General features: G+C 41.0%; 2 protein-coding genes across 9 annotated transcripts; one reads left to right on the forward strand and one right to left on the reverse strand.

Annotated features, from left to right (window-relative positions):
* Positions 1-44,456: 44,456 nt before the first annotated feature.
* On the reverse strand, positions 44,457-97,834 carry ASB7 (ankyrin repeat and SOCS box containing 7). Of its 2 annotated transcripts, none has more exons than XM_047086692.1 (6): positions 97,245-97,834; positions 96,988-97,081; positions 89,651-89,772; positions 87,012-87,273; positions 64,417-65,022; positions 44,457-48,966 (listed from the first exon to the last, which is right to left on the reverse strand). In XM_047086692.1, exons 4-6 carry the CDS (start codon positions 87,220-87,222, stop codon positions 48,827-48,829), a joined length of 957 nt encoding a protein of 318 aa, XP_046942648.1. In that variant the 5' UTR covers positions 87,223-87,273; positions 89,651-89,772; positions 96,988-97,081; positions 97,245-97,834; the 3' UTR covers positions 44,457-48,826. The 2 variants fall into 2 exon arrangements, with proteins under 2 accessions (XP_046942648.1, XP_046942649.1); XM_047086693.1 differs by lacking the exon at positions 44,457-48,966 and adding an exon at positions 61,918-62,048.
* A 272-nt stretch (positions 97,835-98,106) lies between these two features.
* On the forward strand, positions 98,107-120,892 carry LINS1 (lines homolog 1). 7 transcript variants are annotated; one of them, XM_047086667.1, is made up of 9 exons: positions 98,107-98,955; positions 108,439-108,547; positions 109,729-109,893; positions 111,993-112,493; positions 112,604-112,693; positions 113,544-113,685; positions 114,562-115,152; positions 117,003-117,174; positions 119,261-120,892. In XM_047086667.1, exons 4-9 carry the CDS (start codon positions 112,071-112,073, stop codon positions 120,141-120,143), a joined length of 2,301 nt encoding a protein of 766 aa, XP_046942623.1. In that variant the 5' UTR covers positions 98,107-98,955; positions 108,439-108,547; positions 109,729-109,893; positions 111,993-112,070; the 3' UTR covers positions 120,144-120,892. The 7 variants fall into 7 exon arrangements, with proteins under 7 accessions (XP_046942623.1, XP_046942621.1, XP_046942626.1 ...); XM_047086665.1 differs by having other exon boundaries at positions 108,439-109,893; XM_047086670.1 differs by having other exon boundaries at positions 108,439-109,893; positions 113,580-113,685.
* Positions 120,893-130,607: the final 9,715 nt, after the last annotated feature.

Here is a 130,607-nt window from a genome sequence, read left to right on the forward strand (position 1 = left end):
CAACATAGCTATTATTCTGGACTTCCATTCATATTAGCTTTTCACAACAGTCCTTTGCTTCTCAAGTGTGTTTCCTGTGTTTCATTTATTTCAGTTTTTTCATTGTCTTTCTCTTTCCTGCTTTACTCCCTACTGTAAGCCAGATAGAAGATAGATTTTGAGGAAGAAGTAATTTCCACATGCCAGAGAAGTTTTTCAGTGAAGAAAGAAACATGAACCATTAAAAAAAGGCAGAAGAGAAATAGTAAGGTGAAAAAGAGAAAAAAAATGTGTCACCTGAGAGAAGGAGATTATATGTAGAAGGTTCCCAGAGATTACACATGGAGAAGCTGAGTTTGGAGAGGGAAGTCTTCCCACAACAATCAGCAGGAGGAATTGAAAGATAGATTCTGTTTCTAGGAATTTGGCAGACTAGATTATTTGGGCCAACTCTCCTGCTGAGAAAAATTAAAAATGCTGGATAGAAAAGAAGCATTTTTTTAAGCATCCAAAGCCTGGTTAAATATTAGATTTATTATATTTGCTTTTCAACAGTCAAAAGAGGTCAACCAGTAGTAATTTCACATGTTTCAACCCTAATAGTAAAGACTTAACAGGACAAAACATAATGGAAAGAGGAAACTCCAGAGAGGTAAGAGAAATACTGGAGTTACTTTTGCTCTGAGGGCATTTATTGATTGAGCCAAACTTGAACTCTGATTTGAGTTCAGATGGCGAGAGGGCAAACATCAAAAGTGAGCAGTATAATAGGAGACTTTCCCCACATTAAGCTAAGAACCTGAAAAGCTATACTCTCACAATAAAGATGAATCGGGGAGCTAAATGAGAGTTGCTGAGTCACTAAGCAGAGTGTGGGAGGGACTACCCCACTCCAGAATTTGCAATCTTAAGTAGGGCGTTATGGAGATTTGCATCCCAAGTTCACATTTTTAGGGTAGTCTAGAAGTAATCTCAGTTGCCACTTTAGTTTAAAGTGGTCATTAGCTGGTAGTCACCCCAGACAACTAGCAGAAACAAATGTAAATCCTGAAGAAAAGCACTTCATCCCACAAATACTTTTTCAAGAACAATGAGCAACGTACAATAAAAAATAACCAAGTATATAAGGAAAGAGACAGCAGGAGGGAGAGCCAATAGAAACAATGGGTAGCAGAAACAGCCCTCAAAAAGAGTCAGCTATTAGATTGTAAGACACAGAGCACAAAATAATAACACTTGGGATGTTTAAAGATATTGAAAGCTTAGACATATCTGCAGAGCATAGGAAACTATAAAAAGTAATAAAGAAGACTTGAAATAGAACCAAATAGAACTTCTAGGAATAATTTAAAAGGAATAATCAAAATTCAAAACTCATACTTCTTTTACTTCCATTTTTTATTGCAGTAAAATAGACAGGACATAATATTTACCATTTTAACAAATTTGAAGTATATAATTCAGTGGTATTAAGTACATTCATATTGTTGTGTAGCCATCACCACCATCCATCTCCAGAACTTTTCCATCTTCCTGAACTAAAATTCTGTATTCTTTAAGCACTGTCTCCTCATTCCCCCCCTCCCTCAGTTCCTGGCAGCCATCATTCTGCTTTGTGTCTGCATAAATTTGATGACTCTATGTACCTTGTATGGGTGAAATCAAATGGTATTTTCCATTTTGTGTATGGTTTATTTCACTTAGCATAATGCTTTTAAGTTTCATCCATGTTTTAGTGTATATCACCATTTATTTCCTTTTTAAGAAAAGGAATATACACATAGCATAAAATTCACCATCTTACCCATTTTTTAAGTGTACAGTTCAGTGGTATTAAATTCTTGTGCAACCATTCTTGTGCAACCATCACCACCGATCGCAAAGTCTCTTTCCATCATATAAAACTGAACCTCTGTACCTACTAAACAATTCCCCATTCTCCTGTCCCCCCTCAACTCCAGTAACCACCATTCTGCCTTCTGTCTCCATCAATTTAACTACTGAAGTACCTCATATAAGTGGAATCATACAGTATCTGTCTTTTTGTGACTGACTTATTTCACTAAGTATATTAGCCTCAAGATTCATCCATGTTGTCACACATTGCAAAATATCCTTCTTTGCTAAGGCTGGATAATATTTTAGTGTATGCATACACCACATTTTGCTTATTCATCTGATTACGGACACTTGGGTTGCTTCAACATTTTAGCTATTGTGAGTAATGCTGCTATGAACATGGATGTACAATTTGGTCTTTGAGGCCCTGCTTTCAACTCTTTTAGGTATATACCCAGAAGATGAATTGCTGAATCATATGCTAATTCCATTTTTAATTTTTTGAGGAATGATTATACTATTTGCACAGCAACTGTACCATTTTACAGTCTTACTAACATTTTCACATCACCAGCACTTGTTTTCTGTTCTTTTAATAGTAGCCATCCTAATGGATGTAAGGTGATATCTCATTTTAGTTTTGATTTACATGTCCTTAATGATTGGTGATACTGAGTACTTTTCATGTGACTTTTGGCCATTGGTGTATTTTTAAAAAGTTTTTATTTAAATTCCCATTAGTTAGAGGCGCCTGGGTGGCTCAGTCAGTTAGGCATCTGACTTTGGCTCAGGTCATGATTTCACAGTTCATAAGTTTGAGCCCCGCATCAGGCTCTCTGCTGTCAGCACAGAGCCCACTTCAGATCCTCTATCCCTCTCTCTCTCTCTCTGTCTCTGCCCCTCCCCTGCTTTCTCTCTCTCTTTCTCAAAAATAAACATTAAAAAAAATCAAATTCCCATTAGTTAACATACAGTGCAATATTAATTTCAGGTGTATGACATAGTGATTCAACACTTCCATACAACAGCTGGTGCTCATCACAAATGCACTCCTTAATCCCAATCCCCTATTTTTAGAATTTATTATTTTTCATTTAAATTCCAGTTAGTTAACATAAAGTGTAATTTTAGTGATGAATGGATAAAGAAGATGTCACACACACACACACACACACACACACACACACACACACAATGGAGTATTACTCTGCCATAAAAAAGAATGAAATCTTGCCATTTGCAATGACATGGATAGAGTTAGAGAGTATTATATTAAGCCAAATAAGTCAGTCAGACAGACAAATACCATATGATTTCATTCATATGTGGAATTTAAGAAACAAAATAAATGAGCAAAAAGAAAAAAAATAGAGACAGGCAAACCAAGAAAGAGACTCTTAATTACAGAGAACAAACTAATTGTTACCAGAGGGTAGAAGGGTAGAAGCATGGGGGAAATAGGTGATGGGGATTAAGGAGTGGACTTGTTGTGATGAGAATCCTGTGTTGATCACTATATTATACACATTAGTCTATCTTTGATGAATTGTCTATTTAAGCATCCAGCTTCATGGGTTTTTTTGTGTTTTTGTTTTTGTTTTTGTTTTTGTTTGCACGTGCATATAGTTTTCCCACCATCATTTGTTAAAAACATTGCCATTTTCCCATTAATTAATCTTGGCAATCCTAGCAGTAGTCATTTGACAATATGTGAAAGGGTTTATTTCTGGGCTCTTTATTTTATTCTATTGGTCTATGTCTGCTTGATGTTGATACCACACTGTTTTGATTACTAGAGAGTTTAGTAATTTTTGAAATTAGAACGTGTGAGTCCTATGGTTTTGTTCTTCTTTTCAAAGGTTGTTTTGGCTTTTCAGGGTCCCTTGAGAATCTACATGAGTTTTAAGATAAGTGTGTCTATTTTTGCAAAATATCATTGGGATTTTGCTAGGGATAACATTGAATCTGTAGATTTTAGTACTGACATTTTAACAATATTAATTCTTCTCATTCATGATGTGTTTCCATTTATTTATGCATCCTTGATTTCTTTTGGCAATGTTTTGTAATTTTTACTGTATGAGTTTTTCAACTCCTTGGTAAATACCTGAATATTTTATTCTTTATGATACCATTGTAAATGGAACTGTTTTTATAATTTCCTTCTCAGATTATACATCATTCATGTATGCAAATGTAAGTAAGTTTTTGTGTATTGATTTTGTATCTTGCTACTTTGTTAAATTCATTTATTATTTCTCACAGTTTTTGTGTGTATGTGTTTGGAATCTTTAGGCTTTTCTATATATAAGATCATATCACCTACCATCAGAAATAATCTTACTTTTCCTTTTCCAATTTGGATGCCCTTTATTTCTTTTTTCTTGCATAATTACTCTTCCAGTATTATTGAACTGAAGTAGTGACAGCAAGCACCCTTGCTTTGTTCCTGATCTTAGAACAAAAGTTTTCAGTCTTTCACCATTGAGTATGATGTTTGCTGTGGGGTTTTCACATACAGCTTTTATAACATGGAAGTGGTTTCCTTCTACTCCTAGTTTTCTGAGTGTTTTTATAATGAAAGCATGTTGAATTCTATCCAATGCTTTTTTTATACAATTGAAATAATTACGTGTTTTTTTCCCCTTCATTCTGTTGATGTGACATATTATACTCATTAATTTTTGTATGTCTAACTGTCCTTGAATTCCAGGAATATATTTCACTTGGTCATGGTGTATAATTCTTGTAATATGTGGATGAATTCTGTTTACTATTATTTTGTTGTGGATTTTTGAATCATTTTTATTTTATTTTTTTTTCTTTTTTTTTTTTTTTAAATTTTTTTTTCAACGTTTATTTATTTTTGGGACAGAGAGAGACAGAGCACGAACGGGGGAGGGGCAGAGAGAGAGGGAGACACAGAATCGGAAACAGGCTCCAGGCTCTGAGCCATCAGCCCAGAGCCCGACGCGGGGCTCGAACTCCCAGACCGCGAGATCGTGACCTGGCTGAAGTCGGACGCTTAACCGACTGCGCCACCCAGGCGCCCCTGAATCATTTTTAAAAAGGGATGATCATCTCTAGTTTTCTTGGAGTATCTTTTTCTGGCAATGGTATCAAGTAATGCTGGCCTCATAGAATCAGTTTGGAAGTATTCCTTTATCTTAAATTATTTTGGAAAAGTTTGAGAAGGATTGGTATTAGTTTTTCTTTGAATGTTTGGTAGAATTCACCAGTGAAGTCATCAGGTCCATGGCTTTTCTTTGTTGGGAGATTTTTTATTATTGATTGAATATCCTGACTAGTTATAGATCTATTCCAATTTTCTAGTTCTTCCTGATTTAGTCTTGGTTTGTTTTGTATTTCTAGGAATTTGCCCATTACATTTAGTTTATCCAGTTTGTTGGCATATAGTTATTCATAGTACTTTCCTGTAATCATTTTTTATTTCTATAGAAACAGTAGTAATGTCTCCACTTTCATTTCTGATTTTAGTAATTTGAGTCACTTTTTTAATTAGTCCATCTAGCTAAAGGTTTGTCAATTTTGTTGATCTCTTTTTAAGAACCAACTTTTGAGGGGCGCCTGGGTGGCTCGGTCGGTTGAGCATCTGACTTCGGCTCAGGTCTTGATCTCGTGGTCCATGAGTTCGAGCCCTGCATCGGGCTCTGTGATGACAGCTCAGAGCCTGGAGCCTGCTTCTGATTCTGTGTCTCTCTGTCTCTGTTTCTCCCGTGCTTTCACTATCTCTCTCTCTCTCTCTCAAAAAATAATACACATTAAAAAAAAAAAGAATCAACTTTTGGTTTCATTGATTTTTCTCTATTGTTCTATTCTCCATTTCATTTATCTCTTCTCTAATTTTCATTATTTCCTTCCTTCTTCTAGCTTTATGCTTAGCTTGTTCTTCTTTTTCTAGCTCCTTAAATTGTAAACTTAAGTTGTTGATTTGAGATCTTTCTTGTTTTTTAACGTGTTATAGCTATAAATTTACACTGCTCTGCCATGTTTATATTGTCTGATCCGTTTTGGTATGTTGTATTTTCATTTTTGTTTTTCTCTAAGTATTTTTTTCATTTTCCTTGTGATTTCTTCTTCAATCCACTGGTTGTTTAACAGTGCACTGTTAAATTTGGGGGGCGCCTGGGTGGCTCAGTGGGTTAAGTGTCCAACTCTTGATTTCAGATCAGGTCATGATCTTCCAGTTCATAACTTTGAGCCCCATGTCAGGCTCTGCACTGACAGCATGGAGCCTGCTTGGAATTCTCTCTCCCTCTCTCTATGCCTCTCTCCTACTCATGTGTGCTCTCTCTAAATAAATAAACATTTGAAAAAACAGTGTGCTATTAAATTTCCAAAATTTTGTGAGTTTTTCAGTTTGCTTTTTGTTAATTTCACATTCTTCAAGAACATCTTTAAGATAGTTGCTTCATCTCATTGTGATGAAAGAAGATATACATTGTATATTTAAAATTACATCTTTTTAAAAATTTTATTGAGACTTAATTTGTGACCTAACATATGGTCTATCCTGGAAAATGTCCCCTGTGCACTTGAAAAGAATGTATGTATACACTGCTGTTATTGGGTGGAGTGTTCTGCATATGTCTGTCAGATATAGTTAGGTTAATGTGTTAAGTTCTCTGTTTCCTTACTTCTGCCGAGGTTTTCTATCCATTACTGTGAGTGTAATATTGAAGTCTCCAACTATTATTATAGAAATGTTCATTTCTCCCTTCAATTCTATCCATTTTTGCTTCACATATTTTGAGCGTCTGTTATTAGGTGCATAAATGTTTACAATTGTTATATCTATTTCTATATTGAGTTTTACTAACATATAGTGTCCCTTTCTGTGTCTTATAAACTTTTTTGACTTAAATTCTATTTTTTTCTATTAATGTAGTCACCCTGCTCTTTTTTAGTTACTATTTGTAGGGAATATCTTTTTCTATCGTTTCACTTACAACCTGCTTGTAAATTTGGTTCTCAAGTGAGTCTCTTATAAATAGAATATAGTTGGATCATATGTTTTTATCCATGTTGCAATTTTTGCCTTTTGATTGGAGAATTTAATCCATCTACATTTAAAGTAATTTCAGATAAAGAGGAATTTACTTCTGTCATTGTACTATTTGTTTCCTGTATGACTTATAGATTTTTGTCTCTAATTGCCTGTATTTACTATCTTCTTTTTGTTTAGTTAGGTTTTGTTGTTGTTGTTGTTTGTTTGGAGGTTTTCTTGGTAGTGAAGTGTGTAAATTATTTTTTCATTTCCTTTTGTGTATATTCTATAGCTATTTTTTTTGTGATTACCATGGAGATTACATTTAACATTTAAAGTTATAATACTCCAGTTTGAATTTATATCAGCTTAACTTCAATAACATAAAAAAGAAAAGAAATCTCTGTTCTTTACAGCTCTGTCCCCACATCTTTTGGTTGTTGATGTCACAAAATTACATCTTTATACATGTGTGTCCCAAATCATAAACTAATAATTTCAAATGCATTAGTCTTTTAAGTTATGTAGGAGATAAGATTTGAAATCATAAACAAAAGTTACAATAGCACCCCTTTTTACACACATAATTTTTTTTCTTTAAACATAATAGTCTCTTCAATCATGTAGAAAACAAAAAGTGCAGTTGCAAGCTATTGTTACAATAATATTTGGTTTTAGAATTTCCAGTGTATTTTCCTTTATTGAGATTTTTATTTCCCCATTCTGCTCAAGTTGCTATCTAGTGCCCTTTCATTTCACCTAGCAAAGAAGTCTTTGAGCATTTCTTGTAGCACAGATGTAGGGGGCACAAATTCTTTTGGCTTTTGTCTATCTGGGAATGTCTTAATTTCTCCCTCACTCTTAAAGGATACGTTTGCTGGATATAGTATTCTTGGTTGACATATTTTTTTTCTTTTAGCACTTTGAATATATTGGCCCACTGTGTTCTGTCCGCCAGCATTTCTTTTTCTTTTTTCTTTTCTTAAGAACTATTTTATTTTATTTCTTTATTTAATTTAATGTTTTTTTTAATTTACATACAAATTAGTTAGTATATAGTGCAACAATGATTTCAGGAGTAGATTCCTTAATGCCCCTTATCCATTTAGCCCATCCCCCCTCCCACAACCCCTCCAGTAACCCTCTGTTTGTTCTCCATATTTAAGAGTCTCTTATGTTTTATCCCCCTACCTGTTTTATTATTTTTGTTTCCCTTCCCTTATGTTCATCTGTTTTGTCTCTTAAAGTCCTCATATGAGTGAAGTCATACAATATTTGTATTTCTCTGACTGACTAATTTCACTTAGCATAATACCCTTCAGTTCCATCCATGTAGTTGCAAATGGCAAGATTTCATTCTTTTTGATTGCTGAGTAATACTCCATTGTGTGTGTGTGTGTGTGTGTGTGTGTGTGTGTGTGTATACCACAACTTCTTTATCCATTCATCAGTTGATGGAGATTTGGGCTCTTTCCATACTTTGGCTATTGTTGATATTGCTGCTATGAACATTGGGGTGCATATGTCCCTTCTAAACAGCACATCTGTATCCCTTGGATAAATACCTAGTAGTGCAACTGCTTGTCCTCCAGAATTTCTGATGAGAAATATGCTGATGGTCTTATTGAGGATCCCTCAAATGTGACAATTTCTCTCTTGCTGTTTTTAAGGTTCTCTGTCTTTAACTTTTGAATTTTTGATTATAATGTGTCTCATTGTGGTTCTCTTTGAGTTCATTTTACTTGGAGTTTGTTAAGCTTCTTTTATGTTTATATCCATGACTTTGATCAAATTTGGAAAGTTTTCAGTCATTATTTTAAAAAATATTCTCTCTCTTCTTCTTCTGGGACTCCTACAATGCATATATTAGTGGACTTTATGATGTTCCACAGGTTCCATAAGCTCTGTTCAGTTTTCTTCAACCTTTTTTCTTCTAGTTCCTCAGATTCCACAATTTCCATTGTCCTGTGATCAAGTTTACAGATTCTTTCTCTTGCCTACTCAAATTTGCCTGTGAATCTCTAGTGAACTCTTCATTTCAGTTATTGTATCTTTCAGCTCCATAATTTCTTTTATTTTGTTTTTCTATTTCTTGATCATTTCTATCTCTGTATTGATATTCCCATTTTGTTCACACATAATTTTCTTGATTTTCTCCACATCTTTCTTTAGCTCTCTGAGCGTCATTAAGATGTATTTATTTTAAACTCTTTGTCTAGGGGTGCCTGGATGTCTCAGTTGGCAGAGGATGCAATTCTTGATCTTGGGGTTGTATGTTTGAGCCCCATAGAGGGTATAGAGATTACTTAAAATCTTTTAAAAAATATTTAGAAAAAGTATTTCAAAAAATAAAGTCATTGTCTAATATATCTGCCATTAAGACTTTTTCAGGGACAGATTCTGTTGATTTATGTTTTTCTTTGAAATGACTATCCTTTCTTATTTCTTTGTATGTTTTGTAATTTTTTGTTGAACACTAGACATTTGAATCTAATAATGTGGTAACTTTCGAAAGCAGATTCTCCTCCTTCCACAGGGTTTGCTGTTTTTTATTACTGATTTTTGTTTTTATTTTATTGCTATAGGCTGTCTCTGTGAGGAGGATCAGATTGAGTTATAAACTTAAGATCTTCTCAGGTCTTTTCTGAGCCTCTCCATGGGCATGTGTGATCATTTTCTAATTTTCCTCATACATGCAGTTGTTTTTGAATGCCCTACTCTCTGACGTCTGGCTCCCAAAAGAGGAAAAAGCAAAAAATGAACAGAGTGACAAAGGACAGTAGCTCTTTAAGTCCCTGGATGCCACTTTAGCCAAATGGAGAGAAGTTTCCAATAATGGAGGGAGGTATATGGTTGCATGCCTCTTTGACTACATACCTGTGAGCAGAAGTAGCAATCAGTGATCACATATGGAGTGCATGTCCTTGTATTTGGAGGACAGGAGGATAGTCTTTTTTGCCCACTGTGGCTCCTGTAAGATGTGTGCAAGCGGGTTCTAGGAACACATGCATAGCTGCCTGCCACATGGCTGGGGATGGAAGATGGGTAGCTGCTACTGTGCTAAGAGCTTGCCCAAAATTAACAAATTTTACCATCCAAGTCTTTTCCTGGTTGTTATAAGACTTCAATAGACCCCAGATCTCCAAATAGCTATATCGAACATTACCAGTACAATGGTTGTTCAGGTTGAGAGACAGATTTTTGGTGCTTCTTTCTCTGCCACCTTCCCAGGATCCTCCTCTAAACTCAGATCTTTTTTTTTGTTTGTTTGTATATTTTATTTTTTGAGAGAGAGACTGAATGCAAGCAGGGTGGGGCAGAGAGAGAGGGAGAATCCAAAGCAGGCTCCAAACTCTGAGCTGACAGCACGAAGCCTGATGTAGAGCTTGAACCCACAAACCACAAAATCATTACCTAAGCCCAAGTCAGACACTTAACCAACTGAGCCACCCAGGTGCCCTAAACTCAGATCTTTTAATAAGAGGTTAGAAAAAAGCTAAAGAAAGAATTTGGGAACTGGAAGTTAAGTTCATAGAAATTATTCAGAATGAAGCACTGAGACACATAAAAAATGGAAAATATGAAAGAAAGGTGAAGAGACATGAAACGTGGAGTTAGAAGATAAATACGTATTTAATCAGAAGAAAGCACAGAAAGAATCAGGCAAACTCAATATTTGTAGAGATAATGGCCAAACACTTTCAGAACTGATGAAAGTTTGGAATGTGTTTCTGGGTGGTGTTCCTCAATAAACACATAACAAAATTTGCTCTGCTGTTATATTGTTGTGGGTGTTAGAAGGACTCAGGAAATTTTTTAATTTTATTAAACCAGGATCACATCACCCCACCCCCTGAGCTAAAATCCAGTTTCAGTGTGATAATGCACTGCAAAATCAGCCTTCACTCCTAATGGGAATGATGATTTCCAGCCCAGCTGAAATGGAGCAGAGGAAATTCTTTAGAACACTGATCTCAGGTTAGGATTCCTTTGAAATCTCCCAAAAGAGCCATGACATTTCATTTTTAAAAATCAGTATCATTGGTGAAAAAGCATAACTTCCTCAGAGGATGAAAAAGAAAATCCCACAAGGTTCTACATCAACAACCTAGGCCAAGGCGCCAGAAAAATTTCACATGCTGTCTTGTCATGAGTTACAATCATTGTTCTGGGAATTTTCTCAGGGCTTGGCATTTTTCCTTATAAACAAAACTACATATCACTCTTGAAACTGTCTGATAACTGGAATGCAAGCAATTGCAGCATCTTCTTCAAGCCAAAGAATGATACCCGGTGGCTCCCATAAACCAGGAGTTTATGCTTCATTCTTCATTTCCTAGTGGAGCTGCCTCCATTCAGGACACATATGGAGAGAGGCATCCCCAGATATCTTCAATCTGGCCCCAGGAATCTCACACATGGACCTCAGAGGTCCTTTCTCCTTTACCCCACAGAGTCTTATCTCCACCTGGAGATCAAGGATAAGGTTTCTGAGGACCTATTAGTGTGGACACGAGTTCTTTAAGATCTCTGGATCAAGTACCCATGGTTGGTACATGTCCCTTGTTTGTAAATTAATTCTGGGATAAAGTTTACAAGAAAAAGTTTGATGACCTCTTGGATAAAGACATGTAGGCTCAGAGATAGTTTAAATAAATCAGGCCAAAACAGAAAAGAAATTATCATTAGCAAGCCTTCCAGTCGTCTTTTTTTTTTTTTCTAGTTTCCCTCTGTTAATAGCAGGGTAGTGCGTCTCTGTATTATGTAGTTTTGATCTCTACATGCTCTGAGCCCAGAGTTTTCTGATTCCTCCAGGGGATGGATAAGGGAGCATCCTACACTTCTGTCTTGTTATCACCTCTTCTGGTTGTGGTGCTGGATCCTCTCTCATAGGTACACAAGAGTGACCGCAGTGGGATAGGCAGTGGGTGACTTACAGTTATTCTTAGCTACCTTGACAGTCTTCTCTCATTTAAGTCTGGGATCTCCCCTTCCCCAGCTTCTTCTCTACTCCAGCTCCCTTTACTTCCCCCAAATACTCTTTTCTTCAGTGATTTCCCATTGTCTTAGGGATCAAGACCAAATTCGTTCCTTTGGTTTTCAAGGACTTCCTCAGTCTGACCGCAAATCCCACCCTGATTTCCAACTTGTTGGCTCTAGTGGGTCTCCACAAGGGGTGCCCTACAGGGTGTTTGGAAGTGCATGGAAGCATTTTGGTTGCTACAAGGATAGGGTGGTGACTGGCATTTATTAGGCAGGGTCCATGCATGCAAATTGCCCTTTAATGGGACTCCCAACAGTCCCACACAGTAAACATCCCAACCTGATGCCAGCAGTGCCCCTGTTGAGAAATGCTGCTTGATTCTGGCCAAACTTGTTCACTCTTCATCCATCAAACCAGTTATGTGTGTTTGTCCATACTGTTCCATCCCACCTGGAATTTCCCTCCTTTCCTCTCAGCTTATCTGAGTTCTACTATTTGTAAGGTCTGACTTGCTTGGATACCCTCCTGAAGCCATCACACCTTCTGAACCCTTGAAGCAACTGTCATCTACCACTGGGAGGTTAACAGAGTCATGTGAAGGATATGGATTCTGGAGTCACACAGACCTGAGTTTGGTCTCATTCTGCCACTTTACTTGTATGGTCTTGGGAGAATCACTGCCCCTGGCCAAGTCTAGTTTCCTCATGTCCAAAGTAGAGGTGATAACTGCATCTACCTTAAAAGGTTTTATGAGGATGAGATGCTACACGGTAGGGTAAAGTGTCCAGCATCACCTGGCAAGTAGTAGTAACTCCACTAATACTATACCAATTTTATTTTTTTTTCAATACAATATATGTATTCAATAAACACGTGTGGAGTTAACATTTACCCCTAAGACTGTGGAGTTAAAGCACTAGGTCCCATCATTCTAGACAGGGACTGTGTAGGCAGAGACTCATTTTTAATCAGCCATGTAAAATGACTTAGAACATGAGCCACTGAGAAATGACAAAGGAAGAGGGGCCCCTAGAAGGCAGCACCCCCTGAGTTTTGACTTTACGCTAATGCTGAGTACAGTGCCGAAACACAGGCTTAAGTCCACTCTCTTAAGTATGTGCACAGCCCAGAGGAGGCCTAAGAGGAGAAACAGGGGCCCATATATCTCTTTGAGAGAAGTGCCTACTCAAGTCATGGACACCACAGAATGGGAACAAGATGTTGTCTCTCTGACACAGTATGCCACAGTCAAGCCACCTCCCCAGCTTCTCTTGGCCACTTCCTTTTTGCTCTATGCACTATGAAAACCCTCAATTACCTTGGAGTTTTTCCAGTTTGGCTTTGCTCGTGGCCTGAGAAACGTCATTGTCTCCTAGTCAAGGAATGGCAGATATGGGGTCAGAGAACAGCTTCACTGCTTTTATCCAATGACATAGGGCATCACAGATATTCAGGGAAGTGTACAAGGGTAGACACCAAGTGGGCCCAGGTTCTCTGGCCTGATCAGAAGCCCAAGTCCCCACAAGATGTGCACTGGCTCTTAGCAAGCACTCAGGGGCTAGCTGATGAAGGCTGAGAATATGACTCACTCAGTAATAAGAAGTGAAAGTTGGTAGAATTTCTGCTAAGAGATGACTAAGAGAGATATTGTAAGTCAGAGACCCTTCTCCAATTCCTTCTTATTATTTCCTTCTTTTAAAGTTAGCAATATTCCAAAAGTCTACAAAGACCCATCAAGAGTATTCTAGCCCAGCTCCCTTCACCCCAGAGAAACAGTTCAGGCATGAGGCACTGCATTTGTTGCAATTTGAAAACAAGGAAGTGGTCCCAAGCAGACCTAGGTCAATGGACTGATGGAGCATACTGTACCTTCCTGTGTGGAGGAAGAAGGGAGGAGGACTGGAACTGAGGCATGGCTCTGCCACCAAGTGGCCAGAAGGTTCTGGGCACCTCATACAGCTTCTCTGGGTGTCTGTCTCCATATTTATTCCATCAGAACATTGTCCCATAAAGATTACTTCTATGATGATGATTTAGTTAAATACCCGATTGACTTTTTTACCCAAAGAATTGGTAAGTAGTTGGAATGATTATGTTGTTCATTTGACTGTTGGCTCTTCCCACAGAAGACTTCTCACCCACCATCCATAAAGGTGATTGGAGGATATCACCCAGATCCACCTGGGGGGGGGGGGTTCTCCATATGACCAGGTTATATGTTCCTGGCTTCAAGTCCTGGCTCAAGCTCGGATCCTGACACCTGTCATCTATCATTTACTCCCCAGGACTGTCTTTTCTTTGTGTGTCCACTGATTCTGCCCCCAGGCCTGGGATAAGGCAAGCTACATAAGGGCTCTGGGCTGGGGGGGAGGGATCAGATGGCACTTGTGACCCAAAGGCCAGACTCAAGAAGATGCAGTGACTTCCACTGCCCACAATCCACCAGCAGTGGATGGTGTTCAGCCAGAACACTCTGGTGAGAAATGACAAGCACCAACTCGGGTTCTTACTCTTACAGAGAAGGTGCAGTGAGCACCCAGAGCAGAGCTGGAACAGATAATGATTGTACAACACGTGCTTGCAGACACCCCTTTCAAGGCAGGGTCCCATCACAAGTTATGAACAGAAAGCCACTATCATTCACACTCTTGGGGAAGCTGTCCAAAAGAGCCAGGCTGAGGAGTCTTCTTTGGCCAAGGACAAACACAGCTTCCCTTTCTAGGAGCTGGAGAAGATTCAGTCTCAACGTGAAGAAGCGTGAGTCCTTCTCAAACCCACCTCCAGCAATGCAAGCACGTGGCAGGGGCCAGCTAGATGCCTCCTGCTGGCCTTCATACTTCTGGCCTCTTCAACTCAGAGGTTTTACTAGAGGACAAAAACCTTAATGAACTAGAGCACAATCAACATTTTGAATTCCTCAGATCATTTTTGTAAGATTTTCCTGTAACATAAAGAGAAATCACACAGTAGAGAAAGAGCATGTCTCTGGTGACTCTTCCTCTTCTTATAGGGATTCTAATCCCATCTTGACCTCACTCAGAGGACCTCATCTAAATCCAGTTACCTCCCAAAGTTCCACCTCCTAATACCATCACACTGGGGGATCAGGGCTTCAATATCTGAATTTGGGGGGAGGTTACAAATGTTCAGATCATAGAAAACATTCAAGTTCTATGTCATCGGTATCACCAGGGCATGTAGAACATGTTTTCCTGCTGCTCCAAACCTGCTCTGGCCACAGGCTCCCTCCCTATGCAGTAGCCAGGGAAGCAAACCATGTGTAACCCCCTTGTCCTATGGTTTCCTGGGCAGAGTCAGAAGGGTAAAGAGGCAGTGAGGGAGGTCAGCCTTAATTTGGAGATTTGGTGGTTTTAGACATAGATCCTGAGCTTCCATCCCAACGTTTGGTGTATGGCTGAGAGTGTAGGCCTGTACTCTGGCCTTCCGGAAGGTCTATACTCTTTCTGGACCAAAGAGTAGAGCAGGGGCTGTTCCTGGGCCAATGCTTCTTTCTCTGCAGGAACACATAACTCGGCAGCATCTGAGGCCTATGGCAAGGCTGAGCTAGTGCCCTGACTGGTAGCCCTGCAACACCAGCTAAGAGGGGTTCAGAACTGAACCTCAGCCCAGGCTGATGGGACGGTTGCCTCTCCCTTACATCTGGCTCAGGGCTTTGTTTGATTTCTCAGGACACATTTACAGTCGGAGGGTCCTCGTTCCTCACCCATCCAGGGACTCTAGCTATTTCCCTGATCACCTCCCCCCTACACCCTCTCCCCCACTGCTGCTGTGACACCGACCCCTGGGAACCTGGATGGCAGAATGGATCATTCCCGCCAACACGGCTGGCATGGGGGAGGAGCTGGAAGTTTTTGCCGGTAATAGGCTACCTTCTTCCCTTGCATCAGCATGAAGAGGCTGCACAGCCCACTTTTCCTGTAATTTGCTCATCTGCTCTTGTAATCCTGGGCCGAGTGATGTAATTAATGCCTCTCTGTCCCCCACTTCCTGTAATGATTTCTTTTACAGGCCCCGTTGAAGCCGGAGGCCCACCAGACGTTTCCATTTTGTTCCTTCCACTTCTCCCCTTTACCATCACCCTTGCAATCCATCCTGAGACCTTCTGAATGAAGCCAGAACAGCACATTCTTGTTTTTGGCTCACACTTTTCTCCAGTTGAAAGCTCACTGTGTTTCCCTACAAACCGAGAGGCTTCGTGTTGAATATCTCTGAGAAACTCTTACTCAGTTGATTACAACATTGCTGAACTTTTGGCAGAACGTATGTTTATCCATTTAATTATCATTATTAAGTTTCTCTCCCACTCAAATTTTTGGCTTTACATATTATATCATTTTTGGCTGAGTGTCCATGACTCGGGGGAGGGGGTCTATGGAAGGGTAAAAAAAGATACAATTACTCCTATTGACTATCATGCTGTGTACTTAAACCTTCATTTTCTCCCAAGGATAAATAATTAAGAGCTATCTATGGCACTAAGCAAATATTCCTTTCTTTAAACCAATTTCCTTTTCTTTCCTTAGTTTCCCTTCCATTGTTTCTGCCCTCACCAAGTCTTACTCATGCCTCAGTCACTTCCTACTTGGGTTAGAGATGGTTTTGTCTCACCACTGGTCTCAAATGATGTCTTTTGAATATTTCAGAAGCCAGCCAGACAGCAGAACGATTGATTCTAGGCTCTGGAAGAGAAAATTTTAGTCATCTGCTTTACTCACTTGTTAAGCACATTGAAGGATTAAAATCAAAAGCACTCATTCAGATTTCCAAAGCTTCGTTGTCCCAGTAATTACCATAATTCATACTTCACCTGTTACGTATGCCTCCCTTTCCTTGGCATGTTTGTGGGTGACCATTTCCAAACCACTGGCCAGGGGAAACAATAGAGCAGTTACAGATGAGCCCTCTGTGGGAGCCCCAGGCCTGCCTTCTTTCCCACCCAGATCCACGGCTCCCTTACTCTTGAACACACCTGTCTCCAGGGTATGGTGCTATTGGAGGGACTCTGACAACTTTCAGGCTAAGGCATCCACATTTGGCTCTGCTCTAACTCCCATTTCCTAACAACTAACCATTTCTTTTGCTCACCGACATACCCCACCAAGGTTCCCTGCTCTAAGCCTGTCTCCCAGGACCAGCACAGAAGGCTGGAGCCAGAGCTAGTCCACAGTTCTCAGGGAGCCATGCTCTCACTGAGTCCGGGCCCACACAGGGATACGTCTCTCCTTGACTGGGATCCTGAGAGTATTTCCCTTCTCTTTCTCCTCCAGTAAGTGGCCCTCAGAAGGCAGCCTTCTCTTACCATTACCCACTTCTGTCTGGACCTTGTCCCTACTGAGGCAGAGATGGCCACCTGCACACCAAAACTGTGTGCTCCCCCACCCGGGTATGGGATGCTCCAGCCCCACCTGCACTACATTTCCCACCTCCCTGGTATCCAGGAGAAGCCATGTGACTAGTTCTGGCCAATGGAATGTAAGTAGACGTGCAGAGAGCCCCTTTAGGTTGGTGTCCTCACTAAGCAGATGTGACCTCCCCATACTCTGCTCTCCATTTGCCCGCTAGAGAAATAGAAAGCCAAGGGACTGGCAGACAGCAGAGATCCAAAATGGAAGGGCTCTAGCCTGACATAACATATGGAAGAAAGTCACCCATTGACCAAGAATGTCTGCTTTGGACCATCGCATGAGAGAACACGAAGGTCTATTAAGCTCAACCACTGAGAAGTGGGGGATCATTGTTATAACCACTGGTATTACTTCCCCTTCGCCTCTGGGGCTGCCATCCATTTTCCCAAGGGGCTAATTTCCCCACAACAGCAGAGACCACACCCTGAGGGTGGGTGGTGGAGCCAGTTTGGGGCCTCTACACCTTTGGGTGAGGTGACTTCCACTGTGCCTTCAGGGTTATCCCCAGCGCCTCTCTCCCCAGAAGGATGTCCAGCAGCTATTGCCCTGGGTGCTGTGAGGAGGTTGGGGCTCATTTGCCACTAGGGGTGAGGCAAGGCTATCTTGGGGTCAATTTCCCCAGTGCACATCTGCACCCTGACTCCATGGTTGTCTGTCCTGTCTCTATCTCTTCCACCTGCTAAGTGGCATAATGATATCTGTCCCACAGGGAAAGTGTGAGGCTTTCAGAAGATAAACTACTCAAAGTTCCTGATAGCAGAGTGAGGGCACAGAACATGTTAACTCCCTTCCACATTCACCCCACTCTTTCCCAAGAAGGATATCCAGATACGAAATCTTAACTGTATGCCTGCAAATTGCCTAGTGAAACAAAGAGGGGAAACCCCCCCTAAGAATACAAGATGGCCAAGCCAGACAGGGCAGGTCACTTCTGGCTGCGCCTTTCCTGCTTGGGGGTGAGCTCAGCGAGCCTTGCCGCATTCCAGGGAAGTGAGCTGTCCAGGCCAGTTGTCCAAGCGCCCCGCGCCTTGTCAGGAAGGCCATCCTGGGCCCATCACGACTGCTCAGCAAACTCCTGCACCATGCCAGGAGCCTCAGAAGGGGCTGTGGGTGCTGGACAAGAGTCTGAGGGGCCCCTTCGCAACACCCACCTCGTGACAAGAAGGAAGCTGTCCCTCGGGACAACCCTTTAGAACAACCTCTCCATGAAGAAGGAAGCCCCCTGCACCATTGGCAGGAATGCAAACTGGTGCAGCCACTCTGGAAAGTGGTACGGAGATTGCCCCAAAAATTTAAAAATGTAACTGTTACAAGTTACAATTCACACTGTCGTCGAAAACCGACCTCTGTACTCCCCAAGCCGAAATATGTAGCTGGAAGACAGAGTTTCGTGATAAAGAAGGAAGAGAATTTATTACTTTGCCAGGCAATTGGACGCTGTAGTGGCTAATGCCTCCAAGACGGCAAGTCCTCGGGGGGTAAAAGGCTGGGGGGTTTAATAGGACAATACAGGATCTGGGCGGTTTCGAGAGGAATCTGCTACTTGCTGCCAGCCGCGTTCTTACCACGTTCTTATGTCTTCGAGGTGGTCTCATGACTAGCCAGCGCTGCCATCAGAGTCTCATTACTAAGTATCAATATTGATACCTCGTTCCTGGAATAGAGGATTGTGCAGAAAAGCAAGGGAGGGGGTGGGGGAGGCTTCAAGAATGAGGAGGAAATTTGTTCAGTTTGAAGTCAAGAATTGGTGAAGCATTAGTGTGTCTGTCTTAATTTCCATTCACTTTTACATTTCTGTAGGGGTCTCAACACTACTGGGCATTTATCCGAAACACACAAAAACACTAATTTGAAGGGATACATGCACCCCTATGTTTATAGCAGCTTTATTTACAATAGCCAAATTATGGAAGTAGCCCAAGTATCCATGGACTGATGAACAGGTAAAGAAGATGTGGGAAATATATAATATATAATATATTATAGTATATAATATATTATATATATATATGTATGTATGTATTACTCAGCCATCAGAAAGAACGAAATCTTGCCATTTGCAATGACTTGGATGGAGCTAAAGAGTATTATGCTAAGAGAATTAAGTCAGAGAAAGATAAATACCATATGATTTCATAGTTGGAATTTAAGAAACAAAATGAGCAAAGAAAAAAAAAAAAACAGAGAGAGAGAAAGACAAACCAGGAAACAGACTCTCAACTATAGAGAACAAACTAATGGTTACCAGAGAGGAGATGGGGGAAGGGGGTTGGAGGAAATAGGTGATGGGGATTAAGGAGGGCACTTGTGATGAGCACTGGGTGATGTATGGAAGTGTTGAGTCACTATATTGTACACCTGAAACTAATATAACACTGTAAGTTAACTATACTGGAATTAAAATAAAAGACTTAATGAAAAAAAAAAAAAAAACAGCCCCTTCAGGGCCCGCAGCTACCTCCTATCTCTGGTGCAGAATCAGCACTGGTCTTCTGTTTATGTGGATGCAGTCCACAGCTTGGCTCGGACGACCCCACAGCTACTTTCCCACTAGCCGTCTGACAAGGAGGGAACACATTGGCTCTTTTCCTGGATGGTCTCCAGCTCTCCCGTCCTCTAGGCTCCACCCTTCCCTTTCCCCCGCCTTGCCTGCCACATCTCTTTGAGCACCTGGGCAGTCCAACCCGGATGCCCTAGGAAGGACACCTCATGCCCTGAACTCAGGAAGAGTGTCCACCAGAGCCCAGACAGAGATGCCTGCTTGTCATCTGTCATCTGTTGGAGCCTGCGACCTTTTGTGGAAGTCCTTCCGCCTGAACGCTGCTTCCTATAAGTCTGCCCGCTCCTCCGGAAGGGTCAATGTCAGTGAGACACAGCCAAGGAACTAAAGTCCACTGGATGTTCCTGGTGATGCTGAAGAGTGATTCAGGACCTCTCATTGAAAATGGGGTCAAATACTGTATCATTATGTTGACCTCTTTTCTTCCACTGAGCACTGATAGCCTCAGAATGTCAGCCAAGGGAAGCTCAGTTTGGGGGCCACGTTTTGCTCACAATTGGAGTCACCGTTTCCTTATATTTAGGGGCATCAGGATGCCATCAACTCTCCCTTCCTGGTGGGAAGGTGGGGGGCTACGAGTGAGGGAGATGTAAAGAGCTCCATTCTTACTCTAATGCTTCACTGAGGCAGCTCTTCCCCGAAAGACTGGCCGGGGCCTGAGAACCTCCTGAGACCAGCTTCTAGAAGCAAAAGGGAGAAGCTAACTTCTGTGGGCCCCAATGCCTTCGAAGTGGCCCACACCCCACCCAGGTCCTCCAAATTAAAAGGGGCAGGTGGTATTTTGAGCAGGGGAAAGGGACAGGAGAGAACATGTGAACTGCAGTCCTTTATGACAGGGGTGGATGGAACAGTCAGGGATGGAACCAGGAGACCTGCTCCCCCACGACCCCTTATTAGGTTTGGGGGCCATTAGAAAAGTGTCAACCACAGCAGGGTCCACAGGAATCTGACCCTTCCCCCCACCCAGCTGGCCCCCAAATGACTTACACATTTAGAAAATACTCTGTCAGAATCCACAATAAAAATTCTCTAAATAAGAGTTGGGGTTTGAAGCTAGTGCAATACTTGGTCTGGAAATGTCAGCTGCTTCTCGAATGATAGACCCAACCCTTCCTTAAAATATCCTGCTCTGCCTGACAATAAAATGCTATCAAGGGTTTAAGGCACTCTTTTCAAAAAGATATTTTTTTCTTTTAACATTACTCAATTTTGAGAGACAGAGCATGAGTGAAGGAGGGGCAGAAACAGAAGGAGACAGAATCTGAAGCAGGCTCCAGGCTCTGAGCTGTCAGCACAGAGCCCAGTGTGGGTCTCAAACTCTCGGACCCACGAGGTCCTAACCCGAGCTATAGTCAGACGCTTAACTGAGCCACTCAGGCGCCCTGGGTTTAAAGCACTCTTGATTTACCGGTGGTGCAAAACTGTCAGACTTCAGAGTTTTTTGACAAAGCCAAAATTTTCAGGTGGTACCTGGGTAAGTCAGTTACACCAACTGCTTCATTACCAAACAGCAGTGAAAGAGAAAGGGCTGAACTTGAGGGAGCAGACCCACTGCTGGGGATTCCCCAAGGGTCCTAGTCGCTCCTGGCTCCAGGAGGTACACATCCACCCTGCAGGCATGACACTTGGGTGGAAAATGCCTCCAGTTGGGGGAGGAGGGTGGGAAGGAATTTACACCCCAGCAGCTCTCCAGTGTCCCTTTGTGCAAGGTCTGGCCTTATGCTTCAAGTTTCTTTGCAAGTGATACAGACAGGACATTCAGAGAGGACATGCCATGTGGTTTGTGAAAGAGGTTGGGACAGGATTCCACGAGCATCCATGCCATATGAGGCAGGACCGTCAGGAGGAACGTGGGTGCAGTCTTTGGTGCCCGTAACCCCATCCTCACCCCTACTTCCTGGACAGTCTTTTCATCTCTGCGCCGCCGTAATCGGATGAAGTGTGTGAGGGCTTTCAGGGAATGGACTGTGCCGTGGCCAGCTGCCTTCACAACATTTTAATCATCACATACTCACCCAGTGTTGCAACACAATGGTCCTTATTCATCCATTCTCTTAAAAACTTCTAAAAAAGAAAGAGCAAACTCCAAATGAAGTTGTTTCTGACTCCACAACAGCAAAAGAGACTTAATTACAGTTTCAACCGATCCCAGGAATGTGACCTTTTAATAGTCAATCTGTTAAAGTTTCCTGATCAGCACTAGTGAAGTCAAATGCATGATAAAAAAAAAATAAAATAAAATCTTGGTGTTCGCTTCTCCCCAAAAGAAGATGATCTGGCCTGGAAGAATCCTTTCTTTTCTTTGGCTAATAATTCCTTGCCTTCCATTTTGTACCACTCTTAGGAGCATCTCTCTGTTTGCTAGGATTCATGAATCCCTTAATAGAGCCAATTAGATCTTCACATTTATCTGGTTGAATTTCGTTTTTTTACAGAACTTTGTGTTGAGCACCAGGTGCTGAATGAACAAGACACATGGGGCCCATGATCATGAAGTTCACAGTCTGATGGCGGTAGAGTCCCGTAAGCAGAAATAAAGAGACCCTACCACGTCTGGGCATCAGAGCAGGCTTCAGGCTGGACGGGAGGTCTCTGCTGAGGCCCGCAGAATGTCTGGCATGGGATGGGGGCAGAGAGTCTGAAGTGTGGTGGGCGCCCAGGAAATACCATGCCACAGTCACACCAACAGGGGGCTGAGCACAGGCCAACAGAGTTTGCCCTTCACCTCAGGGGCAACATCAGGACACAGACTTGGCATGCAAGTACCAGGTGGGTCAGCTATGGGGGTCATGGACTCTGAGATAGCATCAATTTTAAACCACAACCCATTTCAGAAATGTTAAAATGTGGGGGTGCCTGGGTGGCTCAGTCGGTTAAGCGTCCAACTTTGGCTCAGGTCATGATTTCATGGTCTGTGGGTTCAAGCCCCATCTTGGACTCTGTGCTGTCAGGTCAGAGCCTGGAGCCTGCTTCGGATTCTGTGTCTCCCTCTCCCTCTGCCTTTCCCCCCCTCACTCTGTTTCTCTCTCACTCTCAAAAGTAAATAAACATAAAAAAAGAAATGTCAAAATATGGAAAAAAATGTACATATTAGAATATGGGAAATGGAAGTTCAGTCCATTGCATGAAGTGAAAATCATAATCAGTTCAAAGCAACCTAAGCATCTGAGGGACGGGCAGCCCCAAGCAGGGGGCACTGGCAGGGGTTGGGGAGAGAAGGCCCATATACAGCACCACTTGGGGGAGGCGATCTTGGCCCCTTCATTCCCTTCCCTCAACACTTTTATTCAGACCAAACCAGATAAAAGTAAGCCTCAAGAGCTGACTGAAATTAAAAAAATAATAATAATAAAAATTAAAAGTCCAGAAAAAGGCTCTCTGAACTAGATGTGGAAACAAAGGGAAGCTTATGTATATGAGGCCCCCCACACTCCCAAAACAGAGCTACCTTTCCAACCCCCAGCTCAACAGCACCCCTGAACCCCCAAACCATCCCTTGTTCTGTCTCTCCCCACCCCCAACATGGTAGCAGGTGTCCTGCCCTCCCCTAGACACTCAGTATTCACACACCATATTTCCCTGTTGGCATTTTACCCAGATTTTAATATTTCTGAAATCACGATGCCTCTTACAATGGATGTGTACATTGAAGGTGATGGTGTTTTTTTCCCCCTGAAAAGTCATTAAACTGATGGCACATCTCATAATTGTTTACTATCTAGAGACTTGGACTCTAAAATATTCAGTAATCCACGGGCCCAGCAGATCATGCCGTAGCAACTGTGTGGTTTATTAAAAAAAAAAAAAAAAAAAAAAAAGGCACTTGGGCTCTTTTGTTTTTAAATGCTGCTGTCTCCAACCGTCTCTCCTTTTTGCTGATGTACACAAAGAAACACTAATAAATTCCAACCTCGATTGGGTAATTCCTCTTAAAAAGAAAAAAAATGAGGAATATCTAGATGGTTACAGGAATTGGAGTCACAGATATTTTAGGGAGTGCCTTTGCACCCACACTTAATGGTACAGTTTTTGCAGGGTGAGGAATGACCACAGCAAAGCAAGGTTGGGCATTAGGCTGGTTGCAATTTACTTTGCTTGCTGGCTGTCATTTGACAGTGCCTGTTGACACACAGCATCTTAGTCGTCTTCACAGTAGCCCTGTGACCACTGTCCAGATGTGGAAACTGAGTCTTGGGGATCTAGGGGGCTACCTGAGACCACACAGCATGGAAGAGGTGTGGGGTGGGACTGGAACACAGGTGCATCTAATTCTGTGGAGTCACAGAGACTCCCCAGGGGCACAACACCCTCAGGGCTTTAACCCAGATGCAAATCAGCTTTCCTTAACCCCCTCCCTCCCCTGGGAGAAATTCACATGCATGTGTAGGGGATAAAGAAACTTTCTTCTTCCCTGCAAGTTTCTTCCAGCTGGTTTAGGAATTAAATTGACATGAGACAGATTAACAAGGAGGAAAAACCAAAGTTTTATTATGTGCACACAGAGGCACAATAATAAAATTGAGACCCAAAGAAATAACCAGTACAGGCAGTTTTTATACATTTTAGACAATATGCTTGTGAGGAATTGACAGAATGAAGAAAAAAGATGCTTGAGAGCTTTAATTAGTAAGGAATTCTTTTATTTTTTTTAATTTTTTTTTATTTTAAAAAAAAATTTTTTTTTCAACGTTTATTTATTTGTGGGACAGAGAGAGACAGAGCATGAACGGAGGAGGGGCAGAGAGAGAGGGAGACACAGAATCGGAAACAGGCTCCAGGCTCTGAGCCATCAGCCCAGAGCCCGACGCGGGGCTCGAACTCACGGACCGCGAGATCGTGACCTGGCTGAAGTCGGACGCTCAACCGACTGCGCCACCCAGGCGCCCCAGTAAGGAATTCTAAGCAGAATTTGGGTTGAGGTAGTAAATTAGAAAAAAAAATAAGGTTTCTACAGCTTTCTCAGTTTTGAAGTCATATCTCTGGTGATAAGGATGTCTTTTTACTTCTTAGTTCAAGAAGAGTAATTTTATTATTTTTATTTATTTTTTATTTTTTAAAGTTTATTTATTTTGAGAGAGAGAGAGCGCACAAACGAGCAAGGAAGGGGCAGAGAGAGAGAGAGAAAGAATCCCAAGCAGGCTCCAACATATCAGTGCAGAGCCTGATGCAGGACTTGAACTCACAAACCATGAAATCAGGACCTGAACCAAAATCAAGAGTCAGATGTTCAAGTGACTGAGGCACCCTGGCACCCCAAGAAGGGTACTTTTTATAGGGGGATTTCTTTCCTGCTTTCATGGGGATAGAGAAGGGTCTGAGGGTCCTCATACCAGCTGTTTTCCAAGTAGTTTCAATTCAAAATAATCAGTATGCCATTGTGGGACACATGGGGGCAGCCTGCTCTGGGCTCCTTTCACTTCCCTGCCGCACAGCGCTTCTGTATTCCAGAGGCGTCTCTGAGTGGAGGTCAGATCCTGAGACTTTTCTTCCTTTCCATCTCTGCCTCTGACTCTGTGCTGGGAATGGCCCCTTGGCAGAGTGCAACACTTTCTGGTGCCTTCCAGATATTAAAGCAGTGAGGTCCAGGCTGAAACATCCAGCCTCCTACCTGGCTGTCTTCAGCCCAGCCCAACCAATGCTTCTTCCTCTGGAGATGGAGAGACCAGGAGCTGTCTTTCCTTCACCCCTCCATCTGTCCACATTCTCTAGCCTCTGAAGCTGGGACCGGGGAGATGATCAGGGATATGTCAGGACCACCTGCTGGCTTGTTCTGGTTCTGTCCCATGCAAGGACCCAGAATGGGATAGGGGTGGTGTCCACCCCTGTAAGTCCTTATGCAAATCTCAGGCAGGAACAGGTTCCAACATCTGGATCAGGTGCTCCCTGAACTCCACATCACATGCCTTGTGGGCTGGTGGTCTTATGGTCCAGCAAGCAGTCAGCTGAGCAGACAGGTCCTTTCTCGGGCACCCTGGACTCCAGGAGGAATACCCACTACCCATCTCCCTCACTTGGCTGGGGTGAGGAAGAGCACAAAGTCTGCCCCTGCCCACAAGGCTGCCAATGCAAACTTGACCTTCCCTCCTGCTCTCCAGTCCCCTCTTCTTATGGACAGAGGGGCAGGGCAGTCACAGTGCCGGGATGCTGATGGTGGCCCTGTGGTTCTGGCAGTTCTTAGGAAGCCTTCAGGGGGCTCCCTTCCCAATACAGAAAACTCAGACCTTCCATTTGTAGATGTGGCCTTATGCCAGAGCCCAGCCAGGGCCTATGGGGAAAGCTTCCTGACATGTTGTTAAAAACGAGAGGGTTAGGTAGCTAGGGAGCAGAGTTCACACTCCTCGTACACTGGCTTACTCATTCTAACCCTTCCATCTTCTTCTTATCTCCTGAAGCCACAGGTAAGGCCCACTGTTAGCACTGGGTCCCAACTTTCTCACAGCCTCCTACTTTGATGAGCAAACTTTGAATGATGAACCTCACCTTTCCACCTGAATCCAGTGTCCAAAGACATTGTGGAGCTTGACTAGACCAAGGAGGCCACACACAGATGAGGTTCAACGTGGTCACTGCAATCGGCTGAACTGTGCCCCCCACCCAAATTCCTAGGTCAAAGGCCTAAACCCCAGTACCCCAGAATGTGACCTTATTAAGAAATACGGTTGGGGAGCCTGGGTGGCTCAGTCGGTTAAGCATCTGACTCTTGGCTTTGGCTCAAGTCATGATCTCATGGTTCTTGAGTTTGAGTCTCACATCAGGCTCTGTGCTGACAGTGCGGAGCCTGGTTTGGATCCCTGTCTCCCTCTCTTCTGCCCCTCCCCTGCTCATTCTCTCTCTCTCTTAAAAATAAATTATTTAATTAAAAAAAAGAAATAAGGTCTTTGCAGATTTAACCAAAGGTCATTAGGATAAGCCTTAATCTAATATGACTGGTGTCCTTCTATGACAGGGAAATTTGGCCACACAAGGGAGAACACCATGTGAAGAGGAAGGCATGAAAATGATGGTGATTCTTCAACAAGACACGGAATGCCAAAGATCACCAGCAAACCACCAGAAGCTGGGAGAAAGGCCTGGAACAGATTCTCGCTCACGGCTCCCAGAAGGAAGCGACCCTGTTGACACTTTGGGCCCAGACTTCCAGCCTCCAGAACAGCGAGACAATATACTTCTGTTGTTATGTCACCTGGATAGTGGTACTTTGTTAGAGCAGCTCTAGCAAACTCATAAAGTCACCAACATCCTGGATTCTCCAGAAAAGTCACAATCCCAACCGTTTTAAATCTCAGTCCTCAAAAGCTGTCAAATGTTGCAGAAATTCAAATTTCAGCTAGAAAATATTCTTTCTCAGGCTGCTTCCCAGACTCCCAAACAGCATAAAAACCCACTGAGGGACAATTAGTCTTGTTGTAGGGTTCAGAAAATATTTCACCCCATGTATAGTTCCACCCACAAAAGCCTGCCTCGTCAGGACTCACTCTACCCAGCAGGGGAGCAACCATGCTTTCCTTTGCTTTCCAAACACACATGACAGAATCAGGGCTGGGTTGACTCTGTGGAAAGGCCTAGAGAATCCCTGTGACACCCCGAGACTTGGTCACCTCCTCTCGGGTGGAAGGCTTGAAGCCCTGTGGGAGTGAGCCAGCACGCACACATGATGCTCCCGACTTGGGGAGCCAATTCCTGCTCTCAAACCCTGTCCTCCACATCAGCGCCTAAGTGCCCACAGGAGGCCAGCCCTATGTGAAGCACACACACAGGTCACTGGGTGCCTTCAGACCTCTGGACGGGCTCCTTATCATATGTCACTACCTGTCTGTGCTTGAATATGTCTCAGACTGGCTGGTTGCGATTTGCCCCATCACAGTGACACAATTAGGATGGTTCTATAAAACCAACAGCTTGTTTTCTTTGGGGGTGTGGGGAAGACATTTCCAGAAAACTGAAATGCTGCTTTTATGCACCGTGAAGTTTCTCAAGCCAGAAGGCCATGGGTGTTTGGTTGGATTGTGCTGCTTGGTTTAGGTGTGGAGCTGGGCTGTCTGACTGTTGCCCACCCTTGGCTGGACAAGCTGACAAGGGACCCAACAGCTCTGCAATGTGAACATTGCCAAAGAGTCAGCCCTGGTTTGAAGTGGAGAAAATGATTCACAGCAAAATGTGCCAAGATGGCTTCCATCAAAACCAAACTCACAGTAGTTTGTCCTTGGAGGAACATCACCTGGGCTCTGGGTGAAGTTTTGAAACACCACAGTAATGTTGGCCAAGGGCTCAGTTAGACCTAATGCCACACCATTTGGCCCACAGAGGAACCTCTGAGAGTGTCTCAGACAGAAAGACAGATGTGGGCCACCATCCCACCTCCACCACTACCCCACCATGCGACTTTGGGCCCTCTATGACTCAGTTTCCTCATCTTTACTCTGTGGTAATAGAGTACCCACCTGATAGCGTCATTCTGAAGGGTTAAATGAAATAAATTGTACACAGAAACCCACATGCATGCACCCATGCACTAGCATTGCGAATAGTTTTCAATAATCACAGCCTTCGGGCTGTTGGCAGCCCCATGGAATCATCTAGTGCCAGGGAGGAAATGATGGTCCAAGAGGAAGGACACATTGTGAGCTCAGGACAAAGCAGATGCCAGCACTCAGGCCTCCATCCTGTACTCAGGGAGTTCTGCATCCTCATAAGGAGCTGGGAACACTACATGTCCTCATGCTTTTTCCTTATTAGGCCCCCGATAATTCTCCATGTCAGGAAAGATGATTTCTTTAATATGCAAGCCTCTTATTTTACAGGAAGGAAATGATGTAAAAATGGCATCTAGGGGCTCCTGAGTGGCTCAGTCGGTTAAGCGACTTTGGCTCAGGTCATGATCTCACGGTTCATGAGTTCAAGCCCCGCATCAGGCTCTGTGCTGACGGCTTCTGAGCTGTCAGCAGGCCTGAAGCCTGCTTCGGATTCTGTGTCTCCCTCTCTCTCTGCCCCTCCCCTGCTCACGCTCCGTCTCTCTTTCTCTCAAAAATAAATAAAACAGGAAAAAAGTTAAAAATGGCATCCAGAAATGGTCACTTAGGTCAGGTGGGAGCATAGACACATAATGGTCTTCCATCCTCCACTTTCCCACCCACATTTCTGAGTGGGTTTGTGTGCGTGTGTGTGTACAAATGCAAAGAAGCCAGAGTCACAGAGTTTAAAACCTGAGGCAGGGAATTTTCAAGAAAGTCTCCTTACCTCCAACTCTGTGGGACCAACCAACATGGGCCATCTATTTTGTCATTCAGCTCTTGGTCTGAAAGATGAAATATGGGATTAGAGACAGAGAGGAAAAAAGAAAAAACCACCATGTTGTAATGAAATAAAGATCAAAATCCTCCATGCGGATGAAAACAAACAGGGCTGCCCAGGTCTTACCCTCCATGGGCGGCCGGTGGCCTCACCTCACTTCAACTGAAGTAAACATACAGGGAAGGAAATGCAAGTCGATTAGAGTGCCGCCGTGCATCACCAAATACCGGCTAGTTCCTGGAAGGGACGCCAGCATTTCCCAGCCTCTGCTAAGTAGCCAGATGTTTTCCTCGTTAAGGCTTTCCTCGGGTAGAAATGATTCTTGCGTGCTTAATGCTCAAGTAGATTAGCAGTCTTTCTGCAAGGCCTGGGAACTGTCTACTTTCAACTGCCTTCGGAGATGAAACCGTTTAAATGTATGCTAGTACACAGCATCGTCTATGCAACACATTTACGGAGAATGCTTACCTGAATCCAACCTCCCTGCCAGGCTGGCTTTCAGTTTACAGCAAATACCAAAGATAGATGAACAAGCTAAGAGGCACCAGGAATAAACAGTCACGCAAATCCAGATTATGGGACATTCTTCAGGCAGCTCTTCTAGATTCTTAATGTCATGGGATTAAAAATGAATAAATAAATCATAAGGTAGGGGGTATTGTTCTAGACCCAAAGAGACCCCTGGATCAAGACCAAATGTAAACCTAGATAGATCTGGATTGAAAATAATACCAAAATAGTTATAACAGACATTCTTATGGCAATTGGGGGAAATTTTGAATATGGGCTGGATATTACATTAGATTATGGAATTACCATCATTTTCTTAGGACCGATATTGGCAGCATGTTTCTATTGAAGATTGTCTTTATTCCTGCATGCAAGGTGAAGCACTTAGGCGTGAAGTGTCATGATGTCCACAACTTACTCTTAAATGGCTTTAAAAAATATGCATGTATATCCACATAGAGAGACAGCAATAATATTCAAATCCTCACAGGTGTTGTAGCTACATGGAGGTATTCATTGTATAATTTCTCAACTTGTTATGTTTGAAAATGTATTTAAAGGCTAGGGAAAGAAAAACAGAAGCAAAATAAAAATAAAGAGAAAATAGAAAATATCAATGAAAGGAGAAATATTTTTTAAATGAAATAAAAAAATTTTAAGTGGGGGGAAAAAGGTCATTGTAACTGGAAGTCATGCATTCCACTCCTTTGTCTTCTGAAAAGCAGAGTGGAAAACGTATGTGCAAAAAAAATCCCACCAACCAAGCAAGGAAATAAGAGCATTATAAAATCCCAGGGCAGGCTGGTGGCGACTTCGCAGGAGGACGAGGAGTGCAGATGCCAGTGAAAAGTTCAGTATTCCAGTTTTTGTGTTGTATGGAGGCTTGTTGACTGGAACATAGTAGCAAATGAATAAATGAAATGGGAGCACATCATGCACAGACTGATGATGACAGTTCAAATATCAAGTAAAATAAAACACTGCCCAGTGTATGTGAATGCTAAGAAAATGCTCTCATGGTGGAGTCTCTGGTCCTCTGGAAGCAAAATAATTATACTCATTAAGTGATGCTTCCATTTACTCGTTTGTTTATTCATTCCACGAATATTTACTCATTGTCTGCTATATTGCAGGTATACAGTGTGTGTATATAGATAAATAAATATACATAGAAAAATATATACATAGATAAATATATATATGTATATAGATAAATACCTATGTATATATATTTGTGTATATATATGTATGTGTGTGTATGTATATATATATATATATATATATATATATATATATATATATACATGCACACACACATATACATATACATACAGACACTGAAGGTCTCCTATATTCCAGGTACATGTATGTGTATATATTTAATAAATATATTTGTTAAGTAATAATATTTAGTAAATATACAAATACATAAATATATATAAATATGTGTAAATCTATATAAGTGTGTATATATTTATTTTATATACTATATATATAGTATTACATATTATATATTTATAAATAACTTATTGGGGATCTGCTGTATTCAAGGTATATAGTATGCACAGATATGATATATGCAAATATATATTTACTGAGGGTCTGCTATGCTGTAGGCATATATATGTAGGTCAAATGCTATGAAGAAAAACATAAGACATATAAAGGGGCTTAAGAACAGGGAGACTGACCTTTTAGACAAAGGGCTGGGGACAGGCTCTCTGAGAAGGTGTCCTTTGAGAAGGCTGGAATGACTGAACAAACTGTTCTGTGTTCTCAGAGGAGGAATATTCCTGGCAGAGGAACAGTAAGTGCAAGGAAGATTCTAGAGCAGGAGTGTGCTCCATGTGTCAAAGAACACAAGAGGTCAGAGCAGCTCCAGTGAGGTGATATGGGTCAGAGAAGGTTTGAAAGCCATGATAAACACTTCAGAGTTGTTGTGTTGGAAGCAATCAGTGGGTCTTGAGCAGGGAAGTTATCTCGCTGATTTGTGTTTTTAAAGGTTAAAGCTGAATGATTCTCTTGAACAAGTGAACCATAACAGTGTTATGTCCATGAAGGCAGGGGTGATATTCAAGGCATTGAACAACTTGCAGGACCAGTGTCATGACCAATCAGAACTGATGCTGGTCCTGGCACAAGAGCCAGATGCTGGAGAGCCCCTGGAACTGCTAGATCTGGGTGAGGTTTCCAAGGTTGAGGAGGCCTAGACCAGTGGGGTGCTGGGGACACTGGAGTTCTCAGACAATGATTATTTGTCCATCTGTATGGAAGTAGTCAACATTTTAACAAAGGAATGGTAAAAACACACTTGCATAAAGATCTAATGAACAGCTAGGATTGAATTGGAAGTTTAAGGAAACCCAGTCAAAGTCATCAATGAGCAGATCTACTTCCTCCCTTTATCCATGGTAGATATAAGAATCATCTGTCCATCCACCTGTCCATCCAGCTAGGCACAGCATCTGTAGGTTTTGAACTACTGGTATATGTCAAATACTGTTTTAGCGCTGGGATATATTGGCGAACAAGACAGGAAGTGTCATCAATTTCAGTTTAAACTTTAATGTAGACAGACAGTAAACAAATATATGTCAAGCAAATTTCAACCTGAGAAAATAAAACCCTTGATGAGATAGTAGTTAGGAAGCAGGGTGTATACTTTAGATTCAAGAGAGAATTGAGTAAGAAATGGACACATAAAAGAACTAGTTTCTGCTATCTCCCCAACTCCTAAAGTACCTGATACATGGAAGTTGCTTGATACACATTGGTTGGAAGAAAAAAAATGAATGTGGAATTTATCCATTAACAAGAATTAGGCATAGTTACACATGGTAACAGCAAAGAGTTTCCATGAATAGAGAGAAGGAATCTGCAGAGAGATTATTTGGTAAAACTAAATGCACAAAGTCTTGGAAGAATCCACACTACATGATTAACGTTGAGAGGGAAAAGCAAGGGCTTTCGTTTTTTACTTAATATTGGTTTATTGTTTGCATTTTAAGAGTATATACTCATTTTTAAATAACAAAGACTTTTCAAAGTATGCACACAATGATTCTGTGTATCAGAGGGAAGACCTGGAATGAGCCATGAACAATGGTGAACAGTTTGACCCAGTCATGACACCTACATCAGACATAGTCACTTTAGAGGTGATGATCCTTCTTATATGTGGGCAAAACACGTTTGCTCACACTCAATGCCATCAGCCAGCCTCCCTGATGCTCCCCAGGGCCTCTCTGTGTCCAAGGAAATACATGCATAGAATATGTTACTGCTTCTGATGCACCTGTGTGCTACCTCAGAAACAAGAGGCAGAATTAGTAAAAACAGAAAATAAGGAAGAAAAAGTATTGCAAGTTTCAAAGTACAGCATCCTGGCTGCATTGTTGAAATGGTGTCGGGAGCTACTGGCATTTAAACAATCCAGATCTTCACCTTGAAGGAAGTTGAGCAATGCTGACACAATGATCTCTCAATCCAGGTGAATTCTGTCGCCGGTTTAGAACAAAAAAGAAGAGGAAGCGGTCCTTGTTCCTCACCCTGGAAAGACCTGTTGCATGTTGGGAATATCAAAACCTTGGAAACAAAGGCATCCTGTGCAGAATTTTGTGGAAGGATTAGAGAACAAACAGGCATGCCCTCCCTAAATTCTCCTGGGCAGTGCTGGCCCAAGAGCCCCACCATGGACAGCTGCACACAAAACATGGGTAGGTGGGATGCCGGCAGGAGAGCGTCCAGGGGTGAGGGCTCCCTGACCCTAGAGGCTGAGCCTGCGAATCACGTGCCTTCAACTCCTAAAAGACCCTGTAATTTTCAGTTGACTAATGGGGGGAAAATCAACATGTGAATCACCTTTCAAGTACTTAATTTAATTAGACAAGGAAAATGAGGCTTCTTTAAAATTCTTACTTGGCATTAACTTCTGTCACAAAGCAGCCTAGCGTAATTGGTAAAAGTGAAAAAGTGATTACTGAGGCTTAAGCTTATTTATCACAGCTGCTGCACTTTTACAAAGTGAGTTTTATGGTGCTAAACCCTCCGCCAGAGCAGTGCAGACCCCGGAGCATGGATTCCAGTCTTTTCATAAACCACCTCTAATAAGCTGCGGTAATAGGATGGGTGGGTGGGGAGGGGAGTATATTAAACAAACAACCCGGCTGGGGCTCACAGCTTGGTTTGCTGCTCTAGGTGCCCATTCTTTCCCCTCCTGTCTTCTCTGTAACTTAGAATCATACAGTATGGCAGGTCAGGGAGCCCTTAGCCCATCTCCTCTAATCCTTGGCAAATGACTTGTCCAGAGTCACACTGCCAGTTACCAGCAAAGCCAGATAAGCCCAGGCCGTGTGAGTCCCAAGTCATGGATCTTTCTATCTCTAGCAAGCTAATCAGAAAGAATGGGGAGCTGGATCTCGGGAGCTACAATTCAGGGTGTTCTGCAGCAGCCCTTTATCTCTTGTTCTTCAGGGTCCTTCCTGTTTTCCATCACGTTAGTAATTTTCATTCACCATCTCTTCTCTCCAAGGACCTAAACATTCGAAGGTAGGTTCCTGATCCCATTCCTCTTGGGTTACTGAGGGCTGACTGCAGTGCACTGTATTCAGGAGGCCCTGGATACAAGTGTGTAAAACAAAGAAACCACGCCATGTTAGTAACTGTGTTAACCGATGAATGCTAAGAGTGTTTCCTCAACTCAATAGGCTAAAACATGAATGGATGCCTGCTATGTGTCAAGCTCTGTGTTGGAATCCAAGAACTGAGGAAAAACCAGGACCAGCCCACACAGAACGTACAATCAAGCTGGCAAGAAGACAATTTTCCTTTGTGTTTTGGGGGAAAATATAACACAATATTTGCAATGTGAAAATACATTTGCACATCCAGGGGCTCCTGGGTGGCTCAGTCAGTTGAGGTCCGACTTCGGCTCAGGTCATGATCTCGTAGTTCGTGGCTTCAGGCCCCGTGTTGGGTTGTATGCTGACAACTCAGAGCCTGGAGCTTGCTTCGGATTCTGTGTCTCCCATTCTCGCTCTGCCTTCCCCTGCTCATGCTCTCTTTCTCTCTCTTAAAAATAAACACAAAAAATTTGAACTTTGCACATCTAAGTTTTGTCATATTCACTTGGTGTCCCAACCAAAACCAGACAAGTAAAACCAATGTAATAGCAGGACAGGATTGTCTGTCCTGGACCAGGAGGCCAGGGATTCAGCTGCACTTTCCTTTAGAAAAATACTTAGTTAGGCAAACAGGAGATACAGGGTTTGGAGAATAGACCTGCTGAAATCCTTCCAAGGCATCAGAGACCCTGAATATTTTATTAAGCACCTCTGCCTGATGAAGGACTTCCAGCCCCCGTTCTACCTCACATTTACACAGGCTGCACCATCATCAGGCAGAGGCTACATGGCTGATGGGCAGGACAAGTCACCTGCAGCCACTGTCCCAAGACCCACTGGGGCCAGGCTTTGGGGCAAGGGGTAGGCAAAGCGTCCCTTGGGAAGTTCCCTCAGAACCTTTGGGAACACCACTATTGTCTTTGCCACATGTGTCTCAACCTGCTTTCCTACCCCCTCAGGCCCCCTGCCCCTTGAGACTGGAACCTTGAGAGTGACACTCATTACTTCTAAGTCCCGAGTTGCATGTAGCAGCTTCTTGCACCATGAGGACAAACTCTGAACACTGCCTTTCCTTCAAGTTGTCTGTTTTTCCAACTTTCCAATGGGAACAATCAAACTCATCAGATTGTACACATTAAATACGTAAAGCTTTTTGTATAACAATTACAAATTCAACTAAACTGTTAAAAAAAAAAACACGACATGGTAGGGAGGAGGGAACTCCATGAATTCTTTGTTTTTAGCAGGTAGATTCCATACAGAGATTAGTCCATTTTGGTGGCTCTCAGAGTGGCTCCTGAACCAGCAGTAGCAGCAGCCCGTGCAAAGCTATACTCATTTCCTGATGATTTTGTGTGTGTGTATATGTCTTAAAATGGGTAATACCAACTTAGTCTCTAAGAAGCCCACGCTGCATCCCGGGGCTAGGAAAGGATTTGCGGGTGCAATCGTTTCCTCAGGCTACTGAGGGGAGCTCAGGCTGCCCCCAGCCCAACCTGGCTTGGGGCATCCCTGCTGATGCTTCTTTCCACCTTCGGGACACGCCATTGGCAGCTCGCCTCGTGGGTAGAGCCAAAGCACATGCTGGCTGAAGCAGCTAGAGTCACGGTCTCCCCCACCCCAGAGCAGGCTACGACTGTCATTACCAATGTTTGGCAGCCATATTATTTACAGGCTGCTTAACTAGGCTGAAGAACAAAAACAGAAGGATAGCAGAACTACAGGCTACTGGTTTTGTCTGTGCCCAACTTAAATTAAGTAGTTGCAAAAGATAATTGGAGACATAAAGGACCAGACGTACAGTCAGCTTGTAAGGGGGGAGATTTTTATTCTTTGTTAACACAATACATATAGAACCATTCAGGCTGGCCCATAAAGGGGACTCATTTTACCTGTGGTTTCTGAGAATCACTAGATCTACTTTATTCACAACTCATGGACAAGTAGGAAGGTGGTTTCTATAACATCTCATACTAACTGTTGGATTGTTATCTTTTCTCCCTTTTGTCATGCAAAAGCCTGAGGTAATACCTGTCTGTGGTGGTTCTAAGTGTCGTCTGCTGACCAGCAGCATCAGCATCACCTGGGCACTCATTGGAAATGCAGATTCTTGAGTTTCCCCCTGCCCCAGACTTGCTGCATCAGAAACTCTGGGAGTGGAGTTCAGTGATATTTTAACAAGCCCTCTGGGGGATTCTGATTCTCACTCAAGGTATACAGTGGAGTACCATAATTCCACACTCCAGGAATGGTGTACAGTTTGAATTTAAAACATGGAAGTCCTTGGGCAAGCACAGCCCTACCTGATTTCCACACAGCCTGGCCTCCCCACACCAGCCCTGCTTCTTCCTCCCCCGAAATCCCCACCCCATTATCTCTCATCTGTCACCTGGGCTCCATTACCAGCTGGCTCCTTGAATGCTGGCACTATGCTGGCCCCTCAGCACAGGTGCTAAAATATATATAAATATGTATGTATTGATTGAATGAGCCAGCAGTTCTCAACTGGATTTCTCAACTTTTCTGGGACTTTGTGAACATGCTCAGTAAAGACAACAGCGGTGGTGTCTGTGGATGTTACATAAGGGATCCCCCATGCAGAACTCAACTGGGGTTCCACTGTGTTAGGAAGACCAAGGGACTCTTCTCAGGAAGGAGCTTTCTCATACAGTTTTCCAGGGGCACAGTCCGACTGGAGGAGTATCTCAACCTCTATATCATTGAGATGATGAGTTAGAAACTACTAAGCAGGCATTTTATTTTTATCCATTAAAACAAAGTGATTAAAGCACTTTTTAATTTTAAAAATTATTATATGGGGAAGGAAGTAATAGTATCAGTTAATCTCAGGTCAGGTTTTTTTTTTTTTCTTTTCGTTTTTTGAAACCCTGTAATAAGTTCCTAAACATCAAGCATTTCCATGAAGCTAGCCACTTACTTAATTATAGGCTTGGTGAGTAAGTGCTTCTACAGAATTCTCAAAGGGATTGCCAGGATCCTCATATAATATAGGGTTTAGATGTTCCACACTGGAGCCTATATACTAGCCCTTTTATCTTAACTCACAAAGGTGCCCAGGAGAGGATGTGATGCGGGGGTATACATCGTGGGGAGCCAGCCTAGCTCAAGGATGAGGCAAGCAATTGAAGGCTGTGAACCAAAGTGCCAGCACCCCCACCCATGGGCCACAGTAGAGCCTGTTCTGGCCACAGTAACCCTCTGAGGGCCTCTCAGGATAATGTCATGGCTCATCATCCGGGAGAGTCAGCATTGCTGTTGTTCCCCTCGAAGCTCCGAGTTTTTCTCTGAGGTAACTGGGGAGCCTGCAGATGTTGGGTGGAGGGAAGCACAGTGGACGGCCAGCAAGAAGGGCCCAGCATCTGGCTGTCACCATCATCTGCTGCGAGGCCATGGGCAAGCTCTCCAGGCTCTTCTAGTCAGGGCATCCTCTCCTTTCCCCAAATTACAGCATGGGGTCCCCCAGGTCCCTTCTTGCCCCAAAACTCTCTGCTCCCTAAGACCTTCTCACTGAAGATGGAGGTTTAGGACTCATGTGGAAATAGTTAAGTGAGGAGATGAGAAGAAAGATAGGGGAGGAAGGGAGACCAAGGCAGCCGACTCACACCCCAGCCCAGTCAGGTGGGAACTCCGGGCCCAGGAGGCAGGAGGTGTATGCCATCATCACCTGGCTCAGCGCGGAGTACTCAGGACTTAGGCCAAATACATGGGCAGGGCCCCAGAGGTGGGTCGAGGAGCTGCCCTTGGTACTGGGCTGGCAGGGAAACACACTCGGGAACTACCACAGGGTCAATGTGCCACTTGTTGACACTAGGGGATGACAGGGCCCTTTGACAATTTGACAGTACCCCAGACCCTCTTCCCTAGAAAACTCACATGTGCACCCATACAATATGTCACACACTTAGATTTCATAGGTTCTACATTAAGAACCCTCAGGAACACAAGTGCACACAATGAACAAGACAGTGGGTGGCATCTGTGATAACAGGGGCAATACAGATGTCTGGAGGAGCCCAGGGAAGGGTGAGTGAGGCCCGTTTGGAGGCTTGGGAAGCATCCCGGGGGAGGAGGCACCCTGGTGAGGTGGGTGGGCCAGGGGCTGGCAGAGCTTGACAGGCAAACTGGAGTAGGGAAGAACCAGCTTCAGCCTCTTCAGCTGTGAAAACGATCAAAGTACCTACCTCACAGGGTGCTGGTGAGAATTGACAAAGAATAAATGGTAGCTTAATGGAATCTATGTGAGCAAATCGAACACTGGTTCTCCTCCAATTTTCTTACCTGATAACAGAGCTTTCAAGGGGCTGTTATACCCACTCCCTCCTTCCCTCCCTCCCTCACCATCTACAAGGCCCCATGACTACAGCCAGGCATTGTTTGTTGGGCCACAAAGCCCAATGCGAGATCCCTGCCTTCCAGGGGCTTCCAACATGGCAGGTGGAGACAAACCTACAAACCGGTTTCCCCCTTGGAAAGAGGAACTGCAGGACAATCTCTCCAATCATGACTTCCCAAGGGAAGGAAGCAGAGGGGAAGGGCATTCTCACCACTGGAACAGGAATGACTTGGAGAAGCCGTCCCAAGAGGCAATCCCAACTACTGTCCTGGGTTCGGGCTGGGTGTCCAATAGGACGGGACACCCTGCCCTGCTCCCCCCACCACAGATCTCCCAGCTAACACTCATTCCTGAGCACCAGCCCCTCCACTGCCTCCTTGCCTTAGTTTCCCATCCCCTTCTAGACCTGACTAACCGGTTACTATAAATCCTCAGGCCCCTAACACGGAAGTCCTGCTCACGTCATGACACACAATCAGAGTTGACCTCTGCAGAGGCACGCAGGCCTGCCCTACTTCCATGAGAGCCAGTTTTCTGTCCAACACTATTCTTTGATCAAAATCTCATCTCTGTTCATCTAAGGCTTTATTTTAGTAATAACACACGCACACACACACACGCTTTTGTGGGGGTGTGTTAACACATTCATCACTTATGCATTATGGGACAGATACACCAGAGGACAGATTGAACAGGAATCAGGAGTCCAGCAAGTGTGCTCAACAGGCTGTAGCAAGTTGCTGCATCCCAGGCCCACAGCTTCTGTGACTCAGGTGAGGCCATCCCTTATTCTTTAAGGGGCTCCAAGGTAAGGAAGAGACTGCTACCAGCTCTGGCTGTCTCAATTCTAGGCTCCTGGTGGTGTATCTTGGATTTTGTTATGGAACTGTGGCCATGTGTTGAACCCATTCCTCCCCGGACGCGCTCTTCCCATGAGGAGGTGTGAGGCAAGGGATTTCATCTCTCCACTACTGGTATTACCCCGGCAGGTGGAGACCCTAATGGCCCTACAACTCATGCCTTAGAAACACCTGCCAGGGGTGGGGAGGTGGTGGTGGTGGTAACTTTCAAATCTACCCTGAATTGGGATTGACAGGAAGTTGGAAGTGAAATGACCACCTTATTGACATGTCTGCTGTGATTTTAACCATGGGACCTCCAAATGTTCCATGGATACTTTCTGGAATAAAGCATCATACTTTTAAAGGCTGATGAATTAGGGTAAAATAATTGGACACCCTTCCTTTAAAAAAAATTATTTTGGTTCTAGTTAGTTAACATACAGTGCAATATTGGCTTCAGAATTCTGGGATTCATCACTTACATACAACACCCAGTGCTCATCACAAGTGCCCTTAATACTCATCACCCATCTAGCCCATTCCTCACCAATTTCCCTCCATTAACCCTGTTTGTTCTCTATTATTAAGAGTCTCTTACAGTTTGTTTCCCTCTTTACCCCCTTCCCATACATTCATTTGTTTTGTTTCTTAAATTCCACATATGAGTGAAATCATATGGTATCTTTCTCTGACTTATTTCACTTACCATTAATACACTCTAGCTCCATCCATGTTGTTGCAAATTTCATTTTTTTTAATGTCTATTTATTTATTTTGAGAGAGTCGGGGGGGGACAGAGAAAGGGAGAGAGAGAATGGGGGGAAGAAGAGGGACAGAGAGAGAGAGAGAGAGAGAGAGAGAGAATATCCTAAGCAGGTTCCAGGCTGCTAGCACAGAGCCTGACTTGGGGCTTGATCCCATGACCACCAGATCATGACCTGAGCCCAAATGAAAAGTTGGATGCTCAACTGACTGAGCTACCCAGATGCCCCAAGATTTCATTCTTTTTGATGGCTGAGTAATATCCCATTTTATATATATATATATATATATATATATATATATATATATATTACACATACATAACACCCCACATCTTCTTTATCCATCCATCAGTTGAGGGACACTTGGGCTCTTTCCATAGTTTGCCTATTGTTGGGAATACTGCTATAAACATCAGAGTGCATGTACCCTCTCAAATCTGTCTTTTAGTATTCTTTGGGTAAATACCTAGTAGTGTAATTGCTGGATTGTAGGGAAGTTCTATTTTTAACTTGCTGAGGAAACTCCATACTGTTTTTCAGAGTACTGGCTGCACCACTTTGCAACAGTGCCAAGAAGGCTCTCCTTTCTCCGCATCCTCACCAACACCTCTTTCTTGTGTTGTTAATTTTAGCCATTCTGACAGGTGTGCCATGGTATCTCATCGTGGTTTTGATTTGTATTTCCCTGATGATGAGTGATGTTAGCACCTTTTCATGTGCCTGTTAGCTATCTGGATGACTTCTTTGGAAAAATGTCTATTCATGTCTTCCGCCCATTTCTTAACTGGGTCATTTGTTTTTTTGGGTGTTAAGTTTGATAAATTCTTTATAAATTTTTGATACTAACCCTTTATCAGATATGTCATTTGCAAATATCTTTTCCCATTACAGCGGCTGGCTTTTAGTTGTTTCCTTTGCTGTGCAGAAGCTTTTTATCTTGATGAAGTCCCAATAGTTCATTTTTGCTTTTGTTTCCCTTGCCTCTGGCAACATGTCTAGTAAGACGTTGCTATAGCCTAGGTCAAACAGGTTGCTGCCTGTGTTCTCCTCTTGGATTTTGATGGTTTCCTGTCTCACACTTAGGTCTTTCATTGATTTTGGATTTATTTTTGTGTATGGTCAAAGAAAGTGGTCCAGTTTCATTCTTCTGCATGTTGCTGTCCAGTTTTCCCAACTCCATTTGTTGAAGAGACTTTTTTCCCATTGGATATTTTTTTCTGCTTTCTTAAAGATTAGTTGGCCATATAGTTGTGGGTTAAACTAACATGTCACCTTCCATGTCAGTAGTGACACTTGGTCCCCCCCCACCTCTAAATCTGCATGTTTTACTTTTTAATTGCTGAAGGTAATGATTTAATCCCTAAGAAAATTTATCAGCACCTTACATACAAACTTCAGAAGCCTCCAGATAAAAAACAACTATTTCTTATTTTACTTTTTAAAGAAGCATCTATTTTAAAGTGTATACAACAATTAGCTGCTATCTGATATAAGGATATTTATTTCAACTCAACCTTATTGCTAAGATGAAATATCCAAGTTCCTCCCTCTACTCCTTGGCAGGTCTCCTTAACTCCCAATGGGAATGTATATCATGAATGTAAGAGATCATAAAATGTGATGGAAGGATGGGAACATCTATCAATCTTAGTTGCCTGCATGAAAGATGAAAGGGCAAAAAAAAAAAAAAGTTTGAGTTTGAATGCCACAGGGGTCTCAGTACAGGCTCATGTATCCAGTTATGGGACATCTTGTAAACATGCAGTGCAAAACAGAAACACAGCATGCCGAGAATTTCTGTTGCCACCCTCACAAGGATGGCAGTGTACTTCCTAAGGGCGTCTCCAGAACCGTAGTTGTTTCTCTTCAGTTCAAAAAGTTGTGGCAGAGGCTAAAATGGAATTTTCAGAAAACATTCTGTAGGAAATTACAGGCAGTGTATGGATGTGTGGGCTTTAAATCTAGGAAGTACGTATAGAAAATCCCGAGCCCTGCCAACTCTTGCCAAAGTGTGTCTCATCCCATCATTGCTGTGTGAACAATGGGTCAATTGCTGTTCATGGGAAGCAACTGGTGCCAGTGAGAGGAGAGCCAGCTAGTCCCGGGAGGGCCGGAGAACGCAGGGGTTGAGGAAGCCTGGCTTCTATGCCCTACCGCCAGTCACTACGTGCGTGGCCACAGCTACCAAATCACTTCCATTCTCAACTGCCCAGCTTTCCCACCTGTAAAAGGAAGGTTTGGACGAGATTCAGTCATTTGAAAAATATTGATTGTGTAATACTTTGTGAGGCACCATGCCAAGGAGGCACTCAGGAGAAGGTTAAAGAACATAAAGAGCCACCTATGCTGGTGCTTTCCTACTACATAGAAAGTGATACGATTTGTGCTCTGCAGGCTGAGCATGGAGGGTAGTGATGGGCCAGGGGTTCTGCCTCGGTCCCCATCTAGCTGCCCTGAGGACTGAGGAGAGCTCTAAGCATGGCTGTAGCCCACGGAGATACACAGTGAGTCGGGGCTCCCTGTCTAGACATGCTGAATTGGACATACATGGAGTGTCCACTGCCCCAATGGGAACAGGAATCCTTCAAGAAGCTTGATGCGCTGTGCCAGCTCAGGACGCAGTCTCCTGGTAGACAGAATTCCCTGCAGCCAGAGTCCAGCAGTCTCTCTTTGGAAGCTTGCCATCACAGTGTCACGCATGGTTGATCATGTGAGTCCGCTGCCCAGTGACGATGGTGGAGGGGAGGCCAGAGGGATGCGGACAGAGGGGAGGAGGAAGGAACAGCAAAAGGCAATACTGGCAGGAATGAGGACTCCACTTACCTGAGATTTGGAGCTGAGAAAAGCTGATGCTGTCATCCACTTGTCCCTGGTTTCCTTGGAGGCTTTAAGGGAACTGTTTGAGATTTAGGCAAATAAGGCCAGGGATCTGTCCCCCAGGAACCCACTGTGCAAAGAACTCACAGCAAACGGTTTCTTAAGAGCACTGGTAATAAACCAAGAAGAAATGCAATCTGTTCCTCTGTGGCGCTACCCAAGATGATAGATGGATGTAGCCCTGACTAGTTTGCTAGGCATTCTTCCTAAATGGTAGTAAGCTAGAATTCTACCCAGGTAAGGCAGGAAAAACAAACAATCTGGGAACTCTACAATCAGCACACAAAAGCAACCTGGTGTGGCCAAGGGCATACTTTGTGCATGTGTATGTACTTCGCTCAAGGGTTAAGTGGCCAGAACTAAGAGAGGGAAAACCTAGAAAGCCCCTAGAGAAATACAAAATGGTCATGTACTGTAAACCCATGCCCTACCCCTACAAATGGTTTTTTTTTTTTTTTTTTTTTTTTTTTTTTTTTAGTAAAGAAAAAGAAAACTGAGCAGTGACCTGACCCAACACTATCAGAGGAAGAAAAGCAACATTAGCTTCAAGCCTGAGCAGCAAGAAAAATAGGACTCCGTTTGCCAGATAAAATAGGAACTCCCTGCAGCTGGATTACCTCTGTGTCAGTCACAAAGGCACAGCCTACTCATCACGTGACCGAGTCTCTCAACTTCAACTAAGTCCTGTTGTCCAAATTAAGCCACTTCTTTTCTGATTCATAAAATACTGTTTCAGAGAAAAGTGAATCACTTCATTACTACTTAGTGTAACGTAAAAGAAGTCACACTTAACTAATGTGAAACAATTACCTAATTAAAAGGAAACATAAAAAATGTGCTAAGCATGATTTTTAAGACGCTGGAATAAACCAAGACTCAGAACGTATTTATAGTAACCACAAACAATTATATGAATTTTTTTTTTAAGGTCCTATCTGCAACAGAAGAGAGTAATTCCCTGGAATCTGATCCTTTACCTGTAATGGATCTTCAGAATTGATAAATTGCATGGTTTGTGGATGTGCAATGGAAAACGCAGCACAAGGCACTCTGGGCGTCAGCGAATGAATGAAACAAAAGAGCACATTTCAATACTGAGTGTGACACTCCTTTAGGACAAGAGACCGAGCACTGGAGCAGCAGCACTAGCTCAGGGTTTCATTCCCACACCGACCATCTCTTACAGGACCTTCCCGCAGATCACCTCAGTCTTTCCAAATGGGATTCAGAATGTTAACTGTCGCTCAGGAATCACAGAGTTCTTCTGGAAGATAAAGAAATACCTATAAAAGGCATCATGATCCCTTAGTAAGGAAATATATTTACAAAAGTTTAAATACTATTTACCAGCAGCGTAAAGAAAAGTCATGAGATCCAGCAGCGCCATATGCCGACTTGACACCTCAGTTATCTAACACTTAAGACGTCTCAATGGTAATGACCAAATAACTAATGACCGAATAAAGACCAATTACCTTTGTTATCTTAGGAGTCTAGAGCAACTCGGGCCTAAATATCTGGCAGTGGATATTTAAAATCTTTATTGGTATTTAAGCTCATATAAGTTCTAACATCAAAATTTGTAAGACGTGTTAAGAGAACACAGTTACATTATGTTACATAAATACAGGCAGCAGATACAAATCCATTTTCTCTCTTCTCTGAAACGCAGCTACATGGGATGTGGAAATATTTTTTTATCAAGTAGATAATCTGTTTTATCAATAGCTAGTAAGCCATTTTTGTAAATTGTCAGCTGAAAAAACAAAACACTACTTACATCATATTGGAAAAGGAATGACCTCAAGATTTCCAAGCAACACAGCTATTTTTCACATCTGAACTCCCCTGCTGATCATTAGGAATGGTTTCAAATGTCCCATTCTTGGCCTTTGGTTGTGCCAAACCCTGGACAAGTCCTCAACAAAGTTAGTTGCAAAATATCGGTTATTTCTGCATCGGGGTGCTCCGTCTCAACTGTCTGCCCTCCCTTTTCCTCAGCACACCGTCACTCACAGTAGTGTGAAGTCTCTCCTGAATCAAACTGTGTTTATATTACATAAAGGAAGTGTGAAATCAGAGTTGTCTTGCTTCTATCTCCTGCAGACTAATCAACTACCTCCAATTCATCATTCTGTTCTGTGCTTAGAAACAATGTGGTCCGAACTCTGTGCTCAGTCAAGGTGTGGCAGGCATGAGGCAGAGGTGAATTGGGCCCAAAAGGGCTCGGTGCTCAATCAACACTCTTTTGTGGTGGTACATGCAGAACACAGCAAAATAAGTGATTGGGGGAGGGGGCAAGAACTGCCTTCTCTGATCTAAACTGATGCTGTTTTCTGGATCACGCTCTCCATACAGTTCCCAATGATCTAAAATGCCGATGAATGAAAGACAGATCTTCGTTTCTTTTCACCGAACAGCCTAGAATATGAAAAAGCTAAGGTAGACTAGAAATAAAACACAATTCCGAAAGGGTTTTAAACCAGATTTAAGTTTTTTTTTTTTTAATTCAAATTGACCCAAAGCAAAACTTACATTACAAAGGAAGAACAAAATACATTATGATATAACACTAGGAGTTACATGAAAGCTAAATTTGTGGGCAAAGGGCCTCATCCCAATCACATTCTGGGCTACTGAGCAAACCTGCAGGGAAGTTAGAATCTGTTTGCATACGGTCCACTCTGGTAATGAAACTATACATTCTTGTCTCTTAGGGTGTGCGTCTGACAAATCACTCTAGACTCCTCAGGCTCCAGATGTGGACTCTTTCTCCTGCCAGAACATTGAATTCTCTAGCGGAAATGCTGTTCCAAGCATGACTGATAATGAATTAAAAAAAAACAAAACAGTCAAGTCCTCCAAACTAACAAGCGTGGATTATTCTGTAGTAAATAGTTTAGAAATATGGGAATTAAATAACCTAAAAAACACTCTTAACTCTGCTGTACATTTATAAACACAAATATTTACACACAAAAAAAATCTTCTGTTTTCAAAAGATGAGGTTGGCAGTTCATTAATGATCATAATCTTTTATGAGTTGGTTTCTTTGGTGTACTTGCCAAATATATTTTTATAAAGGTTTAAGAATAGGTTTAAACAATAAATTCCAAAAGGAACATAGAAGGCTCAGTGACAAATTTGATAATGTTTGGAACACTGTGGTGAAGATTCAGGAAAAACCAATCAGTTGATCTTCTGAAAATACTTGTTCTCTCTACTCATGACGTGACCACAGAATGCATCCCTGCCAATTAAATTCAAATGCGGACCTGCACGTTTGTCCCTGTATTCTACTGGTTACCACCTTTGAGACTGAAGTTTTAGTTGTGGTTGAATAGGGTATGTGATTGGGATTTCACTAACAAAACCAAAACATTCTCTTTAAGCTTCCAGGTAAATCAAACTTCAAACAATAAACAATGGAATTATCCACTTCTTCATTAAATAGAAATTTCAATTCCAGGAAGAGCTCTCATAATTTTTTTCCGAAGTTGCAGCAGCAATACAGAACAAAGAATTTACCTTAATCTGATCTTCTTACTTGGAATTCCCTGACTCAAACTCAGTGGCTAACTTAGTTTGGAAACCTCCAAATGGCTGGAGAAAGAAATCATTTTAATCTACCTGAATAAATGAATACACACGTTTGAGGAAAGAAGCCCTGTGTGATGGTAATGTTAATATTCCTGCTCAGAGTGCAGGGTTCCAGGCGCCCTCCCGGCTCCTCACCTCCCTAAGGCCTGGGCTTTGAGGGGGAAGTAACACTCAATTCATTTCTGGCCATGCCATGCCCCTGATGCTGCAAGTATGTCTCAGTTCTGACTTGGGCACTGGTTAAAAGAATGAGAACACAGTTGACTTCCAAAAGGGACTCTCTCTCTTGGAAGATGGAGATGACCCATTTCTATCTATCAGGTTCCAGTTAGTTTTGGAATGGTTATAAAACTGGCCACGCTCTCACTGGCTCCCTGCAAAAGAGTCCATGTACCCCATCAGCAATCCCCAAATCATTGTTTCCAAAGCTGCCCGTTCTTGTTCCTCATAAACCTATGCGATGCCTACAGCAGATCAGATACTCCAACACCAAAGCTACTCCGCATCGAAGAGAACAGACTTTGTGCTTGAGAAAATGGCGCTGCTGGCTCTCTAAAAAATGTAAAGCCAGAGTAGATTCTTAATTCTGCTTGCACTTTCCAGATGAAAACGTTTTATACTGAATGACTTAAAACTAGAAATTCAGACAAAAGAAGCCCTTCATCTTGTAAACTTCTGATAACAAATTTATTACTAGTGTGTAAATATTTTGAAATTTCCCAAAGCACTAAGAACAATACTGGGATATTTGAAAAGGTTCTTCTGAAACCAATATGATGACAAATCAAGCACAGAACACATTTCTAAGGGCATCATCATAGATCCCTAATGCTTCTGGAACCTTTCCCGTTGTTACACATTATCATAACCATGTTTACACTGCAAACGTATGCCCAATCAACCCAGAAAATAAAACAACCGTCCAGAAGAGTTTCACTGTGCATAACCTTAAAATGAATAGGAAATGTTTAATTAGCATAACAGGAATTAACCAGACTTACAACTGCGCACCCATTCGAAACTGTACCCTTTAGAAATCGTTTTTTAAACTGGGAAGAGGAAAAAAAAGAAAAGAAAAAAAGAAAACACCATGAAACCACCCCGAATTATTGAACCGTTAAAGCCAAATGGTTTGACAATATTTTGGGCTATTTTTAGGGAAGACTCTACCACCAGGATATGAAATTTTCTGCTTAAAGTGAACGACAAAGCTTACGATGGAAATTGCAACTGACACACTATGGTTCTGCAATTAAAATTAAAAGTAGCGGTTCCTGTCCTTGTGGGCATGTTGGAGCCGGTTGTGGAATGAGAAACATCAAGTGAAATAATGGATAAAATACACCAGAAAGAGTATTGCACGGAGGCACTGTTTTAAAAACAGAACACACTGGCTTTATAAAGTTATCTTCTTTTTCCATTAATTTTTTTTTTTAAAAGCACGATTCAACTAGAGACAGAAGTTGAGTTCCAATGTCTCCGGGTAGTGTACTACAGTTGTTAAAAAAATAAGTTAAAAAATAAGAGCACACCAACAGGAAAGCAGAGGTACTGGATTTATGTCATCCGAAAGCTACATTAATTAGGAAAGGAACAGTTTGAAACCGCCAATTTGTACTCATTAAAAATGAATGAGGTGACAGCATTACTTTAAAAATTTCTTCGGGCATTTTCCAGTAGAACCCAGGATCCCCCCCACCCCCCCACCCCGGGTGGAGCTGTGCCTCCAAACCTTAACAAGTGCTCTGCCGGTTCATACCGTCGTGCGCGCCCATGAAACCATAAATTTGGAAAGGGTAAATTCTCCACTTCAGCCCTGCTTGTGTCATTTTGGAAAAACAAGTTTTGTAAATGCAATATTGTATAGAAAGCTTGGACCTCTTAAACTTGGACCAAGAAACCAAATTAAGACCTTCAAGCATGTGGGATGTGTGTGTGTGTATGTGTGTGTGTGTGTGTGTTTGTGTGTGTGTGTTTATATATATATATATAAAAAAAATCCCTCCCCTACCATGAAAACCAACCAAACAAACAAAAAACCTAAAAGTGTATACCTGCTTTCTGACTTCACAGCAAATCAGAAATTGCATAGGATATACTTTGTGCAAGGCAAAAAGCCTTTTAAGTATCTGGAATATAACTCCTAATCTTGCTCACAGTTCTGTGTACATCAGATATCGTCAAATTTGTGTTTTAAGTAGTCTTTCATGACCTTGGCAATTGGTAGTTCGTCAAGTAGCTTTAGGTTTTGAAGGCCTATACATTGTCGAATTTTAATTCGGCACAGGTCCTGTAAGTTTCTGGGCTGTCCTAAAAAGACAGAAAAAAAAGAAACTGTTACAAAGCTACAAAGTACAGTATTTAAGGCAGGCTTTTCAGTTTTGAAAACAACTGTTTATTTCAGAGGTATGCGCCCCTCTGTGGACTTCACATGCAAAGAATCAGACAGACTCTTACTGAGAGGACACATCCCGGGTACCTTTGTGGGAGGTCTTATTTGATGCTTTTCACAACCTTGGGAGGATAGATATTTTCATCTCTATGTTACAAATATAAGGACTCAAAGTCTTAAGGATGGGAGTAAACTGCTCAATGTCAGATGACCATCAAAGGCTTTTCAGCAGAGACTAAAAACAGTTCTTTTGATTCTAAGGCTGGTATTCTTTCCATTACAAATCAGAATGCTGGTTTTCATCCTGGGATGCCTCTAATATGCTGAGTGAGTCCATATGAACAAATCATCCCTCTGGGCCAAAGTTCCTCCATCTGAAAAGTAAGGGGGCTGAATGAAATGCTGTCTAATGTGGCCCCTCCTTCCAGCTCACCATCCAGGACACTGGAGCCTAGAGATAGCATGATCTCCGGGGAGCTTTCTCAAACAACATCGGCGCACCTGCTCGCCAGGATTCCGGACACGGCACACCTTGGCTGTGGGCATGAGGGCCTGGACTCCGAGGGCAGGGAGGCAGGCAGAGAAAGCACTCCACACTATTCTGAAGCTGTGTGTCTTCAAACCTCACACCCTGGCCATGTGCCAATGAAAACCGCTGCTGCCACTCAAAAGAAAAATTACAAAATCCAATTTCTTTCGCTTTGGAACACTGTATTTTACCAAAACGACTTAGATGACCACAAACACAGGCAAGAATTCGAAGCAGCAGTGCCTCAGTCGTGTTTGGATTCACATAAATTCTGCTTCCATATTAAATGGTAATAATAACAAAAGCTAACATGCCAAACGCTTACTCCGGGCCACGTACTCTTCTAAGCTCTTGACATACCCTAACTCGTTTCATCCTTTTATGAGGGAAGTACTTTGATCATCATCCCCATTTTACAGACTCCTTGCGTCTCAGAGAGATTAAGTAATATGCTCAAAGTCAGGTAGAATGCCATACTTCAGCGGTTCTCACAACTTATTGGTCTCAAAACCTCTTGGCATTTAAAAAATTTATCAAGGACCCAAAAGAACTTCCATCTATGTGGGTTGTATCTATCAATAATTAGGAGGTAAAGCAAATTTTAGAAACATGTATTCATTAAAAAAAGATAAAAATAAGCTCATTACATGTTGCCATAAATAACACTGGCACAAAAATAACAATGTTTAGAAAAATAATATGAAGAATGACATTCTTTCACATTTTTGCAAAGTTCTTAACAGGCTGGCTTAATAGATGATAGTGGAGTTCTCATATATGCTTCTACATTCAATCTGCTGTGCTAAATTCACATCATCTCGTCTCTGGAAAAGTCCATTTACACTCATGAAAGAAGGAACATGAAAAAGGCAGGTAATGTCTCGGTATTCTGAAAACTGTTCTGACCTCAGATGGGGAAGGGGTCTTGTGGAGCTCCAGGGGTCCCCAGGCCCTACATGGGAAACCACTGCTATCCTTAGTACTTTATACCCCTTACTTGAACTGTCCTTGTTTGTAGCAATCGCCATTATTCAAAATTAAGTAATTCTCCATAAATGAAAAGGGCTCCTTAAACTGCTCTGTAAAAAGCCTGTATGAACATGTGCTTTCCAAGAGTTACTTAAGACATGGTCTCTTGACAGAATCGCAGAAGCTACTGCTTTCCTGGAAATGCCTGTAAAACAGGTGCATGGGTATCTACAGATATCTGCCCTGGGATCTATGTGAGGCTGTGACACATACACACTCACGTGTCTCTCGCCAAGATTTGTCTTCTCCATTGTCCAAATCTTTGCTAAAAAAGCACTTCATTAGGATTGACAGAGTCAGGTTCCCCATCAGATACTCTAGAGCTCTCTTCTACTACAGCACTTAATAAGGTTATGATTTTACATTTATTTGGTGACTATCTATTAATGCCCACTTTCCTCACTATGTCACATGTTCCATGAGGGCAAGACCACTTCTGGCTGTCAAGGAAGCCCAGTGCCTGACACAATACTCCATAAATACTAGTTGAATGAATAAATACTTAACAGGCTTGTCCATAAGGGATAAACCAGCCAACTTATTGCAAAACCCACCCATGTCAACAGCAAATCATTTTCTAACCTGTTTTGAATTATTTTTCACCACCCTTCATGGGCTACCATTAGGAAGGGAATAAATTATCATTGTCATTTTTCAATAAATGCCTACAGTATTTGATCTGCAAATGCAAACCAGAATAGGAGTTAGATATGAACCTTCTTTTTTTTTCGAAACAAAGAATCTGATTTTGCTAATAGATGGCAGGTTCTTTTCAAACGGAACATTAATAAAAGGAATAAGCTCAATGTATTCAGGCAAAAAAAAGCAGGTGAGGACAAAGTTAACATGTATGAGTATACATGCGCACTTAAATGAAAACATACCATCCAACAAAGTAGAAAAACTATGTTACTGGAATTTGCTTAGCTAAGGAAAAAAGAAGGGATTGAGACAAAGGAATATTATGTATGGGGATCTTCTGATAGTCCTGTTTTGTGGGAGACCATGCTCTCCAAAAGTAACCACACCTTCGCCTATGCCTCATGCTCTTTTTGTACAGACTGAGAACTACCACCATTAAGGTGCCCTTTCCTTGAAACTATGGCAGAAGTGATGTTATATGACTGCTATGGCTAAGTCATAGAAGGGGACACGCTTTCACCTGGCCCTTGGGACATTCACTCTGCGAACACAGCTACCCCCATGCCACAAAGAACTCCAAGCAGTCTATAAAAAGGAACTGAGGTCACTCACTGCCCAACAGCCCTGGCTGAGCTCCCAACTGCCAGCACCAAACTGCCAGCCATTGGAGTGAACCATTTTGAAAGTGGAGAGGACCCAGTCAAGTGACTCCAGATGGAGCAGAGAAGCAAAATAATCCACCATTACTGTGTGAAGGCACTAAAATTTGTAGCATTCGATAACTGAGATCCTGGGACCCGGAAGCAGGGTGTTGCCATTAAAAAAAAAAAAAAAATCTAAAATATGTGGCTCTATCAGTGGGACCAGGTGGTAGGGAAGGGCTCCAAGGAGGCTGTTAGGGCTTAAAAGAATGTTTCAAATGTTACTAGAAGCTGGAGGAAAGGGGAATCTTTCATTAGTGGCAGAAAGTTTGGCAACACTGTCCCCTGCTGTAACGTGGAATGTAGTAAATGCCCTAATGATCTGGTTAAGAAGATTCCGCAGCCAGAATACTGGCTCTCCTCATTGTCTATTATAAAATGCAAGAAGGCAAAGATAAGCTAGCAACTTTAATCCAAGGGATGCAGCTACAGAAATACTATCATCCTCAGAAGGTATCTCCACACGGGCCTTTCCCAGGGAGAGATGTACTTTCTATGTCTAAATATCAGACAGTTTTACTCAATTTGCTACTGATTTTCCTTCTCCTTAAGCAGTTTGTTGTGCTGTGGCAATCTTTGCCTATCTTGGGACAATCTGATTTTCTAGAAATTTCTTGACCATGTATAATCCCTGTCTGCAGAATGGCCTTTAATGGGAGAGGCTTATCTTGGTGGTTAAAAGCATCCACCCTGGAGCAAGATGGCCCAGGTCTGAGTCCTGGCCCCACCACTTTCAATCTGTGTGGTCCTAGGCAAGCTACTCAGCCGCCTGCTTCAGATTCTTCATCCATGAACCAAGGATAGTAACACCTACATCACAGGCCTTCTACCAGCATAGAAAGTAAATTTTGCTAACATGCTTATGGCACAGTAAGAGCTATTTAAGTATTCGGTAAATAAGTATTAAAATGGTAATTTGTAAATACTTGTAAGGATAACGTCTACTTCTCCTTCCCAGAAAAGAAGAGGACTCTTCTTGGAAGCTGAGGTCTCCATCTTCCTGGTGTTAAGATAGTGAGACACCTAGCTGACACCATGGGAGCAACTGGTAATCCATTACGGGGAAAAGACTCTGGGCAAAATGACGGAAATGGCACTCTGGAAATCACTGCGTGACTCGAGTCAAGCAGAGGTGTAAGAGCTTTGTGTAAACAGCTGTGCAGTGACGATGGGAGAGATGTCCTTCTACAACGGTGCCACAAATACAGATCTGAACTAATCTTGCCATGAAAAGCAGGCTAAATAGTAAGGAGTGGTAAGGACTCCTTGTTGTAATTACTGCTATTTCTAAGACTAAGGAGCTATCTTTTCAGGAGTATCATTTTAGGAATGGAAGGTCATGATGGAAAAAAAGTACTTATTTTGTTGTCAATACATCACTCAAAAGTACTTACGGAGACCTACTATGTACTCAAAAATGCACCGCCCAAAGATTAAAGGGGTGAGGGGAGAGGAGGCAGCAGTGGCAGAGGAGAAGAAGGCAGAGGAAGAGAATAAAGAGAACGAAACCAAAAACAAAAACAAAAACCCTCAATACGCACGTGCACAGTGTTTATTAGGTGTCTCAGAAAATTATTCCTACCCTACTAAATAACAACTGCCTTGTCCAAGGGATTGTAATAGGGGAGACCTGGGGGGGGGGAATCTCACAAAAGAATATAATTTAAGGAATCATAAACACTTGGGGAGATGCAGAAACACTATAAGGTGTTCACACTAACAAACTACAATGGAATTGCATAACAGTTCAAAGGGCTATTAGTCTTTCCATTTGGTAAAGAAGCCCATCATTAGTAATAATTGGGCTGGTCTAAAGTAGGAAATCAGCTTTTGAAGGGTCTGGTCTAGGATAAATTACAAAACCAGGCAGCAGCATAATTTAGAAAATTAAATGTCCTAAACCACCTCCTTTTGATATCACCATTACCATATTTATGATAGGATAGGCAAAACATTTTTGTATAAGCTAAGTAAAGAAAATGAAAGCACAACAAAGGTCCCAGTCTTCTTTGGGAGAAAGGGAGAAGAGGCTGGACATTTCAGAGGGGAGGGTGGAAAGAAACACAAGGAAAGACTGAGCCTCCTCTGGACTGCTTTATACAATCCAGCTTGTCCCTTCAAGCACCTCCCCACCTCAGGTCAGCATCTGGAATGGTCTCCCAATACTTCTGTTTTACTTCAGCTTCCCATTTTAAAATCCTACTATAAACATGTTTTATTCCTTTGCTCTTCTCTCTGAATTCCTTTCACAGGGACTCAGTATGAAATGTGTTCAACAGGGGCAGCTGGGTGGCTCAATCGGTTAAGCGTCTGACTTTGGCTCAGGTCATGATCTCACAGTTCATGAGTTCGAGCCCTGGGTCAGGCTCTGTGCTGACAGTTCGGAGCCTAGAGCCTTCTTCTGATTCTGTGTATCCCTCTCGCTCTGCCCCTCCCCTGCTCGCACCTTCTCTCTCTCTCTCTCTCTTAAAATAAATAAACATTAAAAAATATTAAAAAAAAAAAGAAATGCGTTCAACAAATCTTACTTCATAGGACAATGGCAATTTCTACCTTGCCTTAAAATAAAAATCATGGTATTGTAAAATAATTTAAGCCTTAGAATTGCTGATATACAATATCAGCCTTGATGACATCTGTCCATTGGTTACATTTTTTTCCACAGGCTAAGTGAGCTTTGACCTACATTCTTCATTTGCACCAAACAAAATATTGCTTCCTAACAAGTGACAAATCTCTAGAAGCCTACGTTAAAAAGCAGAGTGCAATATAGGGGCACCTAGGTGGCTCAGTCGGTTAAGTGACTCTTGATTTTGGCTTAGGTCATGATCTTAGAGTTTGTGAGTTCAAGCATTGGGCCTGCAATGGGCTCTGGGCTGACAGTGTGGATCTGCCTGGGGTTCTCTCTCTCCCTCCCCTGGCTCAGGCACACATGTGCACAAACTCTCTTTCTCAAAATAAATATTTTTAAAAAATTCAGAAAGCAAAATTAGTATCATGAAAAAAAGTCAGAATAAGGTAATACTTTCTATATCAAAGAACCTTAAAATGTAGGATAAGTTGATTTAGAACTGTGTACTATTTATTTCTAAAAGTGATTTTAGTAATTGGTACTGAAAAGCCTATCAAGACTACAATGTAGATGTCTGGCAAATTCCCAACTTCTTTGGGAAAAAAAAATCAATAATCAAAAATCACCTTAGGTAAAATGTGTTACATAAATGATTTCTCCAAAGAGTTATACTAGGTAACACTGTTTTGATATCATCCTACCAAAAAAAAAAAAAAAATCAAAGAAATTGATTAAAGAAGCATTTGAAAGAAACACAGGAATAAGGGCACCTGATATAAAGATGTTGTTTTATGTGATCATCTGCTGACATGCCTGTCGTTCCATTAGATTTAGCAGAGAACACCACAGCCTAAAATTTTCTTAAAATTAAAAAAAAAAGTCATGACCTGTATTCTTACTTTTTAAAGTTCGAAACTGTTTTGGAACTTTAACTTTGCAGCTAAAACATAGTGTTTGACTATTTAAATAAAAACACACTTCAGATTACTGCAGTGTTTATAAAACAGTGTTCTTAAATTTTTTTTTTAATGTTTGTTTATTTTTGAGAGAGAGATTGACAGAGTGGGAGTGGAGGAGGGGCAGAGAAAGAGGGAGACACAGAATCCCAAACTGGCTCCAAGCTGTCAGCCCAGAGGTTGACACCGAGCTTGAACCCACGAACCATGAAATCATGACCTGAGCTGAAGTCGGACACTCAACTGACTGAGCCATCCAGGCGTCCCTAAAACAGTGTTTTTAAACACCTGTGATGCTGTTCTAGAAAGTAACAAGCTTACGTACTTGACAGATTTAAGTCTCCACCAAAACAGTTTACCCAATTCATTTCCCTTCTACCTAATCTTTTTTTCAGAAATATAAGCCATTTAATTTCTTAAATTATACAATTTGAAATACAACCCAGTCCTATCTTTTACGCACCACTGAAGCATACTGAGTGGTTGCTTCAGGTCTATGAACAGCATCTACTGGAAACACAGATCGCTGCATCAACTTGGACTCCTTAGGACAGTAAACACAAACCCAAATAGCATATTCTTTGCCGTAAGAAAAAATCTATACCAGGGCTTGCCACAGGAATAAAAGATGCTGTGTAATTTGTTCAGCTGTTTAGTGAACAAAATAAAATGGTTAATTTACTGGACTTCTTGCGCCTTGGATATGCTGCTCTCTAGAAGTGGGATCTAGAGTCCAGGGTACTTACTAATCCTCCAAATTAATCTGAATAATGAATCTGTTTGCCCTCATGCATCTGATAGAACCACAGTTTTACAGACACACTTCAGCAAACACTGATCTCTAGAGATCCTAAATTGTAAATATGCTGGCATAGGGCAAGTCGTAATTTAAAGCATTTCATTTTATCCAGGCGTTGTTTTATGTGATCATAGAGAAAGAGAAACTAACTGCAAAGAGAAATATATCAGAGATTCACCAAATTTGAAAACACTAGGCTAACAAGGTGTCCTTAAAAATTTGAATAGAGAGGTTATACATCATTAGGTCTCAAAGTTTTTAAGTTTTATGGCCTTTATGCACTCTTAAAATTGGAGCACCTCAAAGAATTTTTGTTGTGTGGGTTACATCTATCAGTATTTGCCACACTTAGACATGAAGATTGAGAAATTTAAAACGTATTCATTGATTCATTTAAAAAAAACAGTAATATGGGGTTGGGGGCGCCTGGCTGGCTCAATCAGTGGAACTTGTGACTCTTGATCTCGGGGTTTTGACTTCAAGCCCCATGTTGCATGTAGAGATTACTTAAAAAATAAAATCTTAAAAAAATACAACAAAATAAATAAAATAAAAATAACAGTAAGATAAATTCATCATCACTTGAAGTAAATTTTGTGGGGAAAAAGAAGCTGCTTTCTAAGATAAAAAAGGTTTCACGAGAAGAGTGGCACTGTTTTACATGTTTTTGCAAATTATCTCTTAAAGTCTGGCTTTATAGAAGACAGCTGGATTCAGAGATCTGCTCCTGCATTCTGTTGTGATATGCAGTGTTGATTGAAGTAAGTGAAGAACACCCAGCCTCACATAACTGGAAAGGGAAGGAATATTTTCACAGCCTTTTAAGATAATCATCATCTTTGATACTTCACCAAAACTCGACAAGTGTTATTTTTTTAAAGGTTAGTTGCAATAGGAAATCTGAAACAAAATCAATGAACCTTTTGTACTCTTTCACATTAAAATCCATTGGTCCATCTTGCCCTTTGAACAGTTCACTACGTTATGAGATCTTCCAAATGCTGGCCCATTTCATTATACGGTATCAAAAAATCACTTTTGTTACTATCACTGCTGATCTCAAAAAAGTCTTTACGTATTGGGAACGTACCAAAGTCATAGTAGCAAACACAAGCTTTTCAAAATTCTAATTTTCACTTGAAAGCTCAGATTTTATGGCTTGCCACAAATACTGTCAGTTGTTTCCCTTAGGGTGACAAGGAAATGTCTGCCAAATATCCAAGGTGAAATGGCTGTAAGTGTGGCTGTCAGTCGCCCTTCCAGGTAAAAATGGGTGTTCCACACACACAAAAGCTGCTGGTGTAGCTCAAACAACTCAAAGGAGTGCGTTTCCTCAGTTCAATCACAGCACTCTGCAACTCAGTAAGAATACTTTCCATCTCCATTCCACAGAATATTAAAAAGGCACACACGCAGAGGGATCAGATTTAATGGGATTAATTTTACTGCTTCGTCAAAGACATCCCTAAATGGAACTGGAATCTTCTTTAGTGAGATTGCCCGGCGGTGAAGAGCACACCAGGACTGCTGGTACCCTTGGGGGCCATGGCCTGAGGAGCCAGCAGGTTCACCTACTATTGCATTCACACCCAGTCAAATGTCAGTGCAGTGAAAGAGACAAATCACGTAGCGTTGCTAGGAAATCTGTTTTGCCTGCGTGGGCACCTAAAACGGTCTCGAGGACCCCCGGGGAGTCTGCACTGTTGCACATAAATTGTAAAATAAAATCTCAAGCAGCAGGAAACCATCCCCTTTAAGAGTGGTTACTGGCAAGAATTTTAAGAAGGGAGAGACCCCAGAGACTATGGTCTGATCCCCCCCATGGTTCAGAGGTGGGGCACTGAGAACCAGGGGGAGTGGGGAGGCCCAGCGGCTTGCCCAAGTGTTTTTAGGCAAGTCAGACACAGGGTCAAGAACCCATTAGCCCCTCTCTCCACCATTAGATACACCTAATTTAATAGCACCTCTGACACAGGCAGAGCTGAGAGGTCTTCAGAATGGTAAATGGGAGAGATGTGCCTCTCAATTCCAGTGGGCAAATCACCACTCAGCCCAAATGACCACGGATAGGATGGTTTTCACACTGTAAGTAACAATGATAAAACTAATGAACAGACTTCCAGTTTCAGCTCCCAAACATGTCAAGAACTTGGAAGTCATCACTCCCATCCTCATAAGAAGGAAAAGCTGAACAAGCTCAAAATCAATGACTTCCCTTGGACCAGCCCACCCGTGAACAGACCTCCCAGGGCAAACGTCCATCACAGAATCAGGAGAGAGGAACAAATCCAGAGAGTCACTGTGGAGATGTGTGTGCCTGGTGCAGAAGACGTCAGAGCCCTGAACTGGCAGAAACACTTAAATGATAATTTTGATGAATTACCTGAGGCTGTGTGTGGACTGGCCTGACAGTGAGAGCCCCCACCTGTTCTCTCAGTTTTACTCAGGAGCCCCACCAGGCTCTCACAGTGAATAGCTGATAAAAACCCCTTTGTGGTTCTAGCAAGGGAGGGCAAGAATAACCACATGACCTATGCCCAGAACCTTCTCCATAACAAAGGCCTGTTCTCTACAAGGAAAGACATTACCAGAGTCTTAGCCCACCTGGAGAAAGAACATTTCTCTGACTTCAGCCCCCAACAGGCTTTCGGTCTCACCAAGGGGTGTACGTGTTGAGGAGGAGAAAGATGCGGGGGCGTGAGGGGGCAAACTAAGAAACGCTTATGAAGGCCACAGCCCAGGGACACAGGCCCCTGGATACACTGAGATCTTCATCTGTAGACTGTAGACTGCTAGCCTCCCCACACCCTGCCTCCACAGCAACAGGGGTCCAGTGTGAGGACAGTGGACTACAGGTGCATGTGAAAGAGCCGCGAGACGCCAACACTTCCGAGAAGCCCAAAGTCAAGAGGGGAGACAAAAGCAAGGACACAGGAGTTTGAAGCCTCCGGCACCTACAGCCTTGGCAGACACAGCACACAGCCCAGCTCCTCACCAGGTTAACACAGAACCTGACATTTAAAGGCCTATTTACCTCAGTTCCTGTTACCTGATCCATCATGCCTGGCTTCAATAAAAAATTACAAGACAGGCTAAAAGGCAAGAAAAAACAACAGTCGGAAGAGACAAAGCCAAGCATCAGAGCAGACTCAGCTATGACACAGATGCTGGAATTATCAGACAGGCAATTTAACTATGATTGCTCTTTTAAAACTAACGAAAATATTTGATGGTGGTGGTAAAATCTTGCCTCTCTAATGCCTTAATGAAATAGCAGCTCTGCAGAGGTAGATTCCACACAGTAAGTATAGACGTGGATGTCACTGGCAAAGTAAGGAATGGGTGATGAGCGCAACCTCTCCAATAGCTCTTGACCTTGCCGCTTGCACAAGTCTTTGATTCCACTTTGCCTTCGGAACATTTCCTTCTTGTGCAGAAAGGGTAAGCCTTACAATTGAAGGATTTCCTCGGCAGGCAGCACAACACGGCACCCGTTCTTCAAACAGTCCAGCCTATCAAACATGGAGGCAGCCTCCTCTCAGGGGGCGCTCTCCAACAGGGAGTCATCTTGTTCAAGTGGCGCTCTCCAGCAGGGAGCCATCTTGTTTACTGCCCTCTCTACTCTGACTTGACTCTGTTCTCTAAAACCTTCTTCCAATTTCCACACCCTTGTGCACAAGGAGCTGCAGGTACCAGTTCTGTTCAGTCCTGAGGCCTTCTCCTGCAGAGGTGGCTGGCTGAAGAAAGTCCATGGCGACCACATGTGTGATCTGTGCCTGAGCATGAAGAAGTAGGCTTTCCCCTGAAACTAAGTTCCTCACTACTTCTCTCCGAACAAAATTCCAGGCATGCAGGTAATTAAAATCCCTTTTTGTCCCCCCATAAGTTTAAAAGTTCTTGCTGGTCAATGCCTGAGGTTCAGCTTTCCTGTGGAATTCCTCTCTCTTCAAAGATTTTACATTCCGAATAACTCCTTCGTCAGTAGGTATGTTGAGTAGGGAGGGGAATTTACATTATGGCACAGGGAGATGATAAGGGGTAAAAGAGCACTGGATTACAATCGAATAGCTCAGGCTGAGTTTGGTTATTATTTAACCATACCCTCAGGGTAAACTTTCCTGATGAAATAGTCTTTATCCACGTTTAATACTGTACCTGTTTTAACATTTTCTTGTGCTTGCCCTTTTTTTATTCATAAATGTTTACTTTCTTTTTTGAATTGGGCAAACATTCCTACAATGTTCTGCTCTTCCCTCAGGCTGGAGAATTTGAGCCCATTTCCAGAGACCAGAGCTTCCAGGATCCTCTTTGCTCCATAATGGTGTTTGACGCTATGTGCAAATTATTCTCCTTTAATTACCTGTGTTCATTTGCATGATCCTGAAAATGAGTTTTTCCTTAAATTTTGTGCCCTAGGCACCCGCACCCTACTTGCCTCACCCGAGCCTTGGCTTTGGTGCAAGGGGCTGTTTAACTCCTCATCCAGGGACTCAGCCCTAAATGGACCTCTCCCTACCAACAAATGGGTGTCTGCTGCAAACTGTCTCCACAACCATTTCTCCTGTGATCAGTCACACCTGCATTGTTCCGTTGTTCACTTTCTCGTTTTTTCTTCCAAGTAAAAGAACTAAAAGAACAGAAACTGGCTTCTCTAAGCTGGAAACATCTTTCCTCCTGCAAAGTGATCCACATTCTTGTTCCAGGGCACAAAGAAGCTGCTCCTTCACTCGACTGGTTTTCTGGAGGAGACCATGTCGAGTTCCAGCCATTCTAGGAAAGAGAAGTTTCTGGAAGTCTGGTTGCAGGTGAACAGTACCAGCAGTTCTTCATGGTTTCTGCCTCTACCCACAGTCAACAAGGCACCAGCAGATACTAGTTTATACCTAAGCCACTCGACCTGTTCTGTTTCTATGCGGTTTGTATCAGAGTTTTTATGGCAATTTTTCTAAAAAGCCACAGTAGCTTTTAGATTCCATAGGATTATAACTGTCTTGAGCTCTTCTAACTTAAATAAACTGCTTCTAGTCACAATGGTGCAATGAACAGTAGAAGAGACTTGAATAAAGACCACCAAGTGGCATTTCTGCCATCCTTATACCTCGGGGGTCTCAGATTAGAAGCCAACAGCTCGGTGCCTGGTGCTCAATGGTGTTGTGGAGGCCAGAAGGAGCTTGCAGATTTGACTTAGTGCTCCCTGAACTATCCGACCTTCCTTCACTCTGGCTTTCAAGAGAGCTCAGTAGAGAGCTCCAAAAAGCATCAGTTACAGTTGGTTCTTCTAACAGATAATTACTCACTAGGAAAAGAAAATCTAATAAATGATGCACAGGTCAAGCAGAAACGTTAACTTTGGTTTTGGCAGGAAACATCACTGGAGAGTCAACAAGGAATGGACTATGTTGAGGCACCTGAACACAACGATACCGTAGCCTTCAAAAGGTTGATGGCCCTTCACTTCTGAAAAGCATACCAAGTTTGCTCGGCCACCAACCACCAGTCAACCAGCTGACCCACATTTCCTGAGGGCCTACCAGGTACACAGCTCCACTCTACGTGTAGCAGGAGATCTCAAATATGAAGAGGCAACCCCGTAACTCTTTCCACGTGCCCCTAATTTTAAAGGTACCTGTGAGTTTTCTCTGTAACTCAACAGTCTTGCTCCCCAGAAGCACTCTGTGCTGTAACTCAGCAGCTCTGAGGCTGATGGGAAAGGGCAGCGCCCCCCATCCCTCCTTGGGTCTCCATATGCAGACTACAGAAGAGTCCACCGAGCTGAAATTAGGAAGCAAGGGGAGAATAAGAATCTAGGGGATTCGCTCTATTGGAAGCAAGCCAGCCTTTGCTGTTCATCCACTCCCGTTTAATTATTTTATTTAGAAAAGTACACATAGCCATTAAAATGTGCCAGGCACTGTTTTAAGTGCATTATAAATATTAACTCATTTAATCCACATGACAAGCCTGTAAAACAGATATAATTATCCTAATGCTAACAAGAGGACACTGGGGCACAGAGCAGTTGGGTAACCTGCCCAAGCTGACACGTGGCAGAGTCAGGGCTTGAGTTTGGGCCGCCTAGCTCTAGTTGATGCTGTTAACTGCCGAGTGAGGTATTTAACAAAAGGAGCTGAGGCATTTATGTATATAATATGCCTTCCCGAAGGCAGTCACGCTAATAAAACCAGGAGTCTCTAGTGAGAAGTTAAGACAAAAATGACAGCAAGAACACAAAGATATTCAGAATGTATAAAGAATAAAAGATACTTCACAGGCTATTTACCATGACAGAATCCTAAGCTCAAGTTCAAGAGTAATCTTCTCTCTCATAACACCAATACCTCTCCCAGTCTATGCATGAAGACTGCTAGAAAATTTGCTGAAAAGAATCAGCACTTGAAATTTCACAGCAAACTTTTCAGAAAATGTGGCCTGGATCTGAAGAGTCAGAGTAAACTGGTGAGGAACCAACATACACAACATCTCCCATCTCTCCAGAGGTCCTGTGCCTAGAAAGCTCTCAGCAAGGGACCACCTACCAATCAGCCCAAAACACCTCTCCCAAGGCACACAGACCTGTACTGTGGAACATGGGAAACACCAGGCACTTGTAATTACAGTCAATACAGTTAAATTGAAAATTCAGTTCCTTGAGGCACCTGGGTGGCTCAGTCGGTTAAGCGTCCAACTTCAGCTCAGGCCATGATCTTGCAGCTCATGGGTTCAAGCCCCACGTTGGGCTCTGTGCTCACAGCTCAGAGCCTAGAGCCTGCTTCAGATTCTGTGTCTCCCTCTCTCTCTGCCCCCTGCCCCCACCCCTGCTCATGCTCTGTCTCTCTCTCAAAAAATGAATAAACATTAAAAACATTCAGTTCCTCAGTGGCATTAGCCATGTAACAAGTGTACAACAGCCACCATATTGGACAGCACAGACAGACCATTTTCAGACCACGCAGAAAGACCTACTGGACAGCACACGTTAGATCCTGAGTGTGATTTCTTTTTATGCTTTAGTGTGTATACACCCAGTGGTGATAATGTCTTTTCCTTTTTACAAACATACAAAATTCAAATTATACTTCATTTCTAGACTGCTAGAAAACTTGCTGAAAGAATCTGCAAATTTCTACTCCCAAGTTCAGTTCCAAACAAGGGGGCAGATTATCTACAAGGTCAAGTAAACTCCTTACCCCTTGGTACCTGGTACCCTAATTTCTTCCTTATTAATGACTGAAAGGTAAAAATCAGGTGAGGAAAGAGGAATTCACTAAAAAGTGCAGCAGTTGGTAAAATCATATATTTTGTTTATAGACTTTAGCTTCATGTTAGGAAGCTGAGCTCTGAGACACACACTCGACTAGTCACACAGGACATCCAGCAAGAGAAGGAGGCAGTGTCCGCACAAACCAATACCCCTGCCGGAAAAATGATGCAAACATGTGCACCACAACATGAGGTAGGTCATATGCCTCCAGGCTTTAAGAAGAAGTGCCCACACAAAACCGTGTCGAAAGTGGAAGTCAGGTGGACCAGGGACGGTGGCACCAAATTTCCTACTGACAAAAAAATCTTTTCTTACAACAAATTCTAGCATCCTTAACCTGCATTATTAGTATCCCTAAATCAGGAACACTGCTGTTCATCTCATGTGGGGTCACATCATAGGAAGCCAGCAAAGAAACAATAAAACGGTGAGCAACAGCTTAGCAAGAAAGCACAAATTCTAGGACACTTACACAGACATGGAACCTAAAATCCCAAACTCTCCTTCTCATTCCTCAAGCTGAAGTCTATGAAAGCCTGAACGACTATGTATATGACCAGCAAGAACTGCTTTGTTCTAACACAGATCTTAGTGAATTTAAAAATTTCTCTTCTCTCTGTCCTTTTCTCCATTTCCTATCTCAACCTATACACATACCCCTGTTACTTTCAGTAACACAACTGAATTTGTATGAAACCTTGTGATCTAGAAGTTTCTTTTTACTTCAGAAGAATGAAGTAGAATATTAATAATAACTTATTAATAAGCAGGGCTAATAGGAATCGTTAGTGTCTGGTCATTTTAAGTTGTGAAAACATCTAAAGCCCCTCAGAAGATGAACATTTTAAATGCAATGACAGTAATAATGAAATTACATACTTGTGACTTCTTGTAAGAAATCCAAACATGGTCGACTACTTCCAGAAATACTTATTGAAACAGCCAATGGGGTCTGTCCTTCATAGTTCCTTGTGTTTGTGTCCGCTCCATAATTATATAACATCCGTGCACAAAGCACATCATCCCTAAGGGCAGACAAATGTAAAGGAGTCTGTCCATCTTCTAAGCGACCCAAGTTTGTGTCTGCTCCTCTCTGAAGGAACATTCGGCAATAAGAGTGATTGCTTTTGATCACAGCGTATCGCAGCAGGAAACCGTTCTGGATGTCAATGTTGGCATTGTGGTCCAGGAGGATCTTCACGCAGCTTGACCTCTCTCGGATGATAGCGAGCTGAAGTGGTGTTGTGCCTTTATCACTGAGCGGGTCGACCTCCGCCTTGAACTCCAGTAGAAGTCGGACAAAAGAGTCCCTCCCATAGTGAGCAGCCACATGGAGGGGAGTCCAGCCGTCATTACTTTTGGCATTAATAATGTCGCTCCTGTATTCAGACTCTAACATCAGGCGTGCGATCCGGGCCCGGCCATGCATAGCTGCGTAATGAAGAGCAGTGAAGCCTCCGATCAAGTCCTTAACTGTAGGATCAGCTAGAGTTAAAACCAAAACGAAAACATTAGCAGACTTGAAGACAAAACAATGGTCTCTACCATGGCACAGGGCATTTAAGACGTTTCCATAAAAATTGCGAAATGACTGAACATTATAATGAACATCAAGTACTTCTTTCCTCAATTGAAGCATTGTTTCATGGAAAATAAATTTTGGTAGAAAGTTATCAAACCTGGGTTAACAGAATGAAAATGACTTACAAAGTATTTAAAAGATAGATGGGCAAAAACAGAGAGTTCAGATTGCCATATCCCCTCTCTTGGCTAATTTAACCAATTGCTTTTGGCTACTCAACTCTCTCATCTCTGTATTGTTTCATGTTTCTCTTCTGTTTTGAACTTTTTGTTTTATTTTCTCTTGTGTTTCTTGGTCTTAAAGAGAAGCATGTGTAGCAACATCTGCTGCTCTAAATTACGGATGTACTGTGGTCTGGCAGGCCATGTTGTTTTAGGGTGTATTAGGTAAAAAAAGAAAAAAAAATATTTTCTGTGGTCTGTAAAAATTCCAAAGCATGTAAGATATATGTTAAGTGATCTTGATAAATCATGTTTTCATAAGATAAAAGACTATTCTGGATTCTTAGTTTTACAAGAATTTTGGAGTTTATAAGAATTAAACACCACATTGGGTGAAAAATTCGGAGAAACCTCAGCACTGTATAAATATTATTTTCTAAAACAGTTCCAAAACTCTCTCCTAAATGGATTGATTTCTGGAGAGAAAGAGAGAGAGAGAAATGGGGGGGGGGGGTAGGGGATGGTGGGAGGAGGGAGAAGAGGAAAGAATAAAAGAGAAAGAAAAGCAACAATAATCTATCTGCTATGTCACTGACTTGTCACCTGCCCCCAATCTCTCCTGAAAGCAAGGGTCAGTTCTGTATAGCTCTCCTCCCGCTGGCCTTCCGGGGCTGTGGGTAGAAGAAGTGCTCCTTCCTATTATGTAGGTCACTGCCTGGAGGCTAGCAATTTCACGTGAAAATAAATTGTTCAGACCTAACTACTTAGGATTAAAATGCTTTCTCCTTATAAACATCACCCTTAATTTCTGGTTTGTTCATGAAAGAGAGAAATTCATGAGTGTTTTTCAAACAAACGAAAAGCTTCCCAAGTTATATGATTAAACATTCAAGTATTGTTTACTAAAATGTTATTTCATTCCAAACTATATTAGGACAGCTGTGTCCCTCAGGAAAATCTGTGAGGCAGAAAACTATATATAAAATATTAATAATACTATGGAGAATAAAAATGACAATTAAGAAGTAGTTGCTAACAAAACCTGTAAAAAAAGTTAACATTTTTATGTAAGCTGTATCAGTTGAATTCATAAAACCACTTAGTATAAACTGACAGTACCCAAAGGTTGTATTACCATTTAAAGAAACTAAGAGTATTCCATCTGCCTTGGCCTTCGCTAAAAGAAAAAGATACAATACCTACTCTGTGACTTAAAAAAAAAAAGAAAAAAGCAAGGAAAAAAAAAAGCAAGAACATTTAAACAAAGCATTTTGCTGCCATCTGCTGGTATCAGGCATGAACTTCAGCTACTAATGTTTTCATTTAGACAGCTGACACTGAAGCCTTCACATCTGAAACCTACCTTACCCTTATATACAGAGACCAAGTGAAGACAGGCATGAATCTAAAAGAATACCTTTAGTTCAAATGAAACAATGAATTTTGCCAAGACTTCCATTTCTAATCTATAATGAGCTGCTTCCGACATTCTTTCTTAACTTGTCAGATTTAAGAATACCTTCTTTCATTTCTCTCACCTTTTTTCATCCACCAGGGGTGTCTTTAAGGTGCCAGCACACAGTCTTGTGTGCATCCTATACTTGCTCTATTTGACAGTTAAGACTGAAAATATGTTACGTGAAATGGCACTAGCATCTTTGGTTTTCTACTTTACTACGTCTTTTTTAGGTGCTACTTACATTTTGGTGCTATACTGAGCTAGGAAAAACAAAGATTAACAGATACAACAAGGATCTGGTCAGTCTCAGAAAAACCATGAAAATGCATTAAGTAAGCACACACTGGAAACACAGCACAGCAGAGATGTAAATTAACAATGCATGAAATTGTATACTTACTGTCCTCAAGGAATTAACAAATGGGAGACAGAAGACCATTGAGGATGCAAACAAAGATTAATTTAAGAATTATTATTAGCCAGTGCAACAGATAAGAAAAAGATCTCATTTGTGATAGTAACAGAAACCACAGAAATCTAGATAGAAATTAAGAGATGGAGCAAGGCACATGTCAAGACATTTCTTTGAACTCAATTCACTTCATCTGTATCTGCTCAAATGTCCCTTCTGAGAAAAAACTTTCTCTGAACACTAACAGAGCAGCCCCACCCACCTCATTACTTTGTCTGCTTATAGCAAGCCTCCCTCCCTCCAAGGTGCAACTTACTTTATTTTCTATTTTTATGTTTTTCAAGTGCAACTTATTTTAAAAAGTTATAGTATAGTCTCAAGAACTCCATTTAAATCTACTGAAAAAATTTAAAGTGTGTATAAAAAATGCTTCCCACCAATAGGATTTCTTTTTTTCCAACAGCTTGACTGAGGTACAATAAAATCCACTCACTTTAAACAGAGGTTGATGAACTTTGACGAATTGTATACAGCCATGTAACCACCACCACAATCAAAATATTTCCATCATCTCAAGAAGTTCCTTCCTGTCTCTTTACAGTCAATTCCCTGCCCAGACTCTGGGTCCCAGGCAACCACTAAAGTTTTGCCCTTCCAGAATTTCATAGAAGTGAAATCACATAGTGTGTAGACTTTTGTGTTTGACTTGTTTCACTCAGCAAGATGTTTCTGAAATTCACCCATGTTATCAGTGTGTATCAAAGGTTCATGCCTTTGTATTGCTGAACTGTATTCCATAATATGGATACACGTTTATTTATGATTCACCAGCAGGTGGACAATTGTGTTATTTCCAGTTTGAGGCTACTAGGAATAAGGCTGCTGTGAACATTCACAACCAAATCTGTAAGTGCATATGATTTCATTTCACTTGGGTAAATACCTAGGCAAGAACTGGCTGGGTCACATATTAAGTGCATGTTTAACTTCCCAAGAGATTGCCACATTGTTTTACTAAGTGGTTATATTTTCTCATAACAGTTTATAATTTAATTGTGTATATATTCTGGATACAAGCTTTTTGTTAGGTATGTTTTATAAATATTTTCTCCTAGTCTCTTGATTGCCTTTTCTTGTTCTATATGGTTTTGTTTTGTTTTTTGAAGAGCAGAAGTTTTAAATTTTGATGAAGTCGACTTTTTTTTTTGTTTTTTATTGCTTGTGCTTTGCGTGTCCCATTTAAGAAATCTTTGCCCAAGACAGTATCACATAGAATTTCTATGTTTTCTTCTAGAAGTGTTATACCTTGTTTTTTAAATTTGAGAGAGAGAAAAAGAGCATGTGTGAGTGGGGGAGGGGCAGAGAGAGGGGGAGAGACAGAATCCCAAGCAGGCTCGGTGCTGTTAGCACAGAGCCTGATGTGGGGCTTGAACTCACACGAACCGTGAGATCATGACCTGAGGTGAAATCAAGGGTCAGAATGAGCCACGCAGGCGCCCCTAGAAGTGTTAAACTTTCAACTCATATTTAGAAGAATGACTTATTGCTAGCTGATTTCTGCGTACAGTGCGATCAGATCAAGGTTCACTGTTATCCACACAGGTATCTAGTTGTCCAGCACAATCTGTTGTAAAAACTATCTTTTTCCCAATGATTTATGCTTGTGCCACCGCTGAAAACCATTTACCATACGCAAGTATGGGTCTATTTCCAAACCCTATCCTGTTCTATTGACCTAAAAGTGTATCCATACACCAACAATGGCTTGTCTTGATTACTGCAGCTTTACAGTAAGTTTTGATAGCAGGTAGTATATATCCTCAAACCTTTTTAAAAACTTTTTTGGCCAATAAATTTTGGAATCGACAATTTCTTCAAACAAACCTGTGGGATTTTGATTGGAACTTCATCACCTCTAAAAATGGAAACCATCCCCTAATACTTTAAATAATACTGATTCTTCCAAACATGAACATGAAGTATCTATTTATTTAGGTCTTCTTTGATTTCCATCAGGAATGTTTTGTACTTTTTCAGTGTGTAGGTCTTGCACATCTTTCATTACATTTATTGCTAAATATTTTAAGTTTTGTTGGTATAGTAATGCAGTTTCAAAATTTCATTTTCCAAGTATTAAGTGCTGATATAGAGAAATAAGGTTCATTATATACAGACCTATGTATTGTCTACCTAACTAAATTTTAGTTCAAGCACATTATTGTATATTTGTTATGCTAGTCTATGTACACAATTACATTCTGTGCGAAGAAAGCTTCATTTCTTCCTTTCCAATCCACAGGCCTCTTATTTAAACAAGAGTTGAATAAAAGTGGTAAAAACATCTACTCTTGCCTTATTCCTGATCTCGGAAAGCAATAGGCAATTCACCATTTACTGTGATGCATATTATAGCTTTTCTTAGGTGCCTTTCCTTAGGTTTTAGAAGTTATCTTCTGCTTCTTGTTTGTAGAGTCTTTATTGATGAATGGGTATTTCATATTGTCACATGCATCTTCTGCATCTATTGAAATGATCACTTGGTATTTACTTTAGTTCTATAGACAGTGGAAATTACCATGCTTTTCATATCTTAAACCTTACATTCCTGGGGTAAACTGTAGTTGGCCATGATGTAATATTCTTTTTGTTGTATACTGATAAGATTTGCTAGTATTTTGTCCAGGATTTTTTTTTTTTTAATCTATTGTCACAAAGGATACTGGTATATAGTTTTCATTTCTTTCAGTGTCTATTTGGTTTTGTATCAGGGACTGCAAACCTTGTACAGTACATTTGGAAGTGTTCCCTTAGAGTTTGAGTAGTGCTGTTATTATTTTTTTTAATATCTGAAATAATTCAACAGAGAAGGCAGCTGGGCCGGAAGTTTCCTTAGTGAAAAGTTTTAATTATCAACAAAATTTCTCCAGTATAGGGCTATTAAATTGTTTTATTTCTCCTTGAGTCAGTTTTGACAATTTGCGTCTTTCAAGGAACTGGTTCATTTCTTCTGAATGGCATAAAGGTGTCCATTATATTCCTTATTACCCTTTTAATGTCTGTAGGATCTGTCCATACATAATACTGGTGATATGTCTTTTATTTTCTTCATCAGTTTTCCCCATCATTTTCCCATCTTCGATCCCACTGATTTCTCTTCTATTATTCATTCCTATTATTACTTTGGGTGTAATTCCAGCAGTACATAGAAACTGTTCCAATACAGCTCTTTTCCCCTCCCCTCTCCTTTGTGCTACCATCGTCAAATATATTACATCTCTACATAAGCCTAACAGCAGTTTTATACTTGTTTTATATTGTTGTCTTTAAGAGATGAAAAGGAGGAAAATACATTTATACTGTTTATGGCAGAATGATTCTAAGGTGGCCCCTCCCATAATCCCTGCCTCTTCATGTCCATGCCTTTCTGTAATCCTCTCCCGGCCAGTTGTAAGCAGAACGTAGGACTTCCTTCTAACCCAAGAGTGTGGCAAAGGTGATGGCCTGTCACTACTGTGATTGTGTTCTGTTATATGAGATTCCATCTTGCCGGCAGACTCACTATAGCGACTCTCCTTGCTGACTTGATGAGGTAAGGAGCACGGGTGGGAAAGCCTACAGGACAAGAACCTGCAGCAACCACTGGAACCTCCAGCCAACAGCCAGCAAGCAGCTGAAGTGCTCAGTCCTAGAAGCCCAAGGAAATTAACTGGTAACAACCTGAATGAGCTTGGAAGCAAATTTTTCTCTACTCAAGCCTACAGATGAAAACATTCTGGCCAACACTTTAAAACTGTAGGGTAATAAATGTGCACTGTTTTAAGCCATATGTTTGTGTAGTTTGTTGCACAGTAATAGAAATGAATATACTGTTTGTTAGATGTACCTGAGTGATTACCTTTACCAGTGATCTTTATTTTTTCGTATGAAAAACAAAGGACAGTTTTGTTAGGCATAAAATTCTTGATTGACAGTTTGTTTTCAGCAATTAGAATATGTCATCCCACTGCCTTTTGGCCACTGTTGTTTCTTATGAGAAATTAGCTGTTAATCTTACCAAGGAATTCTTGTACATAATGAGATACTTCTCTAGGTGCTTTTAAGATTTTCTCTTTGGTTCTGGCTTTCCACAGTTTGACTACTATGTGTATAGATGAGTTTATCCTACTCGGAGTTTGCTGAACTCCTCAGATGTGTAGTTTAATATTTTCCATCAAATGTGGGAAGCTGTGGCTATTATTTCTTTAAATATTTTTTTCTGCCTCTTCCTTTCTCTCCTCTCTTTTCTGGCTCTTCCATTATGCCTCAGGCATATGTCAGTATTCTTGATAATGTCCCACAGGTGTGTGGGGCTCTATTTTTGTTGTTATTCTTTTTTCATATGTTCCCCAAACTGAAATAATGTCTGTTAATCAATTTTCAAGGTCACTGACTCCTTCTTCTGCCAGTTCAAATCTGCTGTTATTTACTCTAATGAATTCTTCATTTTAGTTATTGTACTTTCAGCTCAAGAATTTCTATTTGGGGACACACACATATATTCATATGTATGTAAATTCTATCTCTGCATTGCTAGTGTCTATTTGATGAGTCACTGTCATCACATTTTCCTTTAATTCTCTGAATGTGGTATCTGTCCTTAGTTCTTTGAACACATTTATAATAGCTGCTCTGAAATTTTATTAACTAAGTATATAGCATCTGGGCCCCTCCAGAGACACTTTCTATTAGCCAGCTTTATTTCCTGTGTATGAGCTATACATTCCTATTTCTTAAGCATGTCTCACATTTTTCTGAAAACTAAAGATTTTCGACTATATTGTAGCAACCCTTGATTGTATCCAGGTGGGATGCCATTGCTGTTTGTTTTAGTGAAATGGGCAGGCTAACTATACAAAATCTGTCTCCTCTGCAGTATGCAGCCACTTACATGTCTGCTTAGCTGTTAATATTATTAAATTCTGGCTTCTAGGGGCCACTACCAAGAATAACTTATGTTTGGCAAAAATAACTCTCTTTGACTAATGACTGGTCAGAGGTTGTACTTAAACATCTCTAATGAGCAAGGCTCCCACACTTTTTGCCAAGGTGATATGTATACAGGTTGAGGCACACATTCAATATTCAGTGAAGCTCTCATCTTCTGGTCTCCTGTTCAGCCAGGATTGAGTCAATAACTGGGGTCCTTTGTGGTCTTTCTTAAGCATGCATGTAGCCTTCCAAATTCCCAGGAATATACAGAAGCTCAATAAAGCTCAAATGGCTGTCTCATTCTCCAGGTCTCCTATTAAATGTGAGGGTACTGTGGTGCTTGCTCCAACCAGTATCACAGCCTGAGGCAGCTGTGTTGTTGGCCTTTCTAGATTGTTTGCCACCTAATTTGAGACCACTGTTATTTTCAACAATGCTCCAGGCTTAGGGCATTTCTACTGAGCTCCAAAAGCAGGTCTGCCCACTGGCAGCAAGGAGAATGCCAGTCCTCATGATAATGTGCCATAGAGATTGTTGGGGGACAGAAAGGGCGGATGGGGGCAGCCACTCTGAGTTCAGTTTCTTACGGTAAAAACTTGGATAACTGGTATAAAATTCTTTTCTACTATAAGCAGTGAAAGTTATAAATTTCTCTCTAAGCACCAAATACATCCCACAAATTTTGATATATTGTATTTTCATTAGCATTCAGTTCAGAACACTGTTTAATTTCCAAACATCTGAGGCTCTTCTAGATATCCTATTGTTGTTGATTTCTAATAAAATTGCACCGTAGTCAGAGAACATATTCTTACAATTTCATAAAATTTACTGAGACTTTATCCTGGTATCCTATCACGTACGCATGAAAAAAATCACGTACACAGGGAAAAAAATGTAAATTCTGAAGGTGCTGGGTGCAGTTTTCAGAAATCTCAATTAAGTCAATGTGTTTGATGTTTTTCAGATTTTCTCTAGTTATTGATTTCTTTATCTAGTTGTTCCATCAACTGCTGCAAGATGTTAAAATTTTCAACTGTGACTGTATAACTGTCCATTTTTCCCTTTAATTATCAATTTTTTGCCTCTTGTATTTTGGGCTCTCTTACTGTGTACACATCCCATGATCCTTACTCCTCCTTCTTCAGTTCTGGTACTAGTTTATGTCTTAAAATAGATTTTATGTGTTAGCCATAGCCACTCTGGCCTTCACTTGATTACCATTTGCATGGTGTATCTTTATCCATTCTACTTTCAACCTATCTGCATCTCTATAGTTAAAGTGTATCTCTTATAGGCAGCATTTCATTGAATCTTGTCTACTCCTTTTTGACAATTTCTAGCTTCTAACTGGGAATGTTTAGTCCATTTAATATTTAATATAATTATTGATACTTAGATGAGCTTAGATCTGCCATTTTGTTTTCCATTTATCTCCTCTCTTGTTCCCCTTCTTCCCTTTACTGCCTTTTTTATACTATTAGGTAATTTTTTAGTATTTTATTTTAATTTCTCTATTGACTTTTTAGCTATATAATAAAACCTTGGTTTGCGAGCATAATTCATTCCAGAAACATGCTTGTAATCGAAAGCATTTGTATATCAAAGTGAATTTCCCCATAATAATGGAAACTCAGATGCGTTCCACAACCCAAAAATATTCATATAAAAATTATTACAATACTGTAATATAATACAAAATAATAAAGAAAATACAAAATATAAAGAAAAACAAACAAATTAACCTGCACTTACCTTTGAAAACCTTCGTGGCTGGTGTGAGGGAGACAACAGAGAGGAGGGTTATTGTACAGGACGACTTTTGCTAGCATTAACGAATCACAGCTATCTACTGACTCAAGGGAATCATTTTCTTTTTATGCAACTTTATCAAGGAACCTATCCATTGACCCTTGCTTTTGCCTCCTTTTGAAGATTTCACAGAAATGTAACACTGCATTGACGATCAACCACAATCCCACAGCAAGAGAGAGAGAAGAACCACTGGCTCCGTTGTGATCACGTGATATCTGGCGTCAAGTACAACTCATATTGCAAGACATTGCTCATTTATCAAGTTAAAATTTATTAGAAATGTTTGCTCGTCTTGCAGAACACTCACAGAACAAGTTACTCGCAATCCAAGGTTTTACTACTGTACATCTTTGTTTTTATTTATTTATTTTTTTTTTAGTGGTTGGTCTAAAGATTGGAATACACATACTAACCTGGCCAAAATCATAACCAGATTTGTATAGATGTACTATGATATGCATCTCATTTGTATTTAAAAGCAAAATCCTCAAATCAGGAAAATACACAGATAAACACCATACCCTAGTTCACTATACATGTGATTACTCTTTAAAAAAAGGTTTGGGAAGCACCAAATACAATTAGCTAAGTTACACAGGTACAGGCATTGCGTGGAGGTCTAAAACAGTTATACATTGTGCTGTATTAACACAGGATAGAAAGGCAACAGTGACGGAGGAAAAAAAAATCTAGACAAATACCTAAAACTCTGCTAAGAATTCACCAAAAAATACAAAGTTGGAAAGTCAGATGGTATAATGTCTCCAAACAGGATTTCTCCCAGAAACAAATTTTTTCATTAATGAAAAACTGAAAATTTAGAAAAGCAGCAGCACAAAAACCCAGCATTTCCTGATAATTACTCTCACCACTGACAGTAGGCTTGCAGCTTTTCTTCTATACCTTTTAAAAAATTACACATACTTGTGATTATAGTCTACCAATTTAATCATTTCTCTGTATTTGGGCATGAGAATTTTAAAAATTATATGAAATGAAGGGTGAAATTTTCAGACACAAAAAAATTCCTTCATTTAAGATGGATTTATTGGAATAAATTAATTAGAAGTAAATTTACTGGACAAAAAGATCTTCCAATTCTAAGGATCTAATACATACTTTCAAACTGCTTTCTAGAAGTGCTTTCATAAATTCCTACCATTAATGTTTCTTCTTTATCACATTTGGGATAATAATTTGCAAAATCTTTCCTTTTTGAAAAGCTAAAAATAATTTCTCACCACACTGCTATGGATTTCTTTGATTCATCCCTTACCTCTCTAACTTATTTCCATGTGTTTCACCATGAGGATTTTACCTACTGTATCAAGAAGAACTCTGAGATTCTTTCCTCAGGTTCCTATGGGGATGTGCTTTACGGACTTAACTTCTACTGCCCTCCAGGTTAGTTACATGAACCCAATCTAAAGATAAATAATCCCACCTAAGATAGGGTCTCTTAATGTTATTTTTATAAAATGTCCAACATGATCTTAGAATTTTTAGAGAGATTCCTAGTGGGAAAATGAAGATGATAGTAATAATGGGTTTCTTATACTTTCCACTATTATAATACAGACTATTCTGCGTAACTTCAACAGCACACTAATCTGAACAGGAAGATTAAGAATTTGTAATATACTATCACTAATTATTATATTAGTTATTATATTACTAATATATTATATTATGTGTCCAATATTTGATGTTACTGTTGTAATGGTTTGGGGTACCATGAACTATATCCACATAAGATGGGAATAATAAGCAACAGCAACTAGCCATTACCCCATCTTTCTCCCTCTCCTTCCTGTCCCCTGAGACCTAACAGTACTGAAACGAGGCTAATTTATAACCCTATAATGGCCTCTAAGTATTCAAGTGAAAGGGAAGAGCCATGTGTCTCCCACTTTAAATCAAAAGCTAGAAATGATTTAAGCTTAGTGAGGAAGGCATGTCGAAAGCCAAAATGGGCTGAAAGCTAGGCCTCTGGAGCCCGCTAGCCAAGCTGTGAATGCAAAAGGAAAGTTCTTGAAGGAAATGAAAAGTGCTACTCCAGTGAACACACAAATGATCAGAAAGCAAAACAGTCTTATTGCTGATACAGAGAAAGTTTTCGTGGTCTGGACAGAACATCAAACCAGCCACAAGCTCCCTTAAGCCAAACCCTAGTCCAGAGCCAGGTCCTCACTCTCTTCAATTCTGTGAAGGCTCAGAGAGAGGAGGAAGCTGAAGAGGAAGAATTTGAAGCTAGCAGGTTGGTTCATGAGGTTTAGGGAAAGAAGCCGTCTCCATAACATCAAAGTGTAAGGTGAGCGTCAAGTCAAGTGCTGATGTAGAAGCTGCAGCAAGTTCTCCAGAAGATCTAGCTGAGATAGTTAATGAAGGCGAGTACACTAAACAATAGATTCTCAACGTACACAAAACAGCTTTCTATCGGAAGAAGATGGATGCCATGTGGGACTTTCGAAGCTAAAGAGAAGTCAATGCCTGGTTTCGAAGCTTCCAAGGACAGGCTGACTCTTTTATCAGGGGCTAACGTGGCTGGTGACTTTGAGTTGAAGCCAGTGCTCATTTACCATTTCGAAAATCTTGGGGTCCTTAAAAGTCAACTAAATCTACTCTGCCAATGCTCTATAAAGGGAAAAACAAAGCCGGGATGACAGCACATCTGTTTACAACACGGATAACATACCATTCTAAGCCTACCTTTGAGACTTACTGCTGGGAAAAAAAAGATTCCTTTCAAAATGTGACTGCTTGTCGACAATGCACCTGGTCACCCAAGAGCTCTGATGGAGATGTACAATGAAATTAATGTTGTTTTCATGCCTGCTAACACAACATCCATTCTGCAGCCAATGGTTCAAGCAGTAATTTCAACTTTTAAATCTTATTACTTAAGAAATATATTTTCTAAGGCTACAGCTGCCATACACAGTGATTCCTCTAATGGATCCAGGGAAAGAAAATTAAAAACCTTCTGGAAACAATTCACCACTCTAACTGTAGTTAAGGACTTTTGTGATTTGCAGGAAGAGGTAACATATCAACATGAACAAGAGTTTGGAACAAGTTGATTCCAACCCTCATGGATGATTTCCAGGGTTCAAGACCTCAGAGGAAGAAGGGACTGCAGCTGTGGTGGAAACAGCAGGAGAACTAGGATTAGCAGTGGAGCCTGAAAGGGGCACCTGGATGGCTCAGTTGGTTGAGCATCCGACTTTGGCTCAGGTCACGATCTCGTGGTCTATGAGTTTGAGCCCCGCATCGGGCAATGTGCTGACGGCTCGGGGCCTGGAGCCTGCTTCAGATTCTCTCTCTCTCTCTCTCTCTCTCTCTCTGCCCCTCCCCTGCTCATTCTCTCTCTCTCAAAAATGAATAAATATAAAAAAAATTTTTTTTTAAAAAGGAGTGGAGCCTGAAGATGGAATTGAACTGCATCTCACAATCTAACTTGAACAGTGAGAAATTGCTTCTTACGGGTAAGCAAATAAAGCGGTTTCTTGAGACAGAATCTACTTCTGGTGAAGATGCTATGAAGGTTGTTGAAATAACGAAGGACTTAGAATGGTACATAAACTTAGTTGATAAAGCAGTGGCAGGGTTTGAGGAATGACTCCAATTTCGAAAGAAGTTGTGGGCAAAATGCTATCAAGCAGAATCGCATGCTACAGAGCAATGTTCACGAAAGGAAGAGGCAATCGATGTGGCAAACTTCACTGTCATTTGAAGAAATTGCCACAGCCACCACACCCTTCAGCAACCACCACCCTGATCAGCCAGCAGCCGTCAACATGGAGGCGAGACCCTCCACCAGCAAAAGGATTAGGACCGGTTGAAAGCTCAGATGATGGTTAGCATTTAGCAATTAAGTATTTTTTAATTAAGGCATGTAGAAATATTTTTAAACATAATGCACACTTAACAGACTACAGTATAGTATCAACATAACCCTTACGTGCACTGGAAAAACAAAAATTCATTGACTTGCTTTACTGTGATAGTCACTTTATTGACGTCGTCTGGAACCCAACCTGCTCATCTCCAAGGAATGCCTGCAAAGCAGCAAAATGTAATTTACCTGCACAAGCTAATGTTTTATATCTGTGAGGCCTAACACAGTAGCTACTAGTTACATGTAGCTATCGAGCACTTGAACCACGGCTACTCTCAATGAAGAACTGAATTTTTTAAATTTCATTTAGAATTTATTTTTTAATTTCTTTTAAAATTTCATTTAAATGTAAATAGCCATGCCTGCTACGGACAGCCTAGGATTAAATAAGAAAGAGAACCTCACTTTTTTTTTTCTACCTTCTGGAATAGAGACAGCATCAACTAACCAAGTCAAACTTGCTCATTTTCTCAGTGAAACTGGATTCCTCCCACAGGACCAACAAGTATGGCTTCACACAGCTGTTCCCTGACCAGGCTTCCCTGGTGGCCATATCGCTGGCATCCCAGTAGGGTCCCAGGCAGCCTGTTATCTCTGCATTTGGGTTAGAGCTGATCATTCACTAGCAGTTTCACTGTGCAGGTGAACAGGTATTACAGTGGTGAATGGTTTGTATTAAGCATCTGTGTCTTTTCTTTTTAATTTTTTTTAATGTTTATTTATTTTTAAGAGAGAGACACAGCATGCGAGTGGGGGAGGAGCAGAGAGAGAGAGAGAGAGAGAGAGACAGCATCGGAAGCAGGTTCCAGGCTAAGCTGTCAGCACAGAGTCCAATGCAGGGCTCAAACTCACAAACCATGAGATCGTGACCTGAGCCAAAGTCGGACGTTTAACCAACTGAGCCCTCCAAGGTGCCCCTATGTCCCCTTTTTCTTAATTGCATTTGGTTAACTTCCAGCTGCTCATTCAATGGCAACTCTTTCTCCCCCAGGCCCCAGACCTCAGTTATCTTGATTTCTTTTCACTGCCACCACATGGCCAACTAATCTATCAGCAAAGCCTGTTGGCTCCACTTTCAAAACCTCTCCAGAATCTGACCACTTCTCAACGTAGGACTGTTCTTGTCTAGGATGAGCCACTAGCATCTCCTGCCTCAACTATTCCAAAGCTTGCCGACAGGTCTTCCCCTTTATCTTTTGCTCCTCTACAATCTACCTCCTTAAGCCAGAGTGAGCCCTTCAGTAAGGTCTTCTCATTCTTCAGTTGAGAAGCCTTCGATGGTTTTCCATTCTCAGTTGGAACAAAGTCCAAAGCCTTTTTGAACCTTCAAGGACCTACGGAACACACCAGCTCATCATCTCTTTAGCCTCTCTCCCATCGTTCTGTTCTTGCTGTAGTCTTCCTGGCTTTTTCTTCAAAGTGCTAAGTACGTTCCCTTCCCAGAACTTGTGCAGCACTTGCTTGTTCCCTTTGCCTCTTTAAAAAAAATTTTTTTTTAATGTTTATATTTGAGAGAGACGGTGTGCAAGCAGGGGAAAGACAGTGTGCAAGCAGAGACAGAATCTGAAGCAGCTTCAGGCTCTGAGTGGTCAGCACAGAGCCCAATGCAGGGCTTGAACTCGTGAACCACAAGATGATGGCCTGAGCCAAAGTCGGCCGCTTAACCGGGGCCACCCAGGTGCCCCATTGTTCCCTTTATCTTTAACATTTTTCTCCCAGATATTCTCATGGTGTGGTCTTCATTTCTTCCAGGACTCAATTCAAACAGCACACTGGAGGCCTTCCCTAAATACCTAACTTAAAACAAGATCCTGTATACCTCTTTACCCCTTCTCTGCTTCACCTTTCTTCACAGCACTGATCACCACCTGACATTGTACATTTCACCATCAATTTCCTTCACTCAGAAATGTTTAAGGGCTGGGGCGCCTCGGTGGCTCAGTCAGTTAAAGTGACTGACTCTTGATTTTGGCTCAGGTCATGATCTCAAGCCACTCATTGGGCTCCACGCTGATAGTGTGGAGCCTGCTTGAGTCAGCTCAGGTCTTCATATCACCGTCCGTGAGATCAAGCCCCACATCAGGCTCCATGCTGATAGTGCAGAGCCTCCTTGGGTTCTCTCTCTATGCCCTGTCCCCACTTGCACACGCTCGCTCTCTCTAAACAAATAAACTTGGGGCGCCTGGGTGGCGCAGTCGGTTAAGCGTCCGACTTCAGCCAGGTCACGATCTCGCGGTCCGTGAGTTCGAGCCCCGCGTCGGGCTCTGGGCTGATGGCTCAGAGCCTGGAGCCTGTTTCCGATTCTGTGTCTCCCTCTCTCTCTGCCCCTCCCCTGTTCATGCTCTGTCTCTCTCTGTCCCGAAAATAAATAAACGTTGAAAAAAAAAATAAAATAAACAAATAAACTTAAATACAAAAAAACGAAATGTAAGTGCCATGACAGCACTTTATTTTGTGGCTGTATTCCCATTATGTTCAGAACAGTGCCTGACACATAGCAGGTGCTCAATAAATGTGTTTAGAGTGGGGTGCAGGGAAATGAGACCAGAGTTCTGATCAGGAAGCAGGCACCCACCTGCTCTTGCTGAGATTGCAGGCCCTTTTACTAAGTTCACATACTATCACTAGTGAATTTGCTAAAATGCATCCGTTTCTGCCACTCCTCTCTATCAGATGTCAAATGGCTAATACAGTCCATAGAATAAATTATTGGATATGCTCTAATCATACTGAACTTTTCTCAGTTCCTAAAACCAAACATGTTCCTCTCTTCTTCTACCCTTCACACTCAGTGTCCTATGTGTTTCAAAAATCCCACATCTCTTGGGGCGCCTGGGTGGCGCAGTCGGTTAAGCGTCCGACTTCAGCCAGGTCACGATCTCGCAGTCCGTGAGTTCGAGCCCCGCGTCGGGCTCTGGGCTGATGGCTCGGAGCCTGGAGCCTGTTTCCGATTCTGTGTCTCCCTCTCTCTCTGCCCCTCCCCCGCTCATGCTCTGTCTCTCTCTGTCCCAAAAATAAATAAACGTTGAAAAAAAAAAAATTAAAAAAAAAAAAATCCCACATCTCTGTCCTTCCACTGCCCCATCCCTGCCCCACCTTTCAGGATCTCAAGTCAAACCATATTTTCTCTAGTAAACCTCTTTTGCTGTGGCCCCCACGTCCACCACTGCAACAGTGGAGACTTTTTATACCCGGCACTTAGCTCACTCTGTTGGAACTGCATTGTATCCGTATAGGCAGGCCATACAGAATCATAGCTAAGACAGTGGATTTGAACCCTAGCTCCACGATTTATGAGGTGAATGGCCTTGGGCAAATTATTTCCCATTCTGTGGCTCAGTTTTCTCAATGGAAAAACTACTACTCACCCTCACAGAGCTGCTGTGAAGCATTAGGCTACTACTAAGTGCTCAATAAGCATTGGCTATAAATCTATCCAGCCACTTGACTATGAAGGACCAGACGGCTAGCACAACGCTCATTCTGTACCTTGATGCCTGGCCCAGAGCCTGGCATATGTTAGGTACCCAATGAATATTTGCAGAATAAATACATGAATAAGTGATTTATGGAGGACCAACAGGCCACCTCATCTAACTATCTCTATGAACCTTCCCCCACCCTCATGGGACTGGGGGCCAGGAGGAGGAGGGGAAGAGAAATGAACCTTTGTTTTTTGTGGCTTATTTTGCTCACTTACCCACATTTGAACTGGACTTCAGTTCACCTTAATACCAATCAGAAGAGAAGCTTATTAACAGGAGGGGGGGCCAATCTGGAAATTTTCAAGCTCTTAAAGAAACTATGGTTTTAGGACAAGAGCAGGTAGGTCAAATTCAAACACTTTTCTAATCCCACCACAAGACTGGCCCATTTTCAACCAATATTCAATATTTTTAAAGAAAGGATTAGTCTTGTCTCTGTATGGCTGGGGAGCAATTCTGTGAGATAGCTGGTATGTGTTTCCTCTCTCTCTCATTGAGAACAAAGAAGATATGGGTGCTACCCTCCGAAGCTTCAACAGGACATAAAGACATTAAACAGAATAGTACACAAATAAATCATTACACTTGTGATAGGAGCTACAAAAAAAAGGTACAGACAATAATATCATACAACAGAAGGATCTGCCCAAGTCTGGATGATAAGAGATTTCCTTGAGAAAGTGATACATGAGAGCTGACAGAGAAGCGGGCATGAATGAGGTGAAAGTGGTAGCAGCAGGGTGAGCAGGGGGACTCAGCAGGTCCTGCGCATAGGCCTCTGGGCTCAGTGGATGTGAATGAACACAGAGAGGCTGCGGCTCAAAGAGGAAGCTGGAAAGCTATCGCAGAGGAGCCAGAACAATGAGGGTCATGTAGGTCACATTAAGAATTCTGACTATTACCCTAAGAGAGATGGAAAACTTTCAGTGATTTTAAAAAGGAAATATTTTCATTTTAATTTTTTTAATGTTATTTATTTTTGAGAGAGAGGGAGAGAGGAGGGAGAGAGAAGGAGAGAGAAAGAGAGAGTGAGAGAGACAGAGTGCAAACAGGGGAGCAGCAGAGAGACAGGGAGACAGAATCAGAAGCAGGCTCCAAGCTGTCAGCACAGAGCCCGATGCAGGGCTCGAACTCACAAGCCGTGAGATCATGATCTGAGCTGAAGTCGGATGCCCAAATGACTGAGCCACCCAGGCGCCCCATTTTAATTTTCATCACAGATCATTCTGTTTGGAGACTGGCTGGGAGGGGGCAAGACTGGAAGCAGGGATGAAGGAGAACATCATCACAGTCTTGGTGAGGCACGAGGATTCCTCACCCAAATGTGGGGCAGTGCCTCCAATGAAAAGAAATGAGAAGATCTGGCAACTATTTGGAAGAGCGTCAAGGGTGGTTTCTAGACTGCTGGCCTAGCAGGCTGTGGTGCCGTTAGCTATAAAAGAACATGTCCAAGCAGCAGCCTGTGCTGTGTGTGAGCCAGGAACGTGCAGAGGCTTAACACGCAGCTGGACACACTGGTCTAGAGGTCAGAAGGCAGGCTTAGACTAAACACAGAGCACTGAGAAGCATTACCTGCGGCCAAGGGCACAGGGAAGGAGGAAAGTTCTTCTCCTGTTAACGTTTCCAAACTGATATACAACGTGCTAGGAAAAAGATACTTCCCAAACCTCCTAATTCTGTTAGGGTAACAGGAGTGAGTAAAAGGTGCTATGTAAAAACAATTGAGAGGCTTCTCCAAAACATTTAGTTCTATTGTTTTAAAATTTTATAAGAAAACATAAAGGGCTAAGAGTAGCCAAAGCATCCTTAAAGAACAGAATAACAAGGAGATTTGCCATACCCGCCTCCTCCTGCAAATCAAAACTTTAATTACAGAGTGATATTAATTATAACAGTATTATACTAACTCAGGGTTATACCAACAGACACTAGACTCAATGGAACCATGCATATATGAAAACTTTATATCTGAGCCAGAAAGACACAGCAATGAGGACAGAAGTGATGACTTAGGCTACCCTTATGGGGAAAAAGTATGAAATTGTACCTAACCATCTCATACTAGACACCAAAATCAACTCTGGAATAGATTAAGGATCTATGTGCCATAAAACTTTTTAGAAGAAAATACAGGCAAATAATGACCCACTGGCATGGTGTGCAAGACACAAAAAGCACACAACCTAAGGCAGATGAAAAATAAAATTCAACTACAATAAAATGCAAACTTCTGCCCAACAAAAACAAACAGGACATCAAGAAGATAAAGCTAAAACCAGAGAGAAGATTGGCACAACACATATCTAACAAAGAAGAATATACGAACAATTCCTACAAGCCAATGAGAAAATGATCAGCAAAGCAGCCCAGTGTTGCAATGTTTTGTTACTCAAATGTCATTTCGGGGTGGGGGGGGGGATGGGGAGGTGGGGAGGAAGGAGAGAGAGGGGGAGAGAGAGGGAGAGGGAGGGAGGGAGGGAGAGGGAGGGAGGGAGGGGGAGAGAGAGAGAGAGAGAGAGAGAGAGACAGAGGCAAGCAAATCACAAAGAGGAAGAGCAAACTATCTTGTGATGGATGCCTGGCAAAGGTGGGGGAACAGGCGCTATCCTACTGGTCAGTAAAGACAGAGCCATCCTAACATTTGCAGAACAATTTGTCAAAAAATCTATTAAAAAAAACTTTTTTTTAACATCCTTTTGGTTTGGCAATTGCACTTCTAGGAATTATCCAAGAGATAAACTCTCACATACATTAAAAAAAAAAAAAAAATTCAGTCAAGGACATTCTCTGTAATACTCTTTCTAGTAGTAGAAAAATGAAAAATCAAAATGTCCAACAATGAGGGATAAGTTTAAATAAATTACATCTGTGCGACAGAATGTGAGATACTGTCAGTAGTGATAAGGAGTTATTGCTGGGCTAAACTGGCAGGTGGAAAAAGCAAGATGTGGAATAGACTATTAACAAGAAAAGGAGCAGGCTAGAAGGAGGAGGATGGAATATTATATGCACCTAGACACACAGGTTATATCTGCCGGGACACAAAAGAAACCAGTAAGAGTGACCGCCTCTGGGAAAGGATGTCACGGACAGGTGCTAGAGAGCAGGCGTTTTCCCCTCACTGAACAGTGCAGAATAACTATCCTTTGGTTTTTAACCACATATGTTATGTTCTCAACAAATAAAATCCACTGAGAAAATTTTAGCCATGCTCAAATAATAAAAAATAAAGAATGGTTTAGACAAAAGACAGTGTGTCCATACTAATAAATCTTATAATTAGCGGCTAAAAAGAACACAGTAAATCTATGTGTATTATAGAACAGGCCCAAGGATTTTTGGGGGTAATGCAAATGTTCTAAAATTACTTGTGATGATTGATGCCCAACTCTACAAATATACTAGAAGCCACTGAACTATATGCACACTTTAAATGGGTGAATTGTAAGGCATGTGGATTCTACCTCAATAGAAGCTGTTAAAAATACCTATACACACACACACACACACACACACACACACACACACACACACACCCATGGCTACACAGAGGGGAGGGTGAGTGAGGACGCAGGGTTCAGAAAACTGTGGCCCATAGGCAAACTTTGGCCCACCATTTGTTTTTATGAAGTTTTATTTGCACACAGGCATACTCATTTGCTTCAAATTGTCTATGGCCACTTTCATGCTACCTACAAAGGCAGAGTGGAGTATTTATGACAGAGACAGTAGGGTCTGCAAAGCCTAAAATATTTCCTATCTGGTCTTTTACAGGAGTTTGCCAATCCCTTATTTAGAAAAAATCTTAAGTTGTATAGTTCAGCAGAAAACAACTGCAGGATACCATAGTCAGTACAATATCATTTTATGTTCTAAAACCACACACAACACAATATGACATATTTTCTGTAAGTATAATTAACAATATGAGGAAATTATCCCAAACTCATACCTATGGTTACTTCTGAGAGGGGCAGGCAGAAAGGATTGGGAGTTGGGCAAAGTTGGGAGTTGGCTTTATTTGTGATTTATTTGAAAACTGTTTTATTTAAGGAGACACAGTAATGTTATTACCTGAGTAATTGACTTTTTTTTCCCCCTTAGTTAATTGCTTAAAAGCAAGGCTGGCAGAAGCAGAAAGCAACAGGACTAGGTTGTCAACTCTTGGGGTCACCTGGGCGGCTCAGCTGACAGAGCGTCCAACTTCAGCTCAGGTCATGATCTCACAGTTCATGAGTTCAAGCCCCGTGTCAGGCTCTGTGCTGACAGCTCGGAGCTGGGAGCCCGGAGCCTGTTTCAGACTCTGTGTGTGTCTCTCTCTCTACCTCTCCCTGCTTGCTCGCTTGCACTCTGTCTCTCTCCCGCTCAAAAATAAATAAACATTAAAAAAAAAATGTCAACTCTGATCTTGGTAAGCACTGCCAGAATTTTTCAGATCCTATGGCTTTCAATTTCCCTGATCTTTCTCCTGTTCCTCTCTGTATTTCCCCTTCATCAACATCAGGACTGAGGTTTCTAAAGAGGAAGGTGAACTGAGGGAAGAGCCAGGGTGGCAGGAGGGAGGGAGGACAGCTACACAGCAGGCATGGGACAGCGAATGGCTGGGCCGTCAACGATCCACCGTTTCAGGGATTTAGTTGCTGTTATGGAACCCCTGGGGTGTGTGAAGACCCGGAGTCCCGGGCTTAGCATCGCCCTGCAATTAGTTCCCACTCACAGCCTCCATGTCCCTAGTTTCACGTAATTCACACGACCTGCAAGAGAACCCTGGGACTTCTCAAGTTTTCTGTACTTCAGGTGGGTTTACGAGGCTGACTCATCTCATAACATAGCACACCTTAAAACAAACCCAAGTGGTTGTCAAAGAGCAGTGCAGGCCCCGGAAGGGGCATGTGTGGAACCTGAGTCCCAAATAAGCTGCTTTACACCATAATTTACAAAGATAACATGGGTGTGAATACAGAATACATCTAGCCCATCTTTGGAAAATTAAGAAATTCAACTGGGGAAAAAAGTAAACTAGTCTGGGATAATTATTAGTTATTATTATGGAAATTGTTAACTATGGGAATGCACAGATTTTCAAAGCAAAAGCATAAAATGTCAGATGTCGTTCCCAAATGTGTATATTTATACACAACAAGACCTCAGATAATCTATCTTCTAACCTACAAACTATGTACAGACCTGGAAAAGGCAGGAGCTCTAAAACAGTAATAAAAGATGCCATCCAAAAGTTTTTTTTTAAAGAGGTAACTTCAAAAGATAGGACTTCATTAAGGGCATGACACTTAAAGGGACCCCTGCTAGGTCTGTTTGCATGAGCAATTATCAAACGGGAAACTTGTGCAACTCTCTAATTGTGGGTACCACAACCACTTCTGCTTCCGAAACAGAAGCAGCCGGACAACATGGAGGGCTGCTTTTACTTGAAATGACCCAGGAAAATCTGGCTATGTATAAATACAGTTACAGGCGGGGGAAGCACATTATATTCACCAAATTGTGCTTTAAACAATCTGGTTTTAAGCAAAACGCAGCACACCTGCAACAAATCTTCACAAAGGAGAGAATAAGAAGGTGGGTATCAACCAAAGGGAAGCATTAAACATTATATACATGTACACATATATTTAAACTAAATATAATTTAAGTTTCTCCTTGACAAAAAAGGTTTGCTTCCAGAAGACTCACCTCCATGTTCTAGAAATACTCGAACACATCTTTCCTTCCCTCTTGCTGCAGAGAAATGAAGAAGGGTCCAGCCATTAGCATCCCGGCCATTTGGAGAATAGCCTTGTTCTAACATCTTTCGTACTGTGTGAACATCCCCGGCAGCCACTGCAGCCTGAATCTGCAATTCTTCCTGGAGTTCAGGGTTCCTTCGACAATGGTGGTGTAACATCCTAGCTGAGTCCGCTTTTTACCAAGGATTCATTAGGTCACAGGGAACAGCCTTTAAGGGCAAGTAGAATATGTGAAATTTAGAATACTTGGCTCCTCGCAGTGTGTCTATTAAATAGCACAGAATTTTCCATTGTTAAATCATGTAAATCTTAGTCATGACAGTTCATCCTACTACAACTAATTAATATGCACCTCTTATAACTGGAACTTTGGTAGCTTCCCAAAGATTATAAAAGATTTCAAACAAAAAGCCAGGCATAATGTCTTAAGTTGCGGTTACAGGAAATTTCTTCTGTAGTCTTTTGAAAACTCAAAGCAAACATCCTATGAACATAGCAGCATATTTTAGGTATAATGGAAGGTGATGCTGGGCAGCCAGAAAATGGGAGACAACAGAGTAGTCAGGTGAGTGCTTGCCTTAAGAGTTTGATTTCCCTGGGGCACGGTGGGGGGGGGGGGGGGGACAGGGCTCAGTTGGTTAAGCATGTGACTTCCTCCACTCAGGTCATGATCTCATGATCCGTGAGTTCGAGCCCCCCGTCAGGCTCTGTGCTAAGCTCAGAACCTGGAGCCTCCTTCAGATTCTGCACCTCCCTCTCTCTCTGCTTCTCCTCCACTCATGCTCTGTCTCTCTCTCTCTCTCTCTCAAAAATAAACAAACATTTTAAAAAAATTTTTAAAAAGAGTTTAATTTCCCTAATGCATGCAGTTATAAACCATTCAAGGACTCGATCACAGATCAGTGAGTGAATGCAGGGTATCAAATGGTCAATTCATAGCCTATGAAGATTAAAGACTATGAGAAGCAGTTTAAAAAAAAAAATGAAAAACTTAAGATGAGTCCTCTAAAGTATTTCAATATTTTATTTTTAGCCCCAAAGGGTGAAAGGTTTGGGGGGGAAAGAAGTGCGTGGGGTAAAGTAAAATGCATAGAGAGTATGCATTTTCCTTTTGTTTGTTTCTTTCTATCCTCCCCACTTTGTTATTTGGTGCATGATTTACCACCCCTCTTTTTCTGCCACGTTATCTTTTCCACTTTTCTAATTTCAGTTTTCTAAAAGTTTTACTCTAATTGGCAAAGTACCAAGATCACACAAAATATCTAAAAACTCTAAGAATCAGGGCACCTGGGTGGTTAGTCAGTTAAGCATCTGACTTTGGCTCAGGTCATAATCTCACGGTTCATGAGTTTGAGCCCCTCTTCGGGCTCTCTGCTGTCAGCACAGAGCCCACTTCGGATCCTCAGTCTGCCCCCTCCCCTCTCAAAAACAAATTAATTAAAAAAAAGAAAATGTAGAAAATCCAAGTGAGATTAAAAAAAAAAAAAAAAACCTGTAAGAATCGAAACAACACCACATGAAAAAAAAATCATTTTAAAGAAAAAGTAGTGTCCTGGACTTCTGCATCCTCTAACAGGTCACAAAAGAGGTGTGCACTCAGGCTCAATATAAAACGAGATCTCCTTCATGCAAAGAGGAAAAAGTCCAAAGTGAATTGTGAAAAGTGGCTCTTACATGTGTGTGTACAAAAACTTTTTCAGTGGGTTTTTAAGCTTTACAGAAGCTTACAGAAGCTTAAACTAACACGCTTCTAAGAAGCCATTCCATCTGGGCTAATTTTAAGGAATAGATTAGACTCATCTCCTAATTAGGCGGCTTCCATTTCTAAAAATAAAAAATTATGTGATAAAGTCCTTTAAAGACATTTTGGTCTCCTATGTAGGTTAGACATCTTGGGATAATCTTGTTACCAATAATAATTTATCTTGCAAAACCTCTTGCTATAGATTGTACAAAGGTAAACTTAAGCCTGACCTAGGTCAAATCATCACAGCTTAAGAATACAATCAAATGTCCTATGTTGTTTCATAAAGTGAAAATGGTTATTTCAAACTCGTATTCCTATTAAGTAATATAATTTAAAAATATCAGGCTACTATTACAAAGAGCTATCTCCTCAGAGAAAATTTGGAAATGAGAAATTTCCTGACAATTTGTCTCCTTAATAAACATGATTTTCTCCCTTATCCCTTTGCTTAATTACTTTTTCAATCAACACTATAAAACTAAGTCTCTCATCTTAAAAATGACCAAGAACCCTTTTGGAATAGCTTTCTGTGTATTTTTAGAGTTGTAAGCAAAGACACTGAATACCACTGGAAGAAATTAATGAAAACTACTACTATATGCTCAAAATCAGTTTTAACAGATTTTTTTTTTTTTTAATGAGACCATTATCTTGGCTCTTAAATGAGGTCTACTATGTAAGATTCAAACAGTATAAAAAATAAACAAACAAAAACCTGGATTTTCTTTTAGCAAGTGTTGTGTTTAGTGTATGTTAGCTGCTTTGAAGGGAAAAGCAAAAGCTATATGGATTTTCCTCCCCAGAACTGCACAGATGACCAATAACCTTCAGTCACTTACCTTGTGGAAGAATGTCCCTTCTTCTGATACGTGGATTGCCTAATAACCATTGTGCACATACAGCATTGTGAGGAGAAGGCTCAGAGTGTGTCCAGATTGCAGCGTGATTGAGCTTTCTTAACCTAAAAACAAATACCAATTATGGGAAGATTCCTAAAAATAATAAAAAATCAGAGATGCCTACACACTCTACCTTTCGATGAGCTTAAATTTTAGTGCTTTCTATCAAACTTCCAGAGCAGAGAAAGAACTCAGGTCAGTTCTTAGAGAAAATGATCTTGAGACTTACATTAATCTCCAAACTGGTACAGGATATGGTGTATTTTCAGGATTTTTTTCTTAAAAGGGCAGTTTTTTGAAAAAGAGTAAATTAAAAAAAAAAATCACACATTTGAAATTCAGATGCAAGTACAGGTTCCTTTTATCTTATTTTTTGCTCTATTCAGAATATATTTTCAGGCTTGCTTCATCTGAATTACTTTTTAACTGACACTGTTAGGCGTGTGCTCTTTTCTAAACAGGACAAAAATGAAAGTATGTGTTCATTCAATATAGTAGGTGGTCAGGGCCAAAATGGAATCTATGACAACCAAAAGGAGAGTATATCTTTAAATGCTGGTTCTTCATATGCCCTAAAAAGCATTATGTTAATCATTTTGAAATGGTTATTCCTTTATATATACATCAAACTGCGTAAAAGATTAACAACATCCTTGCCAGCTTCCCTATATGAATTCTGGAAAAATCCTCTCTACAATTGAAAGAAAAAAAGGATCTTTCTTCATATAGATTAAACCCTAGGTCTATGAACTCCATTAAGGTTAAGAGCACATGCTAAGTGACTTCCACACTTTATGCTCAAATCACTCTAGAAATTACTCACTGGGAGAACTACTACCCCACCCCATCCCAGTAGGGTAGGTATGCTAAGCCCTCCATCACTTAAACAGGAAAGGCTGGGCTACCTGAAAACCTGACAACCTGATGTACTATGGGGAAGAGTGGCAGTCCTAGGTGCCGCTGGTTGCACACCAGAATTTACAACCAATCCACATCAGTATATAGTCCACTTTGACCCTTTCCTTTTTCCAAGGCCAAAGACTTGGCCAGCACACACTTGGAAACAATATTTAACTTAAAACTATCATTTCTTAAAAAAATGAATTAGAGAATTAGACATGATCAGAACAACTCCTACAAGGCAAGCTGCAAAAAATGCAGAACTATCCTTACAGAGATGCCCAATTCTGAGAGTGGGGCAGGAAATATACAATATGAGCCTGGAGCATCTCACTGTGCCAAAAAGGAAGTGCTCAAAGAGAAATGCAGTGATGGGGGAATGTCACAGGAACACGGGCCAACCACAAGAGCTCTTAGTAGCTAAGCTGGAACAACTTGAACAAGATAAATATAAGTGGTATGGATTCTAACCCAAAGTCTAGAATAAATACCAACAGGCCCATAATGCTCTGATTGAATAAATAAAGGATGGAGCAGAAACAAATCTCCTGTACAGAATTCCGTATAATTGCATGGATCCCCCCTACTCAGGGAGGTAGAACATAACTCCCTTCTCCTTTAGTGTGGGCCATGTAGAGATTTCCTTCCCATGAGGACAGCATGGAAAAGGAGGGAAAGAACAACTTTACGGCAAGAAACCTGAAAAACACCGCCTCAGCCTGGTGATCGTGGTTAACAGGCAGCAGTGCCAAGTCACGTGACAAGCATGGAATGAGGAGAATGGCAATTTACCGTGGTGATCTTTCTCTCCAAAGCCCATAACCCCCACCTAATCATGAGAAAAACACCACACAAATTCCAGCTGAGGGACATTCTACAAAATACCTGACCAGTACTCCTCAAAATGTCAAAGCCATCAAAAACAAGGAAGTCTGTGGAATTGTCATGGCCAAGAAGAGCTTATGGAAACAAGAAGGCTAAATGTAATGTGGTATCCTAGATGAGATCCTGGAACAGAAAAAGCATATTAGGTAAAAGCTAAAGAAGTATGAACACGATATGGATTTTAATTAATAATAATGTTCATTGTTGGTTCATTAATTGTGACAAATCCATCTATTAATATAAACTGTTGGTGGCAACTGGGTGTGGAGTATATGGGAATTCTGTACTGTCTGTGCAATTTTTCTGTAAATCTAAAACTATACTAAAATAAAAATTTGTTTAAAAAATGCAAACCGAGGTCTCCAATGAGAAGCCTCCAGCATTTTCCACAAATGAACAGGTGATTATTTTCCACATGAGCTACATCTACATTGCAAAAATCAATGGCACTGGCTGCCTTACTTCTAAGGGTGTCCTTGGTATCCCCTGCCTCCCAAGAGAAGCGGAGATAGCTCTCCATGGTTTCAAGCCTTTAGGAATCTTGTTCTTAGGCCTTCTATCTACCCATCGCCCCTTCCATGGAGGCAGAGGGGGTAAGTGGGGAGGAGGGCATGCAAAGTGGGGGTTGAGGGGAATATGAAATGGTACTGATTTATTAATAATATCAAGAAAAGGCTTTGTGTTAAAGGATGAAGTGACTATTTCTCTGAACAAGAAAGATGCACAAACCACAATAACTTGCAATAATGCCGTATGGGCTACTTCAATCAGACAGATGAAAGTCCACGGAGCCCCTGACATGTGTTTGGCACACTCCTAGGCCTTGGCCACTGGTGTCGCCCCCTGGTAAAACTTTACTAGAGAGTTCTGCATACTTAAAATAAATTAGATACACCTAAAAATGTTAAGATCATTTTTCCCTTTTCTGACAATACCAAGTGCTATAAACAATAACTATAGGTTTAAACCAAAAGAGCACTTTACATGCAACAGTTTTTACTGGAAAAAAAACAAGACACACATACCATGCACACAGAGTCCTTTGTCAGCTGCATCCCTTAAATTATGAAAGGCAATGACTTAATTACCATTACCAAAACATCCTAATAGTCCAAAGCACCAGACAAGTAATTAATTTTTATCTTGGTGTTATTTTAGGAGAGTTTGCACTTAATAGAGTATAGCTATCCATATACGAATACATTAAAAAAAAAAAGACTATTGAACTTAAAAAGTAAATACAATATCTAGCGCTAAACATACTATTTAAAAAATCAGAGAGAAGTTGGGGTGCCTGGGCGGCTCAGTCGGTTAAGTGTCCGACTCAGGTCATGATCTCACAGTTCATAAGTTCAAGCCCCACATTGGGCTCTCCACTGTCACTGCACAGCCCACTTCAGATCCTCTGTCTCCCTCTCTCTCTGCCCCTCCCCTGTTCCTCTGCACGTGTTCTTTCTCTCTCTCAAAAATAAATACTTAAAAAAAAAAAAAATCACAGAGAAGTCCAGACACAGGAAAATGGAGAAAAGTCTATATTCCCCTCAAGGAGTGCACATTTGAATATATGATAGTTCATGAAGAAGTCACCTATAAAATAATAGAATATGGTCAAGGAGGCTATTTTCTAAAGAAATAAATGTACAGCGTAAGCTGTTTTTAAATTAATGACTCACAATGACAAAAATTCTGAGGGTATAATCTTAGAAATCCCATTCCAGGTTTCAGTCAGAAAAGACAAGAAACAAAAAACAAAAAACAAACCATGCAGACAAGACTTCAGAATTATGTATCAAAATGAGCCACTTCCCCAATGTCTATCATTTTTATATGAGGTTTTACTGCAGGACAGTGTGTTGAATTGTGTTGTTTAAATTTTACGAATCCATCTTTTCTAATCTACGTCAGGTCAAAAGGAAACAATGCAGGCCTCTGAGCTTTTACACTGTTGACCATACTAGAAAGTATACATTTAGGAATTAAAATTAACACTGAGGCACCTGGGTGGTTCGTTCAGTCGGTTGGGCATCTGACCTCAGCCCGGGTCATGATCTCACGGTTCGTGGGTTCAAGCCCCACATCGGGCTCTGTGCTGACAGCTCAGAGCCTGGAGCCTGCTTCGGATAATATGTCTCCCCCTTTCTCTCTCTGCCCCTTCCCACTTGCGCTGTCTCTCTCCCTCTCTCAAAAATAAACATTTAAAAAAAAATAAAAAATAAGATGTTAACACTAAATTCTATAAAGATGCCAAAGGAACTTCATTAAGTTAAAACTAAACTTCTTGCTTCACATAATTAAAAGAAGTTTATATTCACAGAACAGAGTGAAGAGTAAAATAACTATAATATAAAATATATTTAAGACCTGTCTAAAATTGTATAAAACTTTCACCAGATTTGCCACATGTCCCCGATTTCCTCTGGCATAAATGATTAGTCACTAATGGCTCTTTGCATATTATTTTCACTAAAAGTCCACATATTTTTGGATTAGGTGATACAAATTAGAACTGTGCTTTCAGATTTCACACCACTAGAAACAAGATAACAGCTTGCTACTCAAAAAAGGAAATAAGCATTTCTTTGTAGAACAGACAGAGATATACAGGCTGGTAAGAAAATAAAATCAGCAACTCCAAGGATATTGGCTCTGAGGGAAAAGAAAAAAAAAAAAAACACCATTGGGTCACAAGTTCTAAGAGGGAAGATGGCTGCAGAAACACTGTAAGGCCCAAAGTGTACAACATGGCCGAGGTCTATGTTGACCAGCACTATTGATATGATCAAGAGCCTGGAACCCAAAATAAAGTAGAAGTGTTTTCTAGGATCACTCCTCATGGTTAGCATGGTGTTTATGTTCTAAAACAAGTAAGGGTATTCATATTTCCTCCAAATTACTGGGCCTCCGCGTAACACAAGGATGTGTTATCATGCACAACTTATCTATAATTCTCAAATGTTCCAGCAGAGAAACCAACCATTTTCACAGAATGTGAAGGAGGCAAGAAAGGAAATTGTATAATGCACTATCCAGACTCAACTCAAGGCTTAAATCACAAATGTTGTAAATGAGGAGGTCTTGTCAATATTATCAAAGGTTTGCAAAAAAAGAGACAATCATTCTCCTTAAGGAGTGTCTTCAGCTGAAAATGAAATAAAAGGATGTAAGTCAGATATTAGGTAATATATAAACCTTATCTGACTTCAGGCTTTTCAGGAATAGTATGAACTTCTGTGTTACCAAAGTTAAACGTGAAGAAAATAGATATATATAGAATATTAAATAATCATGCATGGTATTACTTCAGGTATAAAGAATGTAAGTATAGAGCCACAGCATACTCTAAATGCATCACTGTAGATCTTCAGTTAAAATCAGTTATTCTCCCTATGTGACTATAAATCTATATTTGGTTATCAAATAAATCAGGCTCTTTCCATTTTTTTTTCCTCTAAAAACCTGTATACATGGCAATCGAATTAACACAAAGTTAACTACCAATCTGAAAAATATAAACTACCTAACTGTCCATGCTGGTAAATAATTACCCATATTAAACGTTTTAAATGTTCAGCATAATCTAGACCAAACACTCTCAATCATGCTAATACTAGGAATAGATGCCAACGATTTATATACATATTCCCTAATCATAGAAAAGCAGTTAAAAGCTGAGAGGAGCAATGAAATATTATTTAAGCAATGAGAATGATCTGGCTGGCAACCAGAAGAAAGCAGTGTTCTCTCTGTAACTTACAAGCCTGACTCGCCACAGACCTGCTCCCTTACCATCTCAGGTGGTAATACCCCTTGCAAATGAAAACATGCTAGAGTCATGTCTAAAGTAGAAAAAATATGTAAGTGAGAAGGCCTGAATAGAAAACACATCATTTGTCTTTACCTTAAAAACATATTCCAAATATGTTAGCATTTAAAAGACAAAATTCCTAAAGTAATCATTGGGCATCTCTCTGGAGATTTGCATATTTGCATAATGAAAATTGCCTTTAACTTTTATAGACTTCTGCCTAGCTTTTACTGAAGTGAAGTGGACCCTATATGCACATAAAGGCTGCCCTAAATGTTCACCATGGAACAGTCAGTGGTAGATACTGATTTTACTGATTTTCAATTCCATTCAGTAGCATACACTCTCCCTTTGGAGTCCAGTACCAGGTCTCAAGAATATGCAAACCCTCAGAGCACTTAAAAGTATCTTTAGCAATGTCTTCACAATTAAAAGAATCAGGAAAGGCATAAATTTCTTTTGGGGGAAGGCAGAAAGTCCAGTGGAACAGAGTAAATCAATGATTTCCTAACAACTTCTGCTATTTTAAGTACTTCTTTGTACCTGAAATTCCCTAAACAATCTGAGATATTAAAATAACTCTGAGATTAACAAGTCACTTTATACTCCTGTTATTGGATGTTAGAGAAGTCATTCACTTGACTAATTTGTGAATTAACTCTTATATAATTTCCCTGATCATATTCCCTCTTTAGGAATTACATGAATGTCCTAAACTTACCTTTGGTGTATTTTCCAGAAGCAGCAACAAAATACGACGACAGAAATGTGATCACATGAATTAGATGCTTAAATTTCAATCTAACAAATTATCTGTAAGGATTTTGAAATAAACCTTATCTATGAAGAGTGCAAGAATAAAGCCCTAGATTCTAAACACACCAAAACATCCCTTTGTTTTCAAATTCTTGAGTGTCAAATGATTAACAAAATATTGTATGAAGTTTTGTAAGTTCTTCTGGAAAATCTAAGGTGTCACAAATATTACTTATCATTTTATAACAGTTTCAGAACCCATTCACATCTGTCAACAGAAACACATAAAAGCCAGAAGAGTTAGTTACAGGTGCTTCAGGAGCAAATATTGTTTTCATGCTATCCACACTATTAAGGTACACAGATTCACTTTTCACTAGCAGAAAAAGTCAAGTTATTTTCCAAAAGTCATAAATTGCAAGCCATTACCGCATCTTCCTCTACCAAACCCTTGTCTGTTAGTTAACTCAAAAGATTTTCTGACAGAGTTAGAGGAAAGGTGATAGGCAGACATAAGGGGAAAACAGAAAATTGTGGTTTAATTAAAAAGTAGAGTCATTCAGAATTAACAAGCAATTAACAAGGAATTGAGGAATTCCTCTGGGAGTATAAGGTTTGGGGGGGGGGCTACAAAAAGGTCTCAAAGTCTCAGAGCAGGGTAAATGGTACAGTGTACAGAAAGATAATGCAAAAAAGAAAAAGAAAAAAAGAAAACACAATGTACAGAGAAGGGAAAATATGTTTCTGGGATAGAGAAGTTATTATTAATTAAAATCTTAGGGATCAGGCACCGGCAGAGTTTTGTTTTTGCTGGGAAACTGGGTGCCAGGAAAGACTTGCATTTCCAGGTAACCACGCTGAAAATAAAGCAATGCTTAATGAGATAGGGGCTAGAAATAAACAATGGGGGTGGGGAGATCTGGCTTATTACCTTTATACAGGATGCTGGTCAGAGGCTCTCTGCTGCTTCTCTGGTGGGTGGCTTGACCCTTCCTGCTCTCTCGTCTCCTCTAGCCAGCTCAAACCTGGAAAGCAAAAACCAGTGAGTGGTGCAGTGACCCAGGGGCGAGGAGGAAGGGGCTCTGAGAAGGGGTAGCAAAAGGAAGAGTGATAAGGGCAGGCAGGAAGAAGCAGTGATTCTTCCTCCCCGCCAGTCCCCTTCCCCTCGGGGGAGGTAACTGACTTTACCTGTCTCCTCAGCTGCTGCTTCTCTTCCTCCTTTCAGCCTTCTCCACACTCACCAACTTCTCCATTGAACAAACATCCCAGGCAGGGCCGGACACGGGTGTTCCTGATCCTTCTTGGTGCCTCACGGCCCCAGCCCGCCGAGCATCCAGACAGCCGAGCAGAATGGGGGCGACGGTCCTGACCGCCGGGCAGCCTCGGGGCAGGGGTGCAGGGAGGAAGTCCCGGCTCGGGTGGGGGGGGGCAGTCCCGGTCTGAGGGCTCGGAGCAGGGGGCTGCCGCGCTCCGGGCCGGAGGCTCCCAGCTACCGGAGCACACGAGAGGTCTCGGGGCAGCGAGGTCCCGGGTCATACAGGGTCCGAAGTGCCAGCCGCAGGGGCTCCAGGCAGGGGGCTTTCGGGATGCACTTTGCACTGGGCCACCCCCGCCCCCTCCCTCCAGCACTTTGGGGTCACTGGGATGGGACCAAGCCTTCAGCAGCCAATCAGCGGCCGCACTGGAGCCTGAGCCCGGAGCCGTAAACCAGGTCCGGGGTGGGTGGGGGTGGGGGGTGGGGGCGACTTGGTTGGTTGGTTGCTTCCTTCTCCCCTCCTTACCCCCAGCTGCCCCCACCCCTTGCCTGCCGTAAAGCCATCTGCGCATTCGCGACAGTTAGAGGAGGCGTGCCGATCGAGGCTGGGACTCGTCTCGGATTGGCCTCACTCATTTCCCCCTCGGCTTCCCCACTGTGGCTTCCGATGCTCCGCCCCTGGCGGAGGGACTCGAAGCCGTTGCTAAGAGACACTGTACGCCGAACGGGACCTCTGCGCATGCGGAAGGAGAAACTAGCTTATACTTTCCGCGAAGTACGGTGGCCCGGAGGGCGCTTTTGTGGGTTAGGATGGTGGTGGCCAGGCTGAGTCTCCCAAGCCAGATCCCTGGCAGGTAACTGGGAGCGGCCGCGGAGCTCGGCGGCGGGGGAGGAATGTGTGCCGCCGACTGAAAGGCAGGTCAGAGGGTCTAAGGTTGGGGTGGCCGCAGTCCGCAGGAAGCAAGGAGAGGGGCACCCTGTGTCGCCGCCCCTCCTCAGCGCTTTTCAGAGGCGGGTGCCGGGTCTGTGGCTCGTCTTTCGGTTCCCGAGGCCCCTTTACCGACCAGGCTGGGCTTGCCTCTCCCGGAGAGGAGAAGAGGACTCTCTTTGGAACGGTGGTAACGCTGCAAGAGCTTTCCTGCGAGGATAGCGACCCGCACGGATTTCTGACAATGGAGGGGAAAGGAGAATGGAAAATAATGCGAGATGGACGGGTTTATTGAGTGCGTGTATTCATTTAGAAAGTGTTAACTGGCTAGACACGGTTCTAGCCGGTAGGGAGACAACAGTGAACAAGAGAGGTGCGATCACCTGTCCTCGTGGAGCTTTCGCTTTAAAATAGGAGACAAACACAAAATTATCACAAAGGGATAGGTTATATAAAGAAAGTGAAGCAAATAATGGGATCGAGTTTGACTAGGATGTGATGACTATCTGAGATAAGTAGTCAGGAAAGGTCTCTGAGGAAGTGATATTTGAGCTGAGATCTGAATGAGGAGGGGCCAACCGTGCCAAGATCTGGGGCGATGGGGTGGGGATAATTTTGAAGGCAGGTGGAATCAACAGTACAAAGGCTCTGATGCTGGAATAATCTTTGCTGTTTAACAGCAACCGCAAGAAAGAAGACCCCCGTACTTGAGCAGAGTGAGTAAGAGGGAGAATGATTGGTAGTAAGGTTGGGGGTGTGGGAAAAACTGCGGATCTTTGCAGGACATTGTAAGCCATGTAGGGAAATCACAATATCTTATTTAGTTTTTGAAAAAATCCCTGACTGCTCAGGGGGAAAGACTGTAGCTGAGAGCGGGGTTACTGCAAATCTGGAAGGCTATTAGAGTAATCTAAACAAGCATTGACATTATTTTAAACTGAGCCATCTGATATACCAAACATTTGGCTACCACCAATGTCTACATAGAAAGGCCTATCTGATTATATAAAGGAAGTAATTTAATATGCCAATTACTTTTAAGTAATAAGACAAATTAAGATGTGTGGCCGGTGGGGGTCGCTGCAAACACTTTGAATTTGCACGCCCGCCCCCCCCCCCCCCCCCCCCCACGTTGTCTTCTACACTATTCTTCATTCTGGAGTACATGTTTTGGTGCTTTCCTCATGAGCTACATACTGGCTTATGTAAGCAAACACCTCAGTCCTGCCCAGGGAAGCCCATAGTCAAAGTGTGGGTAAACCAAACTAGAAAATATTTATAGACCATGCAGTGAGATAAATAGTCTGAGGGAGCACTTGGCACGGCCCCCTAATCCTGAGTTGGATATGTGAAAGCCTTCCCCTGGACCGCAGGTTTCCACATTAAAGGTTGAACGTGGGAGGGAGAAAGTTGAATGTGATTTAGTCAGAAGGTGCCAGGCAAAGCTTGGGAACCCTTAAAGTGCATGGTTTTTGAGGACCTTAGAGAAATCCTGTAGCTTAGTTTGTGGGGCAGAAAGTTGAAGGGATTCCAAGAGGCAGATCTTGAAGGACCTCTAAGCCCTGTCCAGGGGTTTGGACTTTTTCCTAAGGAAGGTGGAGGGGTTTTTCAGAGGAAAGTGGGTGTGATGTGGGCTAAGAAACAACCACGTAGCAAAAAATCTGTTGGTTTGTCGGGGGCAGAAGTGTTGTACTGCAGTAGTGGCCGTGAAAATGGAGAGAATTGGGGTGAGGAAGGGTTCCAGGAAGATGTCTGAGTTTCTAGCTTGGTTGACTCGGAGATACACCTAAAGTGAGATGTAAGAGAAAACAAGTTTGAGGGACCTTAGAAGTTGAGCTGAATTTATGCTAAAGGTGCCTGTGGGACCTCCAAGTGCAACTCTCTGATAGCGTTTTGAGTGTGGAGCCCAAAACTCTCTGGGCATACTTGGGTATAGCACCCAGAAGACAGTTAGACCCTAACTGGATTCTGGAGTTGTTAGCATAGAGATAATAATTGAAGACATTGAGAATCCATGAAATTGCTCTAAGAGAGAGGCTGTAGAGAACTGAACACTTAAAGATGCCAACTGTTTTTCTATTTTATTGAGAAATAATTGGCATACACGATTGTGTCTGTTTAAGGCATATGGCATGATGGTGTGATTTTTATAAATTGTGAAACAGTTGCCACAGAAGGTGCAGCTAACACCCATCTTCTCATATAGACACAATAAAAAGAAATGAAATAAAAAAAGGGAAAAAAATGTTTTTCTCGTGATGAAAACTCTGAGGACTTACTCTCTTAGCAACTTTCCTGTATGTCATACAGCAGTGTTAGCAATAGTCGTCATGGTGTACCTTACATCCCTAGTATTTATTGAACTTATAATTGGAAGTTTGTATCTTTTGGCCACCTTCCTTGAATTCCTCTCCGCTGCATTGTCTGCCTTTGTAACCACAAGTCTTATCTCTTTTTCTATGAGTTTGGAGTGGTCTTTTGTTTCGATTCCACATATAAGTGAGATTATACAGTATTTTTCTTAGCATAATGCCTCCAAGGTCCATGCGTGTTGTTGCAAATGGATTTCCTCATTGTTTATGGCAGAATAATTTGCCATTGTATGTATATTACACAACTTTTTCATCCATTAATGGACACTTACATCACGTCCATGTCTTAGCTATTTAAATAATGTTGTTAGGAACATGAGGGTGCAGATATGTTTTCAGGTTGGTTTTTTTTTTAATGCTTTTGGATATATTCCCAGAAGTGGAATTTTTGCATCATATGGTAGTTCTGTTATTAATTTTTTAAGGATCCTCCATACTGCTTTCCAGATTCCAGAGTGGTTGCACCAATTTACATTCCCACCAATGGTGCGCAAAGATTCCCTTTTATCCACCTCTTGCCAGCATTTGTTAACTCTTTTTCATGATGGCAATTCTTAACAGGTGTGAAGTAATATCTCATTATTGTAGTTTTAATTTGCATTTCCCTGAGTGGTGAGGTTGAGCATCTTTTCATGTACCTGTTGGCCTTTTGTATATTTTCCTTGGAAAAATGCCTATTTAGCTCTTTTGCCCATTTTTATTTTTTTTAATTATTTATTTTTATTATTTTTTATTTTTTAATTTACATCCAAGTTAGTTAAAATATAGTGCAATAATGATTTCAAGAGGAGAATCCAGTGATTCATCCCCTACACATAACACCCAGTGCTCATCCCAACAAGTGTCTTCCTTAATGCCCCTTGCCCATTTAGCCATCCCCCCACCCACAACCCCTCCAGCAACCCTCTGTTCTCTATATTTAAGAGTCTCTTATGTTTTGTCCCCCTCCCTGTTTTTATATTCTTTTTTGCTTCCCTTCCCCTATGTTCATTTGTTTTGTATCTTAAATTCCACATATGAGTGTAGTCATAATGATATTTGTCTTTCTCTGACTAACTTTGCTTAGCATAATACCCTCTAGTTCCATCCACATTGCCGCAAATGGCAAGATTTCATTCTTTTTGATTGTCAAATAATACTCCATTGTGTATATACACCATGTCTTCTTTATCCATTCATCTGTTGGTGGGCATTTGGACTCTTTCCATACTTTGGCTATTGTCGATAGTGCTGCTATAAACATTGGGGTGCATGTGTCTCTTCGAAACAGCACACCTATATCCCTTGGATAAATACCTAGTAGTGCAATTTCTGGGTCGTAGGGTAGTTCTATTTTTAATTTTTTGAGGAACCTCCATACTGTTTTCCAAAGTGGCTACACCAGTTTGCATTCCCACCAGCAGCGCAAAAGTGTTCCTCTTTCTCCGCATCCTTGCCAACATCTGTTGTTGCCTGAGTTGTTAATTTTAGCCATTCTGACTGGTGTGAGATGGTATCTCATTGTGGTTTTGATTTGTATTTCCCTGATGTTGAGTGATGTTGAGCATTTTTTCATGTGTCTGTTAACCATCTGGGTGTCTTCTCTTGAAAAGTGTCTATTCTCATGTCTTTTGCCCATTTCTTCATTGGATTATTTGTTTTTTGGGTTTGAGAAGTTCTTTGTAGATTTTGGATACTAACCCTTTATCTGATATGTCATTTGTAAATGTCTTCTCCCATTCTATTGGTTGCCTTTTAGTTTTGCTGATTGTTTCCTTTGCTGTGCAGAAGGTTTTTATCTTGATGAAGTCCCAATAGTTCATTTTTGCTTTTGTTTTGTTTCCTTTGCCCATTTTTAAATTGGATTATTTGTGGTTTTTTGGTTGAGTTGTACGAGTTTGTTGTGTATTTTGGACATCAGATGTACGGTTTGCAAATATTTTTTTTCCATCCTGTAGGTTTTCTTTTCACTTTACTGATGATTTATTCAGCTGTGCAGAAGCTTGTTAGTTGGACATAGTTCCACTTGTTTATTTTGTTGCTTGTGCTTTAGCAGTCATCCAAAAAATTACCAACACCCATGTCAAGGAGCTTTATTCCTGTGTTTTCTTATAGGAGTTTCATGCTTCTTATATCTAAGTCTTTAATTCATTTTGAGTTAATTTTTGTGAGTGTAAGATATGGACCCAATTTGATTCTTTTACATGTGAATATCCAATTATCTCAGCACTATTTATTGAAAAGACTGTCTTGTCCATTGAATATTCTTGAATCCATGGTTAGATATTAGTTGGCTGTATATGTGGGGATTTATTTCAGGGCTCTCAATTCTGTTTCATTGGTCTGATTGTTTTCATGCCAGTTTTGATGGCTATTGCTTTATGGCGTAGCTTGAAATCAGGAACTGTAATGTCTCTTGCTTTGTTCTTTCTTAGGATTTTTTCTGGCTTTTGGGGGTCTTTAGTAGTTCTGTGTAAATTTTAGGAGTGTTTTTTCTACTTCTATAAAAAAAATACCATTGGAATCTTAATAGGGGTGGCATTGAATCTATAGATGACTTTTGGTAGTATTGACATTTTGACAATATTAATTCTTCTAATACGTGAACATGAGATACTTTTCCATGTATTTTGTCTCTGAATTCTTTTATCAGTGCATTGTGGTTTTCAGAGATCTTTCACCTCCTTAGTTACATTCATTCCTAAATGTTTTTGTTTGTTATTTATTTTTGGTGCTATTACATGTGGGATCAGTTTCTTTATTTCTTTTTCAGAAAACTTGTTACTGTAACAAAATGCTACTCATTCTCATATTTAATTTTGTATCTTGCAGCTTCACTGAATTCTTTGATTAGATCCAACATTTTTTTGGTTGAGTCTTTAGGATTTCCTTTATGTCAAGTCATGTCATCTGCAAATAGAGATAGTTTTACTTCTTCCTTTCTAATTCTGATACTTTAATTTAATTTTCTTGCCTGATTGCTATACCTAGGACTTCCAATATTGGAGAATACTGGGGCATGGAGAAAGATGAAGAGTAGAACTAGGAGGGCAAAGCACGCGACATGCTGTTGGAAGATATCCCTTCTGCGTCCATCTTTTATAGGGGAGGGAGGTCCTCTTGAAATCACAGTTCACCAGCTATGTTCCTTTTGTCTTCCAGGCCTTGTCAGTGCCTTAGCCTCGGCCTCCTCTGACTTTGGCATAATCCTTGAACTTTCTGTAGACTCTAACTAGACTCATTTTATTTGTTTGTTCATTCATTTGTTTGTTTAGACATAATGATTGCTGTCTTAGTTGGGACAGAAACCAGAATCATGGAAGGATAGCCTTTGTTTAGAAGTGTCAACTTCTGCCTTTAGAATCACAGCATCTTCATTAATGGAGCAATGTAGGTTCAGTGACCTGTGGAGCTGTGATCAGATTTGAACTTACTGTTGCATTTGGCCAAAGCCCAGTTTTGAGTTTTTCAGTCAATTGACAAACTATAGTAGCTTTTCATATAAAGAAAAGCATTTTTTCATTATAACAATGACCATGAAAGTAATTATTTTTCTGTATTCTGAATTTAAATATATAGGTTATCTAAAGAAAATCTCCTAAAGAGATAGTGGCACCTTTTTTGTTGTTGTTTTTATTTTCTGCATACAAAAAAGGATTAAATTACTAGCAGCTTGTTTTTTGATAATTTTGAAATTGGGTGATGGCAGAATGTTTTCTAATGAATAGACTGTGCACTTAAAATTTCTACCTATTTTTTACTTAGGAATATTAAAGTTTTTTTAATGTTTATTTTTGAGAGAGAGAGAGTGAGAGAGACAGAGTATGAGCAGGGGACAGGCAGAGAGAGAAGGAGACACAGAATCCATAGCAGGCTCCAGGCTCTGAGCTGTCAGCATAGCCCAACAACATGGGGCTCAATCCCACGAATGGCGAGATCATGATTTGAGCTGAAGTCAGATGCTTGACCGACTGAGCCACCCAGGCACCCCTTACTTAGGAATATTTTTTAAGAAAATACTTTTTAGGGGCGCCTGGGTGGCTCAGTCAGCTAGGCATCCGACTTCTGCTCAGGTCATGATCTCACAGTTCCTGAGTTCGAGCCCCACATCAGGCTCTATGCTGAAACCTCAGAACCTGGGGTCTGCTTCAGATTCTGTGTCTCCCTTTCTCTCTAACCCTCCCCTGCTTGCACTCTGTCTCTCTCCCAATAACAAATAATAAACAAAAAAAAATTTTTTTAAATACTTTTTAGCATTTTAAAATGCCATTCTGCTTAGTTTTCACTCTAGGAATTTTCAGAATCAAAGTTCTAATATCTTTACATTTAGATAAAGTTGATATTAATGTAATTCTATGCATATTAATGCTTGGGATCAGAAGGCTGATGTCTGTAGCTGAAATCATTATGTTTTCTTCTTCTTCTTCTTTTTTTTTTTTTTTTTAGGTAGGCTTCATGCTCAGCTTGGAGCACAACATGGGGCTTGAACTCATGACCCTGAGATCAAGACCTGAGCTTAGATCAAGAGTTGGATGCTTAACTGACTGAGCCACCTAGGTGCCCCTGAAATTATGATATTTTTAATTGAATTGTTAATTTTGAGAAATTGTAGATTCACATGCAAGTGTAAGAAATAATACAGAGAGAGACTGTGTACCCTTTGCCTAGTTTTCCAATGGTAGCATCTTTCACAACTATCGTACAGTATCAGAAGCTAGATATTGACATTAGTACAATCACTGATCTTGTTCAGATTTCCTGTTTTACCTGTGTTCATTTATCTGTATGTATATTTAGTCCTATGCAATTTTATCACATACAGCAGGTTAGTGTTGCTCTCACCAGTTCCATGGTCACAAGGATCCCTTGTGTTGGCCTGTATAATCCTACTGCTAAGCGGGAGGGGCCCTCCCTAACCACTGGCAACCACTAATCTCTTCTCCATCTCTCTAATTTTGTCATTTCAAGAGTAGAGCCGTACAATATGCAACCTTCTGAGATTGGCTTTTTTCTCTTGGCTTAATTACATAAGAGCTATCCAAATTATTGTATTTATCAGTAGTTCTTTCCTTATTGCTGTGTAGCGTTCCAGTATGGTATGGATGTACCACAGGACAACCATTCATCTATTGAAGAACATCTGGGTTATCTCCAGTTTTTGGCTATTATAAATGAACCTGCTGTGAACTTTCATGTACAGGTTTTTGTGTGAATGTAAGTCTTCATTTTGTTGGGATAAATGACCAGGTGTGTAATTATTAGGTCATATAGTAGTTGCATGTTTAGTTTCTTATTTTGTTTTAAAGATCTTTTATTTTAGAGCAGGTTTAGGTTCACAGCAAAACTGATCAGAAAGTACAGAGATTTCCTGTATACATACCTCCTGCCCTTCACACATGCATAGCCCTTCCCTGCATTATCAACACCCCCCCATCAGAGTGGTACATTTGTTACAATTGATGAACCTACTTCCCAAGTCCATAGTTCACACTAGGGTTCACTCTTGGTAGCGTACATCCTCTGTGTTTGGGCAAAGATATAATGATACGTATCTACCATGATAGGATCATACAGAGTATTTTCACTGCCCTAATAGGGATGCTCCCCTATTCATCCCTTCCCTCCACCCCAACCCCTGGCAACCACTGATTTTTTTACTGTCTCCATAGCTTTACTTTTTCCAGAATGTCTTATAGTTGGAATCATACAATATATAGCCTTTCACATTGATTTTTTTTTACTTAATACTATGCATTGAAAGTTCCTTTGTGTCTTTTCATGGCTCAATAGCTCTTCCTTTTTAGGACTGAATAAGATTCCATTGTCTGAATGTACCGCAGTTTCTTTATTCATTCACCCACTGAAGGATATCTTAATTGCTTCCAAGTTTTGGAAATTTTGAACAAAGCTGCTGTGGACACTTGTGTGCAGGTGTTTGTGTTGACATAAGTTTTCAGCTCCTTCAAGTAAATACCAAGGAGCACAACTGGTGGAACATATGGTTAAGAGTATGTTAGCTTTTTAAAGAGACTCTACTAGACTGTTTTCCAGAGTGACTGTACCATTTCATAATCTCACCAGCACCATAAGAGTGGTCTGGTTCTCCATATCCTCTCCAGAATTTGGTGTCACTAATTTTTATTTCAGTTATAATGATACTGGTATTTAATGTGATTTTAATTTATATTTCCCCAGTGGCTGATGTGGTTGAACATCTTTTTAAGCACTTATTTGCCATCTGTATATCCTCTTCAGGGAAAGGTTTGTTCATGTCTCTTGCCCATTTTCTAATTATTATTATCTTTTAAAATACTGAGTTTTGACAATTCTTTATAGATTTTTAGATACTAGCGCCATGTTGGATATGTGAGTAGCCAATATTTTCTCTCCATCAATAGCTTGTCTTTTCATACTCTTAATAGGGTCTTTCACAGGGCAAAAGTTTTTAATTTTGTTGAGGTCTGGTTTATCAATTTTTGTTTTTATAGACTGTACTTTTGGAGCCAAGTTTAAGAACTTTATGCCTAACCTTGAATCCCAAATATTTTTCTCCTGTTTTTTTTCTTTTTTCCTAAAGTCTTATTTTAAGTCTAAAGCCCATGATCCATTTTGAGTTAGTTTTTGTGAAGAGTTGAAACTATTTTAAGTGATGTAAAATCAAGGTCTTAATCACTCATATTTATACCGCCTTTAACTGTTGATGGGCTGATGTTGATGTATGATGTGTGGATACTTTGGCTTTTCATCTTGGGTTTGATGTATCTTCTGAAAGTAATTTAATATAAAAATTCAATCAAATGGATGTCCTGATTAGTGTTTTAACCTTTGGTTGCTGAGTGTCTTTTGAAAAAAGTAATCTTGGTTTGCGTTGGGAAGTTATTTGGTAATTGACCTTGAGTTTAGATTTTGTGCAGCATGTGAAAATCATTCTCAGAATAGGTATTCTGCTTTACAGTATTACGGGAGAAAATCTAGAAAGTGTTGAAGATTAGTCTGTGTGAATTTTCACTCACAAAGTTTTCGATTTGGAAGCTTATTAGAGCTCCTCTGTTCATCCATTGTCCTGAGGCTTGGAGCATCAGACAAAACTTGAGGAGGACCCCAGGCTTTCAAATCAGACTTTGTCAGTTCAAATCCTGACTCTGCCACTTAACTCTTTAACTTTATCTCTCCTTGCCTTAATTTATTTATTTGTAAAATGGGTATGATAATTATCCACCTCATAAATCTGTTGTGAAACTATCACTCACGTAGATCAGTGTCTGGTACATAGTAGGCACTCAGTAAACTTTAACAATTATTATTCCCAAAGCATCGACTTTATGTGAAGATGAGTGGGAATATATTGTTTTTATATTAAGACAAACACAGTTTATTAGGAATAGAATACGCAATTCAAATCATTTATAGCACTTCAACAGTAAAAGAGAGACTGGAGGCAAATTTTATGCTTATACTAGGTATTCCCTCAGGCAGTCTGGTGGTGGAGTTCATTCTCCTCTGCCAAGAGGCCTTTTCTGAAAAAAACTCTTTGAAAGACACTACCCATTTACTGTCCCAAACAGACCTTTCCTAATATTTGTTTCCTTCTCAAGCTAGACATATTTCTCACGTATATCTAGCATGGCTTGCTCAAAAGCTTGTCTGAGGGGTACACCTTCCTCCATCCCAGGCTGGTAATGAGCTTGAGATGTACCAACCTTGGAATAACACTTCGGGGGGAAAAAGTGTGGTTGGTCAAACCCCCTAGTTCGTTTTTGCAGGATTTGTCCTTTCATGTAATACTATAATTCCTTTCACAAAAAAAGCTATCATTCTCCATAGGCTGCTCACAGACGTTTGTTTCAGTGCAGGTTCCTTTGGCCAGCATCAGTACTTGAAAAGACATTGTCATGAGGAAAGATTGATGCTTAGTCACAGAAGAACCAGCCTAGCATCTGTCCTCTTCATTCATTTGGTGCGTGTGAAGGGAAGGAAAAATTCTTCCTCCATCCTTCAAGCTTCAAGGCCTTCCAGCAGGACTAAGAATTAAATTTACATGAGATGGATTAACAGAAAAAAAGTTTTATGATGTGTGCACAAAGGCCCAATAATGACCGGGACGCCTGAAGAAATGACCAAGATAAGCGGTTTTTATAGTTTTTAGACAAAGAGACAATAAATCTGTGAGGAATTAACAGGACAGAGAAAACTTAACTTCAGGAGCTTTTATTAGTAAGGAATTGTAAAGAGAATTTGGGCTGGGGGAATAAATTAGTTAAAAGTCACAAGGGTTGTTATACAGCCTTCTTGGCTCTAAATTCCCTATCTCTAGAGGTAAGGGCATCTCTACCTCCTGATACAGGGAGGACACCTCTCATGGGAGATTTATTTCCTGCTTTGGCAGGGACAGCGGAGGAGGGTCTGAGCGTTCTTGACAGGCCATCTCTTAAGTAACTTTTATTTGAAATAATCAATGTGCCAAAGTGGCACCTTTCGGGGCAGCCTGTCCTTGGCCCTGCTACACCTGCCTGGCATGTGTGGGCCCCCGTTGATGCTTTTGTTTTTTTCCTCTGTCTATAAAGAGTCATTTTGAAAATGTCTCTCCTTGATTGAAAGTTTATAACTTTTAGATCTGATTTCTCGCGACCATGCTTACCAGAGAACCTGGGTCCCACTATGACAGAAAATAGCCCATATCCCCCCTGAAATGCTCACTTGCTCATTTGTTTGTTTATTTATTCATTTACTGGTATCCACTTCAGTTTTGAGTGCTGAAATGGCCCTTTTCCTAGGTCAAAAATGGTTGATTAGCAGCAATCTTATTCTCATTCATGGTAAAAATTCAAGAACTTATAAGATATATAGAAATATTATTGGAAGTGTTTTTACTGTTGTAGCATTGAAATAAAAATAATTTCTTTTGTGGCTAAAAATTATAATACACTCACACATGTGCTATTAGTTAAAACCTAAAATAGTCTATTGTCATAGGATATTTGACATACAAAAGTGTCAGTAGTTTATGTCAACTTAAGTAAAAGATGTTATTGGTTTTATTGGGAAGAAATGTTACTATCATAACTAAAATATAAAGTAAAGTATAATGGAAATGGACTTTGAAGTAGAATATGAAAACTAGTTTCTGATTTGTGGCAGACGGAACTCACCAGACAATTAAGAAGATAAGTTTATTCAGGCTATTGCAAAAGGGAGAATGTTCATTAATAGAATACCTCTCAAAGAAGAAGGAGAGAATGTGAGTTTTTATGAAACAAGGGAGTCAATGAGGAAGCATGGAGGGGAGTCCTATCTGGGAATGTGGTGAGCACTTTCTTATAACATTAACCATTTTTGCTTTCTGGGAGCACAGTGTTCAGGGTAACAGATAACACTGAACTTTGTCAGATAGAACAAAGTTACCGATAATTACTTACATTTCCAAATGATGTGGGATGTATGCCACAGTTTGAAAAGAGGATTCAGAGAAACTTAACCAAAGTTTCACTCATAACTTTACATTAAAATTTACAGGTTTCTTAATACTTACAGGACAAAAACAAGGCAGTTCATCTTGGCGGAGGAGAGAGTAGGAATCAGGAGTTGAAATGCCCTAGAAGCTAAGCCAGGGAAAGAAACCTGTAGTGAGGGAGGTTTAAAGACCAGGCAGGGGCAAGTCAGTGGGCCATACTGTAGAAGTGAGACCAACCCAAAGTAAGTGACAGGACTCCTAGTAGGTTTCCTCCAGGGATGACTGAGGTTAAAGATGGGCAGGGCATTTATAAATGGGCCAGAGTAGATGAGGCAAGGTCGTGGAGTTTATTAAAGGGTAGATTGTCAGACAACAAAATCATCACCAGTACACAATGAACTTTATCGGCAATTGTATTTAACTCGTTAACTAATGAAAGAACTAGGCAAATGTCACAACTGGCCTAAAGAGGAAAAGTTAAAGAGCCACATGAGTTTATATAGAGTAAGAAATGTGGAAATAAATTTACAAATAGAAAACATAATTGGCTTTTCCCACCGACAGGAGGGTTGCCCCTCCCCAGACAATTATTTACATGATTTGGGGGTTCCCCCTTCCCCCCCCCCGTTTTAGTGGGGGTTTTTTTTACATTCTTTTTTTTCCCCCGTTATTCTCAAGTTAGTTAAATACAGTGTAGTCTTGTATTTGCATGTTGTAAGACAACAATTATTTGCATTGCTATCAGTAATCTACAATTTACAAAGGTGTGAAATAGCTCAAAGGCTATGAAAGGACTGAGTCCCAGAGGATCAGATAATTCCCTGAGGCTCAGCATTCCATTGGATTTTCAGTAATCTCTAGTTTCTGCCAAGATCCTAAATTTTTCCTCATCATCTTGCTCTTTAGTAACTACATTAATACTCCTATTACTCGTAATATTTTCTGTTCTATTCATCTATCAGTGATTGTCCATATTCCCTGCTTTATAAGCCATGCCTGACCCCTTCTCCCCACTCTTGCTGGTCTCCATTGTGTCAGAGTCAGGGACACCCGAATGTCTAAAGTTGTATCCAGCTACAAGTACAGTGTGCTCCCGTTTGGATTACTTTTGCTTATTAACATCTTGTTTTTTCCCTTGGGATGGCATTTTTAAATTTTTTATTAAGTGTTGAAAGCAGTGACTAAGGATCTTTATATTATCACTAAATTGAAGTTGGGAATTAATCATCATAACCACAATAGTTTGACCACATAACTATCTAACTAGGTTTTCATCTGTACATTGAAGGTAAAGTGTTTTTTTCTTAGTTTATTTATTTATTTTTGAGAGAGAGAGAGAGAGAGAGAGAGAGAATCCCAAGCAGGCTCCACACTGTCAGCACAGAGCCCGATATGGGGCCCAATCCCACGAAACATGGGATCATGATCTGAGTGAGCCAAGATCAAGAGTTGGACACATAACCAACTGAGCCACCCAGGCGCCCCTGAGATGAAGGTTAATGAATTGGAATTGAGCCCCATGGGTCTCAGCCTGAGTGGGTTTGCCCCCAAGGGAGGTGCTATAGGCATCTAGTGGGTAGAGGCCAAGAATGTTGCTATGCCGCCTACAAGGCACAGGCCAGCTTCCCCATAACAAAATTATCCAGTCCTGAGTGTCAGTGCCAAGGCTGAGAAGCCCTTGTGGCCCACTGAAAAATGTTAGAGGGAAGGTGAAATTTCTGCTCCGATAAAATTAAAAATAATTTTATGGCCTTAAATCTTACAGAAAGCATGCATTTCGTTTTTATGGTCTTAAAATAATGTTCTTATTACCAGTTTTCCATTTTAGAAATTAAGCAGTCGTCCTTACCTTTAACTTGAGAGACTAATGATTAAGTGGAAACAGATGCCTTTCCCTTGTACTACGATGTATATAACACTTGTAATTTAAAAATTATTTTTCCTATTTTAGGTTTCACTGAAGAACCCTCTTAGAGATTCATCGCATTTCTAAGATTAATATTTACAGTTTGGAGTCGTCAGCTTTCTCATGAGATGTATTTTGGCAGCCAAAATGAAAGCTTTTTTTGAAGTGTTAGAACAATTCTACAAGAAGGTACTTCTGGGAGCCACACTTGAAAATGAGAGCCAGGAATACATCTTTTATCTCAACCCAGCAGTTTTAGCTCAGGATTGCTCTACAGCCGCTTCTCCAGAATGCTCGAACCGCCGTGGTGTCCAAGGCAGGGACCAGCCACCCAGCACCACGTTGGGTACCATTTCCGTAGTGTCTGTGTGTTTGAAGAGACACTCTCCGACGTGCAGCGCCCGAGAAATCATGCTCCTTCAGTTAACAGTAATCAAAGTGATGATAACCAGAATATTGTCTGTTGAAACTGACTTCCACGCAAAGGAAAAATACAGAGATATAATTACAATTCTTTTAAAATCCTCTGACATCGATTCAACCTTAGTAAGCCATTTGTTTTTTGTGGATTTTTTTTTTCTTTAGATGCAGATTTTTAGGACAAAAGTTTTGACAACATTTGGCAATAGTGGATAAACTTATTTGTTTTCCCATAGACCTGTATGTTCCAAAACTCGGATAAATTGTTATGTCACATGGCTGCCAAGTGCCTTGCACTACTTCTGTATTTCCAAATGAGAGAAGAGGTAAGATAAGTAATCAAATTATGTTACTTCTTTTATAGTTTCTTTAAAATTGTTCTTTGGCCCTCGATTTTCCCCTTCAGATGTTTGTACCAATAAAATGTTTGCTCACCTAAGAACACATAAATCCACAAAAGTGTAAGAATGGAGTAATATAATAGTGACTTGTATCAAAGATTAGAGTCTTAAGTATGTTGTAAATCATTATAAATCAGATTCTTCACCTCAAGGATGGGTTTCAAGTCAGTCCATAACTTTCTTCAGCTTCTCAGAGGAGCAGGTAGGCCTGCTTCCTTGTCTCCAAAGAAAGATTTAGGAACCCCTGCTGAAGACCAAGACCATTTTTACAGGTTTAACATAAATAAATTCTAAGAATGGTCCTCAGCATAATATTAAAAAAAAAAAAAATACAAACAGCATCAGATTTTTCTCTTATCTCAGAATTCGTTAATAAATGTAAGCACCTACTGATTTATTTTAGCTATAAATCCTTGTTGTTTTCTCAACATTTTTGTCCTAAATACAAAAAGGTGGTATTTGTAGTAGAAAATCTGGAAAATGGGAGAAAGTGTAAAGAACAAAATAAAAACCACACGTTAACCACACATTATCCTACCAACTAGAAGTAATCACTGCTAATGTTTTCATGTTCACTGTTGAGAGTTTATTTCTATGGCATATTGAATTTTTTAGCTAAAGAATATTAGGATATTTGTGTCCTTGTTTTCCAAATACTCTGCTTTTTTTCCCCCCAAGGGAATAAGAAATGTTATATGGAGTTGTATATAATAGGTAATTTGTAATTATAAAGAAAATTTTATGTTATAACTTCACTTTTTGTTTTTTGTCATAGATAGCATTAAGTAATTCCTGGATTGCTTTTTGCCAGACAAATCTTTCTGAATACCCTGAAAATGAGAAAGCAGTGTACTGCCTCTGGACCCTTACTTTTATAATAAAGGAAATCTTTAAAGACACATGTTCACAAAAAACAGGTACAAATTATGGTCCCCCATAAATGCCATTCTTTTGCTCCCAAGGGGCGTGATGTTTATAATGAAGATTAAAATTTATTTTACAGCATCTGATCTGTCCTCATGTATGAAAAACTAAAGACTCTCCCTCCAAATTTTTTGACTGAAGATACCTTTTTAAAATAAAACATAAGACAAAAATTAAACCTCTTTATTATTATATATCCCTTTCATAGTCTGATGCCATTGATATTTGTAAAAAGGATAATTAACCATGATTATTAGCTTTTATTCTTTTGTTTGTTCATTTGTTTCAAGTTTTTATTTAAATCCTAGTTAATTAAGAAATAGTGTAATATTGGCTTCAGGAGTAGAATTCAGGATTCATCACTTACATACAACACCCAGTGCTCATCCCAGCAAGTGCCCAGCTGAATCCCCAGTACCCATTTAGCCCATCCCTCTGGCCACCTCTCTCCCAGTAACCCTCAGTTTGTTCTCTGTAGTTAAGAGTCTGTTTTTTGGTTTGCCTTTTCTTTTCTTTTTTCCCCTCGGTTCATCTGTTCTGCTTCTTAAATTCCACATACAAGTACAATCCTGTGTATTTGTCTTTCTCTAACCGACTTATTTCGCTTAGCATAATTCACTCTAGCTCCATCCACGTCATTGCAAATGGCAAGATTTCTTTTTGATGGCTGGGTGGTATTCCATTGTGTATAAAAACCTCCTCTTATTAGCCGTTATCCTATGTATCTTCACTTGTTCACATGAGTGAAATAATCCAAATCCATTTTTCATCGTGTAAAGTGATAGTATTTATAAAAATTGAATTGTAAATTGTGTTTTAAGAAGCCTTTGTTTTTCTTGTTGTTGATATTACTGTTTTTATCATTGCAGAAATTTTAAAGCAGTTCCTGACCCTTTTTGACACTGCTTTTGAAGTTTTTTACAATTCCTTATTTTCTCAGCATTTTGAAAGCTGCCAAGACACCTCTAAAATAATAAGCAGCTTGATATGTTCCCTGGAATTGCTTGAACTTCTTATAGCTTCCAGAGTCCATCTGAAGCTACATTTCACTTGCCAGAGGATTCTGTTTTTGAAACCCTCTTGTGTGCTAGGTGTTATTACCTGGCCCGTTCAGGCTTTTGTCAAAAGGAGGTTCATCATATTCATCAAAAAGTGCCTTCTCTGGAAAGTGGGTGAAGATCTGTGTCGGGGATCTGGCCCTGCCCTGATGCCACCAGATCAGCATTTAGGTGTAGACATGTTGGCTTTAGCTGATGCTGTTTTGCAAGCTGTGGATTTGGGCTTATTGCGGACATTGTCTGTCCACGGAAAACCTCCCTTCTTCGGTGGAGATGAAGTTCAACCTGCACATAAGCGTGTCCCTGGTCCAGATCATGTAATCCTCAGAGCAGCAAGCCTACTTATCATTAAATCCTTAGAAATCAAGTTTCAAAACTGTGCTTCAGCAAATGAAATGAAAGGTAATTCTCTGAATTCCTTTTGTGTGCAAAGTGACGAGTAATTGTTTAGTGATATAAAATAATTCATAATTATCAAATCTTAGGACTATAACTTCACTAATCTACATGTTATCATAGTTATAATTTATTAAGTTTTCTTTTAAGAAAAGAATTAGAATTCCCTTAAGAAACATGTCAACTTTGGGGCACCTGAGTGGCTCAGTCAGTTAAGCATCTAATCTCCACTCAGGTCATGATCTCACAATTCATGAGTTCGAGCCCCCCATTGATAGTGCAGAGCCTGTTTGGGATTGTGTCTCTCTGCCTCTCTCTCTCTCTTTTAAATAAGCTTTAAAAAAAAGGGGCGCCTGGGTGGCTCAGTCGGTTGAGCGTCCGACTTCAGCTCAGGTCACGATCTCGCGGTCCGCGAGTTTGAGCCCCGCGTCAGGCTCTGGGCTGATGGCTCAGAGCCTGGAGCCTGCTTCCGATTCTGTGTCTCCCTTTCTCTCTGCCCCTCCCCCATTCATGCTCTGTCTTTCTCTGTCTCAAAAATAAATAAAACGTTAAAAAAAATTTAAAAAAAAAAAAAAGAAGAAACAAGTCAACTTTTTGTGGGCTAAACTGAATTCATATAGTATAATTAATGACAAAAGTTAAAAAGGTGTTATTGAGTCGCCTCAAGGCAGGTGATATAAGTCTGTTCAGTTAAGATATTTGTACTATTTCATTCATATTCTGCTTCATAAAATTGGGGTAACTACTAATGTAGATAATGGATAACTAGGAAATGAATTGAAACTAACATGTGAGAAGTTACACTGATTAAGAAATTGTTGCATATAGGGGCACCTGGGTGACTCACTTGGTTAAGCGTCTGACTTCGGCTCAGGTCATGATCTCATGGTTTGTGAGTTCGAGCCCCATGTCAGGCTCTGTGCTGACAGCTCAGAGCCTGGAGCCTGCTTCGGATTGTGTGTCTCCCTCTCTCTCTGCCCCTCCCCCACTCATGCGCGCGCGCGCGCGCGCGCGCGCACGCGCGCTCTCATAAATAAACTTAAAAAAAATAAAAAATTGTTACATATAATATTCAGGATCTTAACTCCAAAGACTTCTGTTTAAAGTAGAATATTTAATTTAGGTGTTGGGGAAGACATGTCCTCCATTTCATGTGATAAAAAGGAATAGTAGATGTCTCTAAACAAGCAACATATAGTTTCACTGAAAGGTTTGAATTGTAAGCCGTGACTTCCCTGCGTTGCTTTGAATGGATACCATTTACGGTATCCTAGATACCATCCTCACCCTGTGCAGTTATAATTTACAACACTAGGTGGCATATGTTCTACAAGTCAGAGTTTTAAATTGCGGTTACAACTCCCCAAAACTTTTTTGGTTTTTGTGCTTGATAGTAGTCTTTCTTTTAATACTTTAAATATTTAAACAAAATTTTTTCCTGTTATTTTGAAGGCAAAATGATTTTTTCTTGGTTGCATTGTCGCTTCTAGTAACAGACAGCTGCAGCTTCCAGCGAAGTGATTTCTTTTGTCTGCTACTCCTTCATTTGTATGTTTCTAGCAAGAATTCATGTAACTCTTGCTTCTCAGAGAGCATCCATTATTTGGCACTTGTGGCAAGTAGATGATCTGGTTGTACATTTTAATTGTATCTTCTTGAATGAGTCACTTCTTTTTCTCTGATGTTCAGTTTCCTAATTTGCAAAAGAGAGCTCATCCCTCACAGGATTTTTGAAAAGTGTGAATTATGATGATAATGCATGTTGGAATACTTGAAATGCTATAGTTTTCTATGTAGCAAGATATAAATGCATTCCTGAGCTGTTGCCTGCTCTTTGAAATTTGCATTTTTTGAAGTTGGTTTACAGAATTTCATGGCTGAGTTACTGACCTTCTTAAAGCCTCACCTTCAGCCCTCCCTTCAGCCACACAATGCATGTGAGTGGATCTCCAGGGTCTTCATAGAACAAGACGATGACATGGTGGAAGCTGCCAGAGCATCATTGGGCATCTACCTAACGTTGATCAGGCCAGTAGATTTTAAAGTAATTGTAGTAACGACATGCCAGGAAAGCAGAAAACATTTTTAATAATGTGCTGGACATACTGTTTACTTTCCATCATTAAGGGGGGGAAAAAAATCCGTAACAATCTTGTGGTTTCCTTATAAGTTCCAATTCCTTTCTTTAACCCTGCCCTACATGAAAATGAGATTACATTTGAGTTCTCATTATGAAAACTTGGCTGGGTAGGCAGATCTAAGGCAGTAGAACCAGACCAGGGGGCTGGAAAACTCGGGTTCTGGTTACGCTTCATCAGTTTCACCTGTGCGATCAGGAGTACGTTAGTACCATTGTCCAAACCTTAATTTAATCGATGTTCAAAAATGCTTTTCACCCCCAAGACTAACTTTCCCATAATGAACTTCTAGGACTTTCACCTTTTTAAAGGTGAGTACAAACGTGTAAATAACCAAAGCAGCAGCTCGAAATTTTCATTTTAGTATACAGTTGCACTGAGGCTGATACCAACCTGATGCAAATATGTGAAATTGATCATGAAGTTTTGTTAGTGATGACATGGTTTCCGCTGATCCTGTTTCTGCTTTAGTAAAGCAGCTGCACATGGGGTCATATCATCCCGTGGCAAATAGCTGTAATCAGCTACGGAGTTAATAACTGATGACCTTTTACACTATTTCTGCTCTGCTTTATTAAAGTCCTAAAGTATTTGCCTTATTTCCATTTCTTTCTTGGCTTCAGAGAAAGGGATTTCTTACTAATGACCAACGGCACAGTGTCACGCTGCCAGTTTCTGACTTGTATTATGGCCCTGCTGGCAGTGGCTGCCTTCAGACTGTAAGTGTTTGGGGCCAATTTTCAAAAGGTTCTAATCAAGAACACAAAATTCCTGCATGTGATTTGAGTTAGGCTCCAAAACGGTGAGACACAAATTCAATCTGAAAATACACATGCCTATTAAAATAGATCTTAGTTGTGCTCAAAGCTGACTTCTTACTCCTCAGGAAGGAGGAAACCTCTGAATTAAATTTCTAACTTTCTTAATTTCACTATGTCCAGAGAGGCATGTGCTCATGCCCTACGTATTTTTCCTAATGTAGTTGTATCTGTTAAGATTGTTTGGTTGTAGGGGCGCCTGGGTGGCGCAGTCGGTTAAGCGTCCGACTTCAGCCAGGTCACGATCTCGCGGTCCGTGAGTTCGAGCCCCGCGTCGGGCTCTGGGCTGATGGCTCAGAGCCTGGAGCCTGTTTCCGATTCTGTGTCTCCCTCTCTCTCTGCCCCTCCCCCGTTCATGCTCTGTCTCTCTCTGTCCCAAAAATGAATAAACGTTGAAAAAAAAAATTAAAAAAATAAATAAATAAATAAAAAAAAGATTGTTTGGTTGTAAAAGGACCAACACAAACTGGTCTAAGAAAAAAAAAAAAAAAGGAATTTATTAGCTCAAAATTAGAAATTCCAGGGGGTCATGTTGGCATCAGACGTCACCGTATACACAGGGATACAGTCACATCATTGATCATCGCTCTTCTTCTCTGCACTCATTCTCAGGCAGGGCTGCTGGCAGTGCCCAGCTGACACCAGCCTTACAGTTCCAATCTTTAATAGCTCTAGCAAAAGTCCCAGCAGGAGGATCTGATTAGCCTGCTTGGGTCACAGATTCATCTAAGGAAGCAGTCATTGTAGCCAGGAGCGTGAGGCACTCTGACTGGCGGTCTGGGTCACGTACCCATCCTTATTGAGGAGACCCTGGAAGGAAAGGAAGGAGGTCAGTCTCCAGCCCCCACCTTACTCCATGCAATTAGTTACCTGTAGGCGTGAGGAACTCTGATGTCAAGACAGGAAGACAGAGGACTTTTTTTGGCAGACAATAACTAGTACTGCCAAGGTCCCTGAATTTTACTTATTTTATTGACTTGGTTTATTATATAGAGTTTGTAGAGGAAGAGATTGTTTTGATGTTTTTTTCTTTGAAGATAATGCATAGATTAGAAGATAATCTGATAGGTGAATTTGTGGTATGTGAATTGTATCTGTTAAAACTGTTATTTTTGTAAAAAGTCATTAATCTGAGGTCTCTGTTGCCTTTATTTTCAGAGAATGTAAAGCTGCTGAAAGGTTGACCCAAGAAAAAGAAATGTGCAACCATCACACACATGAATATGGCTATAATCCACACTGCGTCTTCTTATTCTTACTAAAAAATATAGGATTTGATGCTTCAGTTCTTCTTGACTTTTTGATTTCATCGGAAACCTGTTTCCTTGAATATTTTGTTAAATATTTAAAGTTACTACAAAAAGACTGGACTGACTTTTTCACGATCTGCAAGTATTTTGATGTAACCAAATCTAAAGACAACATAAATATCTGTGCTTGTAGCCCCTCACTTGTCCAAGACACGAGCAGCAACCAAACAGAACTGAGACCTTCGGCTGCTCTTGGTAATCACAGAAATGCCCGTGCTTCCGGCTCCTGGGTTTCTGATGCCTCTTCCAAACCTCTGAACCAGCTTGTGATGCCCAAGGAGACCCCCGCCACGCTCCTGGCTGATAGCCCGTCTCCCCCACGAGCTTCTCAAAGTCTGGTAGATTATGACAGCTCTGATGATTCTGAGGTAGAAGGCACAGACCAGCGTTCAGCAAACAGTAAACAAGTATCTTTACACCAAGAAGCAGTGAAGAAATTTCAGGACACAGTTGGAACAAGTGGGGATGAAAAAGAAGTGAGCCTCGAGCCTCAGTCAAGGCCTCTGGTTCCCAAACAATCTAATATTCTCTTCTCCGTTGATTGGGATACAGTCCCGAATAACGTCTCTGAAGTGGGACTGTCTTCCAAAACACTGAAGTGCTTTGAGGAGCTACAAAGTGCTGTTTACCGCTTGCAGAAGAAAAATCTTTTCCCGTATAATCCCACAGCACTTTTAAAGTTGTTAAAACGTATCGGGGCAATATATAATGAGAGTATGAACGCCTTGTAAAACGGTAGCACTTTATTTCCAGGAGCTGTTTTTCCCTAATGTAAATTGTGCCTTAATGAGATAATAGTAAAAAAACAACAAACAAAAAACCAAAACACCCTCACAAGCATTCTCTAAATCAAGTCTATCTTTTTGTCCTTTCGAAGTAACCTAGTGACTGACAAATATACATCAAATGCCAAGTCACCTGATAAATCACTTGAAATTTACAGGGTTCAAATTTGGGTTGGTCATTTTGTTAGGTTGCTAGGGCTGCTGTAACAAATTACCACAAAACTTGGTGGTCCAAACAACAGAAATCTATTCTCTCATAGTTCTGGAGACTAGAAGTCCATAATCAAGGAGTCAACAGGGCCATGCTTTCTCTCAAGGCTCTAGGGAAGAACGTTCCCCGCCCCTTCCTATCTTATGGCGATTGCTGGCACTCCATGGTATTCTTCAGCCTGGACCTGTGTCCCTCCAGTCTCTTCCTCTGTTGTCACATGAGGTTTTCCCTGTATATGTCTATCCAGTTTCCCTCTTACAAGGACACCAATCATTGGATTAGGGTCTGCTGTTGTGTAGTATGGGCTCATCTTACTACATCAGCAAAGACCCTATTTCCAGATAAGGTCACAATCACAGGTTCTGGGTAGATGTGAGTTCTGGAAATGACACTATTTAATCCAGTGTTATTTGTTATTTCCCTCTGAGGTATTTACATGTAATATGATACATAAGAACTTAAAATCTCAGTGACTATCTCTGTATATGTAGGTGTATGGTCTGTTCTGTGAAAAGGAGTCTATTCTTTAAAACACATTTTTCAATCACTAGATAACACTTCTATTTAAAATCGTTGTAAGTTGCCCCTGGTGCCTCAGTCGGCTAAGCATCCAACTTGATTTCAGCTCAGATCATGATCTCACAGTCATGAGATAGAGCCCTGTATCAGGCTTAGTACTCATTCAGGTGGAAGTGGAAAGATCAGTGGAACTAAAAAGAGGACTGCTAACTGAGACAGCAATGAGATGCTAATGTTAACCAAATAGAAGTGCAGAGGTCAAGGGGTGCCTGGGTGGCTCAGTTGGTTTCACCCCAGGTCATGATCTCATGGTTTGTGAGTTTCAGCCCCATTTCGGGCCCCACACTGTCCGTGTGGAGCCTGCTTGGATTCTCTCTCTCCGCCTCTCCCCTGCTTACACTCTCTTTCTCTCTCAAAATAAAAAAAAAAAAAAAAAGAAAGAAATGCAGAAGTCAGCAAGTTTGGTAACAGTTGGTATACATTGGGGCAGTTTCTACATAATTTAAAAAGCATATTAAAGAATGTGTATTCAAAGATTACGATGCACATTGTAAAAAAAGCAGAAATACCTGGTTAAATAACATATATACTCTATAGAAGACTTTATACTTGTGGAAACAATGGGCTATATCCATGTTTACAGAGATGAAGTATCTGCAGGAAAAAACAAGTGAATATATAGGGCTCCCATCTGTTTAAGAAAAGAAGGGGAGGGGCGCCTGGGTGGCGCAGTCGGTTAAGCGTCTGACTTCAGCCAGGTCACGATCTCGCGGTCCGTGAGTTCGAGCCCCGCGTCGGGCTCTGGGCTGATGGCTCAGAGCCTGGAGCCTGTTTTCGATTCTGTGTCTCCCTCTCTCTCTGCCCCTCCCCTGTTCATGCTCTGTCTCTCTCTGTCCCAAAAATAAATAAACGTTGAAAAAAAAATTAAAAAAAGAAAAGAAGGGGACGGAGTAATGCACCCATACATTTATATATGCTTTTGTGTGTACGAAACATTTATATAAGAAAGTCCTAACTGATTGCCTTGGGAAACCAATCTGAAGGAGATTTGGCTTCTCGTTGTATATCTTTTTTTACTCTTTTATTTGTTTTTAACTGGGTGCATAGTTTTATTTTTGTTGTTTTAGTGAAAGTAACCTTTTATTTAAGAAAAGCAAAAAACAAACTGGATTCTTTATGCTCCTAAAGGTACATACATGTTGAATGCCTTAAAAGACATGCTTACACTGTTGTGGTTTTGACCTACCGGTGTTTCTCTATAAAGTTAATAAGGAACCATCGGCCCCTTGTTAGACCTAAAATGAGGGAAGAGGCCATCTTCTATGTATACTGAGTGTTGGTATTTCAGTCTCTGACCTTTGGGTGTAAGTCAATTTGTCAGACACTCATGAAGTCCTATTAGTGGTCAAGGTGACTGATGTTGGCTATCCTTGGCCATTCAGAGTATCCAAGAGCCCTTCTGAGTTAGCCTATAAACGAAGACCAAACTAGTGATGCTTGGCGTGATGAGTTCCCAGCCTGTAGCTCCACCTCTTTAAGTGAACACATAATGTGTCTCCAAGTAAGCACAAAGTATCATGAGTCTAATTTATTTTTTTAACTAGAAATATTAACAGATATAGCAAGTTCCACATATAAGTGTATGGCTTGATAGATTTTCATAAACAGCATACCTGTGGAACCAGTAACGACATCAAGAAACTACTGGCACCCCAGAAGTCCTGCTGGGATCCCCTCCTGGTCACTGTCCACTTGTAACCATCCCAAATTGCAACAACATAGACTAATTTTGCCTGGTTTTGTTTTTTATAAAGGGAATCATTAAATATGTGTTCTTTTATGGCTGGCATCTTGAATATTATTTGGAAATGTGTTCAAATTTGGTTTTTAAATAATTGCCAATGAAGCGCCTTTCAGCTATTATTAGTAACAAAATACCTTTAACCCCTCAAAATTGTCTTGGCGTTCCCAGCATGCTAGGATGGTGAAATTGACAAACTGGTTGAAACAAAATACAGACTCAAACAGGTTATGCAGGGCCTTGTGCAATTGGCCCCAACCTGCTTCTCCAGCCTCGCCTGTCGGGTCTCCCCCCACCCACTGTCTTAGCAGCACAACCTTTTGTCGTACATAATTGTTCATCAAGCCCCATCTTAAATGTCGGGTCTGTGAAGTCTTCCCCTACTGTTCTCAACCATTAGATCTTAACATGCTTCGTATTCTCTTCACTGTGCTCTTTCCTGTATTGTAGGGTTTGTCCCATTATATTTTAATCCTTAGTCTTCATTTGCCAAGCTCCTTTTACGTAGTCGTTTGTGGATAGCATCATGTCTGTGCCATTATATGTCCCACAAATGCTGACTAAATGGGATAGAGCCCTCTCCAAGGACTTGATAATCTCCTGGAGGAGACAGGTGTGCAGAGGCTTTCCTTTAACACTCACATGGCACTTCCTATGCCAGCCACTGTTTTAAGGGCTCTAATAATACTCGCCATTATGTTGGAGGGCAGGTACTATTATAATCCTTGTGTTGCTGATGAGATAAGTAACTTGGCCAAGATCACCCAACTGGTAAAGTGGCAGAGCCCAGAGAATGAATCGAGGCAGTTTGGTTCCAATGTCCTCATACTGTTCTCCACGATCTCATGCTAGAAAGGGATATTGGGGTCAGATCATCCACGACCTTCGGGGCTATGCTAAGGAGTTTTAATTGTTTTATAGGCAATGGAGAGCTATTGAGGTTTTTGAGTAAATGACTGGTTTGTGTTTGAAAAAAAAAAAAAAAAGGTGACTTCCATAGCAATATAGTAGCTAGGCGGACAAGCAGCAAGATTAGAAAGAGTCCTGCAGGAGTCCCACTGGAGTCAAGGGCAGTGGAAATGGCAATGAGGCAGCAAGTCCTGGCTGAATGCCTGCATCCAGCTCTCTCTCTCCAGAGACCCACTACAACAAGAGTAAAGAGGCAATGAGACACAAGGACTGACTGAGCAAACCTTAGAAAACCAAATTCTTGGCTGCAATGGAGAAAGTTGAGCATCCTGATTACCAGATGAATCTCCCTGAAGACAGGAGTATCGAGCATTGCACTGTGTGCCAGGGGATGGTTGATTAAAAGCCTATTTGAGAATTGCCTCTAGACCCTCTGTCCAATTTCGTGTAGCTAAACCATTGTGCTCTCTCTCAGGTATGTAAGAGGCTTATTTCCCAGAGAGAGTGAAACGGGGACTTTGGACTAGGGAACACCAGGCACAGCTGAGGATAGGCATATCACACTGAAAATGGAATTAAGTAGACACACTGAATGTTGAGAACCTCTGTTGTCCCCAGCCTTCTCCCCCACGAGACCAGATACCACTTTTCTGAGGAATCTGACCAACCCAAGAAAAAAGACCTAAAGCTATATGGGGAGGTTCCCCAAAGAAATTTCTCACCAAGTCACCCTACTCTGAAGCCCACAGTCACAAACCTCACCCAAATGCATAGACCTTCTCATGGGCATTTAAATGTTCAACTCTTAAGTATGAGTGAACAGCCAAGGATCATCAGGCATTTGGGGAAAGTCTCTAACATGGAAGAGAGGCCAAAACGAACTAGACAGATTAAGCTGTTAGGAAGTTAATCTATGAATATCCTCAGAGATAAATGGTTATAGAGGATATTACACTTAAATTTTTTTTCATATAAATGAATAATATGATAGAAATGAGGGGTGCCTGAGTGGCCCAGTTGGTTAAGCATCTGACTCTTGATTTCAGCCCAGGTCATAGCACAGTTCATGGGTTCAAGCCCTGCATCAGGCTCTGCTGACAACATGGGCTTGCTTGGGATTCTCTCCCTCTCTCTGCCACTCCCCATTTGTGCTCTCTCTCTCTCTCTCAGAATAAATAAAATTAAAAAAAATTTTTTTTAAATATGATAGCAGAAATAAACTCAACAAAAATGTAGTCAAATTAATTTGAGGAAATCTAGAAAGTATAGCAACATGACAAAGAAAATAGAAAACAGGAGAGAGAAACTATAAGAAAACTTGAGGACCAGTCCACAAGTTTCAACAACAGGATAATGGAAGTTCCAGAAAGAGAAGGAAAAAAGGGAGACAGTACTAAAATTCAAGAAAATTTTCCAGAACTAAAAGACTTGCATCATGAAACTATTTGCATATATAACTGAAAAGAAAAAAAAATTAAATTTTTAAAAGGGGAGACAGGATCAACCAGAGAGACAAGTGCCCCAGAGAGACAAGTGCCATTTTTTCACTTGTGTGGCTGAAGATGCTGCTGTTCATGGAAATAAGGAAGTAGAAAGTCTTGTGAGGAGGGAGACAGATTCAGTTTCCCCTGAGTGACTTCAGACACTGTCCCCCACACATGTTGATGTCCAGCAGACAGACAGAAGTCCCATGTTGAAAGTTAGAATGGCGCTCGGCAAACATGGAGGGCAGTTGCACACAGGTCTGATGAAAATCATGGGGCAAAGTGTGATTGCCCTGAGACTCAAGTGAGGCTGGAGAAAAGGCCTGGTGGAAGAAGAAAAGTGACAGGTCAAGGACAGGAGAGCAAGAAATACCCTGAGGAAACTCTGAGGTGTTAGGCAGGGCTTTGAGAAAGAAAATGCATATGGCTCTGAGTATCTCTGAGAAGAAGCTAATGGGCGCTTTAACCATTAGGAGGCTGTTGGTGAAGTAGGAAAGAGGGATTTGGTTGGACCAAGTATGCACAGGAGAAGATGGAGAAACCTCAGGGACAGTAGTTTTCAACACATTTGTATCATCTCAGTAGTTGGAATTTTTGGTGGCATCTTTGAAGTGGTAGAAACGCTGAAAAGCAAACTATCTGAGTTAACAACAATTTGAACACTATCCCCAGGGGCAATGTTCTTGCCACCAAGCATCTCCTCAGGCTCTGGTCTGACCTGCTGCTGCTCCTCCCACCTCTTCTTGGCTGCATTCAGCCTACTCCTACTGCCCAGGTGTTGGGAAACTTGACCTAAATACTGAACTTTAATGGGTCTTGTCATTTATGACAGTGTATAAAGTTGTCTTGCTCTATTAAAATGTCTATTTTAAAACTGGGGTTGATAAAATGCTTTTTCTGACTATATTATCATAGCCCAAACTAACAAACCAAGTCTAAGTTTTTCTTGATTATGGAGCTGAACAACGCAGATCAAAAAACCCTTACAGTTAACGCCATGTATCCCGTCCTAATTACAAAACCCACTAGGATGCTTTTTTTTACGATCTGGGAAAAATAGTGATCCCTCTCTAAATTTCCCATTGACATTGAGCTATACCAAGTAGTTTGACACAAACTAATACAGTTACTTCCCACACTGGGTAAAATACATGTTTGTGGAGAGCTGGTATTGCTTGTACTTTTCCGCTTGGAACTTTAGCTTTGTTTGCAAGGAAAATACAGTTGTTGGTTTTTTGTTTTTTTGTTTTTTTTATACTTAGAAGAACTGAGAAATGGGAGGTGATCAGGGTATGATTTCCTTCCTGGTGAGAAAAGTTCAGGTATTTTTAGTCTGGCTTCAGACAAGAGTCCACCTAGTCATTGAAAGCCACAGAGTTTAAAACCTGCATCTATATTAAAGATATCTTCTAATATGCTTGAGATTGTCTGCGGCTTCATGGCAGCACTTGTTTTTTTAAAGGCTCTATGTCTCCCGTCGTCATATTTCTCCCTTGAGTCTCATGAGACGAACACACCAACAGCACATTTATGATTGCTTATGACTTTGTTTTTTTAAGGTATTCAATACGTTGTAATAAGGACTGGTGGCTTTCCCAGAAGCTGAACTATTTTTATTTGCTAAGAAGAGAAAAGTATATTTTCTATCTCTAAGTTGCTAGGTGTTTTTTTTGTTGTTGTTCATTTCTGAAAACAAAACAAAAGAGTATTATAGCTTTCTTGTATAAAATAGAATTGGAATTTTGACTGTCAAATCTCTTGTAAATGACAAAATTCTTTCTGAGTTTGCTTAATTTCTACAATAAAGATATTTCCCTTACTCTCTAGATTGTTGACAAGTAAATCATTTTTGATGTCATGTGGCATCTTTTGCTTGAATATGGCATATGCCCTCTTAATTGTGTGTCACTTTTGATATGTATAAGGAATGATTTGATGATTACATGGAAGGGAAGATAAGTGGTAAGTGGAAAATAATATTAGTTGGCAACAGCTTTTCTACCATATGGGTGAGTTTCATTGCAAACTAATAGGAGAATAAAAGTAACATTTGAGAGTAATCACAAATAGCCCAATTCTCTCCAACGTCCGCATGGGCAAAAAAAAGAACATCAGCACACCTTCAGATGGAGATTTGGAAATGGATCTTGAACAGTACTCTGCACATCCTAGATTGGCATGGAGAAAGAAGAAGCCACTGGGATTCCATCAGAAGCATTTCTTTTAAAAACATCGCAAAAAGCACATTAACAAGACTACTTATTTTGTTCTTTAGTGGTCTGTTGTGGGGGATGGAAAAGGCCCATCTCCAGTGAAGATGTGTCATTACAGTGGTTATAGGTCAGTGACAACATATCCACTGCGGGAGACTGGACTGACAAACATGGGGACATGGCATTTGGAATAGTGATACATAGAACATATGACGCTGGAACCCTTGTGCAGTGTACATTGTCTACCTTGACCCTGCAAATTGAGCTGGGAACCAGCTGGTGAGAAAAACCACTGTAGTATCTAAAGAAAAGTGCATGGGGATCATCCAAGATCAGGGGTTTTGGATGATCTATTATGTGACCTTGACAACTAAACCTTTTGGAATGATTTCTTTGGTCTGACCACGTACAGTTGACCCTTGAACAATACAGGTTTGAACTGCACAGTTCCACTTCTATTTGGAATTTTTTAAAAAAATAAATACAGTACAGTACTGTGAATGTATTTTCTCAATACATTTTCTTAATAACATTTTACTTTCTCTAGCCCACTTTATTATAAGAATACAGTATATAATACATAGGACATACAAAATATGTGTTAATTGGCTGCTTATGGTATCAGTAAGGCTTCAAGTCAAGAGTAGGCTACTATAAAGTTTTTGGGGAGTCAAAGTTATACATGGATTTTTCTACTGCACAAGAGTCAGCACCTCAAGGTGTGCTGCAACACCACATTTTTCAAGAGTCAACCATATAAACAGCAGATAAATAAATCAATTTTATAATATAAACACAATCAAAAAGTTTTTAATAATCCCAAAGTTATTCCTTTTTATTCAAAGTATAACATACATAGTTTTAACCTTACAGATGATTTTTCTTGTCATAAATTACATCTTTGCTATTTCAGTTTATTCTTCCTCGATGTTTCCTTTGTTTTTTCTTGGGTTGCATATGGGTTGTTAGTAATTTATATTTATTTGTACAAATAATTTGGATTTATGTCTTGTAGTTAATTAGAAACATACCTACTTTTTTTTTAACATACAAATCATTATCTTTTTATGCTTTCAAAAACCATGTTCGAAAATTCCTTTTTCTAGTCATCAAAACCAAGACCAAAGCCATAAGCATAGACTCCATTCTGTGTAACATTTTGCTCACTTTCACTTCCTTGCTCCTCCAGCTCTCTGGCCATTGCTAATGTCATCTGAACTCATAAACCACATGGCTATTCCCAATAAACTTTTACCCTACGTATCTTCTACAAATTTTACTTTTGCTTTTTACATTCCATTTTATTATCATTACTATATTTATTACTATTATTATATTTATCACTTAGTCTTCATTCTCCTTTCCTCTTCTGTCACAAGTGAGTCCAATGAGCTCATCTTAATTTTGATTCCTCTCCAGGTAAAGTTTCCAGGAAGGATGACTGGTGTATGGCTCTCAGCGACCGAAGGTGGGTATATTTTCTGAGACCTTGCATATCAGACCCTGTCTTTTGGTTGCCATTCCTTTTGTTGACCTAAATGACTTATCTGGGAATAGTTTTTTGTGTTGCAACTTTTCTTCACCTGTTGCCATTTTGCCTCATTGTTTTCTATCCTTAGTTGTTCTGGAGGAGAAAGGCAAGACCATCCTCACTGATTATTTTTAGGGTTAACTGTGATTTCTCCGGTGGGTGCATCCCAGATAATTTCTTGTCCTCAAAAGGTAAAAATTTCCTGAAACTCTGTCTAGATCTGGTTCTCTTTTGAGTACTCTTGTCTAGAACATGTCTTATATAACATCCTAGATATTCTTTATGTTGTCATTTGTAGATTGAGTTTCTGCTTTCTTACCTCTATGCTTATCTTCCTCCCTTATCACCTTGATCTTTGTTCTCCAGTGCATTCTGAGAGAACGTCTGAACTTTTTACATCTTTGTACCTGATCTGATTTTCTCCAATGTCAGTTCAACTCATTATCACTTCCAAAGCAGGTTTAAATCTGTGATTACTTTTCCACTTCCTTGAAATCTTTCCTCCATCTCTATTCATATGGTGCCTGTATCCCAACTCCTTGCTTGCCATTTTATCTCATCCCGAGCTCTCCTTGATGCCTTTTTATTTTTATCTCATGGAAAATGTAGTAAGACCTAACAAAACAAAACAAAAAAAGTAATAATTGAGTTACTGATTATTAAGAACATACATTTCCTAAACGTTTTTGTGTACTTAAATAGCAAAACAGCTATCATTTTCTGAGCACTTAATTTTTACCAGGTATCATACTAAATACTTCAGAGACTTTCTTTCATATGACCCTTAGGACCCCCTGCAAGGAGGAATTATTACCCTCACTTTACTCATGAGGAAAGTAGCATTTTAAAAGGCTATGAAAAAGCATTTAAAAGCCCAAGGTGGGGTGCCTGGGTGGCGCAGTCGGTTAAGCGTCCGACTTCAGCCAGGTCACGATCTCGCGGTCCGTGAGTTCGAGCCCCGCGTCAGGCTCTGGGCTGATGGCTCGGAGCCTGGAGCCTGTTTCCGATTCTGTGTGTCCCTCTCTCTCTGCCCCTCCCCCGTTCATGCTCTGTCTCTCTCTGTCCCAAAAATAAATTAAAAAAAAAACGTTGAAAAAAAATAAAAGCCCAAGGTCACATATCCCAAAGTTAGTAAATTTTAGAGTCAGAATTTGAACCCAGGGCTGCCTGGCTCCAAAGCCTTTTTTCCTAACCACTACACAATATTGTCTCCTGTATAAATGATTTTCACAGGTTCATATTTTAGTCAAATATTCAAAGAAATAATGTTCCCTCTCTTTTGCTGGAGATTTTTCATTGCTTCATTTTATCTCTATACTATGTATTGATCTATCTCTGTTAATTCAACCTTGTAATGAGAGATCACCACCTACCTGGGCTTACAGAATTATTCCAGAACTGCTTCGAGCTTCCTCGCCCTGCACCCGGAAGTTGTGGACAGTTTGTAGACCAGTTGCTACTTAACCTCTGGAGAGGTTGTGTAATGGAGTAAGAAGGGCGCCGGGTTTGGAATTATTAGAAACCCAGATTAGAACCCCAGCTGAGCTATGTACCAGCAGGACAGCTCGGGCAAGTCACTCGGCCTGTGGTACAAGTCTGTGTTACAAGGTCAGTGTGCCCATTAACAGAAGTGCAGCCCAGGTACAGTACCTGCCGTGAACCTAGCGCCCACACAGGAAGCTGTTGTCATTCCCTTTGCAGTATTCTGATGGCCTGTTGGGCCTCCCCACCCCCACCCCGCC

This window comes from Lynx rufus, unplaced genomic scaffold (genome assembly GCF_022079265.1).
Source record: "Lynx rufus isolate CCGP_SWC_20201006 ecotype Redwood Valley unplaced genomic scaffold, mLynRuf1.p SCAF_21, whole genome shotgun sequence".
In the NCBI taxonomy this organism is placed as follows: Eukaryota; Metazoa; Chordata; class Mammalia; order Carnivora; family Felidae; genus Lynx; species Lynx rufus.

Bases quoted from the DNA above. Each gene is read 5' to 3' on its own strand.
- ASB7 (XM_047086692.1), bottom strand. From the start codon at position 87,222: ATGTTACACCACCATTGTCGAAGGAACCCTGAACTCCAGGAAGAATTG. The intron at 65,023-87,011 runs GTGAGTCTTCTG...TTTTAACTCTAG, and splicing joins AGTATTTCTAGAACATGGAG to CTGATCCTACAGTTAAGGAC. The intron at 48,967-64,416 runs GTATGTAATTTC...CTGTCTTTTTAG, and splicing joins TTTCTTACAAGAAGTCACAA to GACAGCCCAGAAACTTACAG.
- LINS1 (XM_047086665.1), top strand. From the start codon at position 112,071: ATGAGATGTATTTTGGCAGCCAAAATGAAAGCTTTTTTTGAAGTGTTA. The intron at 112,494-112,603 runs GTAAGCCATTTG...GTTTTCCCATAG, and splicing joins CTGACATCGATTCAACCTTA to ACCTGTATGTTCCAAAACTC. The intron at 117,175-119,260 runs GCCAGTAGATTT...CTTTATTTTCAG, and splicing joins ATCTACCTAACGTTGATCAG to AGAATGTAAAGCTGCTGAAA.